Raw genomic sequence first — 124,832 nt, forward strand, 5'->3', positions numbered from 1 at the left:
ATTTAGGTTCAAAGCTTAATTAACAATAAAATTTGTGCAATTATTCATTTAATCATTTGTACTGCAATTATGGATAACCATGATAAATGATTTGCATTAGCCAAAAAGATACAAATCCATACAACATTGTATACCAATAAAAGTATCAAATATGTCCAATACAAACAAATAGGCTTGCCAACATCCATATGGACATAGAATGTCACGTATTCATAAAACAAAACATATGTTCAAAATTGTTATAAAGGCATACAACATGATATCCAATAAAGTCAAATAGGAGCTTGCCAAAAGCCATATGGACATAGAATGTCACATATTCGTAATACAAAACATATGTTCAAAATTGCCATATAGGCATACAACATGGTATCCAATAAAGTCAAATGGGAGCTTGCCAAAAGCCATATGGACATAGAATATCACATATTTGTAATACAAAACATATGTTCAAAATTGCCATATAGGCATACAACATGGTTTCCAATAAATTCAAATAGGAGCTTGCCAAAAGCCATATGGACATAATGTCACATATTCGTAATACAAAACATATGTTCAAAATTGCCATATAGGCATACAACATAGGACCCTATTCTATTTATTTCCCTCTAGGGGAAGGAAATAGATCACAAGATATCTTTGCTTGTCGGGGGGATGGAGGTGTATATGATGCAGGTGTCTTTCGAGTACGCCCACCCAACCTCCTCTCCAGACTTTTTTGTAACTCCACCTGATACAATGAAAAGAATGATGTTAGCATATACAAAAATTAAATTTTAGAATGACATATAATAGAATAGTCACTTACCGCATACAAATAATCATGATGTGCATCCACAACATGTGCATGTTCATGATATGGAGTGACAAGCCCCTCCTGTAGGCATCACAATATAAATTAAACTAAATACAAGAGTCGTTAAAATTTTCAATAACATATTATTAAGATAACAAATGTAATGCTAAATTTGCTAAATTTACAAATATGTCTCATACTTATGTCAAAGTAGTTGAACTTGCTACTGCTGCAGCAACACCGCGCTCCATTGACGTGCGAATAGCCGGAGGAGTATCTGATGTCAACATCTGAAAATTAAACAAAGTATATTGATCAATCACCAAAACTATCTATATTATTTAATAACAACATTAAAGATAAATTACTTGCATGGGTGAAAGATTGTCGATGAAATACACTGCAAGGTGTTGATGTTGAAGCTCTAGCATCAAACTATTTGACATCCAAAATGAGTAATTAGAAAATCATTCACATAAGGTTCAACTATCTACATATAATAATTATGTTTCTTCACTCGTTGTATACCTGTAGAGTCGACGAAGTCATGAAAAAGGGTGTTGCAGGAATGTTGCTAGTATTGTGAACACTTTGACCCTGATTTTTTATCATAATAATTTACTAATTTAGATATATTCTTAAATTTTCATATAAGATTTAATAAAAAGAATGAAATGAACTTGTAATTAAATTCACCTGGGTATCAATGCCAAATGTTTCGTTCAGTAAGGATTTTGTCATGACAATATTCTCTGTAGCAAACTCCGCTCGTGCACGTGCATTCTCAGTACTATTAGGATCATAAGTGCAAAGAGAACCACAAGATCAACAAAAATGAGCTGGAACTCGATGCCTAGAAGAATCACCATCATCACTCGCATCACCCTCTACTAGAGGCCTAGCATACTATAGAAGGGTCTGACTGAGTGAGCTAATGGAGTCTATAGTTTCGACCTCAACACTCTCCTTCACAATGGAAGGAATAATAACATGCTCCACCATAGGTCTAGCCAAGGGTCTTGGTGGGAGATTTGGGTCATGTTGTGCACCCTCTCTATCATGTGAGGAACCCCCACCTCTACCTTGGAAATATAGAAAATCAAAATAGTTTGGGATCTCATTAAGGACAAACTCACAGTACAGTTTTCTCAAAAGTATTGGGGTACCTCATGATTATTGCATGGGGGCTGATCAAATACCATCCACCACCTATCCCAAAAATTGTTCTTAACCCCTTCATGATGACACCAATGAATAGGGAATCTCCTACATCCAGGGTGTAAAGGTTGATTCGTTCGGGGGTCCATAAAAAGAGCACACAAGTCAAATTTATTAATTTTCTTTTTCTTCACTACTGCATATGATAATTTGTGAGCATAAAATTGTTTTTGTTTTTCCTTCATACTGGACCAAAAATTTATTTGCCCACTCACGGATTGTATATGAGATACAATAGATTGAAAAGAACTAGCAAGGTTTGTCCTATGGGAGTTTGTTCCAGTGGGATCTTTTAGCCTTGTGATTAAACCTTCAAGCTCTTTTTGGCTATTTTCTATTTGACCTAATAGGTTTTCTTGTGTACCTATGGGATGTCTAGGGATTGTAGGAGGTTCTTGATGTGCTTCTTCTTCAATATGGTCTTCATGAGGAGGTGATTGAGTGTTTTCAACATTTTCTTGTCTAATCTCATTTCTTGATAATGAAAATAAATTTAAATCAAGAAACCTGGTTTAATCTTCAAATTAATAAAAAAATGACAATAAGAAAACAAAAATACATACCTCTTTGAGCTCTTCGATGGCATGGCGGTATTTTGATGAGAGATGAACAACTTAGTGCCCAATATCAAGCTTCTACAAAGGGCGAGCGCAAGAAAATGGCACCCCAAATCGCCAAAACGCGGGTTTGGGAGTGCAGAATGCATCCAAAATGCAGACTTATGTTTTTTTATGGTTTGAAAAGGTCATATGGCATGTGCCTTATGACAATTTTTATTTTTTTTGAAGTGTGGCACCTTTTTGGTACCACAACTTTGTGCATACACCCGTATATATATTTATATAGGCACACACAGTTGCATTTTATCGTTGGCACCTTATCGTTGCAGGTTCACTGAACATTATGGCACCAGGTAGAAAGGGAAACATATGTGTTAGACTTCGAACAATTAGAGTCACTCGTGGGGTGCACTTCCCTAATGAAGATAGTTTTGTCCAAAATAAAGACCCAGTGACTCCTATTGTAGATGACCATTCACCTAATAATGCAACTAACGTGGAAACTACTGTTGTACATGACCATTCTACTGCAACCTGTAATACTACTGCTATACAGGTGGCCAAACCAAAATGGATCATATTTGACATGAAAGAAGCAATATCATGCATAGAAGACAAGCACATGTTTGTTAGAGGCACATCAATCAAGTATGGTATCTCAATTGCCTCTTTGAGGGCATGGCTTATGGGAGCTACAACCATGACTGTGAGGGGTCCACGCGTCGTTTTATCAATAGAGGAGGAGGATGAAGTTGTCCAATGGTGCAAAAACATGGCTGAAATTGGTCATGGTCTCCAAATCAGTCAACTTCAATCAACTGTTGCCCAAATTTGCGAGAATAGGCCTAATCCATTCAAAAATGGGATGTTGGGGAGGTCATGGTGGGCAGTTTTTAGACGAAGGCACCCTGATCTGACAATGAGAACAGCAAAAGGAGTGGACTCCGGTAGGGCTATTATGCTTCGACCTTGTATTGTTGTCTCTTTCTATGACAACTTGGAGGTAATGTACAACCTCAATCAGTATGGTAGCATTCGGATTTGGAATTGTGATGAGACTGGTGTGCAACCTGGGAGAAATTGTGGAATGAGAGTGATAGCCAAATTGGGCCAGAGGTGTGTACCGCATCTAATTTCCAAGAGTAGAGAGTGGATTACTATTTTGGCATGTGTTATTGCATGTGGTTTCAGCATTCTTGGATTTTATTTGTTCAAATCTAAGAGGCATATCTGAAACTACATTGCAAACTATGAGCTAGGAGCATGCATGGCAATCCAAGAACATGCATGGATGACAAAGGAGTTGTTCTTAAATTGGTTGGAATATTTTGCACGTTCAGTCCCTGGTGGAGTTTCACCCTCATGTAGGGCCCTACTGATCTTCGATGGTCATGGTAGCCATGTAGCCTTCAAGACAATTGAAGAAGCGAGGCAGATAGGTATAGATTTGGTAACCCTTTCTGCTCATACAAGCCACAAACTGGAGCCACTTGATGTTTCTGTATTCTCTTCTTTCAAGAATTATTTCAAATAGTAGAGGAGTATATAGATGTCAAAGTACCCACAAATTGAAATTGGAAGGGAAGAGTTGGCAACTCTTGCGAGCAAGACCTTTGCCCAAGCATTGGCATCGACTAATATAATTAGCGGCTTTTGTAGGATAGGGATTTGGCCACTTAACCGATCTGCATTGCAGAATGATATGAGGCCAAGTGATGCATTTGAGGTTGCAGTTGATATACAACCAACTATTGGAACAAAACATGATGTCACTTCAAGGGGCGAAGAACCAGATTATATGGCAGTAGAAGCTTGCTTGCGGTTGGTTGGTTTTAATGAGGAAGACATTCAATATTTTGTAGAACATCATAGCGGAACACAAGCAATGATTGAGGGTACAAGTTTGACATCATAAACTATCGAACAAGGTCTTCCCCCACAAACCATCTAGCCAAATGATAGTTTGGAAAGTACATCAGCAGGCATGTCTTTTCCAACACAAGTTGTCATACTGGACTGGACCCAAGAAGCAGCCAACTGTGATGATGTAACCCTTTCCATGCAAAGTCTACCAAAAATTGATCCAACAGATGTGATACATTACTTCAATAATGCAATCAACTGGGAGCATCAAGAGGGTGTTGATTGTGAAGATGAAATTCACATAAGTGAAGACGAACCTGAGTTTGTCCCATGTACACAAGAGGATGACCAGCAAGTGCCAAGGCAAATCACCAAATTCTTAAGACTTCCAGTGTAGAGAATGAATCAATCTTCACGTGGAGGTAGGAAAGGGGTGCTACGTCTTAGTAGCTAGTCATGGATCTTGACATCTAATGAGTACATTTAAAGGGAAAAAGATAAAGAGGCTAAAAGGAAAAGAGATGAGGAATTGGCAGAATGAAAGAAAGAACAAGTGAGATAGAGGAAGGCACAACGTGAAGCAGAAGCGATAGGAAAGGAGACTATGAGGGTGGAATTACAAGCCAAAAAATTGCAGGTTTCCCAAGAGAAGTTCTTTCAAAGACAAGAGAAGGCAAAGAAAGATGCAGAAGCAAAGCTTGAGAAGGCGAGGAAGGCAGCTAAAAAGGCAGCCAAGTGTGCAAAGAGGGCGAAAGATGTGGCCACACTCATAGAACCTCAACCCATTTGACACTCAATTCTCATGGAAATGATGAACCTCTTGTCCCTAGCCTTTGCAGCTATTAATACTATGCAAGTTGGGACTGCACCTGGATGCTCATACACCATGCAACTTACGTTAGGTATAAACCAGGCATTGCTTGCTCAAATAGCAAGTTGCTTACAAACCCCTCCAAGCCAAGAAAACACCGTTGTTGGGCCAAACCCTAGTAGGCCACAGTCTGTTGGGGTTGGATTTGTGACACCTCCTCCATTTAATACCCATAAGGATAATTGATCGAGTTCATGATCAATTATATTTTGTGAGCCCTCCGAAGAGCAGATTTTGAGTTTTGATATAATTGTGATGTGATTATAGAATGACACACTGCCATATTTTGTGGTTTTCAAAACTTCATTGTTTTTAGATATCTCATATTTATATTCCAATGAATTGATGTTGTTATAAATCTCATATATTTTTTTTTATGATGTGATTATAAAATGACATACTAATAAAAGAGGCCACATCACTGTTCAAATTGCTCACTATCAAAAAGGTCATATCAGTGGCATTTGATTATTCAGATGCCATTGATATGTCCTCTTTTGATAGTGAGAAATTTGAACACTTATAAGTGTTCAAATTGCAGTCATCATATATAAATTGCAGTATCTAATATGTCTACTAGGTTATTGCATCGAAATGATAAAAGGAAGTGTCCTATTTGTAAAAAAGCAACAGAAAAAGGAATTATTTTCTAGTGCCTTACAAGATATCTTGTTAGCTACCAAGTTTTCCTTGTTGGTAGTATCTACCAAAATATCTAATAAGGAACTATTAAACAATTCTTTGTTTGATTTTTTTTTGCAAATGGGGAACTTCCTTTTGATCAATAATATATATATATATATAACATGAACACAACAACATAGGCATATAAATGTTGAAATTGAAACAAATTAAAGTCCCAAAAAGAGGTGATTGAAATATAAACAAATCAGAAATTGCATTGTCTAATAGATCATTGCCAAAGTAAAGTCCCACAAAGAGAAGATTGAAAGATAAACAATTCATAAATTGTATTTTCTATTAGATTTTTTTCTAATGTGAACTAAGTGTGTTTCTTGCAGCCATATGAACTGAGGAATTTAAACAAATTGAAACACAAACAATTCAGAAATTGAAACATAAACAAATCACAAATTGCATTGTCTATTAGATCATTGCCAAAGTAAAGTCATGTTGACTTTACCTAAGAGGAAGGCTTGTTGTCTTCAACATAGTGACTCCATATCATGTTTGTAATTGTCTTCCATAACAATCACAACAAAATGCAAAACAAACTAAAGTGTGTTAAGAAACACATTTAATAAGAAATGCATAACTACCTAAGATATCTACACAAATTAATATAAAATGTAAGCATTAAAGGCATAATCTCCAAAGAATTGAAGTGTGTTAATAAACACATTTACATTAATATGATGATCTTCCACAAGTATGGTTCTTCCCTCAATGCTCTAGCACACCTACAAAAAATTGTAATAATCTAGGGTAGCATAACGTTGCCACAACAAAACATCCATACATTATTGAATGCAAACAACTTTTTGACCGTCTTTAACATTTGCCAACATGCATACAATCCTTACACATTCATACATACATATTCAAATGCACAAGTACATACATATACATATCCACCTACATACATATGCACATGTACATAGAATTGCACATATGCACATATACATACATATGCATATGCATATGTATAACATGCATACGTATTGAAAAAAAATAGTTACATAAGGAATGTGCAAAGGGAATTTGCAGAACTCAGAAATATGCAATAAATTGGATTGTAATGAAAGTGACGTGGAAAATTTAGTCTTATAATATAATTTGAATGTGCAATGCATTCGATTGTGGTAGCTAGCTATTTTTAAATTTGAATTTTTGTGGGAAACAGTCGGTCATGTCATATTAAATATGCAGTCCTCCATTGCTTCAAATTGTTTAGTTTTCTTCTATGCTTTGCATTGTTCACACTATAATGAGTCAAGTTCACACTATATATGTATGTGTGTGTGTGCCTATATAAAAATATATACAGAGACAGATCATTGAAATGAAACCCTCAATGTCATTGAGATAAATGATGAAAAAACAAATCAATATCTATAGGTACCAATGAAGACAAATCCATCATTGCACATCTTTGAACAAAATAAAATGGTGTTGTCTATATATATGTACATATGCATATATATAAATATATATGTAATTATATATGAGTCAAGTTCACACTATAAAGATCAAAAGAAAGTGGAGTCAAGTTCACAATATAATGAGTCAAATTCACACTATAATGAAACAAATAATGTGCAATCAAGTTAACACTATAAGCCCTCAAGTTCACACTATAATGAAGCAAAGCAACTTGAATCAAGTTCACACTATAATGAAGAAAATAATTTGGAGTCAAGTTCACACTATAAACCCTCAAGTTCACATTATAATGAAGCAAAGAAAGTTGAGTCAAGTTCATTCTATAAATCCTCAAGTTCACATTATAATGAAGCAAAGAAAGTTGAGTCAAGTTCACACTATAATAAGTCAAGTTCACACTATAATGAAGCAAAGAAAGTGGAGTCAAGTTCACACTACAATGATGAAAAAGAAAATCTATTTCTGCATGTACCAATGACTACAAATCCATCATTGAAAACCTTTGAACAAAAAAAAATGTTACTGTGTGTGTCTACACACACACACACACACACACACACAGGTGTGTGTGTGTGTGTGTGTGTGTGGACAATAATCATGTGTGTGTGTGTGTGTGTGTGGACAATAACCATATAGGCACATTAAATTGTAAGAGAGCATTGAAATGAAACTGTAAACCGCATACAAAGAAATCATCAATATACAAAGCATAATGAAGCTACGAAGGAGCATAAACCATCATTGGACATCCAATATGACTGTTAATATTATATACAGTGGCTATATTGAAAGAAATCCTAGTTTACTAAAAGCAATATAATTTAAATTGAAAGATTTATAACTTTTAACATTGACTGCAGAAGGAATTTAGTTATTTTATGTGTAACAATCTAAATGAGCGCCCTTGAATAAGGAATTTAGTGATTATGTTGTTGATTACAACAAGTTTTGTGGCTATATGGTTATTGTCCATATACATATAGACATTTATATAGACAATAACGATATAGCCACATAACTCGAATCAACCATCATTATAGAACATATTATGCTATTGTGTGTGTTTCTACATGTATACATATACATGAATATGTGTGTGTGTGTGTGTGTGTGTGTGTGTGTGTGTGTGTGTGTGTGTGTGTGTGTGTGTGTGTGTGTGTGTGTAAACATAGATATGGACAATAACCATATAGGCACAAAACTTGAAACTGTATATAATAAGGAGACAAACTAAAAGCATGAGATGCAGGAGTAAAAATATGTAACTGTGATGTGATTGAAAACTAGATATTGCTGATATTTTATTAGATACTGAACAATTCCATCATTGAACATCTTTCAACAAAATAAAATGCTATTGTGTGTGCCTATATAAATATATATACAAAGACAGATCATTAAATGAAACCCTCAATGGCATTGAGATAAATGATGATAAAACAAATCAATTTCTGCATGTACCAATGAGTACAAATCCATCATTGAACATCTTTGAACAAAATAAAATGGTGTTCTATATATGTGTGTGTGTGTGTGTGTGTGTGTGTGTGGACAATAACCATATAGGTACAGAACTTGAGACATTATATATCAAGGAGAGAAACTAAAAGCACAAGATGCAAGAGTGAAAGATGTAACTGTGATGTGATTAAAAACTAGATATTGTTGATATTGTATTAAGATGTAGATTCATTTCTCAAATGACTAATAATTGAATGATATTGTTGTATTTCTCATATGAAATTTATTGGAAGTAATATAGTGTATGCTTGATAATATTATTTACAGTGAGTATATTAACAAATTGAAGGCAAAGCAAACAATGAAAATGCCTCAAAAAATCTCCATTTCCCAAAAATTTTAGGGCAATGTAGGGTGGTAATTCGTGCCAAGTGGCCCATAACGTGTATGTGAGAAGGTTGTTATATATATATATATATATATATATATATATATATATATATATATATATATATATATATATATATATATATATATATATATATATATATATATATATATATATATATATATATATATATATGAGGACAACAACCTTATAGCCGGTATCAGGCATGCACATTATTGTAATGATAAATAATGAAGGGGTTTCGAATAATTATGAACAATAATCAATTTTTTTTGCATTCTCTGTAATTATTTTGGCATTATATACAAAGAGACACCATTTGACAACGCACCCATAAAATGAAATGATAAATAATAAAGGGGTTTCGAATAAAACAAATAGATAATCATTTTTTTTTGCCATTCTCTGTGAGGATTTCGGCATTATTATACTGTAAGGATTTCGACAATATTAAACTATAACAGAGCATTCAAATGAAACATAGAATAATTATGAATAATAATCAATTTTTTTTGCATTCTCTGTAATTATTTTGGCATTATAAACAGAGAGATGCCATTTAACAGCCCACCCATTAAAAAAATGATGAATAATGAAGGGATTTCGAATAATTATCAACAATATTCTTTTGTTTTGCACTCTCTGTAATTATTTTGGCATTATAAATAGAGAATTGTCATCGAACAACACACCCATAAAATAAAATGATAAATAATGAAGGGATTTCAAATAATTATCAACAATAATCATTTTTTTTTGCAGTCTCTGTAATTATTTTGGCATTATAAACAGAGAGAAACATTTAACATCCCACCCATAAAATAAAATGATAAATAAAGAAGGGCTTACGAATACTTATGGACAATAATCAATTTGTTTTGCATTCTCTGTAATTATTTTGGCATTATAAATAGAGAGATGCAATTTAACAACCCACCCATAAAAAAATGATAAATAATGAAGGGGTTTCGAATAATTATCAACAATAATCAATTTTTTTGCATTCTCTGTAATTATTTTGGCATTATAAACATAGAGACGCCATTTAACAGCGCACCCATAAAAAAATGATAAATAATGAAGGGGTTTCGAATAATTATAAACAATAATCAAAATTTTTTGCACTCTTTGTAATTATATTGGCATTATAAACAGAGAGACACAATTTAACAATGCACCCATAATATGAAATCATAAATAATGAAAGGGTTTCGAATAAGTACGAACAATATTCAATTTTTTTTACATTCTTCATAACTATTTTGGCATTACACATAGAGAGACACCATCTAACAGCCCACCCATTAAGGGAAATGAAAAATAATGAAGGGTTGTCGAAGAAAACGAAGAGACAATCATTTTTTTGCCATTCTCTGTGAGGATTTAGGCAATATTAAACTGTAACAGACCATTGAAATGAAACCCTAACCCGCATACAAAGAAATCAATAATAGACAAAGCATAATGCAGCTACGAAGGAGCTAAACCATCATTAGACATTGATAATGCATGAAGGAAGAGTGGCGACCGTTACGTGGAGCCAAAAGGAGGCATTGCAGAGGCAGAGACGAAGCGGAAGGGTTTGCAGAGCATCGACAATAGGGGAGGAGAAACCACAACAGGGAGGAAAAAATAGACGAAAATCCGCCCAAAAACTTGTTTTACCTAAGTTCTTAGGAAATGTAGGTAGCGGTAATTTGTGCCATGTGGGGCTGCGAGCGTTACACGGGAAGGCGGTCATGGGTGGTCAACAAAATATTTGACCACCCATTAAAAACTATTATATTAAACATTTTTTTAAATATTCATTACATATTTTGAAATGGTTTTTTTTGTGTTGTAAATATATGATAAATATATTATTTATTAGGCATATAATAAACATGTAATGGTGTTTTCAGGTGCAAGTATTGGCACAAAAGAGGTGAAGTATCGGTCATCACTTTAAAATTACCACTTTTTGATCTTTCGATGCATAACGACCCGTAGAGATCGATCATTACTACCCAAAAGCCAAATCAATAGCTTTAAGCAATTAAGTCGCATACGAAGACAACCAAAACAAATGTTTGAAATCTTATGTACTGTTTAGGATTTGTAGGTGTGTGAAGTTAGCTATGACGACTATTGGTTCTCTTCCCCTAGTCAAATTACTACCCAAGCATTCTTTATTGATGGAGGTATCATAGTTTATCACTATTTTAAAAGCCATTCTTTGACTCGTTTGATTCAACTTTTGTTGACCGCCTCTCGAGGTGGACAACTTTTGTTCGTTGATATTAGTATATCACAAATATAATACACAATTTTAAATTAAAATTGTACTAATCAAATACATCTCATGCTTATATGTGGTTATATTGAGAATTGTTATATTTATAGTGTTTAAAAATGTCACCTACCTAACTATGTGAAAAATAGCATTCTACTCCATGTTTAAATTAAAAGGTCATGGAGTGAAATCACATCTCAAAAAGTATAGGAAGGAGTTTGAAAAGATGAAAAAGAGTGATAAATTATTAAGTCATTAAGGTTATATTTGTAAGAGAAGAGGGACTCACAATCAGGTGCCACCCTTTCACGAGGTTTCTACCATCAATAATGAGCCGCTTATTCATGATAGAGTTTTTCTAATTTTTATTTTTATTGTGTTGAGTAGGGGAAACAACAAGGACAAAGCAAGGAAAATCTTGACCCTAGATAACCTCAAGGGTAGAGGTTTTGCCTTTCCTAATAGATGTGCTCTGTGTCTTAAGGAGGAAGACTGTTCCTTTTCTACCTCAGTCTAGGAAAGATTTCTCAAAAGTTTTAGCATTGATTGGGTGTTTCCTAAAACTATCAGTGAGTTGTTCTACTCCTGGAATATCCATTGGTCTAACTCCTTTTTGAGATCTATGTGGCAACTATCACTTCCTCACATTCTGTGGGGATTATGGAAAGAAAGAAACAATCGTATCTTCAGGGACACATCCCTCAATCAGGATATTGTGTTCCAGAAAATACAATGGGCGATTGTGGAGAATATTGGGATCATTGGGGGTCCCTGTTTTTCGACCAACCCCCTGGAGTCTATCATTTTAAGTTCCTAGAATTTGAAGATGTTGGTAGCTCTGACCCCAAGCAAAACAAAAGTCTTGAAGCAAGATGACAAACTCCCCCTCATTGTTGGTTCAAAGTCAATTTTGATGGACGCAAAAGGTAATCCAGGCCCTGCGGGTTGTGGAGCTATTCTTAGAGATGATAAAGGTATATGCAAGGAAATGATTGATGCCCCAATAGGGAGTCAAACAAACCACAAAGCAGAAGCAATGGCAGCTCTCCAAAGAATTCTCCTTGCTAAAAGATGGAATTGCCCCTTCATATGGATTGAAGGGGATTCAAACAACATCATTAAATGTCTCAAGGGGACCTCTAAGCCCTTCTATCAATAATATTATAAAAGCCGCTAGAGACCTCATTAGAACTTTTTTTAAAAGTTACATATCTCATATCTACCGTGAAGCCAATGGGTCTGTTGATTGGGCAGCCAACACGGTGATCAATAAAGATGAAATGATTACGTGGACGGGAGAACAAGGACTCCTTTAAGATGTCAGACTAATCATTTTGAAGGACCGATATAGTAGCACTCCAAAGATTTTTGATGGACAAAACAATAATGAAACGGACTAAATGGAGTACTTCAAGTTATTATAATATTGTCAGCACCATTTATTATAATACTCATTCTATCACTTCCCACGCTTTCTGGGTAAATTTGGTAGCTCTGAGAAACATTCTGTCTAAAACTCTCTGCAAGTTTCATTTTTCTGCTCTGAACAGCGAAAACATGGGCAGAAACAGACGTCGATACGAACCTAGCAGCTACAAGGAATGGAAGCAGAAGGAGGAGGTCTGGAATATTTTGCAGAAGGGTGGGTTTTCTAAATTTAGGGAGAGACTCCATGGACAGGATGGCACGGTCACCAATTTCTTCTGCAAAAACTGGAGAAAGGGCACTTTGAAGATGGGAGACCAATCTGTTGTCATAGATGAAGATCTTATCGCCCAAGCCACGGGTCTCCGAAGGGAAGGAAGCAACTTTTATTAAGACAGAAAAGTGAGTAAGGAGGCCATTGACAAATTTCCTGAAACCGACAAGGAGAAAAAACGTCTGGTGAAGCTAAGTAATACTTACTATCCCCCTAGGGCTTTTGTTAAACCATGGCGGGAGGTCCTCTTTGTTATAATGCACTATATTACATTGGATGGTAGATTTACTAAAGTATACGACTACCATTTTGTTTTGTCGAATCATTTTAGGCATGATGAGAAGGTTAACTTTCCTTATTTTCTATTATGCTCTATGAATGCCACCATTAAGGCCTATAAAGAGAACCCTATGGGGGACACTGCTATGCATCAAGGCTTAATGGTTCTTATTTACGACCATCTCAAGGCTAATCAGATTGCCCGCCCGCAACACTCTATTGACTCTGAGGAGGATGGGTCGGACTTTGTTTTTTCTTTGGATGAGGGTTCCGACAGTGACCCAACGAGTGACTCTAAGAAGAGTTTGGATGACTCAGAATTTGAAATTGGTAAGAAGAGGAAATATATGAAAACTAGACCTTCTTCCTCAAAGGGCAAAAAACCTAAAGGTAAAACCCTCCAGATTAGCTCCTCCTTGGAGGAGGAGGTCTCTGAAGACTCAGAGAAGGAAAAACCCCAGGGTTCTCTGAAAAACAAAACTATAGTCCATACTCAGACTAGAAACAAGCATAAGAGAAAGGAGGAGAATGTGAAGGAGCTGGAGGCTCATAAGCAAGAAAAGATTTTGGAAGCTGAATTAAACCTGGAAAAGGTGACCACTGGAGAGGTTCATAGGGTTGATGATGTTAGAGTAAAGTAATTAATTAACTTTGCTCTCCTCTTAAGATTCCTCTTTATGCATACATTAGTCATTTAATAATTAATATTTAATTATTAAATGCTCACACCTTAGGGTTAGGTTTTCCTTTTGGTGTTGATCTCCTTTATAAGGATTGATCTCTTGTATTATTCATATTCTTGATTCATTTTTCTCTGATAATACATCTTTTCTCTTTGTCAGAGCCAAAACCCTTGTATTCATTCTCTCTCTTTCTCTGTGACAGGTTTCTTGCATGCACGTTTCTTTTGGGTTCTGTGGATTTGTATTTCTCAAATCCTACATGGTATCAGAGCTGGATCTGCTGCAGCTTGTTCAGACTTTTGAAAGATTTTGAGATCCAGGTTTTGGTTGCATCAGATCTGTGTTTGTCTTCTGTTTTTTATTTTGGAATAGGGGGTATTTTTTTTCGGTGCACTTTGAGCCCAAACGGACCTCACCGTTGAGCTCGTAGTGCCCAAAAACCCCTATTTCCATATAAAATTCGTCCGATTTGGACACAGTTGCACCAGGAGGCAAAAAAAAATTTGGCCCCAAGGCCGTACGACCCTAGGGCACGAAAACCGAGGCGGATTTTCAAAAAAAAAATCAAAAAAAAAATTAAAAAACGCAATTTTTTTGTTTAAAAAGGGCGCAGCCAGTGTAAACAGCCCGCTCCGTCGGTGCGCAGCCCGGCGGCCACCGCTCGGCCACCGCCGCCGACGGAAACCACCAGCCGCGGCCAGGCTTCCACCGCCGCGCCGCCCACCGCCCACGCACAGCTCGCGCCCAGCCCGCGCGCCGCTCTCCGCCCGTGCGCCACCACAGCGCCGCCCCTGCGCCGCCGCCCCCTGCGCCCGCCCCTGGTCGCCCAGAGGACCAGTGGCTTATTTTTTGTAAGCCCTTGAGGGCTTAAAGGGCCTATTTGGGCTTTTTTGGAGCAGTTTTACTAAATCGGGTATAACTCGGGCATTTTAGCTCGGATTTTCAAATGAAAATAGGCGTTGGAAAGCTGGTTCCGAGCCCGATCTAAAAAATGCAGATCTTTTTTTCTGATTTTGCCGTTTTGTAGTGTTTTTTGCCAGTCAAAGTCAGAACAAGTTTTTTGCACTCCAGGAGCCATATCTTTTGCATACGGACTCCGTTTTTCGAAAGCAAATAGGCGTCGGAAAGGTGGTTCTGTGCTCTTTCCAGATCTAAAGTCTATTTCATTAGAAAATTATTCAGGTGCTCCAAATTTTGTCTCAACCCGTTATTGCTTTCTATCTTTTTCTGGCTTTCAGTTTGTACTGGGGATTAGTTTTTTGCATTGTGGGGGGGTCTTTTCTCTTGCTTTCTGTTATTTACATCAGAAAACCAGAATTTACAAACACCAATACAAAAAAATCAAACCCCCTTTTGCATCTTCTGTCTAGTTCTGAAAGACCACTTAATAATAATTAAAAATTCAGAGCAGTTGAGGCACAGTTCACAGGATGGCAGACAGACCTATTGAATCTCTCACACCGCATAATTACCACACTTGGAAGGGTCACATGATGACTCTTCTCCAGTCAAAAGGGTTATGGTCCTGTTTGGATGAGGTTCAGCCTCAGTTGACACGTCCTTTTGAGATTATGCAGCACAGGAACAATATGGATCAGGCTATGGGATTGATGGCTTTACACATTTCTGACAGTCGTCAGTTTCATCTTGAGGGTTGTCTCACTCCTCGAGCCATTTGGACCAAGTTTGAGGGACTTTTTGGTACTGTCAACGAGTTCAGAGCTTTGCAGCTTGAGGCAGAGTTAACTTCCTTGGTACCTGATTCATTTCCTTCTATTGAGGACTTTCTGATGAAGTTCAAACAGCAAAGATCTATCTTGCAAGGTTGTGGTAAGACTAAGACTGATACAGAGTGCATTTTCCTGATTCTCTCTAAGCTTCGGGGTCCATTTCAAATCTTCTCTTCGACCTTCTATTCCACCATGGATGCCTTGGGTGCTCGACATGTCATGCCTTCTTTTGAGGTCTTTTGTGATCGTCTAACTCGTGAGCAAGCTAAGCTTAAGCAGTTGGATTCACTTTCAGGTTCACAGAACCAAGCATTGGTAGCCCAGCCCTCCAAAGGAAAACAGAAGCAGAAACCAAAGCCTAAGAAAGATTCAGAGGCTAGTGAGAATCCCTCCAAGCCACCACCTAAGTTTGATTCAAAACCACAGTCCAATTCTAAACAGGGCAAATCTTCAAAGTCTGGTGAGTCTTCCTCCAAGACTAAGAAGAAATCAGGTGATCCTTGCAGTTTTTGTGGCAAGGAAGGACATCCCGTTTCCAGGTGTTGGAAACGTTTAGAGGCTTTGGAGGAAGCCATGCAGCAGCATAATATCAGTGCACCACAGCCTCCTTCACAGCCCACAGGGAAAGGTCATGCTCTTTCTGCACGAGCATTGTCCTCAGCGTCCACTTGGATTCTAGATTCTGGTGCCTCTCACCATATGACACACACACAGGATTTGGTCACCGCTCTTGCTCCTACAGGCACTCGACATATTGCAGTTGGTGACTCAGCACAACTTTCCGTTCAGGGTTCTGGTACTGTTTCATTGGATGGTGGTTGTCTTCAGGATGTGCTTTTGGTTCCTGACATTTCAACAAACCTTCTATCTGTTTATCAGATTTGCCACTCTGGCTCTGGTAAGATAGTTGAGTTCTCTCCACATGATGTGGTTATTCGAGATCTTCATGATCCTGACTTGGTTGTGGCTACTGGGAGTGTGGATTTTGCATCTCACTTATATAGTTTTGATGGCTTTGAGAGTTCAGACACTGTTGGTTCCTCTCTTATAGCACATGCAGATTCAGTGAGCAGGCTTTGGCATGAGCGTTTTGGTCATGTCAATTACAGATATCTACAGCAGATGAGTACACAGGCACTTGTGATTGGGCTTCCACAGATTTCTTGTACAGATGGTGTATGTCGTGGTTGTGTCCTTGGCAAACATCATCGAGATCCTTTTCCTAAGGGTCGAGCCTCTCGTGCTAGGGCAGCCCTAGAGTTGGTACACAGTGATCTTATGTCCTTTCCGACTCCTTCTTTTTCAGGGGCCCGTTATGTACTCACTTTTATTGATGACTTCTCCAGACGTACATGGGTGTACTTTCTTAAGTACAAGTCTGATGTCTTTGACTCTTTCAGGAAGTTTAAGACATTTGTGGAGAAGCAATCTGGACTTTCTATCAGGAGGATACGCACAGATAATGGGGGGGAGTATGTAAATCAGGCTTTCAGAGATTTTTGCACCGAGCATGGTTTACAGCATCAGTTTACAGTTCCTTATACCCCTCAACAGAATGGTGTTGCTGAGAGAAAGAATAGAACCTTACGGGAGATGGCAAATTGTATGATACAGTCTCGAGCTATGAGTTCTTCATTTTGGGCTGAGGCAGTCAATTGTGCCAATTATATTCAGAACCGGATGCCCCATAAGGCATTACGACATATAACTCCTGAGGAGGCTTGGACCCATGTCAAGCCTGATGTTTCTACATTCCGAGTTTTTGGTAGTGAGGCTTGGGCATTTATTCCTGATGCTCAGCGGATAGCCATGGAGAGGAAGAGCCGACCACTCATATTTGTTGGCTACTGTGAGGATGTTAAGGCATACAGGTTGTTTGATCCTGATTCCAGAGAGGTCTTGTTTCGGCGGGATGTCCAGTTTGATGAGTGCTATCCTCAGATGGATTCTCCATCACCAGCTTCTCCCTCATTGCCTACTCCTTCCTCTTCATCTCTTGAGGATTACTTATCTCTTGAGGATGATGTAGATCATGATCCACCATCTCCACCACCACCAGTTGCTCCGTCTTTGCCGAAGTGGGCCCGTGATACTGTTGATGCAGCTGGTTCTTTGGCAGGTGATCCTTCAGATACTCGTCGCACTCGTGCTCAGACATCTGGTTCTAGTCTTTTGAGTCATACCCTTTCAGATGATCCTCAAAAGTTTTCAGAGGCGACAGGACACCCAGAGTGGGATAGGGCCATGGATGAGGAGTATTCTTCTTTGATGAAGAATCATACTTGGGATCTTTGTCCTCTTCCTAAGGGAAGAAAGTTGGTTCGGTGCAACTGGGTGTATCGTACCAAGTATGCTGCAGATGGTTCTATTGATAAGTATAAGGCCCGTCTTGTTGCGAAGGGGTTTTCTCAGGTAGAGGGTATTAACTACTCTGAGACCTTTGCTCCTGTTGCCAAGATGAATTCTATACGCCTGGTACTTTCACTTGCAGCTTCACAAGGATGGACAGTGTTTCAGATGGATGTGAAGAGTGCCTTCTTGCATGGAGACCTACATGAGGAGATCTATATGGAGCAGCCTCAGGGTTTTGTGCAGGACACTTCTTTGGTTTGCAGACTTCGACGTTCATTGTATGGTCTCAAACAAGCCCCCAGGGCTTGGTATGAGAAGATGGACTCCTTCTTGCTTTCCTCACACTTCACACGCTGTCATTCCGATCACACAGTCTATATTCAGCGTCAGGAGGGTGATCTTTTGATTCTAGTGCTATATGTAGATGATCTCATCATTACAGGTAGCTCATCCTCCATGATTCAGAGTGTTCAGAGAGCTTTGATGGAGCAGTTTGAGATGACCGATCTTGGTCTCTTGCACTTCTTTCTGGGTCTACAGGTTATTCATTCTTCGAATGGGATTTCCATTTTTCAGGAGAAGTATGCTCTTGATATGCTTCAGCGATTTGGCATGCTTGATTGCAAGTCTGCCCCCACTCCATTTCAGTCAGGTGTTGTTTTGTCTTCCACTTGCTCTACTCCTTCAGTAGACCCCACTTTATACAGGCAGTTGGTTGGCAGTCTGTTGTACCTGACACATTCTCGTCCTGATCTTTCCTTTGCGGTTGACCTTGTCTCTCGGTTCTCCCATGATCCTCATGAGAGCCATTGGCAAGCAGCCAAACGTATTTTGAGATATATTCGGGGCACCACACATTATGGCATTCACTACTCTTCAGGATCCCCTCACATCATTGGCTTCACTGACTCCGATTGGGCTGGTGATGTCAATGATCGGAAGTCTACTTCTGGCTTCGTTTTTTGCCTTGGTTCTGGTCCTATCACATGGTCTTGCAAGAAGCAATCTGCTATTGCATTATCATCTATAGAGGCTGAGTACCGTGCAGCAGTGTTAGCCAGTCAGGAGGTTTTATGGCTTCGACAATCGATGACAGAGTTTGGGTTTCCTCCAGATTGTCCCACTATTCTTTGGTGTGACAACCAGAGCGCCATTCACATTTCACGCAACCCAGTGGAGCATCAGCGGACAAAGCATATTGAAATCCACATGCACTTCATCAGACAGTTGATTCAGGATGGTTCTCTCATCTTGGAGTATATTCCTACAGAGGAGCAGGTTGCTGACATCTTCACTAAACCTTTGGCATCTCCGCGCTATCTTCAGTTGCGCTCAATGCTTGGGGTGAAGGAAGTTGTCCTTGGGGGGTCTCAGTGAGGCCTTCCTTCCTTCATGTTTTCTTTTCAGCATGATTCTTTATCTCTTTTTGGAGAGGAGTTTTTTCCCACTAGGTTTTCTCCTTTACTCCGCTTTATAGAGATTTTCTTGTATTTGGGTACCTCATCAAGCCTTGTTGCCGGGACCCTCTTTTGCATTGTAGTTCCTTTGCTTTCTTCTGCATTGTTTGTAGCTGCATTGTAGCTCATCTTAAGGGGGGGTGTTAGAGTAAAGTAATTAATTAACTTTGCTCTCCTCTTAAGATTTCTCTTTATGCATACATTAGTCATTTAATAATTAATATTTAATTATTAAATGCTCACACCTTAGGGTTAGGTTTTCCTTTTGGTGTTGATCTCCTTTATAAGGATTGATCTCTTGTATTATTCATATTCTTGATTCATTTTTCTCTGATAATACATCTTTTCTCTTTGTCAGAGCCAAAACCCTTGTATTCGTTCTCTCTCTTTCTCTGTGACAGGTTTCTTGCATGCAGGTTTCTTTTGGGTTCTGTGGATTTGTATTTCTCAAATCCTACAGATGACACAGCTACTATTGGTGACACTCCAAAAAAGGAACAAGACAACTTCGGTAAGATTGATCTTCCCCCGAACCCTCCTCTTGAGGGTATGAAAGGTTTTATGGACACCATGGAGTGGTTAATAACTAGTTACAAGAAAGTTGTGGATGACAACAAGAAGATCAGCCACATAATTCAGATTCTGGAAACTATCAACACTGGGGAAGGGAAGACTATGGCTGATTATATTGAGGATCTGAAAAATACTATTGCAAAAGCTGAAAATATAAGAGACTCCTTCAACCCCAGATTTGAGAAAATAGAGAAAGAGTTGTTGGAGAGGAAAACTATTGCTGACGATATGGATCAAACTATATCGGGCACTGTCAGTAAAGTGAGCAAAATTGAGGATTACCTCAAGAGTATTGCAGAGCAAAGTTTAGACATCCAGAAGGTTTCTGCTGGCAATACTAAAACACTCATCAACAAATTGGACGAGGAGGATACCCTGGATATTGACCCTGACACTGAAGGCACAGGAGATGCTCAAGGACCCAGAACTAGAACCAAAGGTAAAAAGAAAGAAAAGAGGCCTAATAAGGACCTGGATGATCTCAAAGTTGTTGCGACCACCTATGACCAGTTGGTGAAAAAGGCGGAGGACCTTCTAAAGACTATAACTGTGTAGTGCCTTCCTACTTTCTTTGTTGTTTCTTTCTTTTGCTGTCTTTTTGGTTTGCTAGCTTTTTTGCCAGTCGTTTTGTAAGCGGTTTAAATGCTCTAGACTCTTTGATGACTTATCTTAATTTCCTTTGTTAAAGGTTTCGGGTTCTGAAAACATGTTTTTCTTAATTAATCATAACAAGGACAAAGCAAAGAGATTATCTATTATTTGGTTGACTAACATGGTCATTTTAAGAAGCAAAAGATTGTACACATGGTAGAGAGATCATCCATGTTGTTGAGGGTATGGAGAGCCTTGGGAACTATGGTGGTCTCATTCGTAGTCTTTATTGCAAGCATGTTGACACCCATGTGGTGAAGAGCCACACCCTCGTGGCAAAGAAGAATTCTTGTTGGTAGGGAAATGAGGAACAAGAGCAATTATACAAGGGTGATGGTTGAGTGCTTAATTAAAGTCTTCAAAGGAGCAACCTCCAAAGTCCCCTTGTTGGCTCGGGCTTTGATCTATAACATAATATTTGAATAGAGTATACATGGAAAAGTGCTTATCCATAGCCAAACTAGTAAAGAAATCTCTATTTCTATCTTTCTATTTAAAAACAATATCTCCACTCTGAAATCACTCTAGATCCAAGTATATTTAGCTAGAACATTGTGCTAATTGTCTAGAAACATCATATACCAAGACAAGGGCTTAAGGAAAAATGGCTTAAAGAAGACATGTATCCAACACCAAGTAGCTTGAGATCGAGAACAAAATCATAAGAGATGCTTGATAGTTTTCAAATGACCACAAAAAAGGCAATAAGGAACAACCACTACCAAACGAACTAGTTGAGGCCAGTTACAAAGACCTTGGTAAAGATATACTAAACAAAATGAGTAGCTTGGGTTTGACTGAAGTTGTCTAAATGGTTTGAAATTTATGTCACCATTGAGAGGTAGAGGATTGAATATTTCACCTTACATTAAACTTAGGAACTATAGAAGAATTAGGAGAAAACCATGAGTATCACATACAAGGCTTTTAAAATATCTAGAAACCACTTCTAGTCCTTGCAACAAGGATTTATATGCAATGGATTTCAACCTTGTGAACTATTTTAGTGAGAACCAAATCCAAGATATTCTAATAGGACTCTAGATCTTGATTACCACGCTTAATTTTAGCTTTAAAATCTAGCCAAGAGAGCTAGGACTTAGCATTCCTATAGGAAAGATCAAAGATAGTACAAACCCCATGTTTGTAAAGCCTTAAGACATGGACCAAAAGGAACTCTAAAGTGCTCGATCCTAGCAAGTGGCTACATGAGACCATTATAAGGAATGCTAGTTGATGGAAATTCTAGGTCCAAATAAAGGCATTCTTATTCCAAATTAGTCATGGCTTAATTAACTTTGAAGCATGTCAAATGCTCTTGGTAATAAAGGTACCTTGAATGTGCAATGTCTCCCTTATGATGAGGATGGTATGAAAGACCAATCTACAACAAGAATTATGGTTGAAAGGAGCACCAAAAATAATACAATTTTGGAGAAGAATTTTCTAAGATTCCTACCCCTCCAAGACATAGAAACCTATCCATTTTAATAGGTGTCGATTAGGTAGAGGCCACCAAAATTCCTTAGGAGGCAAAAACACTCCCTAGAAAATTTGTGAAAGAATTTATCATGCTCTGATGATGCCTACATTAAATTATTTAGGAGTTGCTCCAACTTTTGATAAGAGGCTTTATGTTGGTGTCAATAAGTTGTTTCATCCTACTCACATTTGCATACTTAAGCATACTTGGGTCATTTAACTGTGTCTCATGTCATAGGACTAAGAACTTTTCATTATCTTAGCTTGTCTTAGGGTTTCACTTTTGCCTATATATATATATATATATATATATATATATATATATATATATATATATATATATATATATATATATATATATATATATATATATATATATATATATATATATATATATATATATATATATATATATATATATATATATATGAGTTCTATCATTTGTACATGCATAATGCATTGTGTCATTTTTTATGCATCTAATTGATTCTATGGTTTCATATCATTTTCATCAATTCTCTCTTATATGGAATTTTATTTTGGTTGTAGGTTATCCTTGCCTCCTATTGATTGCTCATAAAATTTTACATGGTATTATATCTTTTGAACTCTTACATGGTACCAAAACTCTAGATTTGCAATTCTCTTCCCATATTTAGAGATTTTTTACTATGAAATTTTATATGGTGCATCATGATGTAAAATGAACCTTATCATTGCATCCAAAAGGCTCAAAAATCTATAAATCAACATAACACTGTAGAATTTTAAAAAATAATCCTTCTTGGAGGGTTTGTAGAATTTTGTATCAAACATTTATATACTTGTAGGGATCTATACATTTTGTATGATTTTGTATTCATGAGTTATACATTTGCTCTAGCAGTGGAAAGATTCAATATATTTTATTAGTCATTAAACTACATCATCGCTAGTACAAATGGTTTTTATTTATCATGGTGCATTTCTTCATAAGTTTTGACATCACATATATTCACGAGAGTTGAAGCCTCTGGTTTTGTGGGGCATAGAGCCCTTGATTCCTCCACACCTAAGGGAGTTAATTTGGAGTGAGCAATGTGGGAACCATTCTCACTATCAAGTGCCATCCTAATTGATATTTGGATGAACCATAATTGGGTACTCGACTTTTCCTTCTAGTCACCTTTTTGCCACCACAACTCCACCTAAGTGTTGTCACCTTTATATTTCCCAAATAATGTTAAGGGGCTTCTTTTTTAATGCATAAGGGGGAATTTTCCCATAATTACATGTTTATTTTTCCTAGTTCTTTTTTAAAACCTAAAAATAGACCCCCTCATTCCTCTCTTTTTTGCTAAGGGAACTCTATTTTTTTTAGCCTATTTCAAGTCCAAATAGACCACTTACAAAGGATATCTTCCCACTTTATCTATCAAGGTCATATCAGGGGGCATCAATCTCCAATTCAATAGTATTTTTTGTTCAAACTTTCAAGCATAATGGTCTAGCAAAGGCCCATAGCTTGTGAGCACAATAACCCGATGGATTTGAACCCTAGTGACCCCAAAATAATGTTATGACTTGACCACTACACTATGCCCTTATTGGAGACCCCCTTATTCCTCTTATTTGACATCTAGTAATATATTTTTCCACAAGTGCTTACACTTTGAAGAAACCATTTTACTATGAAATTTCTCTTTTAAAGATGCTTTTGGAGGAGATTTGGAATTTTTTTTTCTTAAGAGTTATCTCATGCTTTGGATCTTTCTTTCTCTTTGATCTTATCTCTCTTGTAGCTTACTTTCTTCCTTTGTCCCTAGATGTGAAATTCATTCATTTTCCCTCTGGCTAGCCATTGGGAACCCCATTTTCTTGTCCAAATTGTTCCATCCCCTTACCCTCGTTGTTCTTTGTCATCCTCTTGCCTCAAAAAAAAATCATGTTCAATTGATCATTCATTTCCATCTCCTAGCTATTGTCAATTCTTGCACACCTTAGACTAGGGTTAACTTTACATCCTAAGATTTTACCTCTTTCTACATTGGTATCCATTGCAAACTCTTATTTTCATATCCTAAGTTTGTATTAAGTATTTTACATGTTGTTCATGTCACATTTTATTAAAATAAATCACAATAGGTCTAGCTAAACAATAAAATTGCAAATTAATGATAGTCATGACCATAAGTATAAAATTTTCACCTAAAAAATAGAGAACTAGTTGTACTTGGGGCAAAGATTTAAAGTACTTCTAGATTGAAATTTAACATGGTGTAATTTAATATGAAAAGTAGGATTTTGTTTCCATTTTTTAAATATGTAATTTATTTTAATACCTAGATGGTAAAACTTGGTTATGTAAAGAATGTACAAAAGTAACATTTTTCTAACTTTGATAGCAGGGAAAAAACATGCATGTTTATGACCCATATAATAACCAGTAAATGAAATTATTCTTTAAAATTTATTTTTGACAAATCCAAATGATGTTAGGGCTTGGGATGGATTTTTTATAATAATTTTATAAAATGTTTTTACATTAATTATTTAGTAAGATATAAGTTTGAAATGCCTTCTATACAACTCCCTTAATTTGAACTAGAAACTAATAATAACATTAAAAAAAAGTGTTTAGAACATGATGATTAGCTTGGGATCATATAGTTATTGTTAAATAAATTCAATGTCAAAATTTATTAGAAATAGAAATAATTATCATTTCAAATTTATGACACTTTGTGTTTGAAAATTAATAAATAGATAGAAAAATAGCTTTATATTTTTTTAAAATAAATATTTGAAAACTAAATACTCTCATATACAATGGATTTTAGTTTCATCTAAATCTATAAAAAGTAAATTTATCATCCATATGATTGAAGTCAATTTTAGTGATGGTATCATTAAATTATGCTTCAAGTCTAAAACTTTGGTATGGAAATCTAAACATAAAACCAAACCAACAGGGAAGGGAATTATTTTAAATTTAAATCAAACAAATATTTTTTTTAATTTGATATTTATTTTATAAATGATCATTATAGGTCTAATTTTGCTAGTTAACACTATGCACAAAAGTTCTACTCATACTTTTCTAAAATCAAGAGCTTTGTTTGCAAAATATTGGAATGTTTTATCTTGTTTTGTTGCAAATTAATATTCTTCATTGTGTTCAAAGGAATTTTCAAGCACTTAAGAATCATTTTAAAAATAATATTCAATCATAAGCACCATTGTTAAAAAGGATAATGAGGCATAGACATCATTTTGGAGCTTAGACTTCATTTTGAAAAGGATATTTGAACATGTTAAAAAGGATAATGAGGCATAGACATCATTTTGGAGCTTAGACTTCATTTTGAAAAGGATATTTGAACATGTAAGGATTATTTTCAAAGGAAAAGATAATTTTTAAAATCCTTTAAAAGGATTTTCAAGAATGTACCATTTTTTAAAAGGATATTTAAGCATGTAATCATCATGTTTTTTAAGGATGTCACTTGAGTATGATTTTTAAAAGGGATTCAATCATAAACAATAAAAAGTATATTAAAACATTGTAATGGTGTGGAATAAGATCCTAGTTTAGGAATGCAAACTTGTAAAGCTCTGATGCTAATAGTCAACAAGATGAGAGGGGGGTGAATCATACAAACTTAATCTTCAATATATTCAACAGATTCAACCTCGGTAGCTTATATTTCAGAATACATAACCAAAATTGTAAAACATTCAAACTCATGAACAAATAACATCACAACACATATAACACTAGATTTAACGTGGAAACCCAAATAGGGAAAAACCACTATGGGATTTCGGACCCACTAAGAAATATACCCTTCTAGAGTATGCTCGGTTAAAAGCAAATCCTGTTAAAGATTACAAACACATTACTAGATGTAACCCGGTTAAGGGATTTCCCTCAGACTTGTTAGAGTCTTGCACTTTGTTAGAAGTGACCTTGTCAAAGGATTTCAAACACTCATTTAGAATGTTACCTTGCTAGAGGGTTTACAAATAAGACTATTAGGTCCACTCGGTTAAGAGATTTCTTGTCACTTACAAAATAAACAACAGTAATAAAATATATCTGCAACTTCACATCTAAAATGCTAAAGCAGATTCTTATTTGCTCAAAACAATCTTGTCATAAGACTTATCTAATGCCTTGATGGGCTTCTCAATTTGTTCTTCAATCAAATCTTCAAGCTTCTGAGCTCGGTAAACATTCCTATAGCATCACTGTGCATACATTTGGCTGCATGTAGTGTTTATCAACAATTCCTTATTTATAAACAATTTTTGACCGCTTAATCTCCTTGATCACATTTCCCATGATCAATCTTAGCCATCAGATCATCAAACTTGACTAGGTTCAATGTATTCTTCGATCTGAAAACATTTTACCTCACCTTGGAACTTGCATTCCTTCCTAGGAACTTGTGCTAGGTTATTGTGGTTCAATCTGTGTTGTAGATCTTCCTCCTATATTTTCATTGTCGTAGATTCTTAACAAACTTATTGCGCGACAAACAAATCATTTATTCATCTCCAGCTCATCAACATCCTTCATTAAATAATGTTTTTATCCATCCAATGCGATCTATTATAACTTGGTTGTTACTCGGTTAATACTGAACTTCACTCGGTAGACATTCTGCCTTCATTAACCAATATCGATAACCTTAGGGTTTACCGACTAGGTACCTTAGGGTTTATCGACTAGGTTCCTTGCTTGGTGACATAATACAGTATTAAACTTATAATCAACAATATCAAAACAATCAAAACAACATGATCTCATCATTGTCTAACTCGGTAATAGTTGCCCATTGAATAACTTATATCTCCCCTTTATTATCACATTATTTCCGTGTCACTTACCAACCTCCTAATACTCATCAACACATATTTCTCAAGATATGGCAACATCATACTGAATCAGAAAATCAATTTCTTGACATCAATGACAAAATAATATTATTAAGACAGTAATCATCCTTCTTTAGTTATATCAACAATCTCCAACAACCTTCTCAATATCCTTGTTGAAATGCCAACAATCTCCTTTCTATTGTAATGCCAACAAAACCAAGATCTCAAATCTTCACAAGATCATTGGGGAGCAATGAACAAGGTCCAACTTTAATCCTAAAAGGAGAGCTTAACATTTGTTCCCTTTTTGAGGTTGTGAATGGAATTGAGAATGTGAAATGAATGTACAAGATATCTAGGTTAAATAATAAGAAATTGATTACTTTTGGCAATAAAAGTGAATTACATAATTGAAAATCAACACAATAGCATGAATTTGGAAAGAAAATGTAGAAATAAACAAAAAGTTAGACACAATTAGAGGACTCCCTAATCTGAGATGCCTGTGACCAACAAAAAGTTGTAGATTCCTAATTAGAAGGTCCTATAGATCTATCTCCCTGAAATTCAGAAATAAAGTGTCAGACACAATTAAAGGATGCCCTAATCGAGGTGTTTTTGCATGTTAAAAATTTGGAATTATTTGTCACAATCTTCTCTACAAGAAACCATCAAATGGTATTACAAATACATGGGTTGAAACCACCCAAAAATTTGTGCCCAACTTATCTTCAAATTAAGATGCCTTATGATGTGTAGAAACACACACCATGTGTAAGTCCTCATTATAGTTTATTTATGTGTCCAACACATTTCTATATCTCCAATTTTAGGAGACCCAACTTTTAGAAGCCATAACTTTTGATTTGGGAGTTTGATTGATGAACGGTTTGAATCATAGAAAATCTCATGAAGTACTATATCAAAATGTATCCTTCTACACTTGTTATGACCACTTTTAGACCCAAAACATTCTTGAAGGCTTTCAAAGTAAACTCCAAAATTTTCCAAAAATGAACTTTAATATCTTCAAATCTAGAAATGATCTTGTAATGGAAATTTACCATCATGCTTATTTAGCCATTATGTAGCTTTGGGGGAAAAAATTAGCCCAATCTATGCTCAAATCTAAACTTACTATAAACAATAGCCTTATGTAATTGTAAAGTTGAGCCACCATTTTCCTAACAAATTATACACCTAGTAAAGAGATATATGAGGTTGTGTTATATTATACAACCTCTCCATATATCATTTCAATCATTTTTGGACACATGTACATGGGTCATATAACCATTAAATATCCTTAAATGTAATTTAATGAATAAATAAGCTATCATAAGGATACATATCATAAAGGAAGAATAGAATTCATAGGAAGAGCATACATGAGAGTGTATATGGAAGGACATAAGGAAAAGGCATTAAGAGGCTACATGAAGAAGGTAAAGAGAGAGAAAGGTAATAACATAAGGGCATGCATGAGTAAGATGAAGATATATGATGAATATGTATGATATTTAGAGGAGAAGATATGTCTAAGAGAAATATATAAAGAACATATAGTGAGAGCATATATGTTAAAGGTAAATGTATGAATGGTGCATAAGTATGAAAAAAAATTATTCTATAATTCATCCCAAATATTTTGATTTTCTTCATTATCCATCATACCATGTCAAAACACAACACTCACATAGAGACAACACAAGTCACCAGTTTTATTTTTCTTATAAATATTTGGTTCTACTCTTAGGACCCTACTTGTTAGTGGTAAGGATTAGATTGAACCCAAGGGGGTTATTATGGTGGGAAAAACTTTAGGAAGAATGGATTATAGATAAGCATGGAAGAAATTATGATGTGTAGTAGTGCAAATTAATTAGGGAGATCTTGAAAGATATAACTACTAAGCTAGATCTACTTTGATTCGTTGAGGGTGAACAAAAGAATTAATATAAAACAAAATAATAAACACCAATAGACAAATGCTACAAAAAAAAAAAAAAAAGATTTTTTCGAGAGACTGGGATGGAATTTGAGATGAACATAAATAGGAAAAGGAAGTTAAATTAATTTCAAGAGAAAGATGAAAGATATCATAGAATAATTGAGAAGTTCAAAATGCGTATCGCCATCCACCTAATATTTTTGTAGTCGTGACAAAAAAAACCCACCATTGTGCTAAAAAACATATTATATGAAGATAATATTGTAAGAATATCTTTAAATCTTAATAAAATTAATGACCATGTTGACAAAATAAAGAAACTGTCAAAATTTTATAGAGTACCTAATTAGAAGGTCGTTTTGCCTTCTAAGGCACCTGTTGACGTGCATTTGACACACCCACCAATAGTCAGGTAGTTTATGCAAACACTCACCACCTCTCCTGAAAAGTAACGGGTTCGGAAGAACTCACTACCCCAAGGTCTCTATAGTCGGGTCTCAACGGTGATGGATAACTCAATGGTTGATGTAGTTATACCTGTAAAGGGGCCTACTGGTTAGAACTAAATCTCGTTGGTTTACGAACAATTGCACTTCCTTTTTTTTGTATTTTATGATTTAAGACTCTCTGGGGAAATAAAATGTGAAGCGTAAGGGAAACAAGAAAATAACAATAAAGATCAATGCAATGACAACTCAATAAACTATTCAATTAGTTCCCTGCAATTTGAGCAATTATCAGATATTATCCAAGTTAGCATTCAACAACGGACTTCCATAAAACCTGCAAAATCATCAATTTCACAAATTTGTGGACATAGAATCATCAACAATAAGGCCTATCACAGTAATTCCCATACACCACTGACGTGCGTAATATGGTTCATATCATAATAGACAAAAAGATTACCACGTTGCTAACTCAAAATAATAGACGTTACCAATTACATAGAACAATTTGGTAGAATATAGATGTAAATCAGGCAATCTACAAGTTGCTTTTCATATTAATCTCCATGAATGTATAGCAAAAATAACTCAAACTTCTTAACAATCTACAAAAATCTCTAAAAATCTCTAAGTGGGCCACAAATCATCAATTTGGGGACCCTTACAAATGAATTCAACTTCTCAATTTATAGAAGTTTTTCACCCTATTATTTAGGAAATAACTCTACCCTAAATTAAGAACTAAAATTAGGAGTCGCAGTTAACTTGCAAGTTTCTGCCTGGACACTCCAATTAACAACTACGAAGCGGACGCTGCATGAGCACTACGAAGACCATGCTGGGTGAGCCACGTTTTCGTAACCATGCAGGATTTTCAAAATTGGAACTTTGAGTAAGAAGAGCAGTTTCAAAATCAAGAAAAAGCTTTGCTATCTTTAGCAATTGTGTGCCTAGCTTTTTTTTTATTTTTTGGTAAATGCCTTTAATTTTCAATTATGCATGCAACTGCTTGGACTAGCGGATTGGCATGTCTCCTCTGCATGTACTCCTTGTTCCTCTAGCTCCTTTACCGTATCTGCCACCTCCTGACACTGAGTAATCAATTGTGTGTATCTATCCATAAGGGCAACATCAAACTGGGCAGCAGGTCCTAAGTTTTGTGCTTCATATGCATCCCATTGATTCAAAACTTGTTGCTGGTCCATTATTCCAGTATTAGCCATTCTGAGGCCAAAAGGCCCTAGTATATTCGTTACAAAATCTTCATATGACAAAAATCTCTCTAAGAAGAGGGTCTCGAATATTAGTCATCTCCTTGACATACTGTTGATACATCTCTACCTTCAACTCCAAAATGTATATGTAGGATTGTAAATTCTCACAACTATCTCCTCCTAAGAGGTCTTCTTTTATTATCAGCTCTTCTCCTAACCATAGTATCCTTTTCAAAATTCAGAGTTTTTTATTAAAGGTGTTCTCCTTCCGTTCCCAGTGTGTGGAACAGGTTGCCAAAGCTCCACCTCCCTGTACCGCTTTACGGTATATTTCCATCGTGTCCTGTAGAAACAACCTAATCTTAGCTACATTCATTTGAGTCCAAGACTTAGCGGCCGCAACTACTCGTCTCACCTCCAATAGTGCCTTTGCATCTCCTTTTGGTAAGGATAAGGTTGAAGGTAGGTCATCTGTCCTACAGGAGTCCAAAGGTTTGCACATTTCTACCAAGAGATGTTTATACTACCCAAGCTGCGCTTTAAGTTCTACATTTGAACTATGCTCCTTTTCCACGTGCCCTCTGACAACGCTTGTGGCTAGTTCCAATGTATCTAACTCTCCCCACTTGGTCTGCTTACCCAGGTTTACTTGTGATACTTGGTATTTGGGAGAAGCTTGTCCCTTAGCCTGCGATGGAACCGCCACATCTCCAATCACTTCACCGGAACTAGTTTTCGACAGGTGGTGAACCGTCTTCAACTTCTTAATCTTTGGTGGTTCCTCGGTGATTGCTTGTTGTAGAGTAACCTTGGGAAGCTCTGCTTTTCTCTTTTTCTTCTCAAAGGTAAACTCTAACCATTCTGGTATATCTTCAGCTTTGTCACCTTGATGTGATACAATCTCAGCAGTTATAACATGCACCTCTGCCTGCTCCTCTACCTGCTCCTCTGCTTCAACTCCCGTTTGGCATGGAACCTAGAATGATGAAATTTGGCGGGCTAAGTTAGCTTGGAGAGCTTGTTGTTTGTGTAACTCTCCTAGCTTACCACTAACTTCCTCATTGAATTCCATTTCTTCATTCCCTAGCTCCATCTCTTCTTGCCTGGCTTCTATATCCTTAAGCAAGTCTTCTTGGTCTTGAGGAGTTAAAATCAACCTTTCATTCAGGATATCCTCTGCTTCACCTCCTTCTTGCTCACTACCTAGAGGTTTTTGTTGGTCGAAATCCTCTTCCTCCTAGTCAAAGTCAGACTCGACGTTTCTAATTTTTACTTTCTCAATAGTGGATGTAAAACCTTGCACTCTAGGCTGCCCTGTGGATAAATTTAACAAATGGTGGTGCGAGAGCAGCAATGCCCGAAGGACTTGTTGTACCTGTGGAGGGTGGCTAAGCAGGTACCTCCTTGGTGGCTTCTAGGTTCTCTTCTTGTTCTTGAGTATCTTCTCCTCCAGTGTGGCCTATAGGAGTCCTTGGTGGGAGAACTCTAGCAAGTGGAACGACGCCTAGCCCATCGGTCACCCCTAGGTTTACAGCCTTCTTTAGTAGTTCAGACTCCTTCATCTTTTCTTGGAGTTTCTTTAGCAAGTCCTCAGTACTTTCCCGAGGCTTGTCCTCCTCACCTGGGTCAGTGGAGGTATTTTGTCTTGAAGCTAACCTCGTTTTTTGAGCATACTCTTTATGGCCTCTTGATTGCGGCACCCCTAAGGTGGATTCTTTTTGTTTTGTTTTTGATGCATTGGGTCTGACCCTCTGGCTTAACCATTTCTTAGTCCTATTGATGACTACTTGGGAGACCTTTTCCATATATGTATCTTCACTTGCAGACCATTTCACTAGGGAGAGGGGCCTCTTGTTTATTCCTGATTCTTTATAAATCGGATCAAGTAACTCTCTATCATCCCTCAGGTCTTTAAGGAGGTTAGTCTCGATACCAAAGTCTCTAACCTACGGCACGAACACCCTGTTATAATTCTTCTCCCTGGCTTCAAAACTGTCCTGCAAGTTGGCCCAAAAGTCTTCCAAGCTGGGCCTATGCCCCTCATATGCCTTAGGAATAGCTTGCTTAAGTTTCCCGTAGGGATCATAAAATTCCCTAGTATGATTATATTCTTTCAGGTTCAAATCCTGAAGCTCTTACTCAGCCAATTTTGCCACTTGTATTTTAGAACAGGCGAAGTACCCAATGGACACCGAGAAGTCAATACCTGTTTTATGTTTAGAAGATAGCAGTGATTGGAGACCAAGAAGTTGTCTTACATACTCAAGCAGGATTACCCTATCGTTGCAATAACAAGGCAGCAGCATTGGATTCCCTGTGAATCCACTAACTCTGATGTAAGTGGAACGTGAGTTTTGGATGAACCAACACGCCCACTCCCGGATAATAGCCATGGCTTCTGGGCTTATCTGATACCCTACGTCTCCAGTCAACTTAATGATTATAGGGAAGATGAAGGCATCATTAACCCTCTTGAAGTGTGTCTTTGCATTTGTTAGAGTGAGCTGGGAATAATATTCCCATATCTTCTTATGTCCCTCCTTCTCTCCTAGCTGCCCTTCTACCTGTAGGCCTGGAAACTTTCCGGCTCTGGCAGCTACCCAAATGACATAGGATGTGAAAAAGAATTTCTGGGTGTGTTGCACCTCCTTCATCTGCTTACAAATGTTATCCGAAAGGATTTGCGGCCAATCAAAGTATTGCTTTCCTACCAATATGGTACTCATAAATTGGAACATCCAAGGGTGGAAATGCTTGCAGTCAGGCTTGTCGAAGGCCCTACTGAGCATGATAATCAAGTCCCTTTGAGGCTCTTTGAAGTCTGCCCTCAGGATCTCTGTAGCCTTGAGCCCTGTTTTCCTCTCCTCTTCCAACCAGTTGGTATTCATGTGTCATTTGCTGGCTGACATCTTCTCGTTACATGTTTTCAAGGCCTCTTCTTGTGTTAATAAGAATGCCTCTTCCCTAGTTGGGATTCCGAAGACGAACCCTAGCATATCCGGTGACAAGCCAATAATAGTCTTTCCATGTGCATCCATACACTTTCTTGTCCCTAGATTGTAGAATGGAGCGATGGTCATTATAAACTCTGGTGCTTGAAGCGACTGCGAGAATACAGTAGCTTCCACAAGACCCGACCTCTTTATCCTTCGGTGGAGAGCATCTAGGTTAGGTTTATCCAATTGGGTTGCAATATCCCCAATCTCTATGTGTCCCACTTCGGTGTCCGTGACCCATCTAATTTGATCGTCCAGCTTCGAAACATGGACCTGTCCTTGATATTGGTACTTCATGGTGGCTGGAAGTCTGTCAATTTCTTTACCTCTCTTATTGGTGGATGAGTCCGTCTAACCACTGTAACCTACAGGCAAAACACAAATATTAGTCCTCAATATTGAACATAATTCTTGATCCATTTCGGGACTCCGGGGTCCCGAGGTAAGCAAAAAAAGGAAAAGGGCTCGGAACTCCGGGTTTCCGGGCTTTCGGGGTGGAAGGATAGGTTAAACCCAGAACTTTGGGGATCCGGGGTTCCGGGTTTTGGGGTGGAAGGATAGGTTGAACCCAGAACTTCGGGGATTCGGGGTTCTAGGGTGGAATGCAAAGTGAAACCCGGAACTCCGGGGACCCAGGGTTCCGGGGTGGAAACCTACGGCACACCCAAAAACAACAAACACAAAAGAACAAAAAGGAACAAAAAACGCGAAAAGACACCTAATCTACAAGGAGAGAAAACTAATTCACCAACCTGGTGAATCAAAAATCAAACGAACGCCAAGAAAGAGAGCTCGGGAGTCCGGAGGTTCGCGACTTGGAGCTAGGGAGGAGAAACTCTTAATGCACAAATGAACTCAAAAAGTTCATTATCTCCTATATATAGCCTCCCAAAACCCTTCCATACGAAAACCATAAACACGACCCCGAGACTCTGGGGATCCGGGGTTTCGGGGTGGACAGACCCAAGACCTCGGGACTCCAGGACTCTGGAGTTCCAAGGTCGGAACAACAAGGAACCTCGAGACTCCGGGATCCCGGAGTTCCAAGGCAAAACCAAAAGAACCTCGGGACTCCGGAATTCCGGAGTTCCGAGGTAAAACCCAAAACGGACCTTGGGACTCCGGGATTCCGAAGTTCCGAGGTCGACACCAAAAAGAACCTCGGGACTCCAAAGTTCCGAGGTAAAAACAAAAAGAACCTCGAGACTCCGAGACTCCGGAGTTCCGAGGTAAAAACAAAAAGAACCTCGGGACTCCGGAATTCTGGAGTTCCGAGGTAAAAACAAAAAGAGAAGAAAGAAACTAAAAAAAAGGGGGTCCATATTTTGACACAAGGAAACCAAATAGGGAAATAGATATGCTAGGCATAACAGCACCCCTAGAAGAGAGAAAGCCCCTGGACTACTTGTACATTTGCAGGTTTGACATAACTTCATTAAATTGATCCAAGCTTGGAAACATTTTGTCCATGCACTTGAAGAAGCCTTGTGTGATCTCAATATCAATATCTCAGAATGAAGTCATGTAGAACAACTATGAATTGAGAAAGTATCATGTAGCATGGAGAGGAGAGTACATATGTCTATCCCATCTGCTATAAGTTATGTGCCATAACAGCATATACATGTTCCTATTATTTTCCATCCTACTCATCACCTCCTTGGCCCTATCCATGGCCTTGTACAAATATCCCATGGGGGATTTATCTCCATCCAATAGTCTCAAGACTTTTACTAAAGGCTCTAAAATTTCTATAATTTGTTCAATTGCATCTCAAAAACTCGCAGAATACATGTACTCTGTCATTGCTATGCCATTTGTTTGATTTGTAAATCTAGACTCTATCCACTCGCTTGAAACAAACATTCGTCTCAAATTCATTTTTTGTTGACATAGAGTTTGTAGTGCAAGGAAGTGTGTTGCAAATCTTGTCACCCCTGGTCGAACTAGCTCCTTACCCCTTTTAAAAGAGTGAATTATAGACAAAACCCTCATTTGATTATACATAAATTTGGTAACCATGCAAGCCCTTTACAATACCTCCTTAACACATTCAATTTTTCTAGTGTTCTCTACGGTTAGATCAAGACAATGTGTTGCACATAGGGTAAAAAACATCTCAAACAATGCAACTACAAATTTGACAATATCCGATGCATCCACAGATTTCAAAAATATAGTGCTAATATCACAAGAGACAGGGAAGTTAATGAAAAATTGGTTCCTTATATTTGTCCACCCATCTGACATAATGGTGCAACCACGAGTAGCCTACTCTAATCGACGCTCTCTAACAACATCTTGAACATCCTGTATTGCCTCTTTGAGAATGCCAACCCTCAATGTCTCATAAGATGGGGCTTGAAACTCAAGACTTGCAGATGCAATAGCATCCACCATACCTTGTCAATGTAGAGATCTGGTAGCATGAAATGGCAAGCTGGTGGAGTACCCAAAATTTGCAATTGCCTCCTCTGCTTATTCATTGACATTTTTCCTCTATCTTGTACTCTCCAAAGTGCTTTGTGATCTTTGTGTAGTATGAGATTGGAAGAAATCATTAATTATTCATCCATCTATGTTTGGTTCACATGCTATAGAAGGTGTTGACCCAGATTCCCTAAAACCCCCTTGTTCACCATCCTCCTCACTCAAACGATTCCTCCTATCATTTATAGAACTAAAACCTTTTTCAACTCCGGTTCTCGCCTTTCAGGCCTTACTCTGAGTAATCCCATCAAGAGCTTGTTTTGCCTGACACATGACATCTAAAAGGCAATTTGGGGGAATGGTGGTGTTATTTCCTGGTTCTCTTGCCAAATGTCATTTGAAACGATAAATTCCACCAATGATTTCGTTTTGATACCAATTGCATTTAACTTTTGTGCTACCAGCAATCAGTGTATACTGTGTCCATGCAAAGTCTTTTTGAAGTGACATTGTGATCAAGAATCAATTTTGCAAAAGCACTTTAATTAAATCTTTCAACATTTTAATGTTGTAGTTTTGTGTCGATGATCACCATTTAGATAGATAGTTTTTAAGATATGCATAAAAAATTTGTAATGAACAAAGTTCTTTGTAATAAAAAACTTGAACAAACTTTCGTTTCTTAAATACGAATTGTTTCAATGTCTATATTATAAATTACAACCAAGTTTGCTTATTGCTCAAAAGTTTAAAACAAATGTTCTATGTTGTTACAAAGTTGAAATAAAAAGTTTCTATGTTCAAAGCAATGATTTGTTTTTAAGAGGGTTGCTACTCTATAAAATACTGAGAATTTTTTTTTGTCATTAGACAGAAAAAACCTTGACATTACTACTTTGGAGTGATGAATGCACAATTCCTCAACTTGCAAGCTTGATGACAACCACACCCAAACAAGACGAGCAAAGAAAGCCAAGAATGCTAAGAGGCAGTCCAATAGCTAAAGCAAAATCAAAGGAGAACAAATATGAATAGCTTAACCAATTATGACAAGAAGATGACAAAGTGCCAAGAGAGATCAACATAAAAATCAAGTCAAAGAATGGTAGGCTTACAAGGATTGCTGGAGAAACCAAAACAACTAAGCAACTCGTATTAAATTTGGGGGCTTAAAAAAGGTCTTATATAAGCATAAGGCAACGTTAAAGCAGAAAGAACAGTTGTTTGATTGATTGCATGTTGATTGTAAACATGGGATCTTTGTAGAGCATGAGATTTATCTTGGCAACTTATTGAATATGGCAAGCTGAGTTGTGCAAATGAGTGGGCTAGAAAGTAGATGTAATAAAACATCTACAATAGGGGAGAGGATCCAGTAGTTGTGCACCCTAACTTCGCGATTCTCAAAATCCTACGTGAAAGTTTCAAATCACTCCCAATTTTTTACAATAGCTTACTTGGCAAATCCACTACTTATAACTAAGGTTTTGAGGCCACATCATCAAATATGATGCCACATTGGCTTGATTTTTGCCAAGGTGTCCAAAACAACCCAAAAAATAAGTGAGACCAATAGGCATGCAAAAGGGGCCCCAATACTTGTGCAAGTGATGTGGTGTCACATGATTGATTACTTTTCACAACAAATGGTATATTTCATTCAATTATTGGTACTTATCATGAGCGATAACAACTTTAAAGTCGCAACAATTGGTGCAATGTTGTACAAAAGTTGGACATCAAATCAACAAGTATGGGGTATTAAATCAACAACTTCTATCACAAGAATTGGAACGTGCTCAATTACTGGATCCTTTCCCCTAATAAGCCCTGACTAGGATCACAAAATTTCTATACATTTGAGAGTTAAAGAAAGATAAAGTAAGGATAAACAAGATAAAGTAAGGGTAAACAAAGTTTCAGGCATGACACATATATTATTATTAAATAATATATAATTATTATAGCAAAAGTTTAAATAGAAAGTTTCTAGGCAAAATTCAAGTTTTGTAATGTTTATGAAGACATCCGATTTTCTATGCACATGTTCTTATAAAAAATATTGTTATTAAATAATATATTTTTATTTTTATTTGAAGTAGAAATGATATTAAATACTATTTTATGTTATAAAAAAATTAATTGAATCTATTGAAGCTCAAAATAAATATAATAAAATATTAAAAACGATTTTTTTTATGCAAAAGATAATAATAAAAATAAATAAATAAATAACATTAAATAAATTAAAAAATATAATTTTTATATTTTCATCTACAGGTTTTATTTAAAAATACTAATTTTTAACCAATAGAAATTTTCATTAAAAAATAATAATAATTATTATTATTATTGATAATGGCAAATATTATAAATTCCTGGATCTGGAACATGTGAAATACCTGCCCTGGTCGTGCGGCAAACTTGAAAATCCCTCGCCTTCAGGCAGTTTATGGTTGTCGACATTGTCAAATCTTTTTACCCAGCTTTCTGTCATCTGGCAATGGCGCAGAACCCAGCTTTCTGGCAGTCTCTCGTCTTTCACGTCGACAAATTACTGCCTTCGAAACCCTTCTTGCTCCTCCACGCCATCGTTGATGACCAGAAGGTGTCGCACGACGCATTTATAATTTTTTGCGTTTGTTTTTTGTGTTTTGCGGGCGTTTAGGGTTTTCACAGCCTTTTTTTCCCGTGCACGCGTTTTATTAGCGATTAATCACTCGATTTTTATCCCATTTTTTCGCGATTATAAGCGATAAAAATCATTGAACACGTTGACCGATTTTAACGCGACTTTTCGGGGAAAAATCGGCGGCATTGGCAGTTGACCATTAATCACGACTGATTGCAGAGTTTTGCTTCTTTGTTATGAAGTAAAATAACTGTCACTCCAGCTGGAAAGTTTATTACGCCGAGAGTACTCATCGTGGAGCATGGGGTAGGATTATGACATTTTCCTTGTTCATCAATGACTCCATACCGTCTGCACTATCACTTTCACTTCTTTTTATGAAGTTCAATGTATTAAGTAAAAATTGATATCATTAAACTGTCCCTTCAATCTTTCTGAGTCAGAACTTAGTTCAGGCATTTCAATTAAATTTGACAAGCAAAGTCAAGACCTAGGAGCCATATTTTAATCAGATTATGATGAGATTGTATTTATAACTATAGAGTTAATGCCACAAACAAGAAGAATTGTGGTTGTGTTGAGTAGATTTTCTATATACAAAGCTGAAAAGGCGGATTTATCCAGTAAATGTAACTCTAGACTCAAAAACCACGGTCAAGAACTCCACTTAGGGTGATACGACATTCATTTTTCTAATTAATATGATACCTTTGGTACATACTCTTAACATAATCTGTAAAAAAGAGTCAACTTGAATAAAGAAAAAGACATAACGAGGATCGAACAAATTTATCTTACAGCCAAAGCAGATGAAAGAAAAAATGAGAAACAAATCTGAAAAAAGTAAAAAAGATAACATACTCTGGTAGCATCAATTTTATCACATTGGATCCAACTTTCAGATACAGTACATTTCAAAATAACACTGCAATGACTCAAGCTCGGTTAATGTATATAACCATACCCACTCAGTTACATTATTTTTCCAACACAATTCTAGAACACACCATGTCAAAGGAACTAAAAGCCACTCCAGAAATTCTATGAAAAGAAATATTCTTCACACAATACAGATATAGCAAATGTGTTAAAACCTGACATTCGGCAAAAAGCACATACATTTAGATTCCTGGCAATATAAAACTCTTGGACAGTATCATATTTTTGTACAAAAGACGGGATGCAAAACAATAAACAGAGACAGGTATATTTATGCAACATTTACTTGCCCGTTAATTTTTCATCAACAAAATTATATATTCCGTGAACTGTTACATAATGAATTTTCATGATGTTCCACTACTATAATATTGCAGGTTATAGGAGGCGATTAGGTAGTTTCTAAATTACCACCTATAACCTGCACGATACTTTTTCCTCGCTGCTGAATTTTCATGATGTTCCACTACTATAATATCATGACCACGTCCCTATTATCTGAGGCCAAATGAAACGCTGACCTCAAAAATTGGCCCAGTTGATTTATCATTAAGTGCTAGCATCCAGCTATAATTCTCTACAGGAAACTGCGCCAAAGACATAAAAAATGCTACCCTGTACATAAATTTATGCATGGCGAACTAACAATACTTCAAAGTTGATCTAGATGACTCATGTTACAAATTTGAGACACCTACATTCTCATCTACATTCACAGATAGAAAATACCATATAATTATAGAAATAACTAGATTTCCATATGTTATAATTGCAGCAGTCATTAGCATGCCAATAATCATTGATCTTTAGTTATTTGTTTAAAAAAATTATTTAAACAAATGATTCAGTCATCTTTGCATTTAAAAAGATGTTCCCTGGACAAGTCCTTTATAATCAAAGAGTTCCTTTTCTAGTTCAAGTTTGTGAAGAAATGTCAAATCAGGTTACACTCTGCATCATATATGTAGCCAGATTTCATGTAGTTATAAAGCTTGTAACATCTGCTTCCCAATGTTAGAACCTATTAATTGTAATTATCTCTGATTCCATGATGGGCTTGTCCGGCGTGTATCCCGAAAGATAGATGTGCCACTTGATGTTGCTGGAGATGGTGAAGAGACTCCAATCTGAGCTGCAGAAACTGATACTGATGGGATATGTACATTTTGTGTATGTGATCCATGTGCTCCTAGCAGCGACGGGCTGGGCATGAGGCCTGATGAAGTTGTATTATGTTGAGAATGACAAGAAGCAGATAAGCTGGTCTTCAACTGTTGGGATGACTGCATACAACCATGGTGTCAGTTTCATAGAGAAAACATCAATAAACCATCCCTGCACATTACTACAACCTCAACAAACTTCATGCAAGCTGAATATTTGATCCATTTTTGCTGGTGTTAATAGTTTTGCAATGTTCAGTACCATTCTTACACATCACAACAAGATCAACAAACATCATCCAAGGCTGAATATTTAATCTACATTTTCACTGGTCTATTAATTATATTTCCAGTTTACACAAAGCACCAATAAATTAATGCAGTAGGTTCCATGCTTCATATGATATTGAATGAAGCCTATGTACATTTGCAAAGCAAGTATGATGAAGCAACAAAATTTATGGGAGCTTTTGAATTAAAAAGATTAAATTTGTATAAAAGCTTAACAGCCATTAGAATATGAAGCACAAAATCTAAATTCATTGATAGGTATGATGAAGCAGCAAATTTACAGTTGAATATACAAGTAGAATCCTAGCACATTCCCATATCAAAGAGTACATACAAACCTTTAGATAAAAGGGAAGATTGTACTTCATCTTCTTTCTCGAATAACTATCAGGAATACCATTTATCTTGAATCACACGCAGTGACCCAAGAACCTCCAATCCTTGGTTCTTCCTAGTTTTATTAAGATTTTTTTTTCTAAAGTATCCAGATAATCTTTTAAACAGCATGCTCTTCTAGTAGCTTGCAAAAAAGCATTACCACAGTCTGAAACATTACCCACAGCCTGATGTTGTTCCCACATCATTAATATCTCAGAGGATGAACCCAAGCTGAACTCGCATTTGCATCAGGTGACTGAATAGACCATGATTATGAAAGGGAACCTTTAGAAAATCTCCTGACCAGGGCCAATGGCCACAAATCATTATCGTGTCACTTGTCTGGGCAATTTTATTATTATGTTTAATAAACCATCCAGATTGCCTGGCACATTTGGTCTTGGTTTATGTTAAGGGCTTAGATTGCAATGGCTCTTACCTCTCAGTTTCAACTATTGCTACATTACATGATACTTCTGAGATTTTCTTCCATTTTTTCTGATACAATTTCTAGTCAATTAAAAAGGGCATAGTTTTTACCAGTGTTCCATAGGCGTTGGTGACGGGGGGACGTGGGGACGGGTTTCCGTTTCTGGGGCAGGGGACAAAGGGCCTAAGTTTGGGTGGGGCAGGGAGTGGCAGGGTGGTGGTGCTGATATAGTTATACATATACTTATAGTACTTGAAAACTAGTTTTGAAAAGATGTATAACAGTACAAGAATTACATTTCAAATGAAACTATATAGGAAATCAGTAAAATCATAAGATAGCAAAATTTGAAATTCTAAATCGAAATACGAAAATTTCTTGAATGCTAATTGCTAAATAAAATTTGACAAATGAAATTGTCAAATTGGAGATTTCTATTATATTGAAAATATGAATATCTGATGTCATATGAGATATCACAGAGTCTATAAAGATGATTACATGATTCATCATTACAATGAGTAGCAAATACAAATACTAATAGCAATAGCATCACAAAAGACAAAATGCCAAAATGTCAAAACTCAAAATGTAGTGAAGGGAGGCCTCTAATCATCTGCAAACTCCTCATCACTGGAACTGTTGGACTCGACAAGGTCAAGATCCCTCAAGCTCACACCAACCAGCCCTGCATCTGAAGTGGTAGGATCATCCTCATCAATCTGTGAAGGTTCCTCTGGCTCTACATCCCATCGTGCCGCTGGACTCTCCTTGTACACAAGTGTCTTGCGGTCCATGAGACGCAAAGCACTGTGTACAACCACAAGGTTCTCTGCTCTCTTAGAGGTAAGTCTGTTCCTCTTAAGAGAGTGGATGAAGCTATATTTAGACCAGTTTCTCTCAACAGCTGAAGAACTGGAAACCTGGGATAGCAGACGGATAGCTAGAGTGGTGGTCAAAGATTTCGGACCATGACAATTCCACCACAAAAGTGGGTCCTCCTATGCCATAGTTTCTATATCCATCTTTGTCGCATCTGAATAGCCTCTAAGAGTGGCAAATCTTCCCCACTCAGTGCAAATTATGCCAACATCTCTAGAATCATACATCTTCTCTATGCACCTAAAGAAACCTGCCTTCACCTCATAATCCTGGATTGGTGTCACTCTACCTGATCTAGCCTTGTACCACTTAGGACTCAAGGCAAAGGCAGCCATATGCAAACGAGTGTTCAACTTGTCCCATCTGCGTTGAATGATTGGCCAGGTGTGCTCATTGTAGAATTCTAGAGAGGGGTCCTTCACTCGCACAACATCTTTCATCTGGTCAAGCATAGAGACACTCATACACCTCTCCTAGTTTAGGTGCATCCCCATCCCCATATCTGATGACCTGGAATACTGGAGAAATGATGGAGACAATGCATTTCGCATCAATCCAAAACGCATCACTCTTCACTATCTCCTTCACCCTTCTCCCCTACTCTGTCTTGGCCTCGACCCACCTATTCCACTCATTAGTCATAACCATGAGTTGCAATGCCTCTTGCAACTCATTCATTCTCTCCAAGAGAATGAAATAGGATGCATATCTAGTCTCAACTGGTTTCAAGAACTCCTTCGCGAAGGTCCTGAAGAGTGCATGTGAAGTGTGGTGGTTGTAGATAAACATCTGCACATCTCTCGCATCGATGACCACTCCTCTAATCCAGTCAATCTTCCCCATGTCCTTGAGTGCATTGTTCATGGCATGCACACAACACGGGGTCCACCAAATACGTATATAGGCTGCCTCAATGAATCTCCCTGCTGCTCTACACACATGGGTTGCATCTGTCACTACTTGAACCATATTTTCTGGCCCAACCTCCTCAATAGCCTCCCCGAGGACCTGAAACTGAAAATCAACATCTTTGCGATGCCCTGTACAATCAACTGCTCTAAGGAAGTATGGACCCTCTGCACATGTGACCATGATGTTGATGAGTGGACAATGGCTAATGTCCGTCCACCCATCTATAACTATGTTGCACCCAGATGCCACCCAACATGCCTTCATCCTCTCCATCAAAATATTGATCTTGGAATAGCACTTATCCAAGATCTAGGTACTCATTTTCGTCTCACTTGGTGGCACATATGATGTTCCTCCCTTCACCACCATAGCCATCATCTCCCTATAATAAGGAGACCGTGTAACATGAAATGGGAGGCCATTGGCAAAGAACTTGCCAATGGATTCATCTATCTCATCTCTCCACTGCACATTAAACATATCAGCTATGGGGTTACTCTGCGATGTCTCGTGATTGGGGCATGGCACTAGAAGTGGAAGTGGATGGAGATCCAAACATCATTCCTCTCATCTAAGAAGCATGAGCAAAAGTAGGCGCATGTTGGTTGTGCTGAAGGGCTGCCCTAGCAAACAAAGTAGTAGGGATTCAAATATTTGTGTCATCAGGAACACCCCAAATCTTGTTAAACTCAATTTTTAGCTTCCTTCAAAAACTTACAATGATCCACACCTTTTCCTGTCCAAAAAAGAAAGTGTGCATTCACTCTAGTGATGCTACCAAACCATTCAACCCCACAAATGTTGCACTTCCACTTCCTTGTTCCCCCACCTGAACATGATGTGCCTTATACTCTTCAAGCAAACTGTTTGAGAGGAGACTTAGGATCATAAGCACCCCTCGCATAATGTGCCAACAACTCTAAAGGGCACCCTATATTAGCTGGTGCACTCGCCATGGAACTATATTGGGCTCTAGGATCAGCCCCATGGTCACCCCCCTCATCCTCAGTTTCAAATTTTGAATCATGTTCCCTATGAGAATGGATTTTCATCTCATCCTCACTCATGTCTTGGGAGTTCATTGTGAAAGTGACACTGCATTTCACAAAATAAAAATAAAAATAAAATCAGCCTAGATTAACAAATTTGAAATTTTTATTTTGAAAACAAAATTTACAATTTATAATTTTATATTATTTAAAAAATTAAAATAATAATAATAAAATTTGATGTTGAATCTTGAGGGCAAAATTCATTCATCATTTTGCCCTCAAGATTCAACATCAAATCTGATTTTGTTGAGATGAATAGGAAAAAAAACAAGTTTAAAGTTAATTTTTAACTTTAATCATCTTCCTCCTCTTCTTGCTCCTTCTCACTCCTATCACACTTGCAATCACTTTTTTCACTCCTTCAATCAGACTTCTACAAGTTTTTCCTCCTCTTCCGGTTGCTGGAAAAAAATCAGTCTTTCAAAATGTGAGTGAAATCATCATATATGATGTCTTTGTGTTGTTTTGGGGGAAGGGGTCGGGCGCATGTCAAATTAGGGTTACCCCCCAACCCCCAAAAATCGAACTTTTTTTTATATTTTAATTTTTATATTGCATTTGACGTGGGGCGACTTGGACGTCTAGACATCTCCCCACCCCTCGAGAAACACCTAGGTGTCTCCCAAGGAGACCTGGGGACGTCTCCACATCTCCTTAGGAGATGCAGGAGACGTTTCCCCGTCTTCGACGGAGCACCGGTGGCGGTGGCGGGACGGCAGGAGACGTCACGTCCCCGTTTCCCTGTCCCGGAAACATCCCTGTCTCTGAAACGCGGCCCAAAAGAGGGGGAAATGTGTCTCCGTGGAACGCTAGTTTTTACTATATGAGCACTTCTACATCAATCATGGAATCCCAAAAAGAAGATTACTTCAACATCCAACAAAAAGTAGTGAGTGACCTAGCTAGGTTAGGTTAATTTTATCTTCACAAAATGAAGGTAGGCCTCCACAAACTTTAAAACAGTCCAAAAAAGGTCAGACTTCAAGTTTAAATAAATAATGGGGCTTCTGGAAGAAAACTGTTGCAAATTATGACTACAGACATATTTCAACTTTCAAGCAATGCTTTAGCCTGTTTCCAGCTTATGATCAGTTGGAGAAAGGTCCAAAACATCTTCCTGAAATAAAATATGGATCAAATTTCAAGTGTTAAGTTGATAATAAGTATGTCTAGCACACAAGATTGATCAACTACTTTTATTTTTTCATTACACCATTTTTCTACTCTCTTGCCAGTTTGGACAAGCAGGAGGCAGCTTTCACAAATACAAGTGGGTGCACAAGGAAACCACAAATGCATTTAAGAGGTTACCTTGTAAACCAAAATGCAGATAATAGTCCCCTCCTAAACTAGGTTTTATACATCTTCATTCTGTAAGCAACAAAATTCTCCTATCGTCCACAACCTTAAGGTTCAACAAAAACAATTTTAACTCACTCCTTATTGCCAAGGCAGCTGTATAGAAGATGCCATGGCAAATATAAGGTTATCACGTCCATACTTGAAGACAATACAAAGAACGCATTTTAACTAAAAGAGCTACGCTCTTCCTGCATCCACTTGGTTTGTTGCTAATTTAGGTCTGCAGTAGAAAATCCTATAATGTAGCTTGCATGAAAGTTGTTATTACATAAATATTATGCCTCCTTACTGACAATTTAACCTTTATAGTTCAAGTGCTTGCATTCTCTACTGTTGCACTATGACTAAGACCAAGAGCTTGCATGTAAATTAAAAACTGTGATACATTATACACTGATTGCTTCCTGATGAAGCATATAGTATCCATAGAAATTCCTATGACATCTGACTATATCAATGAGGATATGCACATCACTTTATCTACCAACATCTGCAGAGCACTTGTAGTGACATCCTAAACTGTTCTTGCTGAATATACTGAGCATGATGTTCAATCCTATTGACCAAATATCTAAGTTGCTGGTTCTGGCATGGGTTTGGGTATAGGTACAGGATTCTAGACTTCTAGTACATCAGTATGGAAAAAAAATTCTTCGATACGGTACATTTGGGTGCTTCTGTATAATATGTATGTATATGTGTACGTACGTATGTATGTATGCCCAAAAAATATATATACACAATTGTAAATACATTTGATAGTCTGATCAATGGTAGTGATAAAGCTAACTGTAAATTGATAGTTCAAAATTTCAATATTCTGTCATATATCATTTACGCCTAGGACAATTCAAATGAAAATCCTTACAATTACAAAATTTGAAACAAATACAATCAAAAATTTGTTTAACTGTCTACAATCTTCATCAAAAGGATCTAGATCAAGGACATCATTTGGTTCAACATCTTTTGAACCACAAGCAAATGGAGTGCCACTCCCACTAGGTACATCGTATGTAAGTGTCTTGTCTGTCATGTCCCCTCCTTGGTCATTATATATAATCTAAATGAAGTAATTATTACTAATTAATATAATAATTATCAACAAATGATTACTTGGAATCATTAAATATTTATTTATTTATTAAATATTATTATTTAATTAATATTCTTGAAATATTTGAATAAAATAAATTTATATTATAAATAAATATTACTATTTAAAAATAGTAATATTTAAATGTTTGATCAATAACAGTGTGTAACTGTAAGTGATCAGTAATAGATTAATAAGTTCATTATCATAACAATGTAATTAGAAACAAATATTCAATAAAAAAACAATATATAATACAATAGCATTCATTCCGATCAATAAATAAAGTTAATTATTTACTCAGTAGACTGCTGGTGTCGGAGATTGTCCCCTCCACAATAGACAGTGATATTCAGCAAGAGTGGTATCATAAGGCAGCGATATTATTACAGAAGGCAGCCACTATGCTATTCCAAAAAAAATCAGCGATTAGACAGTCTTAAAATGTGCTAAGGTAATGGTGAACAAAGGGATTAAAACAGCAATCCATATAACCAAATAGTGTGATCTGATTTAGAGGCATGTTTATTTTTAAAGTGAATAAACAAACCAAGGGGTGCGATTCCATTAGATGTGTTTGTTATCCCAAAAGGGGTGCGATTAAGGAAGGAGAAGATATGTTCAATTGAAAAGACACCATCCTCCAAAGAGATGTGTCTCTCTATTAGAACTATGAAGATATAAAACAGAATGTGAGGTTTGTCGAGGAGAGGAGATAATATCTGCAGCCATGGAATAGACTGGGAATTATCATATTGTTGTCCTCATTTTTTAATTTTCAAAAATGTGACAACCCTTACAAAATTTTGGTTTAAATGTGTCGTTTTTGTCTCCAAGGCACGTTTTACGAGATGCAAAACTCATATTTGTTAGTGTCAATCATTGGGGGGTGTCTTTGCCATCATTGTCCAAGTTTTGGTGAGTTTTGGTCTTCTTTTTCCTATCTTTTTGTGCAATTTCAAGTTTCAGAGTAGTCACTGCAGGTTGAAGATTTTACTACACTTCCTAAGGCACGCTTTCCCGAGGCAAAAAAAAATTGCTCCTTGTTGAACTGGACTGATCTTCGATCCATCCCCGATTCACATTTCAAATTTCATAGCGTTTCGAGTTCATTTGCTATGTCTTTCCTTCAATTTCGGGTTTTTTCTTCCTAACTGCAAGTGGGAAATTTTCTTTCTATTGCAGGTTAGGAGTTTCCTTTATGTTTTTGTGTTGTAGGGGTTTTTTCTAGCAATTACAAGTGAACTTTCTAACAGACTTGTAACTTGTAACTTGCTTTTTATTTCGCCTTTCCCCTTTTTGTCTTTTAAGTTGTTTGTAGGAGCTTTTTGGACAGATTACAAGTGAATTTAAAATTACAAATTTAATGAGAACTTGTAACTTCTCATAAAAGTTTCTACTTTGTACTTTTAAGTTGTAATAGGGGTTTTGTTTCCCTAATACAAGTCTTTTTTAGTTTTTAAAGTGTTTTTATGTCTTGTGTCTTACTTGTAATGGGAATTTAATTTCCCTATTACAAGTTTTTATGTTTTTAATCCTTTTAGTTGTTGTAGGGGTTAGGGGTTTTATTTTCCCATTGCAAGTCGATTTGTTCTTTATTTTTGTGCTCTTCTTCCCTAGAAACCCGAAATTGCTCAAGTGAAGGAAAAGTAATGCAATTTAAAACTTGTAAAGGGGTTTTAAAAACCCGATTGCATCTTTGGAGGGCACATTTGCTTGTAGTTGGAGAGGAAGAACCCGATCAGCATTCTTGCTCTCACAAATCTGATTTTTGTGGCATTATTCCCTTGAATCCATCCCACATTCTTGCTATGCTCCAGGAGATCGATGGTTGGTGCCACGTTTATGGGATTCAACGGTTTTGGCAAACACGTAGTGCATACATGTGAGGCGTTTTGATTATGTTTTCTGCCGAGTTTGTTCCACGTTTTGCATCTTGCATTCAAAGCAAAGTGTTTGGCATCAAACGTGAGTCTTCTTTCCAAGCTCATTTTTGGTCTAGGGCATTCTTCAAGCAAGGTTCATTGAATGCAAGTTGAAAATGTGCAAGATTTTCCCCTCTTTCATTTTTCCTAGTTACTTGTATTCGGGTTTTCAAAACCCGATTACAAGTAACTGTGGTAATGTTGACCTTCCCCCTTTGGTAAAAAGAGTTAACCTTCTTTTTACAAAATTTACAAATGTTGAAGAATTGCCATGACACTCATTCATTTGCTTTCAAGATTTACAAATCTGATTATAGGTTGAAGTTTTTCCCTTTTTCCAAGTTGTCAAGCTGACAATATTCCTTCCCATACATGTACATGGTCATCCAAATTTGCCATCTTCTCCGTCATGTCAAAATCTCATTCTCACCATTTCATCCATTCATTTCACCTTCATTCATTTTTCCCATTATGAGTCTACTTGCAGTCGGAATTTTAAAACCCAACTGCATTTGTGTCTTCACTTGCAGTCAGCCTTCCAAAACCTGAAATTGGTCCAAAATGCACTCAAAAACACTTGAAAATGAGTCTTAAAGGTCCAAATACAAGTGCAAACTTGTAGTTACCCACTACACATATGAAGTTGCATGTTTGTTCTCCACAATTGCAAGTTAATGCTCTTGTTTTTCCACACATGTAATGCAGTCTCCAAAACCCGAAATTGAGCTTTGGCCCCACTTTTGAAATCCCTTTGTTTCACCCATGCCAGTCCTGTTTGCACACACGACCTACCAAATCAATAAATTAAGGCATGGGCCCTTATTTTGCAAGCAAATTCCAAGATTGGAGGATGATACGAAGAGAGAACAACATGACGGAGCCACGCAAGGAGATGGATAAGTGATGTGAATGATTGAGAGCATAGAATGCTTTCAAGACAGAGATAGGCTTCTTACTTCAGCCTTGCAAAGAACTTCCCTTCTGAAAAGCCAGTACTGCCCCAAGCAAGAAGATAAGACTGAAGTTCGTCGGTGAAAAACACAAAGATCATTAAGGATACAAATTCTCATTTCGGTTCGAGATGCCTTCACCAATCCTGAATACTCCAAGTTCTAGCATCCTGCAGCAGCATGAAGATTTTCAAAACAGAGGATGAGAGTCGCGTCTTTGGACACAGAGAATAGTTTCAGAATTGTAGTTTTCCTTTTGACAAGTTTACTTGTAAAACAAATAAAAACAAATTGTAATTGCAAGTTTATCACTTGCACTTTTGTAATTACAAGTAAGTTGATTACAAGTCAATTTAGAATAGGACTTGTAATTTTTAATAAATCTTAGTTAGTAGTTGGAATAAGTCATGGTGGGGATCTATTGTAATTTTGATCTTTTTGGCAATGCAACAAAATTCTGCCAGTTTGTATGTGCACTCTAAAACTTTGAACTTAGATGTAAATCAAATTGCTTTCAATAAAAGAGGCAAGTTGTATTGAGACTTTGTGCCAATTCAAGTTGTTATGTGACGACATTTTCTAGAATTGATTGTGATTTTTGTTCTATTGTTCAAGAGGGATTTAAATTCAATCTTGCAGACTTTGAGCTGCTAATTGTATTTAGAGTTATATGTTTGGTTTTCAGATTTGGTCTTGCAGACTTTGAGCTGCTTATCACATTTGAAGCTAGTGTGGAAAGCTCAAGTGGGAAGATAGCTTGTAGACTTTGTGTTGCTTACATTTTTAAGACTTTGCATGTAAGGTGAAGTGCATCATGTAGTTAGACTTTGAGCTGCTACATATTGTGCTTGGTTACCAGAAAATCATCTAAAAAGGTTGTTGATAGGAGAATAGATAGTTGAAGACATTGAGCTTTCTTTTTGTTTTCCTGTCTCGGAGAAGTGACGGAGGTCTTTGTGCTTTCATGGAAACTTTGCTTCCCTTTATGTTCCAAATCCTATTAAAAAGTTTCAATTCTGTATTTGCTGTTATTTATTTCCAATTGCTATTACTTTTCTATGAAGAGAAAAGGGTATAGTTTTTCTTGAAAGAAGAAGAAAGACTGTTGTCTCACCCATATTAGATTAGTTTAGTTTGTCGATAGGGAGAGCCTTCCCTAAATTAGGAGTATCATACTCACACGCTGTGGCCGAAACCACAATTTTGCACATTCCCTAGGTGTACAAAATTTTCAACCATCACATATATTGTATGTGCTCATAAAAGGAGGTCGGATTGCATCTTTGTTGATCACCATCAATTAGATCATATCAGAATTGTTATTAAGTCACAAGCAGTAATGTTGGTTGAAAATTTTGTACACTTGGGGAAATATACAAAATTGTGGTTTCAACCACAGCGTGTGAGTAAAACTCTCCTAATTAAGGGAAGGCTCCCCCTATCTAACTACAACTTTGAAAATAAAATAGGATTGGACAACAATCTTTCTTCTTCTTTCAAGAAAGACAATATACTTTTCTCTTCACAGAAAAGGATGGCGATTTGATATAAACAACAGTAACCACTTTCAAAATGAAATGAGAGAAAGAAAATGAAGTTTCCTGAAAGCGCAAAGACTTCCGTCATTTCCTTCGAGACGGGACAGCAATATCAAGCTCAAAGACTTGATTATGTGAAGTCCTATCTACCTTTTTTTATACTAATGCTATAAAGAACAAATTATAATAGCTCAAAGACTAGAATATCTTATTCTTTTCTACTTAAAACAATGGGAAGTAGTATAAGCTCAAAGACTTACAGCTATTTCTCACAAAATCTATTCCTAAATTCTCTTGAGGACAAGTGAAAGCACAAAGACTTGCAGCTTCTCTCAACAAAATATTTATTTTAATCTATATTAACCTCAACTACTTGCAGCACAAAGACTGCAAATCAGATATGATTAAGCTCTTTAAGAAACACTTGCAAGAAAGATAATATAGAACACGAACTCAAGTATGTAGCACAAAGACTCAAAGCTTGAGCAATTTCCTTCTATTCCTTTCAATTCTTGAATTCACACATGAAAGCTCAAAGACTTCTTTGTTGTAAATTTGGCAGAGTTTTTGCTTGCTTTCCAAAAGATAAAAATTACAATAGACCCCTCAAGTATTTATAGAAGAGGAGCCTTGAGAAAAAGGTGGGAGGATCCTAACTAACTTGAGAGATTCTTTCAACCGCCAAGACTTATTCAATAACTAACTAAGACTTATTCCAACTACAGTCCTAATTGAACACAACTTGTAGTTGATTTACATGTAATTACAAAAGTACAAGTAATGAGTTAACTTGCATTTTACAAAAAGACTTTTACATGTAACTTGTCAAAAGAAAAACTACAACTAAAGATTACAAATATGGAAAAATACAACTAAGTGTTGAAAAACACTTAAGTTGCCTTCAAACTTTTGGATGATCATTTGTAGTTCATCAGGATCCGGTTCATGGGTGCTCTTGGCAACAACCATGGCCCTCACAATAGTATCATGACATCGGAGGAGCGCAGAGCTGTTTTTATCCAAGATGGACTGGATTTCATGCAAAAAGATTTGGTGCTTCATCAACATTTGAATTGAAGCGGCCGAGAATTGTTCGCTCCTCCATTCATTATGTATCCTCATCTCTAAATCAGCAAGAACCTCTTCTGGAATCAGCCCTCCGTCCTGACTTAGTATGTTGCAAGAGGCCTTTTCACAATGAGAGACAATATCTCGGAAAACTTCACCCCGTAATCTCATTGTATCACCAATCTCCTCAATGAGGGATTTAAGAACAAGGGCCTTATTTTCCAGAAGCTCTTCAAATTCCAAGTACATGACCCTGGAAGAGATGATGGCATGCTCCTGTAGAACGCTCAATTGTTGTTGGGGCATGGTACGCCAGATTGTCAAACTATCTTCAACACTTTCCAGATTCTTTTTGAAAGTATCGGAAGTCTGATCCAGTTTCTCTTCAATGGTTTCCAACTTAGACATCATCTGAAAAATGTCCTTCATTACTTGTGCACATAGATCATGGAGCTGATCAACCCAAGAATCCAATGCTTGTACCTTCTGAGCAGCCCTTTCCACTCCACGAATTGATTCTTGGGAACCGGAAGAACCTATTGAGTTACTCCCTTCAGCAGCAGGTTTTGTGATTTTATGAACAGCTGCCATAAGTTGTCGATTTTCCTCTTCTAGCTTATCTTTCTTTGCTAGAAGTTCATAACACCGTTGTACCAGTGAAGCTACAGAAAACTGAGCATCATGTTTAATCATCTCATGCGTTTGCTTACCCAATTCTATCCTTGTAACTTTGTAATCAACAGCTGACATTTCTTCAAGTGGCTCATCTGCAATGGGTTCAACAATTTCAGCTATCTTCATCTTGTTGTTGTCAACAGTTACTCTGGAGATAGTCTTGGCCTTTTTAGCAACCTTGGATCTGGACTGTTTTAGTTGTTGATAATCAAAGGCATCAGGTGAGATTTCTTGCTTCTTCCTCTTTGGAGTAAAAGAACTAAGCCATGGAGGTAAAGTCATCAACTCTCCTTCAGTAGCAGTTGTAGGCAAAGGAGAAGCAGTTTATGTTTGAATAACCGTGGTCATCCTTGGAGGAACATTTGTTTGGATGGCGACCACCGTTTGCTCTGTAACCAATGGGCATGAAGATTGCCTCATGAATTCTTCAAAACCAGAAGTGGAGGTATCAATTTCTGACAGTTGGACACAAGCAGGAGTATCTTCAGGAACTTCTTGCACATTCTCTTGTTGATGATCAGGAGGTGGCTCGTATGCCGAAATAGGAATGGCATTCTGAGGAGATTCATCAGCTAGCAGGTCAGGAGGAGAAAGAAGCGTCTCAATGGAAACTGGAGGAATAATCTCATGAGGCGAGTCGGATGCTGGAGACTTGGGAGCATCATCAGATTGCTGCCCTTCTTCTGGATTATCCAGATCGATCACCTGAACATGAAATCGTGACTTTTCCTTTCCACGAACTGTCGCCTCCTCAGGAAGAAGCACTATTGCCCGACTAACTCGCAATTTGATCCTTGTGCTCAAACATAATGTGCCTTCTTTGTTGTCAACCTGAATCTCAGACTTACGTCCAAGAGGCCCCGTAAAATCATCTTCTTTTCCAATCTTGATTTTTACGAGTCTATCAGCATTACTTTTCAGCCAAGCGTTGGTGTTAGCCAAGATAGGCTGAAATCTCTCAAGAATGGATATGCACTCCTTGTGTGACCATTGGATTAAAGGAAGTGGAGCTTCCTCAACCCTTCGTGAAATATATTCAGGATCAAGTAAGTGCTCATCGTCAATCATCCCTTGTGGAATATCCACCAAGTTCAAATCAACAGCCTACTCAACAGTGAGCCTACAGTAATTCATCTTCAGGACCTCGACCTCTATGCGGAGATCTACCCAGATATCCTCAATGCGATGCACGTGTACAAAGGATTTTTTGATCTTCTCCTTCATACCCCGATAATCAAAATTAGCTCTGGACTTAAACCTTTTGAGCTTAATTTCTTGCATTTCAGTCTCCATGGCCTTAGCTTTAACGGATGTGACAAGAGAATACCGGCCAATTTTTAGTGGGTTTGTTATAGAGATCCCCATTCCAACCTTGTGTCTGGTAGACTAATGAGTGTGGACAGCCATGATTTGTCTTCCCAACTCCATAAGAATGATCTTATTAGTTGGGTATCTAGGAAGCATGTATGGCTGCCCACTATAGCATCTGATTCTCATATAGGTGAAGGTCGGGAACTGTAGAAACAAGCATCCATACTCACTCACTCTTTCCCATGCCTCATCTGATACCCTTTTGTTCTTCAGAGTTCTGTCAAACTGACACATGAAGTAACCGAAGAATGCATCCTGGACTCTTCTGAAATGCAATCTGCAGGGTCTCAGAGGTAATTGATCATAATATTCCCAAACTGGTATAAGCGAGCAATCACCCTTGGTAGAAAGACCCTGGAAAATGTCTAAGTGATGCTGCCAAGTATACCAAATATGAGTTCATGTAGAAAGTCGTGGTGGAAGGGACTGCTGCAAGTTGTTCACACAAGGCATCGCTGATGACTTCTCCCCATGATATATGATGGGACTGTCTTATGAACATGATGAACTGGTACATCCAGGGCTCAAAAACATTAGAGTGTTCAAGGCCCATTATCCTGCTGAGAAGGGTTATGATGTCTCCTATTTCCCATTTGAAGTCACAGAGGTACAACTTAGCCCACCTTGAGAAGGCAACTCGTGGCTCTTGGATCCACCTGTTGATATGTCGTTTACAATTTTTTCCCTTTTTTACATAATACTCAGTTGCACTCTCTTTGGAGATTTCCATGTAAACAAGTGCAGGTTGGTTGTCCAACAACTGTTGCATGTTGCTATCTTGTGGATCCTCAACCCTTTTGACAAATTCTGACATGTCTACATGCCCTATCTCTGTATCTTTGATACGATCCAAAGGAGAGGAAACTTGGGAAGGCGCAACTTCATTTTGGTACTTGTCATTTTTGTACTTCATCTTTTTTGGAATTGGAGATGACGGCAAATCTGACATTGATTGAAAACCTGGAATACTGTGATGAAGACTTAAAAGTGTTAAGGCGACATCATATTCAGATGCAAATAACATTCTTCTTCTTCAAATGGGAAAAACTTCGACTCTTGAACTCCACGATTTTGTGAGAGAAAGAGGGGAAATATATGGAAATGGGGGAATCTTGACTTTGACCAATTTCGGATCTTGGGGAAATTTCCGCAATTATACAAGTTGGAAAGGGCATACATGCAATCGGATTTTTAAAACCCGAATGCAAGTACACTTGTAAATTTGCAAATGGAGAAACAGATGGAAAATGAGAATTAGACTTGTGGAAAATGACGAAAATGGAAAGTATGGATATAGGTGACATGAATGGATAAAAATGGGAAAATCTAGGAATGTCATTTTCATGAAAATGGGAAGAACTTTTCAACATGTAATCCGGTTCCTAAAACCCGATTTTGAAAGGAAGAACAAAGATTTCCAGCCAACTTGTAATCGGGATTTAAAATCCCGAATACAAGTAAAGAGGGAAAATGGGGAAGAACAATGCAATTCAAAAATTGCATATCAAGGGGAAAATCTCTCTCACAAAACCGATTTTTGGGGAAAGAACAACATATTTACAAAATTACAACTAGAAAGGAAAACTAAGAAAACAAGAAAATAAGAAAAAGAAAGAAGGAAAGAAAAGAAAACATACCTTGCATAAAACTAAAAATGCCTCTCCAAAAGATGCAACAATCTTAGAATGAAGAAGACAATCCAATAAATAGAGACATTCCACAATGCAAACCCTTTCCACGTTTTTGCAAAAACGCCATTTGTATAAAAACGTGGCAGCAAATCCAAAGGAAATGGCGTGGAAAGTGAATAAATCTCTTTCTAACCTCAATGCCTTAGCATAAGATGCAAAAACGACTTGGGAGATTGCTGATTCGTGGCACCCTTGGAGGAGAAAAACGTGGTTTTTGGCAAAAACGTGTTTGCATTTTGACACCAAGAAACCAGCAATAAATCAAACTCCCAAAACCCTAGAATGGCGTGAAAGATGTTTGAAAATGCACAAGAATAGGGAAGAATTTATTCTTATATAGATAAAGATATACGTATAAGCCTATGTTTCTTTGTTATCACTGATTGGAGTCATGTTAAAGATAGTTTTGTCTCCTAATCAATTTAGTTTAAGTCATAAGTATGTTGAGATGGATTAATTATGGTTAAAACAAGCCTAAACTTAGTAGGGGACTGTTGTGACCATTTCACACATCGCCCCATTAGAATGGGGACCCCCTTTTTTCGCTTTTGTTTTGCCTGTTCTTCTCTCTGCTTTTAGGGTTTTTTTGAGTGAGTGAGTGGTATGTCTGGGCTAGGGCTAAACCTTAGGGGTTTCTTTTGGATATTATTCAAGCTAAGTCCAGTCAAATTTTGAAAGTTATTAAGCATCCTCCCAAGGATTGAGATTGAGACGATAAGGTAAGTCTGTCAGGAAGTCAGATAGGTCCCAGGTTAGGTCTAGTCAGGATTTTTTGGGGTAAAATTCAAATTTTGTTTAAGTGTTAGCATTTTGAAGGTGAAATTGTGTATTCTTGCCTAGGAAAATTTTGATCATAATTTTGGAGGCAAGATGATGCTTGAAACAGAGAAATCGCCCCTGCCCTTCACTGGAGGCCCAGGGCGAATTTCATTCTAAGTGCAATTTCTTGTTTTTAAGAGGACTTGCTAACTGGTTCCTGGCCTTGAAGAGGACCTAACTCTGCTTTGTGAAATGATTGAAGACTTAAATTTTGAATATTTTAGCCAGAAAGGATAAAATCGCTCCTGTCCCTCTCCAAGGGACCAAGGCGAAAATGTTATTTTATGCATATTTGTCACTGACTTTTCTATTTTGTTTTGTGCAGGGTCTCCAGGAAAGAGAATTGGACGTGACTTGGTGCTTTTGAAGATTTTGAAGGCATGAAAATGATGAATTCTGAAGGATTAAGAGAAGATCACTCCTGTCCTTCACTCAAAGACCAGGGCGAAAGGACTTAGCAGAGTCATTCCTGACCTTGTTTGGTCAAACTGAAACATCAAAGGCATGGTGGACGGCAAAATGAACGTAATAAAGCATCCAAACTTGATTAAAAACAATGAAATGATGAAGTTTTTGCCTAGAAGGTCAAAGGCGCTCCTGTCCCTCACTGAAGGACCAGAGCGATTTTCTTTATATGCACAATTTTAGACCTTTCTTGGACATTAACTCTTATTCATAGCGTCAAGTAAGATGAAATCTTCCCTAGCAAAGGAATTTCGAGATGAAAAGTGAGACAGTTTGGCCTAGAAGGCAAAAAAGCGCTCCTGTCCCTCACTGAAGGACCGGAGCTTGAATTTCAAATTTGCACTATTTTGGCAAGATTAAAGTGATTTTACAATTTGAAGAGGTCAAGGGAAGCATGTTTTGTCCATTGAATATAATTTAAGTGGTCCACAAAGGAGGAAATCAACCCAAATGACAATAGGCGCTCCTGTCCCTCACTGAAGGACCATGGCGTTTTTTCAAGTTTCTCCTCTTTGTTTGAGATTTTATGGCAAAACTTGACTTGGATGGGAAGGACGAATGATGTTTTATGCTTTAGACGCGATTGAGGGTTTAAAAGACAAGGAAATATACCATGAAGTAAAAAGGCGCTCCTGTCCCTCTCCAAGGGTCCAGAGCGATTTTCTAAAAAGTGTAAATTTCTTGCAAAGACAAGGCAAGTGTTGTGATCGAAATGAATGGAAGAAGACACGATTAGCCCATTGAAGATAATTTGGAAGGCTAGCAAAGGACAGACAAACTTGAATTTACAAAAGGCGCTCCTGTCCCTCACCAAGGGACCAGGGCGAAAAACATGTTATCTAGCCTTTCTCGCCAAATTTGGACAAATCTAGGCCAAGGCGCAAGTTTGAAATAATGTTTGAAAGGCTTCGAGGTGGAATTGAGATGCAAGATTTGCAAATTTTGATGACAATTGGCAAAAGCGCTCCTGTCCCTCTCCAAGGGACCAGGGCGAAATCTCCAAATATGCCCATTTACCTTGCATTTTGAAATGATATTTTTATTACCAAGACTCAAGAAGGAGTGGGGAATGATGTTCTACGCCTTGAGGGTAATTTGAAGTTGATGTGATCAAGAATTTGTGCAATGGACTCAAAAGGCGCTCCTGTCCTTCACTGAAGGACCAGGGCGATTTTTATGAAATCAACAATTTCCCTCCGAGATTATGCTAAGGCAAGGTTGTGCGAGATGGGAAGGATCTTCTAAAGCATGGTGAACAAAGATTTGACTTCAAAATTTGAGAATCCTAGCCTAAAATACAAAAAGCGCTCATGTCCCTCTCCAAGGGACCAAGGTGAAAATCTTTGGAAAATCAATTTTGCCTTGCAAAAATGAGTTAGGCATGCATGAAATGAATGAAAGGGATCATTGCTTACCCCACAGCGAGAATCGACAAATGAAAGATGAAGGATTGAGGACAAAAGTGAAAAGGCGCTCCTGTCCCTCACCCAGGGTCCAGGGCGAAAACGTCCTAAGGCACGTTCCTCCTAGAGATCAAATGAATTAAACTCAAGATTCCAATTAAAAATGCCATTTTTGATGCCGAGATGAAGTGTTGGCAATTAGAAATGAGGAATGCAAGGCCTAGATTCAGAAAAGCGCTCCTGTCCCTCTCCAAGGGACCAGAGCGAAGTCATTGGCATTCATTATTTTTTTTACCTTATTTCAACGTTAATATCCTCCAAATCGCATTAGATGCCAAAATTGTCAACTTCAAAATATTTGAAAAAATTAATTAAATTGGCATTTAATAAAGGCGCATTGGTATTTAATAATTAATTTTGAGCCTTAGAAAATCGAATTATTATTATAAAGGCATTTAAAATTAATTTTTGTGAAATTAAAATTAAAAGATGGAGCGCTTGGAGGTTTATTTTCATTCATTTTATCAAGTCGGCCTCTTCTTTTTTTCAATTTTATTTATTTTTTGGCCTTTTTTGCCAAGTCGGCCTATGGAGAGGTGAAGTGGTGAACGCCCTATATAATAGAGGTGTTTTGAGCAATTTTAATCAATCATTCATTCATTACTTCAAGTGTGATTTGAGGAGCAAGAAGGAAGTGCAAAATCTGGTCTATTTGGAGCGAATTTACCTCAAGTGTTGAAGACTAGAGGTGGTGGAGTTGATGCTTGTGAAGACTAAAGGAGACGCATTTTGCTGAAAGGAGGACTTCGATCTACATTTTGCCTAGCCAAAATTCACCTTATTTTTGCATCTTTTTTTAGAATTAATTCTCAAGAAGAGGTATGGCGAAATCACCTTGACACCATTATTGAAGATTTGAATTTTGCGCTTTGTTTTGAAAATCCTAAGTTTGATGTAGTTAATTAGGAAATGATAACTCAAGATTTATCATAAAGTTTCCTAATTAAAATCTTAAATCTTCTACTCTATATCTCTATGTTGCAAAATATATTACTCATTATGAAATGTTGTGTAGGTGTCAAGATGGCGACCCCAAAGGCAGGAGCACCCACTAGTCGTCCAGCCCTCATGAAGGAAGATCAGAGGAATGAAGAATTGGAGACCAAGATCGTGTCCAAGTGGAGCAACATTGGAGATACCAACTTGGGAAACTTCAGTGTGAAGAAGTTTCGAGAGGTCCCTTACATTGGCAAGCCATCACCTATCGCAAAGAGAATAATTGAAAGTGGCATCATCAAGGCGGCCGGTTTCCCTCCAGCAATCCAGTGCCATGAGCTGATGATCGAGTGTGCCCGCCATTATGACCCACAATCAAGATCAATCGTATCCAAGGAAGGGAACACTTTGGCATACCTTTCGGAGGAGGCTATAAGTGAAGCTTTCCATCTTCCAGAGCATAAAGATATGATTTACAAAAGCTTAGAAGGAGCCAGGTCAAAGTATGAAGATGATCCAGACACTTGCTTGAGCATCATCAATAAGAATTGGTTACTCAAAAGTCGTCCTCGCCTGAGCAAGATTCCCAATACACCACATAGGATCGACTTTCAGGAGAAATACAGAGATTTGATAACTTTGCTCAATCTAGTTACGGGGGCTCCCTAAGCCTTCTATTTTGAGAAGTGGATGTTCTACTTCATCCAAGTGATAGTTCAAGGAAAAGGAACGATTCATTGGGCTAGAATTATTAGCCATTGCTTGGACGTACAGTTGAGAAGACTAAAGCCTACCAAGTCATTTCACATGAGTTCATACGTCATATATGCCTTGATCAGGAGTTTCGAATATGCAGGACTACCTCACAGAGGAGTGATCGGAAGAGGACCAGAAGAAGTGAGAGTTTGTGACTCTTATGTTCATTTGCATCATCCACCAGGAAGTGACTACAAGTTAGTCAATGATACCTTCACGATGAACGTCACTAGGATATTGCAAGGCGGGATTCACAACCGACTATCTCTGGATGCACAAGAGCTTGTAAAGAGGTATGGTGCTTGGTTCATCCAGTTTCAAAAGTTTACTTATATCAGAGTTCATGGGTGTCCTTCACCTCCCTACATGTTGCCGAGGTATCCGACAGACAGGATAGTGCTACTCGAGGTGGCTAGGCAGTTGGCAGACTATGCGAAAGCATTCAGACACAGGCATAGAAATGGAATTCCCGTGCCCATCATATTGGGGAATTCAGTTGAGGTATGTCCTAATGCTCTAGCCTTGGATGATGCAGAGAGGGAGTTGGCCTCATATTCATTCACGTTCTTTGCCTTAAGGGAGAATTTTGATCCTTATGGGTATATAGAAGAGACATATGGTAGGAAGTACAAGCACGAATTTCAGGTAGAAGACTTTTGGATGAATCTCTCAAGTGATTTAGAAGTGAAAAGAAAGATGCATTCCAGATTACCTTTAGATTTCATCAGGAAATGCAAAGTCTACAGAGTGGCCGATCAAGCTCAGGACAGTGGCAGACATCTCCAGTCATCCTATGACAGAGAAGACAAAGCAGTGAAGATAGATTGGAACGAGCCTGAGATTTCAGACTTGAGAGCTTTGATGGCCCTAGTTTTGTCATGTACTCGCAGATGGGTGGATGTACAACATCAAAAGTTAAGAGAACAGAACGTACCAATGACTTTTACTTTGGAGGAAAAACCAAAAGAAGGAGCGAGCGCAAGTGAAGACAATTCTCATCCTAGAGGCGCGAAGAGGAAAGAAAGACCCGAGAAAAGGGAACCCTCCAAGAAGAAGCAAGAGGCCAATCGAGATCGCTCATCAGGTACATCATCTCGACATGAGAAAAGGACAAGTCAAGTTGAAGGACAAGAGATGACGATGCCTGAGGTGGATGAATCTATGGAGTCAACAGTACAGAATGATAAACCTGAAAAGGGGAAGGCACCTCAACATTCATCAAGTCAATCCCCCCAAGTCAATGAGCTACATGAAGAGAAGAATGATGATGAAGTGACATCTCCTCTCCGGGAAGACGAACCATTGCCTAAAGAAATACAAGTTAGAGAGACGAGATCCGCCATTCCAGATTGGTTGAAGGAGAGACTAACAAGGGTGATTGTGATTGAGGATGAAGATAATGTAATTGACTTAGAGATCCTTGTAGGAAATTCTCAAGAAGTAACGGAGAAGAAGAAGGCCACCAAGATGTCCAAGATGATCAGAAATGAAACAAGGTCCAGGAAGTTGCAGATAGCTACACCAACAGTGGACAAGTATGAAGGTGAAATTCTCGCAGAAGAGTATGATGTAGAAACATTTGAGCTTGGTCCACTCACTACTGAGCAAGCACTGGATGAGGCAACCGATTCATTTGAAGTACTTAAAGACAAGCTTAAGGAAGAAATGGAAAAGAATAGAAAGCTTGAGAGAGAGAGAGGTGCTTGGAGAGGCTACTTTAGCCATCTCAATCAGCCCTTGGGACATCAAGATCCAGCAGTGTCTCCTGTGCAAGCACTTCCCCTTGAATCAGTTGGCGAGGCAGAGAGAGTCAAGAGCTTGGTTCAGCTTATGAGCTCTTGGATTGACAAATCCCACACAGTTGCCGTTGAATTTGCAACAAGAATGATGCAAACAATCCACCGAGCTATCCAGGTCCTTGAGATCGTCCACAACCTAATGATAACAGTAGCCGCTTTCGTTCATACTAGAGATGTTATCATTCCTGTTCTGCAAGTGATCAGACAAACACCAAGGAAGATCCTAGCACAAGAAAAGATAATGGATGGAGGAGCTCATAATTTACTTCAATGGTCAACCCTACTTCAGATGAAGGAGGTTCTTTTCGAGGACATCAGCACCAAATGCAATCAAGTTGAAGGCGTCATCCATCCAATTCAAGACAAGGTGTTTGAGGTGTTGTGTACCATTCTTGGCAGGAGGATCGAAGTTGAGACAGATGTGGACCTTCAAGAGTTGGAAGAGAGAGTCAAGGTTATTTTTTGCAAAGATGAGAGTGTCATCACAAATGAGCAACAGGATCTAATGTTCGCTACTATGCTCCTAATTGAGAAGATCAAAGAACTCGAACCTGGATGGGATACGGCTCTTCTCAAGGCCTTTGATCAGGTTATCCACTTGGAGGAACGAATGAGGAATCTTCCCGAGATTCCTATTGCTGAGATTGAGGGAATTGTGTCCAGATTCATTGCATATGCTAAGAAGGAACATTGGAAAGGGAATAAGGTTCTAGAAGAGAGGTTGTTGTAGATGATGTGGCATCTTAATTATCATTGGTCTATGTTCCCTCGATTTTTGTGCCAATTAAATATTTGGCTATGCATTTAATATTGTTCAACTAAAAGGGGAACTTTTTGTAACAAACCCTAATTAGGGTTTAGGTGTCAAAATCTCAGCCGTTGATCTTCTTTTGATCTGGGCCGTTCATTGTAATTGAGGATGCTATATATACCCTCACTCATTTTCATTTTGTCATTAGATATTAGAGATAAGCAATTAGAAGTTAGAAGATTAGAGATTTTGGAGAGAAGAAAGTTATTTTGTAGCAAGATTGAGCATTGAAGAAAGAATTTCAAGCAATTGTTGTCCATTTTGGCTTTGAGATCAATAAAATATTGAAGTTATGGTGTTTTATTGCAATTCTCGTGGCTACTTTCATGGTTGTTTATTTTCTTGAATCATTCTCAGTCGAAGTAGTATTTAAGTTTGAAGGACTAAGTGTTGGGCCTGATCTTTGGTGAGATTCACGTTCCAAACCACTAGCTTCTTACTGATTGCAAGAACGCCTTGTGTGGTCAACTGGAGATATCCATATTGCTTGAACCTTCAATCATTATTGAACTATTGATATGTACCTTTATGGTAGTGTCTATAATTCTTGATGGTTTGAAAAATCACTAATCACCTTAGAAGATCGCATCAATTCCAGTAGAGTTGTAATTGTTTGGCAATACTGAAATTGGTAGAATCTTACCAAGTCTAGCCTACATTGAGTCGTTCTTAGGATTAGATTAGAATTCATCTCTTGCAGACCCTATCTTTTGATCTTTTTTGAGTACCTGTTAGTTTTTAGGAAAATTTTGTTCCTGTAGTTCGAAAACGTAAGGCCCCTTCAAGAAACAACATTTACAACAACCACTGATGCTTATCCACACGTAGAGATCCTACAACGAAGAACCTTGGAGTCATCCTGATTGATCCTTCTTTGCGACATCTCCAGCAATCAGAGGCTTTACTCAAGAGAGGATAAGGTACCCTTGGGTATTTTATTCTGTGTTTGATAGTGTACAAAATACACGTCAACAGGGACATTACATTGTCATCATCTATATTGACTCTGGCAAGCTCTACAATAGATGCATCCAAGTTGTAGTCATCTTGCTTATGCGATTAAAGATGCAGGTTGGAATGGAAATAAACCAAGTCTTCTGCTTTTTTATTGCAGCCAACCAGTTACGCTTCAATGAGTGGATAAAGGAGTGTGTACTCCAATTCCATTCAGCCAAGAAATTTGCAACCTATTGAAATTGGTGATAAGAAAAAAAACACAACTTAAAAATAAAATATGAAAAATTAATTTGAAGAATGTTAGTATAAAGTCTAGAAGATTGCAAGTGGCTCGAGGAATAAATAATCTTGCCCATGGAGGTACCACCATGTATAAGTATCTTCCTTGTATTGGTCTTGAAAAGTACAAATACTATGATCTTGTCTTGAGATGAAACTGCCAAACTCTTAACTAACATTATCCACAACTTTTGGATCTGAAAAGATTCTTAGGAATGCCAACTTGTACCCATTAGCAACTTCACTATTTCTAATGATGTAGTTCTCCCTAGCAAAGAAAGTAGTTTTGTGCTATAGCATTTAAAGAATAATGCATATGCAAGGAGATGCAATGTTGTGTTCATCTTGTTTCAGCAGTGATAATGATTTTTCCACTTAAAAAAAATGTTTCTTCGAGCTCATTCTCTTTTTGTGCTATTATGACCTTTATTTTTTCTATCCCCAAAGATAGCCAGCCTATATCAGCAAACCTGATCATACTCATGATAGGCTCGGTGAAACTCAAGACATAGTCCACACGAGCCCACCAATTGTCATCTAGGATCAATGACTTGACCTCCTATGCTCTCTAAATATGATTGCTTCCAAATACTCCATTGGTGGTTAATAAACATGGTGCCAAATGCCTCTTCCACCTTCACAAGTCATCTCAAAACAATCGTGTGTGATGCAAATCAAGTCTCTGAAACCTAATGTTGTGTAAAACACAAATTAATAACACATTAACAATCCATATTAACATTCAATAATTGTTTCTGAATTCGATTGTGTAAGCCAATTTTTATCACCATTTTAAAGATAATTACCTCCCATGAAGGGCATCAATTAGAGCTATCAGATTTCCACAATCCATATTAATGAAATAAAAATTGGCTTACACAATCGAATCTAGAAACAATTAATAAAATAAAATAAATTTACATTAAGCAATTCAAATTCGAGAAAATCTTGAAAATGCCTTGTGACATTTCTTGTCACAAACATTTGTATCTCCTCACCCTCGATGAATATAGTTTTCACCTACTCTATTTGAGTGTCGAGTGAACAATACATGGTGTCCAAAAAATGTGTGCATAACTTTCCTCAACCTAAGCACTTGCAGCCCTGCAATTTTTTGCATTGTCCATGATGACTTGGACAACATTTTCACGACCCATCATCTCTATGGACTCAATGACCATTTTAGAAATGAATTTCACATCCTTGATTTGACCATCACAATCAACCACCTTCAAAAACATTGGCATTTTGGGGAACACAGCAATAATATTTGTTGAAGGTCAGTTTTTGCAATCTTTTTGTCCATCAGAAATAATGCACTCCTATTTCAATCCAAGAATCCCTAATTGGTTTGAGTGATGTCTCTACAAAAAAAAGTTATTTTGCCAATAAGGTGGTGCACACCTTTTCATACCCAAGACCTATGAAACTAAAAGATGCATTATTGATTGTTATCACCATTTCCTACCAATATGGTGATCTCACCAAGTTGAAAAGAAGACTATTGACATACATGCAATGTGTAACTTTTTCCTTTGTGATGTCTCTTGTCTCACTTTGAAATGCCTTAATCAATTGGCCTCATTTGCAAGGAGAGAGATCTTCTTCTTGGATAGAGGTTGTCTCCAAGAAAGAATGTTGGTAGGCCGTTACTGAATCTATAGGTGTTTTTGTTGATGTTTTCCTTGTTAAAGGATGAGATTTTAGTTTCTCTCTCACTAACAACATCAACTTCTTGTTCTTTAATGAATGCCATATATTTTTCCTTTGGCAACCCTTTCTTATTTTTCCCTTCACATTATAATCTCGCGTCCACTTATAGCACGTAAGTGATCTTTCGCTCGATTATGAGCTCTTAAATTGGAGTCCGCACTCATTACAATTCAAAATAAAAGCTCCATCTCCTAGAAGTTGATGAAACATCATAACATATTTCCATAAAGGAGATGCTTGATCATATTTAAACTAAGTTACCAGTTCCGATACTGATGCGGGTATTGTTATCAAAACTCGATACAGCAGTACAAAAAGAAAAAAATTCCTTGGGTATGCGTACAAAAATATAAGTGTGTCTATGTATTATGTGTGTATATGTATAAAGGATACCCAAGGACGTGTTTCCGGGTGAAACTAACTTGTGTCGCAGACGAGTACTTGTTTGGGGATGAGAGAACGTCAAGAAACGTTTCCTTGGTGTTTCTTGTCTGCAAAAAAGCAGAAACATTTCCACTTCGTGGGGACGACACCGAGGGAGGTCGGGGACATCTCCGATGTCTTGGGGACGGCCTGCTATCCCCCCCAGGCATGTCCATTTTTTTAAATGGTGCAGCTAATGTTGCATATCCTTTAATAAATTTCTAGTGCTCTCTTAGGTGGTGGTAAGCTCATAATCAAAGCTACCTTCATCGGATCTACCATTAGTCCTTCCTTGCAAATAATGTGTCCAAGTAGCGTTCCAACAGGTATTGCAAATATGCAATTTTTGATATTCAATGATATTTGCATGCTTCTGCATCTTTCCAACATTGTGTTGAGTGTTTGGATGTGATTTTTAACCATCCCATAAACTGTTCACTCATCCAAATAGACTTCCAGAAAGTCATGAATAAAATTTTTGAATGCACTAACCATTATCCAGCTAAATACTATTGGGGCATTCTTTAGGCCAAATGGCATTATGGTGTACATGAATGATCCCCATTCTGTGGTAAAGGTGGTCTTCGATCGGTCTTCTTCTCTGATTTTGGCATGATGGTATCCAAAGAATCCATCAAAAAATGAGTTGATCTTTCCTTCCTACGACTAATTCTAAGATATCTTATGTAAATAGAGTTGTTAAGGGATTACATGTACAAGCTTTGTTTAGTTCCCAAAAATAAACACATATCCTTATTTCTCTTGCCTTTTTGTTTTAAACCACCATAGGGCCAATCCATTTTGAATTGTCAAGCACTTTCATGATTCTGATTGCTAACATCTTATCAAAATCTCTTTTTCATATTAGAATTGAGCCTGCATGGTCTCTTTTTCATGTTGGAATTGAGCCTGCAAGGTCTCTTTTTCATGTTGGAATTGAGCCTGTATGGTCTTTTCTTTTGAGGTTTGGCTCCTTCTAACTTTATTTCATTACTCCAACTCCTTCCTTAATCCCTTTCATTTCTGTGAACGTCTTAAGGAAAAAGTCTTCATAGTTGGACAGGAGATCAATCACGTTTGTGACTACTTGCTCATCCCAATAATCTCCAAATTTAGCTAGTTTGGGATCAGCAGTGTAAGCTATGTTTTCTTCCCTCAATTTAACAGGTTGGTTGAGTTGTAGTTCTCTTTGTCTTTCTGCTACTCGATTAATGTCCATATACCTTTACTCCACTCCATGATGGAGGATTTTGTGGTGGTGGTGGTTGTATACTAGTTTCTACAACTGGTCTAACAATGATGTCCTTTATTTGCCTTAGTGTAGAGTAGATATTGTAATCTTCATCTCAAAATGACAATGTGTGGATGAAGTCTATTTGAAGTTATTGTCAGTCATTTTCTCCTATTGATGTACCATGTTTGGACTTCTGGTGTTAACGTCCAATAAAAGAGTTGTATGTATAATCAGTTGTTACATATCTGTAAGTGTTCCTGAGGAGTGATTCAACCCCTATACTTCAAAATGATGGCATATAATACCCCTTCCTCTCGCATGTATCTAGTTTAGATCAAAATTTTAAAAATATACCAGTGGCAAATGTCATGTTTGTGTGTTTGCCATCAATATGTAGCATTGCAGCCATCCGCATTTGTTCATCTTCAAATGTTTGTTCTATAATTTTTATGTATTCATCCAAGTTGTCAATTTGTCAGAATATGGTAAGTTTATTAGCAAGATGCCCCTTTGGATATGGCTTATGTGTATGATGTCCTTGAAAGATGGACCTAAATTACTACTTATTGTACTTTCTAAATCTTCTAGTGGATTATCTTTAGTTGTATTTTGTGGTATCTTTTTTGGATAGCTTCATAAGATAAAGTCCCTTTTAAATCCATACACCCTGTGGGGGTCTTCTTTGGTTATTCTTGTATTCATGCAATTATCACCTCATCACTATTTGTACTTGCATCTTCACTTTCTAACTCAGTTTCTCCTTCACTATTTGGTTCTTCCAATTCCTCTACGTTAGGCAATTTACAAACTATATGTATCAATCTTGAGTTATCTTCATCTTCTTCTTCTTCTCGAGCAATCTCTTCTACATATTAATTATCTTCATCATCTTCTTAGGGGAATATGGATGACCTTAGTGTGTCATCTGCAAAGGAAATTTCTTCTTTTATGGAATCTACTATTCCATTTGGGTTAAGAAACCATTTAAGACCTAGTAATACCCAAAATGTATTAAATGGTTCTTTCATTTCCACCACTTCATAGTCTTTTGTTAGTTTGAGGCCCTACATATTAGCCTCAACATTCTTCCATGTCCCCATTGTTTGCATTCCAGATCCATCTACTAAACTACCATTGAACGGAGTTTTGACCAGTTTATGCCTTCCCAATTTCTCCCATGTTGTTGCCAATGTCATGTTAATGTCTACACCTAAATCTACCATAAAATGTTTTACTTTATAGTAGTTTAAAAGTACAGTTATCATTAGAGGTTTGTTCTTCCAGTCCTCATCTCTTGTGATTCTATGAAATTGCAGCTAATGTGTGTTTGTTTGTTCCAATATTTTCCTAATTGCTTCAATTTGACCAACAAATCCTTTTCTTGTGCTAAGGAAGTCAACTTCTTCAATGTAAGCACTTCTTCTAAAAAGAGACCGGTTTTTTCATTTTGTTGTCGAATAATGGTTTGTTTGTTGTTCACTACTATTCTATCATGTTTCTGCTTTGTGGGCCAAAAGTATTTGTAATCATCTTCTTCTAGACCTGATTCTTCACTAATTTCTTTGTTTATCTTATTCTTATTCTTTGCAGTATTAATTCCTTGGTAGGTAAGTAGCGTAGCTTTGTTCTTTTGATTATTTGATTATTTTTTTGAGGTTTTATCCCCTTTTGATATTCTTCACTGAAATTGTCCTCATTAGTGGATATTCTTCACTGAAATTGACATCCTCTAGCGCCTTGCGAAATAACCATAGCTCCCCTATTTGGCCCTTGAAGCTCATCACTCTTAGATTTAGGTGGAGCATTCTGAAAGTATTGTTGTGCACTTTCACAATTGTATAGATCATGATCTTCATTAACACAAAATGCAAAATTCTTCATTTAATCCGACCAACATTTTGTGGAGTAATGGCCAGGTTCACCGCATTTGAAACAAGTGTCATCTCTTATGTGGTTGCCCCTTCCACGTCCTTGACCTCCTCTGTAATTGAATGGTCTATTATACTCTCGGGAATTCTATGGAGGGGTATTTTGTAATGTGTTGGCATTTCTATTGTTCCTCCATGGTGGCTATCTATACCCTACATCTTGTGTGTACGGGGATCGTTCTAAAAGCCCCTTGACATAGGTCATGTTTTGATCTACTTTTACATCATATCCCTGGCTTAGCAAACATCTAGGGACCAAATGATCTTTCGTGTTTGTCAAGTGGAATGCTTTTGATGGACAAATGTTTATCTCACAGCCATCCCACTCTCGGTAGATTCCACAAAACACCAATTTGAGATTTTGTGGTACAATTTGTAGCTCTACTTTTACTATTGCTGCCCTTTTTCTCTGTGTGCCTTCGAGCAATCATTTCTAGAATGACCTTCCCGTGAAAAATAAGAGCACCATATGTTATGTTTTGCCTTTTGGCTTCTTCTCTTGCCATAATATCTTGGCACAAGGGGAGTTGTTCAACTACTAACTGTAACTTTTCTATTTGTAAAGTTATTTCAATTTTAATTAAAGAACAAGTTATGAACTATGAATGCTATATATGGATATGAGTAATTATGTCAATGTCTAATAATTTTGATTTTTTTATTTTTATTTTTTTATCTGCAGATCTGAAGGAGAGAGATCATTTAATATTTTCTATGTCTTCTCCAAATGAATTCAATTGGCATATATATCATTTAGGCAACCGGTCAATTGGTGTATTGACCGGTCATGCCTTTTAGGCATGACCGATCAATGCACCCATTGATCGGTGCCTTTACAATTATACCATTAACACAATGCTGATTATCGGTTCAAAAACCCCCGATAGCATATTGTAATATCATAATATAATTAATGAATCGGTTCATATAAACACCGATGATTCAAAGTGCACGATGAATATAATCCAACCGGTGCATTTGTTAACCAATGTTAATGCCAAATGAAGAGGTGTATTCATTAAACCCGATAACAAATATGCTCGATATAATTAAGCCCGATAATCATATGCAATATAAATCAGACATGAAGCATGTAGATAATAGAACAAGGAAGGTTAGGAAGATCTTATCTTGCATAAGCTACCATGCATTAACACTCCCTCTTAGCTTTGGAAGATAGATAAGGCAACCTGCATCACATTTCCTTTTCATAACTAAGATAATGTCAGTCAGCAAAAATCATTTATACATGAGAAGTACCATCAAGACATATGATACAAAATAGAAGAACATCACTTGAGCATGTGACATAAAGTATTATTTTAACATGTGATAAAAGTAAGAGAATCATCACCTGATCATGTGAGAAATCACCAAAACATGTGATCTGTAAGATTCATCAAGATATCACCTAACACATGATATCAGTATTGCCTAACACGCAATACTTAAGGATAAGTCTATGAGAAAGATTAGTTTCTCATCATATCCAAGTTGTGATAAGTGCAATAACATTTATAAATGTTTATCACAACATAGTCATAGCACATCCATGACTTACCAGAGATCCAACATGATCAATGGTTGAGATATCACCTACACATGATATCAGTATCGCCTAACACGCAATACAAGGATAACCATATGAGAAGTGAACCATATGAGAAGTGCTTAAGTTCTCATCATATCCAAGTTGTGATAATGCAATAACATTTGTACAAATGTTGTATCACAACATAGTCATGGCACATCCATGACTTACCAGTGATCCAACATGATTACTGGTTTGACTATCATAAGATCGTCACCTTATGATGTCTACATACAAGTGTTCAGTATCTGAGAGATCGTCACCTCTTAGATATGAACACAGGTGGCAAGAAGCCAAGAGATAGTCCAAACATGACAAAGAAGTTTACACCTTAAACATCTTAAATATATGTAAGTATAGATTACAAAGCAGATTACCTTTCTATCATACCTAAACCCTTTCTGAAGTGATCAACCTTCACTCTGGAAAGTGGTTTGGTCAGAATATCTGCAGTCTAATCTCCTGTACACACATATTCTAACTTTATCACATTCCTATCAACCATATCTCGTACATAGTGATATGGAATCTCAATATGTTTGGACCTGTCATGAAATACTGGATTTACAGAGAGTTTTATATAGCTTTGATTATCACACTGAATGACTGTAGGTTTCATAGGTTCTCCAAATAATCCCACGAGCAATTTCCTTAGCCATATTGCTTCTCGGGCAGCCATTGAAGCTGCAATATATTCAGCCTCTGTGGAACTCTGAGCTACTGAAGATTGTTTTCTGCTGATCCAGGATATCATGGCTGACCCTAAACTGAAGCAGCACCCTGAAGTGCTCTTTCTGTCAGTCACACTGCCAGCCCAATCTGAATCTGTAAATCCATGTAGATCTATGTCAACCTTTTCATATTTAAGACCAAGCTTTAGGGTACCTTGTAGATATCTCATTATATGCTTTACTGCAACCAGGTGTATCTCCTTAGGTTCACACATGAACTGACTTAAGGCATTAACAGCATAGCAGATATCTGGCCTTGTATTTACTAGATACATCAGGGACCCAATCATCTGCCTGTATTGAGTGGGGTCAGTAGGTCTTGATTCTGTTGCTGCTTCTTTAAGTTTATGGAAGTTGGTTTCCATAGGAGAGGTCATGGGTCTGCAGTTTAGCATTCCAAATCTTGTCAATATGTCCAAGGTGTACTTCCCTTGGTTCAGTACAATATTATCAGAATTCTGCCATACTTCCAATCCTAGGAAGTAATGAAGAAGCCCCAAGTCTTTCATATCAAATTCTATGGATAGATCTTTCTTGCATTGATCTATTAGGTGATCATCTCCTGTAATTAATAAGTCATCAACATATAAAATTAATATTAACATATCACCTTTATTTCTTTTGAGGTAGAGATTAGGATCTGCATCATTCTTAGAGAAACCCAGCTTTGAGAGATAGGTGTCAATTCTTTCATACCAAACTCTGGGAGCCTATTTGAGCCCATTAAGAGCTTTCTTGAGTCTACACACATGAGACTTTGCATCATGAATTTCAAACCCTTCACGTTGCTCTAAGTAGACTTCTTCCACGATCTCGCCATTTAGGAATGTTGTCTTAACATCCATCTGATGTACCTTCCACCCCTTTGCTGCTGCAATGGCTAGGACAACTCTTATTGATGTGTACCTGGCAACAGGTGCAAATGTTTCTTCGTAATCTATTCCTTCCTTCTGTGAGAACCCTCTAGCTACAAATCTGGCCTTGTGTTTTTCAATACTGCCATCTGCAGCATGCTTGATTTTAAACAACCATTTAGAAGACACGACAGACTTCTTGGTTGGCCTAGGAACAATCTCCCAAACATCATTCTTCATAATGGACTGATATTCTTCAGTCATGGCATCTATCCATACTTGATGTTTGAGTGCATCTGAAACATTGTTAGGTTCAGCTTTAGAGAGATCATTCATAAGTGCAACATAGTTGATGAATTTATTAGGCCTCTTGCTTTCCCTGAAGGTTCCTGAAGGAGCAGCGAACTTCTGAGCTTCTGCTATAGTTTTGGTGGCCCATAGTGGTCTTTTCTTGCGATTATCTATAGGTGGGTCTTGTGTTTCACTTATAGTTTCCTCAAGATACTCCCTCTGAAGCTCAGGAGTAGGTTCTTCTTCTAGGTTAGGAGTAGGATTATGAATTTCAAGTTCTATTGTATTTTGGGCCCTTTTGAAGGCTAAATCTTCTTCGAAGATTACGCATCCCTACTGAGTTCAATATTTCTCTGCCCTTGTACATAGATTCTGTAGGCTTTAGAAGTTTCACTGTATCCTACAAGTATTCCCCTTTTTCCAGAGGGTTCTAGTTTTAGTCTTTTCTCTTTAGGTACATGAATATAGACCAGACACCCAAATATCCTAAGATGGCTGATATCTGGTTTTGTCTTGGTAAAGACTTCCTTAGGAGTTTTATCTTCAAGGTGTGAATGAGGACATCTATTTTGTATGTACACAGCAGTGTAAGTTGCTTATGCCCAAAGGTTCAAGTTTAGATTTTGATCTAGTATCATGGCTTTGGCAGCTTCTACTATGGTCCTATTTTTCCTTTCAGCTACTCCATTTTGTTGTGGATTATAAGGTATTGTCAACTCCCTCTTAATCCCAGAATTTTTACAAAAGTCTTTAAATAGTCATGATGTGTATTCCCCCCCATTGTCAGTTCTTAAGGTTTTAATTTTGTTTTCAGAGAGATTTTTTGTTAATGTTTTAAACTCTTTAAACCTACTTAGGATCTCTTCTGATTCTTTACATTTCAGAAAGTAGATCCACGTCTTCCTAGAGTAGTCATCAACAAATATTACATAGTACAAAAATCCCCCTAGCGAGGGTACGGACATAGGTCCACATACATCAGAATGAATTAACTCCAAAACTTTGCTAGTTTTCCTAGTACTATTCTGAAATGCATTTTTGGTATTTTTACCTAAGGCACACCCTTTGCATGCCTCTGAATGATATTGCTTCAACTTAGGTAGACTTGTGACAAGGTTTCCCATGGTTGACAAAGCTCTATAATTCAGATGGCCTAATCTCCTGTGCCATACTTCATTTGCATTAGTTGCTTCATGGATCAATGCTAGATTGGGCTTTGTACATAGCTCATACAAATAGCCTTGTCTTCGACCAATGACCTTAGCGTCTTTGATGGAGGATCTCTTTGGCCAAGCCAACACCTTGTTTTCCATGAAGGTCACTCTGTATCCTTGATCTTCTAGTGCTGATATGGAGATTAGATTTCTTTTGATGCCTGGAACATATAGTACTTCTTCAAGTCGTAGTGACATGCCTGTCTTCAGTTTCATGGTGCAGGTTCCAATTCCTCTGACTAGATGTGAAGAATCGTCTCCGATGGTTACTTCCTCATCATCTTTCTCTATCATGGAGTCTAGTATTTCTCTAAAGCTGGTGATGTGTCTGGATGAACCACTGTCGATCACCCATGAGTTAGATTTGTTTGAAGCATGGCTTGTAAGTGCTGAGTAGAGGACATAGTTCTCGGAGTCATTTTCTCTTCTAGATTTCCTCACTTTTGCAAATGTGGCTTGCTTCCCTTTCTCCGGACAGTTTGCAACATAGTGTCCGAATTTGTCACACCTATAACATTGAACATGTGATAGGTCTTTCTTAGAAGTGTTCTTGCCTTGTTTAGCTTTTCTTTTCCTGAATTGCTTCTTTTTGTACTTCTTATTGATGTTTGTATTTAGGACTTGCAAGTCTTCATCTATATTCTTCTGTTTTATTCCTACCTTGTTCAATCTGGATTCTTCTTGTAGACAGTCATCTCTTAGTCTTTCAAACTTAGGATATTTGGACCTAGCACTGATGCCTTGGACGAATGTGTTCCATCCACTAGGCAATCCATCTAGAGCAATGAGTGTTAACTCTTTGCTTTGGATGTCGTATCCAAGGGAAGCTAGGTCATCTCTTAGGCTTGATATCCTCATGAAGTAGGAGTTAATTGTCTCCCCTTTGTTCATACTGATATGGTTGATCTCTCGTTTTAATGCCAGAGTACGACTTGCATTTGATATCTCAAATGTCCTTTCAAGTGCCTTGAACATTTTATAAGCCGTCTCCTGCTTTCTAATGATGGGCATTATATTATTTCTTACCCCATCCACTATTATTTTAATAGCCTTATCATTTCCCTCGATCCATGTGGATTTCTCGGTTTCATCTTCTGGTTGTGCACTTTCAGTTTGGACATATGAATCAACTTTATTTTCTCTTAAAATCATTTTGATTCTAAACTTCCAAGCTGAAAAATCTTCGCTACCTCCGAGTCTATCTTCGAATCTGATAGCGTTGGCCATTATGGAAATGTGATGTAGTTTGTAACTTAGTCCTTGAATTTTATCAAAATTGAATAGCCTTAGGTTCGATTACCTTGGCTCTGATACCATGTAAAGTTATTTCAATTTTAATTAAAGAACAAGTTATGAACTATGAATGCTATATATGGATATGAGTAATTATGTCAATGTCTAATAATTCTGATTTTTTTTTTTTTTTTTTTTATCTGCAGATCTGAAGGAGAGAGATCATTTAATATTTTCTATGTCTTCTCCAAATGAATTCAATTGGCATATATATCATTTAGGCAACCGGTCAATTGGTGTATTGACCGGTCATGCCTTTTAGGCATGACCGATCAATGCACCCATTGATCGGTGCCTTTACAATTATACCATTAACACAATGCTGATTATCGGTTCAAAAACCCCCGATAGCATATTGTAATATCATAATATAATTAATGAATCGGTTCATATAAACACCGATGATTCAAAGTGCACGATGAATATAATCCAACCGGTGCATTTGTTAACCAATGTTAATGCCAAATGAAGCGGTGTATTCATTAAACCCGATAACAAATATGCTCGATATAATTAAGCCCGATAATCATATGCAATATAAATCAGACATGAAGCATGTAGATAATAGAACAAGGAAGGTTAGGAAGATCTTATCTTGCATAAGCTACCATGCATTAACACTATTGTCTCACTTTCTTTCTCCTTGTATGCTTTTCTCCATGGTTGTGCCTCAATGCACAAGGCTAGAGTTACCACATCTAAATATGTATCAAATATTCTTCCATCCCAAGGCTGCTCTAATGTCTTTTTGTGGTCCGAAGATGAACTGTTCTACCTTTTGCTTCTCTGTTAGTGCTTGCTCCAATTATTAATTCTCCTTTTCCTTGTACCAATTCCCTCATCTTGCTTATACTCTTGGATGGTACCTCTAGAGTGTCAAAGTTTGCTAGTAAGTCTTTCTTTATGTCCTCCCAATCCTTATCATGTTTAGAATGTCTTCTTATACAAATCCAATGTATTCTTCCTTAATGTCCTTTCTCTACCATAATGATTCTAGAAGGAATATATGTTTTGTGGCCTCTGTAGTGTCTTTTCCAAACGCTAGAAGCTTGATTGATGGCTCCAATTATGTTTTTTCTTTCTCTTGTTTAAGTTTGAGGATGGGATGAGGTTCTTTCTTCTCCTTCTTTGTACTCATTATTGTAGATTTATTTTTTGGACCCTTATCTCTTGCTAATTTGGTCTCAAGATACTCTTTCAACAAAATCTCTTCCCAATCTGCTATGTCTTGCTCTCGCAAACTCTTTTCTTCTTTCTGTTTTATCTCTTTAGCCAATATTCTTCTTGTTTTATAGGGTATAGGGATGAGCCCTAATTCGAGGGTTGTGACTCTTCATAACATGGTTTGAATTTTTTATGATTTCTAATTTGTAAATGACATTTCATTACTTGGTGTTGACAATTATTTTCGAAAGTTAAACATGGCTTTGTTATCTTTTTCTATCTCTTCTCTCCTTAAATTCCTCACACTTAATATTAACTAATTCTTCCAATTGTTCTTCTTTAATGGATAATATCTTCCCAAGAGATTTTAGGAATTCAAGAAACATATCATCCAACTTGACTATAATGTTTGATAGATCCAACCTAATTACTAGGCTTTTAGAGAGTTGTGGTAGGGTTGGAGACTCCCTGCTTCTACAATCTTCTACCAATAACCACTTGGATTTCTCATATTCTTTTATACTTTTTTTCCAAATCTGTCAAGATTTGTCCTGCTTTTTCCTAATGTGAATTCAATTGTTCTAGAGTTTTCCATCCTTCCTCTTTGATTTTTTCCCCTTGTCTTCTTTTGGCAACACCCACATTGGCACACTCACTTCTTCTCTTCTCTACATTCTCCAATCTCCTACCAGTTTCTTCCCTTTCAGTTTTCTACCTCTATCTTCTTTCTTCGCGTTGGACTAGTCATGTTAACTCTATTTGTTAAATCAATTTCTTCTTTAATCTCTCTTGATTTCTTATTGTCTTCTTTTGCCAAATGTGTTAATGGTATTGGTGTTACATTACTCCTTGATCTTATCCCATGGTAGTTATTTTGTAACTTTTTTTTATAGGTCACAACCTTTCAAGGATTCATTTCAGGGATCCTCCCATTTCCATTCTCCATCCCCTAAATGCTAACCCCCTTTCATAAGGTTAGCACCAAGGAGATAGTGTAGTAGTTTATAAGAAAAATTTCATCTCCTCTAGTTCTCCTATCTAGATTAAAAAACAGATTTTTCTCTTTATTCTCCTTTGTACTACCTGTAAAGTGGAAAATTGAACCCCAGTGATTCCCACCTAGGAGAGAGAAAGGAAATCACTAGGATGATTTTCACTTGGGAGATACTTTACATTCAAAAGAGGGGTTGAATCCACTCGATCCAAACACTAGAGTGAATAAGGATTTGAATACTAAGTGAATTGCAAGGGTGAAATGCAATTTACCCTCTTTTGTAAGTAGAAGAGTTGACTTGTTGACTATGTAGAAAAGAGAGATAAAATGGGTGAAATGAGGAGCTCCAGTTCAGGATCGCGTTGTAACTTTGGATCTGAGATATTTAGACCGATACGGATCTGCCCTGCAAATTTGGAGAAAAGTCGTCGGGACTGTGTTGAAAGTGCACACGGTCCTCCGAAAAATCCGCGAAAAGAAAAGGGTTTTTCCGTCTCTACAAATGAAGCCCAAACCTGCAATTACAACTGCGCACCTGCAACCTACACAGAAAAGAAGGGAAGAAGGGTTGTGGATAAGGGTTTGCCTCAGTCAAACCCCAGTTGAGGAATCAACCTTGAAAGAAAGTAATTATAAATGCTTAAAAGTAAATGATGGAAATGTATACCTTGTCGATCTGCAATTTGTCGATGATGGTTGCTTTGCTTCTTGAATGTAATCACAAATGTTGTATGAAATGGCATGTAACATGACAAAACCCTAACACACACACATACTTGCAAATGAATGTTGTAATGACGCTCCAATGGATGAATGAAGAAGACACATGAAGGAGGAGATGTTTGAAGACTTGAACACTTGAACACTTGATGATGTATATTTTCGCTTATGCTTGCTTATGATCCACTTTGCTTATGCAAATGAGAGGACTAAATCCCTTTTTATACTTGCCTCGGAGGATTAATTTTCATCTCACTGAAGGCCGACATAGGAGAATTGAAGACCCCGAGAAGCAAATTAGGTCCAAGGGTCAGATGGACCCATCTTAGGGCCACCTTAAGAGGAAGGCCACGCCCCTGTCTTGCCCTATTTTGGGGCCTGGACAGGGTCTCAAGGTGACATAAGGGTTGAAACAGGAGAAGTTTTGAAATGATGATGTGGAGAGGGGTCCCAATTAAGTAGGGGAATGCAATCGCAAAGGTGAGGGCCTAAAATGCAGTCAAAATTGCAAGGGTTCCAATTTTACGACGCTACACTACCTAACCAAGATCCTGACAACGAAACATATGTTAGCAAGAAAATGGGGGAACACGGGACAAATATCTAAGCCCCAAGTAATTTATGTGTTGTATTTATACACCAAACTAAGTAATACAAGAGCGATAAAGAGTTAATGTGGATTGTGAATAACTAGTTTACATAATGAAATATAAACGGAAAACAAATTGCCATATACCATAACGCATCCCAGATATAACTCCACACACACATACACACACACACACACACACACACACACACAGATATATATATATATGGTGGGACTTGTTCTTTACATCAACTACTATCTTGGAGGGTGTCTTTTCAGCCAGGATCTCCACAACCTCTTTGTGGTGGTTTGTGGTAGGATCTTCGTCGCTGTTCTAACACTAGCCGATCCCTTGCTAACCCCTAGCATAGGCACCTCTGTATTCTTTTAGACACTCATAACATGTACACTTATAATCTCCATTGCCTTGAATTTTGTCAAGAATGGTGACATATTTCCACAAAGGAGATCTAGGATCTAATTTGACCCATTTGTCCTTTTTTGAAGCTCTATCATTGGATGATGATGATACCATAATTAATATCCTGCAAATATTAGAATTTTAATAAAATTATAAAACATAAATTGAATACAAAACACAAATTATATAATTTAATGATTTAAGTATCTAACTTAAAATTTACTATTTTTTTTAATTTTACAAAAATATGCAAAATAGGAATCTATAATTATATTCACAATAACTTTCAAATTTAAAACCTAAAATTAATTATTAATTTAAATTAAAATAAAATACTAATAAATTTTGCAATTCACAGATTATACAATTCTGTTTGGAAGAGCAAATGTTGGAGAAGCAAAAGTGATTGAAAATACATTGAAATCTTATGCCTTGGCTTCAGGACAAGAAGTAAATAAAGATGAATCAGCCTTACATTTTTTCAATACCAAAAAAGTGACTCAAAAGAAGATAGCTAGTATAATGGATTCACAATTGCCAATCTTCCAGCAAAATACCATTTTATTCCATTACTTGCAGGGCAGTCAAAATCATAAAACTGGGAAGAAATCATTAATAAATGTAACAGTAAAACGGCAGCATGGACAAATAAATGGCTCTCGCAAGCGAGAAGGATTATAATGATAAAATCAGTTCTTTCGGCCTTACCAATATATGCCATGTCCTGTTTCAAACTACCTAGAAGAGTTCTCTCGGCTCTTGAAAGCTTCATGAGGAGGTTCCTATGGGAGGGAGCTGAGGAGGCCAAACATATTCCTCTAATTAGTTGGGATACGACATGTCACTCTAAGGATGAGAGGGGTGCTGGATTAAGACAGATGGAGCTTCAAAACTTGGCTCTTGGGGCAAAATTAGTCTAAAGAATTTATAAGGAACCCAATAGAACATGGTGCAGAATTATGAGATACAAATACCTAGACAATGAAGACCCAGAGCATATTCTCACATTGGCCAATTCATCAGGAGGATCGACTGTGTGGAGATTCATTTGGGAATGTCTACATTTAATAACCAATCATATTACTTGAAAAGTTGGGAATGCTAAAAAAAACAAATTCTGGACGGATTCATGTAATGGTGAAGACGCTATTATCAATACTTTTGAGGACAAAGAGTGGGTTACGGAAGCTATAGGGAACAATGGAGAATTTGTTAGCGATTACATTATGGATGTAGGTACCATGGAAGGTAGGATGGAATAGATACCAGCTGAGAACCTAAATATTCCTGCATGGACAAAACCGATTCTTGCAAACATTCTTAGGAAGAGAAAGATCGTGATAATTGACGCAGAAGATGAAGTGATTTGGTGTGTCGCGAAATCAGGGGCATACACTGACAAACTGGGATACGCAACTCAAAGAAGGACAGCACTTCAGAAAGATTGCTAACGAGATTCTATTGGAATAGCACTGTGGCTCTGAGAGCAGGGGCTTTTCATTGGACAACACTACATGGAAGAGCACTAACAGGAGATAGATTGAAGCAGTATAGAGACGTGGGACCAAGCATGTGTACTCTTTGTTTAGCTGATGGGGAGTCTCATAACCATCTCATCCTGTGGTGTTCATTTGCATCAAAATGCTGGGATTGGTTTTTTTGTGGGTATGGTTGGCATAGTGCAAGGAATGAAAATCTTTTTGATTTTATTAATGGATGGCCGGTAATTGAGAGGAGATCCTTATGGAGAGATATATGGTTGGTTGTGCCCTCGATGATCATCTGGCATTTGTGGAAGGAAAGAAACAAAAGAGTGTTCAATCATAAAGCCTTACATGTTGATCAGCTACTTAAAAATTTGAGGAAGGCATCTGCCAAGTTGTGAACAAAAAAGTTAAATCCAAGAGGATTAACTTTATAAGTTCATGGGATGAAGATATTCAGACTAGATGGAATGGTCTTAGACCCCTAAAAGGTAACTTCATCAAACAGAATTCTGCTAAAGTTGATGCAAAATGGATTAAACCTGATGTAGGAAGACTTGAGTTGAATTTTGATGGGGCATCTAAAGGCAATCCAGGTAAAGTTGGGATTGGGTGTATAATCAGGAATAGAGATTGGAATTGTCTAAATATCATATTTAGTCCAATTGGATCAGCTACCAATAATGAGGCTGAAATTGAAGCTTTGGAAAGAGGTCTGACATTCTGCAATGAGAGGGGAATTCAAGTTCTAGACATAGAGGGTGATTCTCAAGTAATAATCAATGTTGTGGTCAAAGGTAAAACATCAAATTGGAAATTGAATAGATGGATTAAGATTATAAAGAATAGACTTGAAAACATCAGGGACTACAAAATTAGACGTGTTTCGTGAGGCAAATAAGGCCACAGATTTCATTGCAAATATTGGCATTAGGAGAGAAGAAGGGGATAATGTAAGTGACATATCAAAATGGCCAGAGCTAGGTGAAATCATTGCAAAAGATAAAGAGTCAGGTCACATTCGTGTACCTATTGGTATTGGTTAAACTGATCTCCCATGCGGGATCTGAAATGGTGTTCGTAGTGCTAAAAGACAACATGTGATCAATGAAAATGGCTCCTAAACCAAGATGGCGGTATTGTGAATATCCAGTACTGACAAAATGAGGAATGGTGTCATTCATATCTGCTACTCTTTTGGCCTCAATTTCAAGAGGATAGATCATAGGGAAGAGAATTGTTGTTTATCTCTAAGGCATTAATCCATCAATCCCAATCACAAGTAGGATCGGGACGGATCGGTCAGAACGAATTCTCGAAAAAGATTATCATTTAGAAAAAGAAAACACAGTAAAACAGTTCACGATTAAAGGAAGACAGAATGCGTGGGGAGGACACAAGATTATAATGGTTATAAAAAAATAGGGAAAAAGACAGACTGATAATATACTGAGAAGGCAATTAAGATTTCCAACGGATTTGTAGGATCTGATTTAGGGATATGCTCTGTCAGTAAGATCTCTCTTTAAAAATAACAAGGGTGGAGATTTCATTCTAAGCTATAAAGCCGAATATTGAACATAATGGGAATCATGCAGCCTGAAGAATCAGAGGTGCTGGCAAATCACAGCTGATCTATGGCAATTTCCTTTGGGGTCACATGTATCTGTGGACCGAGGGAGAAGGTTCAGGAAACTCCAGAGGAACAGATCGAAAGATTGTTTCAGAAAGGGGAAGACAAGGAGAAGATGACAGTTATACAGATTCTAGGTCCAAACCTTTGGGTGAATGGACACGTTCACGATGGTGAAGTGTACAAAAATTTGTTCTCCCCTATTGATCAGATTTTGGGGTATGCTCTGAATACATTTGGCATCCTTGATCGAATGGTGAAAGAGAATGCAATGGATGTCAAAACTGCTTTGGAGACTTTGGAGATTCAGCCTGAATCAGGAGTAATGAAGGGCTTTTTCAACCTGAATGCTAAGAAGAAAAACACCAAAATGTCAAAATCTTGGAAACTCTACAAGGATGGAATGGGCAAGAAATATTGTCTGGATGAGTTTGAGGCATTTATGAATGTAAGCAAGGATCTCCTGCCTGAGGAGATTGTTAGTAGGCTGATGGAAATTGGGAAGGGGATTGGTTATATGTATCATTAGTCCCTTTATAACTATGTAATCCTGTTGGTAACAACAATGAAGGAAAACTGAGAGGGGGGGTGAATCAGTTTTCACCGGATTAAACAATTTAAGCACAATTTCAAAGCAGATTAACTGCAGCAAGAATAAAGATAAAGACAATAACAGCAACACACACAACACCAAAATTTTTGACGTTGAAAACCCGGTTAAGGGAAAAACCATGGTGGGAACCTACCACAATAAGATGATACTCTACAGTAGTATGTGTAAATATTACAATGGAGAATGCACATGAATTCAGACACACTACCTAGAGCTCATTGCTCAAAATAAGATGACCCCGAAGGCTCCAACCCTTAGGGAAGGTTCACTACCTTACAATAATATTTGGGCTACAATCTGAATTACATGAACTGAAAGAATAGCATCTCCTAATGCCTGATGACGATTCCGATTAAGCTCATTTGTCTGCCCTACAACAATCTTTGCTCAGCACTTCACACCGAAAGATGAATACGCTTGTTTGCACATACACCACTCTTTGATAATGCAGACACATCCATCATACATAAATTACATGAATCTAACACCTATTTATACAATTCATCAACCTTGACTACAAGGTCGGCCAAACCCTCGACCCTTAATTACAAAATCACATCACACGATACATAAATATACCACCGGACCAATATAATGCAATAGATGACATAGCATGGACCTAAAATCAACTCCTCAAATGCGCACCACCACCGGAGACCTCGCCAAGGTCAACTGCAACACGTTACACCTCCAAAATATAACCGCATAACACGAAGAATATCACCGAACCCATGAGATCTTCAAGAACACGCACAAGGATCAATGCGAACCATCAAAACAAATAGAACATGATTAGGAAACACCAAGAAGCACGTTAGAACCATCTGCGATAGCTGCACCAACGCCACCTAATCAAATCTTCATCGATCAACATGCTAGCACTCAAGAACACTTATCAGTAGCAATTCAAACTAGAAAGATAACTTGCGGAGCACCAAATCACGAACCATTTGAAATGAAGATACACATGAATATCCAAAACACTCTTCCAAATCCGCAACCAAAGATATAATCATACTGGAGCACAATGAATCAAATACCGAACTCTCCTAACCACAAAAAACTCAACCAAATCACCACATAGCATCATGGAATCAATAAAGAATGAAGTATCTCTGGTTGATTCAGCATCCCAAACAAATAAACCAACCAGATCAACTCACTGCAAACACCGGATCACCAAACAGCTCTCTGCAACACGAAAACACAGGAATATGTTGACATCAATGACAACAAAATATCCTAACAGCAGCAATATCCAACAATCTCCCCCTTTGGCATTGATGGCAACATATGAATGTGAAAAACAATCAATGCAAAGGAAAGAATCAACACCAACAATCTCCATCATACTCCCCCTAAGATCATGCACACAAAGCTCCAAAGATAAGGCAGTTTTTCACATGCTTCTCTCCCCCTTTGACAGCAATGTCAAAGACAATATACAGATCATGCTTGTCTCCCCCTTTACAGGATAAACTCACAACTTTGAACATCTGAATTATTGTCTGACTACTTCGGCTGAGTAGCAGCACCAACTCATCAACCCGGATAAAAAGATGAGGCTTTGAAGTCCACCAGATTGATGCATCTCAATGCATCTAGTCCTCATCGGGAGGGGTAGAGACCCCTAACTTGTCTCTCAAATAGACAAATATATCTACAGGCAAAGGCTTAGTGAAGATATCAGCAATCTGATCCTTTGTAGATACATATTCCAATCTGACTTCTTCATCACTGACTTTCTCCCTCAAGAAATGATACTTTATTGATACATGCTTTGTTTTGGAATGCAATACCGAATTCTTGGAAATATTGATAGCACTTGAATTATCACAATATATGACAGTAGGCTTATCATAAATAACTCTAATATCCTTCAACATCTGCTTCATCCAAACTACCTGAGTACAGTTGCTAGCAACAACAATGTATTTAGCTTCAGCAATATATAGAGATACAGCATCTTGCTTCTTACTAGACCATGAAATCAACTTCTTTCCCAAAAAGAAAGCTCCATCGATAGTGCTCTTCTGATCATCAACATCACGTACCCAATCATTATCAGTATAGGCACATAGCAAAAAATCATCATTCTTCAAATACCATAAGCCATAGTCAACAGTCCCCTTCAAGTATCTGAAAAATCCTCTTCACAGCAGTAACATGAGTCTCTTTAGGATCAGCTTGAAATCTAGCACAAAGACAAACAGCATGCATAATGTCTGGTCTAGTCTGAGTTAAGTACAACAATCCACCAACCATAGATCTATACAAAGTTTGATTAACTTTCTGAGATTCATCATTCTTAGACAACTTGCATCCAGTCACCATAGGAGTTCCAACAGGTTTGGAATCATCTAACCCAAACTTCTTCAATAATTTCTTCACATGCTTAGATTGAGAAATGAAAATGCCTATGTCAGTTTGTGTAATCTGCAATCCTAAGAAGAATTTCATCTCACCAATCATAGATATCTCAAATTCTATGTCAGTTTGTGTAATCTGCAATACTAAGAAGAATTTCATCTCACCAATCATAGATATCTCAAATTCCTTTTGCATATCATCAGCAAACTTCATACCCAAATCATCATCTCCTCCAAAAATGATATCATCAACAAAGACTTCAACAATCAAAATGTTCTCTTTATCAACCTTAAAGTATAAATTACTATCTGCAGTACCTTTACAGAATTCCAACTTCAACAAATACTTATCCAATCTAGCATACCAGGCTCTAGGGGCTTTCTTTAGTCCATACAGTGCTTTCTTCAATTTGCATACCATATCTCCTTCATCTGATAACGAAAATTCATCCAGTTGCTCAATATAGACTTCCTCTTCAAGATCACCATTCAAAAAGGCTGACTTGACATTCATCCGATACACCTTGAAATTCTTGTAAGCAACATATGCAAGCAACAATCTAACAGCTTCAATTGTCGCTACTGGAGCAAAAGTCTCTTCATAATCAATTCCTTCCATTTGTGAACACCCTTTACATACCAATCTCGCTTTGTTTCTAACAACTTCACCAGCTTGATTCAGTTTATTCCGAAACACCCATTTAGTACCAATTACATTCTTGTCTTTAGGTCTCGGAACAAGCTCCCAAGTGTTATTTTTCTCAATCTGATTCAACTCTTCTTCCATTGCTTTTATCCAATTCTCATCTTTACATGCTTCTGTAACATCTTTAGGTTCAATCTTTGAAATCAAGCATATCTCTTCAACATCAATCCTTCTCCTAGTCATCACACCTTTATTTTTATCACCAATAATCTGATTTTTTGAATGATTCAATCTTACATACCTCGGAGTCTTCTGATTATCCTGATTGTCTGGTTCTGGAACTTCTTCACCGGTAGCAGCAATATCCGGATTACCTGTCTCTACCGGATCATTTTGCTTTAAGAACTCAGTCTGCACAGGCTTGGCAATAACATCTTCTTCATCAAACTCATATCCACATGCTCTGATCTGCTTTCCAAGACACTCATCTACCTTCACATTTGCACTCTCTACTATCTTTCTCAGTCTCTTGTTGTAACACTAGTAGGCCTTGCTCTTAGTAGAATAACCCAAAAAGATTCCTCCATCACATCTTGCATCAAACTTTCCTATATCCTCATCTCTCTTGATATAACATTTGCTTCCAAAAACTCTGAAATATCTAGCTGTAGGAACGTGACCAAACCATAGCTCATAAGGAGTCTTACCGGAATCACCTTTTATATGCACCCGGTTGAATGTGTAAACAGCAGTACTAACAGCTTCTCTCCAAAAGGTTTGTGCAACATTTCCTTCAATCAGCATAGTCCTGGCAACATCTAAAATGGTTTTGTTTTTCCTTTCAACAACTCCATTCTGCTAAGAGGTTCTAGGAGCAGATAATTGTCTTCTAATTACATTCTTCTCACAAAATGTATCAAATTCACCTGATGTAAATTCTCCTCCTCTGTCAGATTTCAGACACTTCAGCTTCAACCCTATCTCAATCTCCACCTTAGCTTTGAATATCTTGAATTTCTCCAATGCTTCTGATTTCTCCTTTAGAAAGGTAACCCACATCATCCTAAAATAATCATCAATCAACAACATGACATATTTGTCACCCTGCATGCTTCTCACTCTTATGGGACCACATAAGTCAGTATGCACAAGATCTAACAATCCATTAGATGAATACAGCTTACTCTTGAATGTAGTTCTTATTAGCTTTCCTAACTGACATACCTTACACACCGGATTAGCAAGCTTCACAGTCCTAGGCAAGTCTCTAGCAGCTTGAGTAGAACTTATCCTTATCATGCAGTCAAAATTAACATGACACATCCTTCTATGCCACAACCAACTTTCATCAATCTGAGCAATTAAACAATTTTTCTCACCAGCATTCAAATGAAAGATATTACCTTTAGTTTTAGTCTCTGGTGCAATCTCTATACCAGAGGCATTTAGGACCTTGCATTTACCATTCTTGAATTGCAAATCATATCCCTTGTCAACCATCTGTCCAACACTCAAAAGATTATGCTCCAAACCTTCAACATACAAGACATCATCAGTTTTATGCTTACCATTAAAAGATATAGAACCTCTACCACGAAGCACACAAGCTTTATCATCTCCAAATCTTACTATACCACCATCATACCTCTCCATACTCACAAATTTTCTTTTATCACCTGTCATATGATGTGAACAACCGTTGTCAATTACCCATTCATCTTTCTCTTCAATCTTAGCAGTTAAAGCTTTCTCCTCAACAATGCAGCTTGTAGAATTCACTAGTACCGGATCATCTTCCTTGATAGCAATAAATACAAATTCGTCTTCTGAATTTCCATTCTCTAATTCTTCATCTGTCACACCTTCATCAACAGCATAATAACACCTCTTCTGGTATCTGAACTTTCGGTTAGGCCTATAGGGATTATCATTCTTATCATGCTTCTCATATCTATCATACTTATCAGATCTATCATGCCCTTCATGCTTATCATATCTAGACATTCTTTCAGGACACCTAGAAGCAAAAAGGCCTATCTTATTACAAGAGAAACATTTCAAAAGTAACTTTCCATCATACTTACTGACTCCCTTAGGCAATCTTCTAGCAATAAGTGCTTCAAGCTCATCCAATTCTCTTTCTTTCTCTTCCATCTCTCTCTTTTCTTTTTTTATATCTAGATACCCAACATGAACTTTCTCCCGGATCATACTTCTGCTTCCCAGATACAGAGGCTCTAAATGCAATCTCAAAGTTTCCATGTGATTCTCCAAATTCACTCAACTCAAATGCAGCAAGCTTTCCAACCAACATGTCTCTTGTCACAGTAGTCACACTCCGGATTTCATCAATAGCAGTTACTTTATGCTTGTAAGCAGGAGGTAGTGATCTCAGCACTTTAGCAACAATCTCATCTTCTTCAAGAGTTCCATCGGCACATCTAATGTTCATGACAAGCTCATTCACCTTAGCCATAAAGGATGCTATGTTTTCATCTTCTCCCATCTTTAATGCCTCATACTTTCCTTTCAAACTCTGCAACTTAGATACTTTGACTTGAGCATCTCCTTCATACAAGGTCTCTAGCTTCTTCCAAATCTCATGTGCAGTCTTCGATCCCCTCACTTTAGTCATTTCTGAATCGGTCAAGGCACTCAGCAATGCTTCCTTAGCTCTTATGTTATGTTCAGCATCCTTGATATCAACAGTAGTAACTGGTCCAATACTCATCTCCAAGACACTTCAAGCGAACTTCCATCTGATCCTTCCATATAGTATAATTGCTTCCATCAAATCACGAACTCTCCTTCTTGAACACATAGGTTGCCATCCCAGATCTCCTCAAGCGGTCAAGCTTCTTCCGGAGGATCTAGCTCTGATACCAATTGTTGGCAACAACAATGAAGGAAAACTGAGAGGGGGGGGTGAAACAGTTTAAGCACAATATCAGATCAGATCAATTGCAGCAAGAATAAATATAAAGACAATAACAGCAACACACACAAAACATAGATTTTTGACACGGAAAACTCGGTTAAGGGAAAAACCACGGTGGGAACCTACCCACAATAAGATGATACTCTGTAGTAGCATGTGTAAATATTACAATGGGGAATGCACATGCATTCAGGCACACTGCCTAGAGCTCACTGCTCAAAATAAGATGACTTAGAAGGCTCCAACCCTCAAGGAAGGTTCACTACCTTACAATAATATTCGGACTACAATCCGGATTACATGAATTGAAAGAATAGTATCTCCTAATGCCCGATGACAGTTCCGATTAAGCTCATTTGTCTACCCTACAACAATCTTTGCTCAACACTTCGCACCGAAAGATGAATTTGCTTGTTCGCACATACACCACTCTCTGATAATGTAGACACACATATCATACATGAATTACATGAATCTAACACCTATTTATACAATTCATCAACCTTGACTACAAGGTCGGCCAAACCCTCAACGCTTAATTACAAAATTACATCACACGATACATAAATATACCACCGGACCAATACAATGCCATAGACTACATAGCATGGACCTAAATCAACTCCTCAAACGCGCACCAGCACCAGAGACAGTTAAATTTTGGTGATCAGACTGTGTAGACAATACTTCAAACAAAATTATTCAGCTAGGCATGCAGTTCGAAATCCTATGAACAATATGTTTGATCAGCAAGGAGTGAATTTGATCTCCCAAGGAATAATATCACTGATAATGAGATAATTTGATCTGAGATATATATGATGGCCAATCTGCAATCTGTATGTGTCTTATGGGAGAAGAGACACGCATCTGCCAATAGATGATAATGTTCGATATTATAGATAGAGAGCAAAAATTCCTTAAGGTGGATACGATCTGATATAAGATAAATCTAAATGCTTGTAGAAAGGACACGATCTGCTTTTTACTATTCTCCCCTCGATCCACTATGAGAGAGTGAGGCAACGTAATATACTCGATGCAACCAACACAACTTTACAAGGAGACGGCAATGAAACAACGCGTCTTTCAAAAGGGCAGGCAAGAAGGATAATTCGGTTTGAATTAACTGATCAAATAATGATAATCATTATTTAGCCATGGGTTGTTAAGGAAGTAAATCGAGCATTATAGATGCGAGGCGGGATAACAACTAGTCATAAAACTGCCAAGGTATATAGATATATATTAATACATTGCACATATATATAAATGGATTCCATAATCTAAATGTCTAAGGCCGATAGGCCAATTGGACATTTAGATTAGCTTTGTCGACTTATAGAAGGATACCGACCAAAGCTATAATCATTAACAGAGACCTCGCCAAGGCCAACCGCAACACATTACACCTCCAAAAAATACTGCATAACACGAAGAATATCACCGGACCCATAAGATCATCAAGAACATGCACAAGGATCAATACAAACCACCATAACAAATAGAACACGATTAGGAAACACCAACAAGCACGTTAGAACCATCCGCAATAGCTGCACCAACACCACTTAATCATATCTTCATCGATCAACACGTTAGCACTCAAAAACACATCAACAACAATTCGGACTAGAAAGATAACTAGCGAAGCATCAAATCACGAACCATCTGAAATGAAGATACACATGAACATCCAAAACACTCTCCCAAATCCGCAACCAAAGATATAATCATACCAGAGCACAACGGATCAAATACCAAACTCTACTAACCACAGAACAGAAGAACGGTCTTCATACTGGAATCCACAACTCAATCAAATCACCACATAGCATCATGGAATCAATAAAGAATAAAGTATCTCTAATTGATTCAGCATCCCAAACAGATAAACCAACCAGATCAACTCACTACAAACACCGGACCACCAAACAGCTCTCTGCAACACCAAAACACAGGAATATGTTGACATCAATGACAACAACATATCCTAACAGCAGCAATATCCAACAAATCCTTTTTGTTTTCAATGAAAAAGGAACTGCCCCCTTATGGCAATACTTATCTTAAAAAAAATACTAATAAATTATTAATTAGAAATATATTAAAATTTTAACATTTAAACATATAAAATTAAAAAGTAAAAACATTTAAATATATAAAATTAAAAAAGTAAAAACATTAAAATTAAGATTTACTTTCACGTTTAATTGTTTAAATCTTAATTTAAAATTTGTAAATCTTAATGAAAATTTAAAATTATCTATTATAAGATTCATAAAAATTATAAATTTATAATAAGTTATAATTTATTATAAAGAAACTAAAATTATTTTAATATAAATTGTTTAGAATGGTTTCTATTACATTATAATTTGTTATAAAAAAAATATTAATTATTTAGACCATTTTATAATACATTATAATTTATTATAAAGAAGCTAAAAAATAAATATAAATTAATGTTATCAGATTTCCACAATCTATGCTAATATCATTTAGTTGCTTCGTAACTTTTTAGCATCAACATTTCAAATAACACTCCGTGATCCATCATCAGGATGTTAGAAAATGCTAGGATATGTAAGATTGTAAGTTCCTGGCATTCTCTAGCATCTTCATGATGGATCACGGAGTGTGATCTGAAATGTTGATGCTTAAAAAAGTTACACAATCATATCCAGAAGCAAAAAAATATAAATTATTCAAAACCATTGCAACAGCATTAATGCCACATAAAGTCAAGTATTTATGATATTACATGTATTAATATTAACAAAGGATTAAAATTTATAGATTTATTTAAATTTTCTTACGTTGTACTATTAAGGGGGGAACAAAAAAGGATATATTTTCCTACACTGGATAATAAATTTTCCAGCACTATACTTATAAAATTAAACAAAAATAGTGGATGAACAACATGGAGTGATAAAACAATGTAGGAATTACGTGAGCAGGTGAAGACATTAAATCCACAAATTGTAGATTCATGACTACTGTGGTTTAACTTTAAAAAATATTTAAAAAACATAGGTTTAACTCATACCAGATGGTGAACTCCCTAGAATAGTTGGCGAAAAATCCAATGAAAAGTTTCCATGAAAAATTCCTAGGAAAATCTGAATGCTGTACAAATTCATTCTGGTTAGATTTTATGTATGGTTATAAGAAAAAAAAACAGTTTTATTTCCACGATTTTAGGATTTTACAGAAGTTATGTTAAGATTCAAGGCTATTTTTAAGGCACCTAAATCCCTCCAATCTAGGTGTAGCTGATAGAATGAATGAATGAGTTTTAATGACATCCACGAGACCATCAGTCTATGGGACCAAGAGTAGCATTGTTAACAATTTTCAAGTTCTTTTCATTGTCAGCCCTTCTATTGTGGATCTTGACCAATAGGCAGTGATTTTTTTAGATACATAGATATGGTATCTGCATTGTATCAACACCATATTATATCCACCCTTTTCAAGTATAATGGTACGCATACCAAGTGCAACTGAGTACACTCAAAAAAGGCAAAGGATTAAATGTATGTGCATTCCAACTTCCATTTCCTTTCAAACAAAGTGGCTACAAGGAAGAGTGATCAAGCTATCACTTCCCACTTTGCTGCACTTTATGTTGAAGACAAGCCAACTAGCAAGCATGAGAGTGCTAGTGCCAATGCCAGTGCCAATGCCAATGCCAATGCCAAAGGAACTGTTTGTGGTTATTCTAATAGATCAATACCTACATGATCTAGTATGGATGGTGATGAGATATTTTTGAAGACCCATATTACATTGATACTTGATTAGTGATGGCTGATTGTGGATACTTGGCATTATCATATTTTTATTTTAAGATATATCAAAACATTCAAGTTTGCCAGTGCCAATGGCAATGCCAAAGGTACTATACTTGATTAGTGATGGCTGATTGTGGATACTTGGCATTATCATATTTTTATTTTAAGATATATCAAAACATTCAAGTTTGCCAGTGCCAATGGCAATGCCAAAGGTACTGTTTGTGGTTATTCTAATATATCAATACCTACATCATCTAATATGGATGTTGATGAGATATTTTTGAAGACCCATATTACATTGATACTTGATTAGTGATGGCTGATTGTGGATACTTGGCATTATTATATTTTTATTTTAATATATATCAAAACATTCAAGTTTGACAAATTGGAATTGTAACATTTTTAATATTTATGATATGAGTGCAAATATGTATATATTTCTGATTTTCATATGGAGAAACCCAACACCCAAAAAACTTTTGACCAAACCCCCCAAACCAAACCCGAACCAGTATCAAGATTGGGAACTTGACTAATATTAAAAGTCTGTAAAATTATCTTTGAAACAAAAGGGCTTCATTTTAAGTATTTTTATTAATTTAAATAATATAATGTAAAATTGTTATGAAAGGGTGTGCTAGTTACTCTCAACCACCAGGGAAATATTATTTAGGAAATATGGAAGTAAGTGTAAGAAAAGCAGTGGAAAACTGAGAAAAGGGCATACAATACATTTCCATATACATGCTTTCATGTGTGGACCTAACTACGAAGGGAAAAAGAAAGTTCAATAGAATACAGCACAAACTTATGTGGTGAAGCTCAAATGGAGTAAAACACATCCCACTCATGGCATGGGAAAAAGTTAAGCAAGATAAACTCTCAAGTGGTGTGGCCATCCAAGACATCCAAAAACAAAACATGGCTCTGGGAGAAAAACTATCATGGAAGATGTTTGAAAACCCAAATGCATAGTAGAGCAAAATCCTCAAAGACAAATATTTGGAGAGCGAAGATCCCATATGAATATTAACAATTGCTGATCCCCCAAATGGATTCCATCATATAATTTCATGATGAAATGTCGAACGATTATCACAGAGCACCTAACCTAGAGAATTAATAACAAAACGACTGCTTCTTTCTAGCACGATTCATGAAATGGATGCAACCCTCTAGCATACATCCCAGGGATTGATGATGGCATCCAAACAATGAGAGTGGCATATGGTGATAAGGTGTGTGACTCCATGAATGTCTCCAAAAGAATGGAAGAGTAGACTTCTCATGGAAAGCATTTGATCTCCTATCACCACAAATTAGTGACATCATGAAAAAAGAGCTCTCTAAAAGGAAACTACTCTATCAGAAAAGGATGACAAGCGATTATGGTGTGGTGCCAAGTCAGGAAAATATACAACCAAAATTGGATAGAAAATATAGAATAAGGAAATTCTGGCAGCTATTTGACCAAAAGACCTATGTTGGGGACTCAACATTCAGCCCAAAGCAATAGCATTCACTTGGGTTGTTCTCCATGATTGTATACTCAACAAAGATCAGCTTCAAAATCTTGCTTTCTTTGGGCTGCACCACTGTCCTCTATCTAAGGCCAATGAAGAAAAGGAGGATCATCTTCTACTACAATGTGAATTGGCTCAAGAGTACTGGTCGTGTTTTTACCAAAAGTTGAGATGACAAGGCCCCCTCTCATCAGTTTAACCTCCCTCTTCCAAAGCTGGCTGAAGCTACACAAAGGTTCATTATGGGCGGGACTTTTAACGGAAACAACTGCAATGATCATATCTTTTATTGAAATTTTAATAAACAAAATTGAAGTTTCTATTAGCAAACATCTAAATACAAGAGTTCCCAAGTAGAAAAATGGACATTCTCCCTTTGGGATAACAATATTCTCTTCTTGTGGCCACTCCTTAGAGCGCCCCCCCACCCTCAATGGTGGCATCAAGGGGGAGCTCGAGAGTCTCCAATGCTAGCTTCGTAATTCACAACGAATATGGAAATCTCTGTTGGGATGGTGCCATCAAATTACTTGATGGCTCCAATAATGAAGGCGAATTCGCAGCCCGCGGCTTCAATAATGAAGCCAAATTTGCAGCCCTCCCAAAGGCCTTCAATTATGTGTGAATGGACTAGCTGTCCACGCTGTAGCAACCAAATAGGCACTAAGTTGGAGACTCTTGATGTGGATTGATCAAATCCACACAATAAGGGATTATACAATCAAGCAAATTTACAGAGAAACAAACAAAGTCGCAGATTACCTATCCAATCAAGCATTTGATCAAACCGACAACTCCAAAATATCAAACAAGATTGATGAATGGGGGGATTCAACATATATGATAATCACAAAGTCCACAATGGCAAATGACAATCGAAAAGACTGATCGAAGGCACCTGAATGGACAAAAGTGCAATAAGAAGATTGCCTCGGGAGAAAGAAATCCTAGACTGCTAACACTATGATCACTAGTAACTAATTTTCTGATCACTTCTAAATCACAAAACCCCAAGGGCTAGTCGAAAGAGTGCCTCTAATACCACTGTTATGATTGCTAGGCCTTCCAATTTCATTAACCAATTCAGATGATTGATTTCAAGTAAATCTTCAAAAACAACAATATTAACTCAACAAAAAGTTTCAATTAAAACTTGATGGACAATAAATTATCAAAATCAGAGAGTAGGTGGATAAGACCTAGATCTGGTACAAGCTTACAAATTGTTGTTGTAAAGTGATTAAAATAACTAGGAGCGATTGAACTTAAGCCTACTCAATCCTCAAGGTCAAATCCAAGTCAAATTTGTGGTTTGTGGTGAGTTGTTGGAGGAATATGGAGCTCTGACTTCAATGACTGAAGTCTTCCTTCAAACCAACCAAAGATTTGAGTTGAAACCCTCAATTAATAGCATCCTAATCACCCAACTACAAAAGAAAGCACCCACTGGGACTTGTCACTCTCGTGTCGTTTGATCTAAACAAATACTCAATTCCTCTACTATAGGTGATCAGGCTTCACAATGAAAATATGTTAAAATCTCCATGGCCACTCATTGCAAGACCCAAATCTGAGAGAGTCGCATGCTCCTTATGTTTGATTGTGATAGCAATCCACTGGCTAAACTAATTGATAGGCGTGCTCTATTTAAGTTGGTTTCAGTTGCCTACATTCCACTGTTATTCCCCAACACACCTGTAGAAATCTGCCTAACACACCTCTTTGAGATTCAACAACAATCTAGATATGCTCAAGTGAGTAAAGTGGATGACCCACTACCTAGTGTAGCCTATTGTAGACCCTCAAAAGTGGCTGCCACCTATAGGTTAGAACTATCCTAGGTTAATCACTGAAAGTAAGGTTTGAAATTGCAATTTTGATTAGAAAAGTTGATCAAGCAAAGCTAGGTTTTACATCCCAACCTTGTAGGCCAACTGAAATTTTTGTCCCAACTCACCAACACAAGATTACTCCCAAATTCTAATCAAACTCTCCATGTGGTTTGCACCCAGCCACCAAAAACCAAATTTCTACTTGTTTGGACAAGAGTGTAGGGCCCTAATTTGAAATTTAAATTTGTAATTTATTTTTATTTTATTTATTATTATTTTTTATTTTTAAATATCTATTAATTAATATGGTGTTAAAAAACACCTTTTATTACTTGTTGAGCCGACTCAAAAGGGGCATGACAGATAGGAGGTTATTAAGAACATGATGATTCATTTTGAGCCAGCAATGCAGTTTGTCTATGTGTGAGCATTCTAGGAGTGTTTTGAACACAAAACTCCAAGAAATGTAACCATTTGACTCAACAATAGATAAACGATTCAATGTTTGTTGACCACAACCTCTAACTACAGCTTAAGAAAATGAGGCTAGAAATACATGTAATTCTAATAATTTATTTTGTAAAATTCACAAGCCTGTGCATTATTTGATTATATTAAGGGGTATCAAGGACAATCAATTGATTGAACTTGACAAGATCAATACAAATTTGGGACCACAAATGCTAAGGAGCAATTTTTTGATGATGAGGACCAAGCCAACTTGAATATGGTATATGATGAAAGAGAGATTAACTGAAATGTAAGAATGCATCCTAGAGTATCAATATCACAATCTGTAATCCCCTATTGTATTGAAGAAACTATCCTTCTAGGCTCCCTCCACATTTGATGCTTTGTATGACAACTTTGTATTTTGCAATTTGTAATTGATTTATAGGTTAAATTTTATAGTCGAGAGATGTAGTAATAAACTATGCAATGTAATCAACAACCTTAAAATTGATTAACAAAATCCATATCTCATGATGTACACAATGATTTTTCCCAATTAAGAATTTTTTATCTTTTGGTTTGCCAATCAGAAAGATTTTTGCTGGTATGGGCTATATCAAAGCCTAAGTTGATGTTACGAGTAAAATACACCTCTTGGCACAAATCAAAATTTTGAAATTAAATCAGCAATCAATCACAAAGTTCATTGTATGAGAATTATTCGGGCACTTCCTCTAAATGCCCTTCTTCACCTTCCCCAAAGGAGTCACTCTAAAGTAATACTATCAAAGAAGATATTTTCTGGTGATAAATTTGTGTTCCTCGGACTTTCCCCCACAGCCTCTCATTCCCAAGTTGGCCTCCTACACCTAATATTTTTAATAGATCAAGGCCTTGTCATCTGGCCTGACCATCTAAAGCATCACTTCCTGACATGGCTTGTGATTTTCCCTTGGTGAGCTAAGGGTTTAGTTCCAACAAATTACATGTAGATTTGGAACTCCATATTCCTCATGAAGATATGAAATGTAGGCAGGTTTAGATTTTAAAACTGCTATCATATACTAGCACAAATACATCTACTAAGCAAATAAATGAGACTTAATCAAGCAACCACATCAGCACCTCATATATGTTACTTTCTGCATGGTTGAGAGAAAAGCTGTTAACCAATCAATACTTCCAAGATGCCAAAACAATAGCGCTTGTGTGATGATCTTGGCAGCTGAAGAACAAATTGTTATTATTAATATCTAACGTATAAACCAGTTCAGACCACAGGAATTTTATAAGGCCAGATCCAACCTATTGAAAATATCTGATATGGGCTTCAGAAAGAAAGCAGGGAGAGCAGATTGGTTTCATTCCCCAAACATGAAAAAAACATACATATTTATATCTAAGGTGTACCCCTTGCATGTATGCCAAGTGTCAAGACAGGTCACTTAATCTGAAAGCGGCAAGTGTCGCAGATCAACATAAGGGAGGAATATGACACAACCCTTTAAGCCTTATCTTACATTAAATAAAATAAACATCATATTCTAGCACATCCAAGGCAAAGTAAGATGCAGTCATTTTACTTTGTTATGGGATCATTGTTCAATTCTTCAAACAACATGCATTGCCTGTTGTGAAGATTATGTATGTCTGGAAAAGATAACAGAAATACAATCTTCAAAACAGTAAATACGAAAACATATATCTAGAGTCTAGACGCATATATTTCCTCAAACAATTTGTCATGAAACTATGAATAGTGTACACAAAATAGTTACATTCTCCAATTAAAAAGTGTAATTGCCACTTTCAAAAACAAATCCATGTACTCATGAGTTCAAAAGAGTTTTAAGGCATAAATGCAGAGTTGCATGGACACAGATACAGTATTGGATAAAAATACACTTATTTCTCAAGGCCCACTAATGCAGATCCAGCTGGATATGATAGTCATAAAAAACACATACATTCATAAATATACACAACACACACACATATATATATCAAAAAGCATTGAACACATTGAAGACATTGAATGTGTTATCAAATGATGTTTTAAACTACTTTCTAGATGGACCAAAGTAATAAATAAAATACAATAACATTAAATGAGTCATTAAATGAATCATTGACCATGTCCAACGGGTTGAGCTTAATTGGTTAGAGCATTGGGTTTTCATTGTGGAGACCTGTTGACGTGTATTTTGTACACAACCAAACACAGAACAAAATACCCAAATGGTACCTTATCCTCTCTTGATTAAAGCCTCTGAATGCTGAAGATATCGCGAGAAGGATCAATCAGGGTGACTTCAAGGTTCTTCGTTGTAGGATCTCTACGTGTGGATAAGCACCAGTGGTCGTTGTAAATGTTGTTTCTTCAAGGGGTCTTACACACTTTCTAAGAAAGCTTGTCCGTGTCACGCTCTTTTGACTGCAGGAACAGGATTTTCCTAATACTAATAGATTCTCAAAAAGATCAAAAGATAAGGGTTTCAAGAGATGAATGCTAATTTAATCCTAAGAATGACTCAATGTAAGCTGGACTTGGTAAGATTCTACCAATTTCAATATTGCCAAGAAATTACAACTCTACTGGAATTGATGCGATCTTCTAAGGTGATTAGTGATTTTCAAATCATCAAGGGTATAGATACTATCATAAAGATACATATCAATATTTCAACAATGATTGAATGTTTAAGCAATCTCAATATCTCCAGTTGACCACACAAGGTGTCCTTACAATCAGTAAGAAGCTAGTGGTTTGGAACATGAATCTCACCAAAGATCAAGCACAACACTTAGTCCTTCAAACTTAAACTTAAACACTACTTCGACTGAGAATGATTCAAGAAGATAAACAATCATGAAGATAGCCACAAGTATTGCAATAAAACACCATAACTTCAATATTTTATTGATCTCAAAGCCAAATAGACAACAATTGTTCAAAATTCCTTCTTCACTACTCAATCTTGCTACAAAATAACTTTCTTCTCTAAGCTCTCTCTCTTCTCTAACTTCTAGCTACTATTCTCTCTATCTTCTAATGACAAAATGAAAATGAGTGAGGGTATATATAGCATCAATTACAAAGAACGGCCCAGATCGAAAGAAGATCAATGGCTGAGATTCTGACACCTAAACCCTAATTAGGGTTTGTTACAAAAAGATCCCCATTTAGAAAAACATTATTAAATGCATAGCCAAATATTTAATTGGCACAAATATCGAGGAAACATAGACCAATAGAAATTAAGCTGCCACACCATCCTATAACAACTTTTCATCTAGAACTTTGTTCCCTTTCCTATGCTCTTTCTTCGCATATCCAACGAATCTGGACACAATTCCTTCAATCTCAGTAAGGGGAATCTCAGGAAGATTCTTCATTCGTTCTTCCAAGTGAATGACCTGATCAGCAGTGAGAAGAGTTGTTTCCCATCCAGGTTCGAGTTCTTTAATCTTCTCAATCAGGAGCATAGTAGTGAACATTAGGTCTCGTTGCTCATCTGTGATGACATTCTCCTCTTTGCAAAAAATGACATTGACTCTCTCCTCCAACTCATGGATGTCCACATCTGTCTCAATCTCGATTCGCCTGCCAAGAATGGTACACAACACTTCAAACACCTTACCCTGAATTGGATGGATGACACCTTCAACTTGACTGCATTTGGTGTTGATGTCTTCAAAAAGAACCTCTTTCATCTGGAGTAGAGCTGACCACTGTAGGAGGTTGTGAGTTCCTCCATCCATTATCTTTTCTTGCGCCAGGATCCGCCTTGGTGTTTGCCTGATTACTTGCAGGACAAGAATGATAACATCTCTAGTGTGAGCGAAAGTGGCTACGATTATCAATAGATTATGGATAATCTCAAGAACCTGGATAGCCCGATGGATTGTCTTCATCATTCTAGTTGCAAATTCAACTGCTACCATGTGGGATTTATCAATCCAAGAGCTCATAAGCTGAACCAAGCTTTTGACCCTTTCTGCTTCGCCAACTGATTCAAGAGGAAGTGCTTGTAAAGGAGATATTGTTGGATCCTGACGTTTCAAGGGCTGATTGAGATGACTAAAATAGCCTCTCCAAGCACCGACCTCTCTCTCAAGCTTCCTATTCTTTTCCATTTCTTCCTTAAGTTTGTCTTTAAGTGCTTCAAATGAATCGGTTGCCTCTTCCATCGCTTGTTCGGTGGTAAGTGGACCAAGCTCAAATGTTTCTAAGTCATACTCATCTGCAAGAATCTCACCTTCATACTTGTCCACTACTGGTGTAGCAATTTGCAATTTCCTGGATCCCGTTTCATCCCTTATTACCTTGGACATCCTTGTGGCCTTCTTCTTTTCCATTACCTCTTGAGAATTTCCTATGAGGCTTTCTAAATCAAATACATCTTCTTCCTCTTCAACCACAATCACTCTTGTCAGTCTCTCTTTTAACCAATCCGGAATGGCCGATCTTGTTTCTCTTACTTGTATCTCTTTAGGCAGTGGTTCATCTTCTCGGAGAGGAGATGTCACTTCATCATCATTCTTCTCTTCATGTAGCTCATTAGCATCAACTTGGGGAGATTGACTTGATGAATGTTGAGGTGTCTGTCCCTTTTCTGGCTTGTCATTTTGTACCATAGATTCCATAGATTCATCAACTTCAAGTACCATCTTCCCTTGACCTTCCCCTTGGCTTGCCCTCTTTTCATGTCGAGAAGATGTGCTTGATGGGTGATCACGATTGGCCTCTGGCTTCCTCTTGGAAGATTCCCTTTTCTCAGGTCTTTCTTTCCTCTTTGCGCCTCTAGGATGAGAAGTGTTCTCACTCACACTTGCTTCTCCTTCTTCTGGTCTTGCCTCTAAAGTAAAAGTCATTGACACATTCTGCTCTCTCAATTTCTGATGCTGTACATCCACCCATCTGCGAGTACATGATAAAACAGGAGCCATCAAAACTCTCAAATCTAAAACCTCAGGCTCATTCCAATCTATCTTCACTGCTTTGTCTTCTTTGTCATAAGACGACTGGAGGTATCTGCCATTATCTTGGGCTTCATCAGCTACTCTATAAACTTTGCATTTCCTGATGAAATCTAAGGGTAGCCTGGAATGCATCTTTCTTTTAACCTCCAAATCACTTGGGAGATTCATCCAAAAGTCCGCCACCTGAAATTCGTGTTTGTACTTCTTACCAACTGTCTCCTCCATATAACCGTGAGGATCATAATTCTCCCGCGAGGCAAAGGATGTGAATGAATATAAGGCTAATTCCTTCTCTGCATCTTCTGAGGCTTGAGTGTTAGGACATACTTCAAGTGAATTCCCTAGTATGATGGGCACGGGAATTCCATTTCCATGCTTATGTCTGGATACCTTTGCATGAGCTACCAACTGTCTAGTCACCTCAAGTAGCACTATCCTGTCTGTCGGATACCTCGGCAACATGTAGGGAGGTGAAGGGCACCCATGAACTCTGATGTATGCAAATTTCTGAAACTGGATGAACCATGCACCGTACTTCTTCACAAGTTCTTGTGCATCCAGAGATAGTCGATTATGAATCCCACCTTGCAATATCCTAGTGATGTTCATCGTGAAGGTATCATTGACTAACTTGTAGTCACTTCTAGGCGGATGATGCAAATGAACATAAGAGTCACAAACTCTCACTTCTCCGGGTCCCCTTCCGATCACTCCTCTGTGAGGTAGCCCTACATACTCGAAACTCCTGATCAAGGCATATATGACATATGAGCTCATGTGGAATGATCTGGTAGGTCTTAGCCTTCTCAACTGCACATCCAGACTATTGCTAATAATTCTGGCCCAATGAAGCATTCCTTTTCCTTGGACTATCACTTGAATGAAGAAGAACATCCACTTCTCGAAGTAGAAGGCTTGAGGAGCCCCTGTAACTCGATTGAGCAAAGTTATCAAATCTCTATACTCCTCCTGGAAATCAATCCTATGCGGTGTGTTGGGAATCTTGTTCAGGCGAGGCCGACTTTTGAGCAACCAATTCTTATTGATGAGATTTAGGCAAGTGTTGGGATCATCCTCATACATTGACCTGGCTCCTTCTAAGCTTTTGTAAATCATATCTTTATGCTCTAGAAGATGAAGAGCTTCACTTATAGCTTCCTCTGAAAGATAGGCTAAGGTGTTCCCTTCCTTGGATACGATCGACCTTGATTGTGAGTCATAATGGCGGGCACACTTGATCATCAGCTCACGACACTTGACTGCTGGAGGGAAACCTGCCGCCTTGATGATGCCACTTTCAATTATCTTCTTCGCAACAGGTGATGGCTTGCCAATGTAAGGGACCACTCGAAACTTCTTCACATTGAAGTTTCCCAAGTTGGTGTCCCCGATATTACTCCATTTGGACACGATCCTGGTCTCCAATTCGTCATTCTTCTGATCTTCCTTGATGAGAGTCGGGCGACTAGTAGATGCTCCTATCTTTGGAGTCGCCATCTTGATACCTACACAACATTTTGAAATTAGTTCTTAAGCATTATATCTTGAAGTGTAGAAATTAAAATTCAAAGGGAAGATTTAAGATTTTAATTAGGAAACTTCATGATAAATCTAGAGTTATCATTTCCTAATTAACTAATCAATCACTTAGACTTTTCTAAAAAAAACATTCAAAAATCAAGTCTTGACCAAGGATGTTAAGATGATTTCACCATACCTCCTCTTGAGTATTAAACTCTAAGACCTTTGAAAATGATGCAAGAAAAATGGATTTCGCTAGGCAAAGTTTAGACCAAAGCCCTCTCTTGGATGAATTGCGCCTCCTCTAGCTTCAAAAAGAATAAACTCCACCCTCCTTAGCCTTCAACACTTAGAAGAAATTCGCTCCAAACAAGCTATATTTCGCACCTCCAATTTGCTCTCCAATTTCGCACTTAAAGGAATGATTGAATGATTTGAAATGTGAAGCAAATACTCCTCCAATATATAGAGCGCTCACCCTTCTCCCTTACAAGGCCGACTTGGCAAAAAAAGGGGTAAAAAAAATAAATAAAATCTCCAAAAAGGGTGGCCGACTTGCAAAATAAATGCCATGAGCGCTTTTTTAATAAATTTTAATTTAATAAAAAAAATTAATTCTAGGTGCCTCCCAAGTAAAATTTCAATTTTTTCAAGGCTTAAAATTAATTTATTAAATGCAAATGCCTTTAAATTAATGCGAACTTAAATTTAATTTTCCATACGCCTCAAATTTAGTAATTTTGGCGATCTAGTGCAAATTGGGGAATATTCATGTCTAAACAAGGCTTAATGAAGCTTGTAAATATTTTCGCCCTGGATCCTCTCCAAGGGTCAGGAGCGATTTTCCAATTTTAGCCCTGAATATTCCGCATCTTGATTCCAAAATCTCCTGGAGGGTAAATTCATATCCAGTTAAGGTGTTGCACTTCAAATTTTGCCATTTTGCATGAGGAATTTAGGTGAAAGTGTGAATTTCACCCTAGGCCCTCTCCAAGGGTCAGGAGCGATTTTTTCATTTTTGGTTGTGATCCACCTTAGCTTGTTTGTTGAACCCTCAACGCAACTTCCAAGATCCATTTCCTTGCACTACCAAGTTAATTCATCAAATATCTTGAAGGAAATAATGTCTTTAGAGGAAATTTTGCCCTGGACCCTCAGCAAGGGTCAGGAGCGATTTTCAAAATTTGGCTCAAAATTAGCATTTTTCAACGTTCAAAATCTCTTCCAGACATCTCAAATAGATCTTCTCACTGACTCCCAGACTTAGCTCAATCCAACTTGGGAGAACAAGTGTGATTTTGGTGTTTTTCGCCCTGGACCCTCAGCAAGGGTCAGGAGCGATTTTTTAAATTTTGACTAAAAATCCACATTTCCTCATCCAAGGACTTCTTCACCAAGCTAGATCATGTTAATGCCTCCAAACTAAGCAAAAAAAATCCTCTTTCAAAATTTTCGCCCTAGACCCTCAGCAAGGGTCAGGAGCGATTTTTGCTTCCTAGCCCAAGATCATCAACTTTTCTAGGCAAATCATTATTCATCATGTTTTTGGAGGCCCTTTTTACCTTAGCATAACCTTGCCTTAGCACAATATTGAAGGAAATATGTTGGTTTTATGATTTTCGCCCTGGACCCTCAGCAAGGGTCAGGAGCGACTTTTGCAAATTAGGCATATCCCTTCATCTTTTAGACTTCAAATCGCCTCCAAGGCATAACACATCACGTCCTCCTCCTGTCCAAGCAAGATTTTGTCTTAATTTCACACAAAAGGAGAGAACCTTGGAAATTCGCTCTGGACCCTCAGCAAGGGTCAGGAGCGATTTTTGCAATTGTCTTCAAAATTTCCACTCTCAACAATCCTTCTTTGCTTCAAGGCAATTTAAACATCATTTCAAACTCGTGCCTAGGCTTAGCTTCGCTCAAACTTGGAGAAAAAAGTCCAATATTAGGTTTTTCGCCCTGAGCCCTCAGCAAGGGTCAAGAGCGATTTTCCAATTTTAGCCTGATTGCTTCCTTGTTGATCATCCAAATTATATTCAATGGGTAAAACACACTTGCTTTCATCTATTCCAATCATAAAAATCACTTTGACCTTGCAAGAAAAATGTGCTTTTGAAAATTTTGCTCTAGGCCTTCAGAGAGGGTCAGGAGCGATTTTTGCAAATTAGACCAAAATGCTTCACTTTTCATCCTAAAATCTCTTTGCTAAGGAAGACGTCATCTAGCATCATGCTATGAATAAGAATTTATGTCCAAGAAAAGTCAAAAAATGTGCTTCTAAAGAATTTCGCTCTGGACCCTCAGAGAGGGTCAGGAGCGAATTTACCTTTCTCGGGCAAAACTCCATCATCTCTTCATCTTCAAACAAGCCTGGAGGCTTCATCATGCTCATTTCACCATTCATCATACCTTTGACATCTCAAATCGACCAGACAAGGCTAGAAATGACTTCCATAAGATTTTTCGCCCTGGACCCTCAAAGAGGGTCAGGAGCGATTTTGAGGTTTTCAACCAAATCCTTCATCATTTCAAGTTAAAACTTTCTCGGGCGGGTGAAGAAAGTCATTCATTTTCCATTCATGTTCAAAACTGGGTCTTTTTTTCACTGCAAAATGAGGGAAATCAAAATTTCGCCCTGGGCCCTCAGAGAGTGTCAGAAGCGAATTTGCCCTTAGCCTCCAAACTTCATCATTTTTCATGTCTTCAAATCTTCAAAAGCATCAAGTCACGTCCAATCATCCTTCCGGGAGACCCTGCACGAAACAATTTAGAAAAGTCAGTGACAAATAAGCTTTAAACAACATTTTTGCCCTGGACCCTCAGCAAGGGTTAGGAGCGAAATTACCCTTTCTGGCTAAACTGTTCAAAATTTAAGTCTCAAACCACTTCACCAGGCAAAGTCAGGTCATTTTCAAGGCCAGGAACCAGTTAACAAGTCCATCAAAAACAAGAATTTGTGATTAGGATGAAGTTCGCCCTGGACCCTCAGCAAGGGTCAGGAGCGACTTTTCTGTTTCAGGCATCATCTCACTCTCCAAAAATCGATCAAACATTCCCCAGGCAAGAACACACAATTTCTCCTTCAAATATGTTAACACTTAGCCAAAATTGTGAAGGAAATCCAGTCTACAAGGAATTTCACCCTGGACCCTCAGCAAGGGTCAGGAGCGAATTTGACATTATCAGGCTCTTGATCTATTTCCTAACCTATTTAACTTAGCCCACTAGACCCACTTGCTTCATTGACCACACTTAACTGACTCAGACCTAGAAACAAGCCAGACCTTACCCTAAAAACCTCTATTAGACCTAACCTGAGACTTATTTGACTTCCCTGAAAGGTTTACCTTATTCCAACAATATCAATTCTTCAGGAAGACACTTAACAATTTTCCAAAATTTGACTGGACTTAGCTTGAATGACGCCAAAAAAAAGAACCCCTAAGGTTTAGCCCTAGCCCAGACAGACCACTCACTCACTCAAAACCCTAAAAGCAGAGAGAAGAACAAGCAGAGAGAAAGCAAAACAAAAGCGAAAAGAGGGGGTCCCCATTCTAATGGGGCGATGTGTGAAATGGTCACAACAAGACCCAAGTTCAAATCCCAAAGGGGCATCTAATATCGAATTATAAGTTGTGACCCTTGGACTTCCATAGGTGGCTTCTAATGTGGAAGTGGTTTCTAAATAAGTGGATTTCTAAGTTGACTCTTGGTCTTCCATAATTGATTTGGTGTGGTTGCTCAAAGGAACTGATATTAGTCCCATGATTGTACTCGAAGAAGTTGTATTGGTCTCATGTTGATGCTTGTATAAAGAGAATATTTGTAAACAATTAGCAATATAAAAAACCATTGACCATTAATGTTTCATGAATGTATCTAATACTCCATGTTTAAAAGGTTTTGAATCAACCACTAATCTTCAATTTACTTCACCTTTTCCTTATCTCTTGCATTTACTGCTATTGTACCTCAGGTGACAGACACTCTTAAATCAATCTGTCACACAAATGAGCCTCAAGCAAACTGAATGATAATGTCAAAATGTAGGAAACCTGTAACTAAATATTAAAAATCACTTCTGGCATTGAGAGGAATACATACATTTAGACGACAGCGCTTGCATTTTACTGTTATATTGAGAGGAAATGAATGTAGAGATGCACTTGTGTATTATGTTGTCATCAACAAGTTAACTTGAGATATGGACCAACTCTAACCATACCCCTCTTTGTATGCAGTTTTACATGAAATATATCTGGTTAATATGATTATAACTCCACTGACTTTAGCATAAACTGTAGCAGAGACTTGACTCAAGTCACGCAGATATCTCACTCTTCTTGAGGATGTCTAATAATCTAAAATATTGGGTTTTCATGAACTATGCGTTGAGACGATGTACTCTAAAAGAAGACCCTTAGCAACATTGAAGTCAATCTCAAAATACATATGTTGAATGTAAATGACTATAAACGGTATTTAATCTGCTCGGTTCCTCAGGTTCACAAGAAAATACCAAATGAGAGCTATTTAAGGAAAAATTGGGACTGCAGATATGGAAAGCAATTCATTGCACTGTAACTTGAGAACATAAAAGTCTGTTCTATAATAGCAGCCAAACTTTCAAAAAACAAATTAGAAGTCATATCATTGACACAGATTAATGGTAATATTCACAAGCAGATTTCCTTCTATTTAACTTATATATTGTTCAAATTTTGTATCGACCACATGAACTATATCAAGAGTATATCTGTCCTTACCAGTCTACCTACACCCTGACATAAGATTCAAGTTTTTGTGTAAATCAGGTATGCGTTGTTGCTGTAAATTTAGCGGTTTCAAACAACTACACTGCTGTGATACTACCATTCACGTACACATTCAGCTAATTGTCATTCAAACGAGCAAGACAGAGCTACCAAATGCCTCAATAGTCCTAAAAATGGCAATGAAATAGTAAGACATCTGAAGCACCAAAAATTGTGGCACTATGGCAAAAAAATATGAAGCCAAATTTCAAGAGTTTGATACTCATCTACAGCATTCTAAACACATTAATTTCTATTTCAACAGCGATTCATTTGCTTTCAGTATAATTTTTAACATTTTGACTATAAGTATTGTTTGCGCTACACTTTATAGATTAGTCATTCCAATACATCCATAAAATGCACCCAATTATTGAAAGTCTTCAAATTACCATCCATTATGTGAGTCATCATTCATTGAACAGAGAATGAATGCATACCGGGCTTGGTTGCTGCAAGCTATTTGGCTGACGCCCAGATACAGAACCTAAAGGGCCTGTGGGACCATTAACATGTAAGTTGTGTGAATGTGGACTTGGGGTGCAAACATCCTCCAGCTCTCCTTCTTCAAGATCACCATAACAGTTCAGTTCTGTGCGTACTCTACGGCCAGCCTGCTTTGTGTGGGAGCCAACATCAACTGTAGCTTCTCCCTGAGAAGGAAGGGACATGTTCATCGCAGATGTCTGTAGTGCCACCTGACTTCGTTTCTTCATTTCTTCTTCGGTACTCAGAATCTGCAAGAAGATAATAAAGAACTACTGTGAGCTGTCCATGGTGAGCAAAGATCCTACAGCTGGATATAACAAAATAAAAATTAGAAAATGTGAACCATATAGCACCAATGCCACAGTAATTAATTTTTGTTATGGTATAACCAGCTGCAGGAATTGCCAAGGCACATTAAAATTTGAGAAGCAAGTTAAAGGTGAGACCAACATGCTTGAGCATCTGAACAAGATGATGTTTCTCTTCTGTCAAATCCTTCAACTTCGACTCCAACTCATGTTTCCTCTTCAATTTGTTGGCAATCTCCTCTGGGTTCTTATGTGCCTATTCACACACATTTCCCACCAAATTTTACCCACATAGCAAAGTCCAACAAAAAATTAGCTACAGTTCTCATTTTAAAAGAATTTCATGTTGAGAAATCCAACAAAGAAACCAGGATAATTTACAAGTCCATTTCGATAATTGTAGCTATATTTATCCTTGGATCTAAACTTGGATGCATTTTATTATACGTGTTTCACAAACAAGTGTACCCTACCTTCTAGGGCTGTCCTGGATGTTTCTTGCTCAATCAAGAATTATCAGGACCATGTTTTAGACAAATTCCTGAAATTACTAATAGGGGTATAAAACCCCTAACTGAAGCTCTGTTTGTCAGTAATAAGTGCAAAGCAAACGTGATACCTTTTCTACAAGCTAGGCTACACAGTATAACTTTGATGAAATATTTAAGGAGGTAATTTGAGTATATTTGTACAAGAGGTTGTTGCATAATGTTGGTCAGTACACTTACAAGAGTGTGGTCTGGGATTAAATTCCTCCCACCACTAAAAGGCGGCCCATAATCGAAGTAGCCATGTGGTAAGGTTGTGATCTAAATTTCTAATGAATATGAGAAACATCCAATTGCCAAGAAAAATGACAAATAACTAGGCACAAGTGTTAAGCTGGTCGAATTGAACAGCTGGTCGAATTGAACTGAATCTTGTTTTATTAGAAAAGTTAACCAGACCACACAAAGAAAATTATTAAAACTGATTATTTGGGGCATAACACCTCTAATTGAAGCTATGCTTGCCAGTAGTTGAGGACAAGTCATTACAATGGGATGCTATAACTCAAGCTATATTGTAAAATCTTTGAAAAAAATTCGAAGGAGACAATTTGGGTATGATTGTCCAATCGATTGGAATGTATAAGAGTGACGCATGTTAAAGTCCCTCCCATCACAATAAGTCAATCTATAACTCTGTGCACGTGAGATTGCACAGTGATATATGACCTAAGTTTAATAGGGTGCATTTCAAGGCCAACCTTAAATCTTATTAATGTGGCCCAAGCTTATCCCAATACCACATTTACTATGACATATCAACTCATCAAGCATTTACCAAGCAGAGTAAAGAAAACATTTGGCATGATTCAAAAAGGTGCACAAAGAACGTCCAAAGAGTGGTGGAATAATGAGAATGCAAGATATTGTTATGGAATGGTCATTGTGAAGAGATATTGCTTCTCTTTTTAAGGTATCTGATATGCCGCCGTGCATTTTTGAAACATTTCAATGTATATGTGGGAATCGTCTAAAACTTAGAAGCAAACACATCTTTGGATGAAGAATTTCAGGTGCAGATAGAGATAAGGAGATGAAATTATGCAGCCAAGGTTTATGGTTTTTTAGCTGCCGAGCTAAATATTACCTCTTCCCTCCAGAACTATCTCAAAAAATTTCAATCTCAGATTTTATCTCCAAATATCCCTTTCACATTTGATGTGGCAAGTGCACAATGAACAGCAGTAAGAACATTGATAAGACCGATGACCAGAGAAAAAGAACCTAGATTTTTTAAGCAGTGACTGCATTAAAAATGTAGGTTATTCTTCTAATTTTAGGTTCATTATTATGGTGTGGGGTACTTGAACATGTTTCACACTCTTAGAGGAAGGTCCCATGCAGCTGCTTAGCTTATCTTGTTTAGCAGTCACTGCCCAAATTTTTAAGTTTTGAGGAGCTACTGGTCCCATCCCTTTTCTACTTATTTTAAGCAGTTGTTTTTAATTATCACTTTTTTTACCATATTTTTTTTCAAAAAATTAATTATTTATAAACCATTCCTCTTTCATTTGCCTAGGATCTATCATTTTACAAGATGTAATCCTTGCAATGTTTGCACAGAACAACAACATTTCAGGATCTATTCCTAGTAGCATTGGAAATTTAATGTTCTTGCTAGATATCACTTACAACAATCATAGTGGAAAAATAGCCAAAGAAATTGGCTTGTGCACAACAGTAAAAAAATATAGATGGTACAACCACACAGAGACAAGCAACAGGTTTGAGAACACGTTCCATCTTCCATGGCAAAAGAAGCACTCCATATGCCAAGGCTGAGTGATGCATGTTATCTTTTGTGCCTAAAATTACAATGGAAACAAGTTTTCATAAGACTACGCAATTTTCAAAGCTAGAGATTTTAGGGGATAAATGTCTTTTTCATAAGTCAAAGTGCAATAAAATTAGCACTGAATAGATTTTTGCAACAACTAAACTAGTAAACTTCGAAGGTGATGTATTATTTTTGCAGAGAAGAACCTTAACCAATAAAATCTTAATATCTAAACTGAAAATTGCACATTTTACTGATTTGAAGCTTTTAAGATGAATAAATAAACAATTTTTGCAGAGAACTTTGCTGCCAAGGAAGAAGCTATCCTATGACACAGTGTGATATTTTAAAGCCAAGAACTCTACATCAACAGAATATGCCTCTCAATAAACCGTGTCCACAATAACAAAGAAGCATGTCTGAGCAGCACTCGCTCACCTAAAAAAATTGTTGCATAAATTATCTAAAAGGAAAATAAAAATTTGAATGTAGAAGATGAAGTAAATAAATGGCAGGTAAGTGTATTTATTTGTGTTAATAAGGAAAGTTTTGGAGGCCAAATTTGGAGGAAAATATAAAAGAGGTAAAGAAATGTGTGTAATCATGTACAGTGGCTGCATATTTTCAGCCCCCTGTATATTTTTGCAGCTTATTTTCAATCCATAAACTGTGACAGCTCCACCATCATAGGATAAAATTCTAAATTATCCTTTATGTGTAATTCAGAATTTACTTAGGACCACCTGTACTGCTAAAACTTAAGCAGCCAAATAGCACCACCCTGTATAGCATGGTCACATTCACTGGACTTCCTGAATTTTCTATGCAGTCAATGCTTGAAACTTTTAAGTGTTTTATCTATGGCCAGTGGTCTAATGAATGCTCTTTCTGCTGCTCGTTATAAATGGTCACATGCAGTGGACTTCCTGAATTTCTTATGCATTCACTGCTTAAAAATTTTAGGTGTTTTTTCTAAAATCTGAAGGGAAGATTTGAACATAAACCTTAGGATTGAAAAATTTTCAGAAAAAATCAGGAGGGAAGTGTTATATATCAAACAACGCACCAGATGTTTAGCTTTACGCAGTAAGGCTGCCCATAACTCCAGTAGACATGGAGTAAGGTTGCGACCTAACAATTGTACGGTACCTTCCACGATTAGCTATAATTATAATCCTTAAAGACGTGATCAAATCTAAATCCACATAGTGTAAAGGCGTCCGCAACCAGATACCAGATTTTCAAAAAGAGATTTAAGAAAGGGTAAAAAAAACCAAAAATATGCTCAGTTTCAAATCAAAAATAATGTTTTGTGTAAGTTCAGAAAAATAGGCATACCTCTTGGGCAGGCTTAGCATCCTTTATAGTCTTGTCCTCCGACACAGGCCCTGAGGGCTCCTGCTTGTGGGAGTCCACATCCATTTCTTCTGCATTGGATTTTTTTGATTTGGCAGAGTCAGAGAAGTTTGGATGTAATTCAGGCGCATCGTCCCTCCCATCTTTAGACACAATTTGGGGCTCGCATTCCATTGGAAAATCGGCATGCCCTTTCTCCTCCTCCGCTTCGTTAAATTTAGAGCACTTTGTAGCCCTCTCAGAATGATCCTCTAATTCGGCAGTTTCTCTTTTGCGCTTATTTTCTTGAAGAAGTGAAGGGTCTTCTTCTTTTGTGCAGTCATTGTCTCCCATACCCTCGGCTTCTTCGTCGTCATCCTCGTGAGCATTTAGTTGCAAGCGTTCAAGGGCTCTGCTACGCTTCTCCAAAAGTATTTTGAAGTCGTGAAGCGAAATGGAAGGTTTTGGGATGGGCCATCGCCTGGGAGTGTCAGGAACCTTGTGCAGGTTGCCTCTGTAAAACGAGATAACCCCCATAATACATCAAATTTATTTGTCTGTCATCGAAGGCGTAGAGATCCAACCCTGCTATATGGATTCGATAAAAATTCAAAGGAAAACAGGAGGAATTACTCTGGCTGAGCGTTATTATTTGACTTCCGACATCTGTTTTTGAATCCGGGAATAAAATTATCGTGGGTCAATAAAGGAATGAAGGAATTTTAGTGACGGTATCAAAAGCTACAATATAATGCCACAATATCAATACATTCAGTATTTTTATTTATTTTTTTATTTTTTTAATATTGGATAAATGCAAAAAATTACAATAAGATAACAGTCAGAAGACTGTCATTGAAAGAGCTAAACATTACACCAATATAAACAGAGAATAAACTGTCCAAAAAGGGCAAAACAGCAATATAAACATCAAGGTTCATGATAATGAAGCAGACTATAAAGACGTACAATAAAATCAACCTAGCTAGTAGACAAACAGAGTTGATTTTTGTTGGATAATGAAGTCTATAAGCCACCATGAAAGATCATATCATTCCTAAAAAGAAGCTCTTAAGCCCTATGCAATGACCACCTTCCTTTTGTTGAGCAATAAATTAACCTGAGACCGAGCTGATGTTTGTTGGATAATGAAGTCTATAAGCCACCACGAAAGACCATATCATTCCTAAAATGCAACTCTTATGCCCCGTGCAATGGTCACCTTCCTTTTGTCGAGCAATATAAACAAAGAATAAACTGCCCAAAAGAGGGCAAAACAGCAATATAAACAGCATTGTCCATGATAATGAAGCAGACCGTAAAGACATACAACAAAACCAACCCAGCTAGTAGACAAACGGAGCTAATGTTTGCTGGATAATGATGTCTATAAGCCACCACGAAAGACCATATCATTCCTAAAAAGAAGATCTTAAGCCCTGTGCAATGACCACCTTCCTTTTGTCGAGTAATAAATTAACCTGAAGCTTATGAGAAAAGCCCAAGATAAGCAGCTTCCAAGTGAGCATTGAGGTTATTAAAAATATTTTTGCATCTGTATTTCCAAATGTGAAACAAAATGACACGTCTAACCCCATCAGCAGTAATATTACCATGTAACCCCACACCAAGAAGAGCCTCCTTCTGATTCAAATTGTGACAAAAAATAGATGGCAAATAAGAAAAAATTGAATTCCACTGATATTTAACAAACAGACATCCCCAAAAGATATGCCTAATATTTTCTTGCCTCTGACAGAATGGGCAATTAGCTAGTTGGACCATTATATATTTCGGCCTATCCGCAATGGGCAACTTGCAATGTAGAATCCTCCAAGCAGATAAATGTGCATTTCTGTGGGCTTTAGATTTCCAAATCTGGGTTGATAAATTTGACCAAAATTTTTCATTAAATTTACAATTCCATTTGAAATTCAAATGGTGACTTAATGACAATCTTGGGAGCAGCTACAAATAAACCTTTTTTAGAGGAAAAAATAAGAAATGGTGTGGAGACAACCACACCCAATCTTTATAAAAGTTGCAATGTGCAGGAGTACATAGTTTCATTGACAACTCCATTGGCACCAAGGACATCACAAACATCAAGAAATATTTATAACTATCATTAAGTTGGAAACGGTCCTTAATAACATGCCATGATAGCCAACTTATAGAATGGAAGTCCCAAAGATCTCCGACATTACATACTCTTTTTTTGAAAAGGACATAAGATTGTTTCGAAAAACTTAAGGCAAGGGGTTGATCATGATAAAGAATGTGTCTGTTCCACCAAATAGAAGAAGTGGAGAAACTAAATCCATGCTGAAGAGAGTTATCCCTCCACTTTAAAAGATAGCAATTGTGTTGCCAAGCCTTCCAAATAGACTGGAGGGGAGCAAAGGCCTCAATAGCAAAAAAAAAAAAAAAAGGCATGAATAATTTTATCTAACCATCCCACATGTTGCCATTTGTCCTTAACAGTGGCAAAATTAATGTGGTTTCGTATAAGAATCTTCCATGGCTCGTCCCCATCGACAACTCTGATAATCCATTTGGTGGCCAAATAAAACCCTTGTGTTTTAGGATCAATGAGCCCCAAACCACCTTTATATTTAGGTTGGATGTAGTGAGACCAAGAAGCAGGTATGAAACCTTTATTATCATCCCATTTGGCCCAAAGAAATTGACGGATAATTCGGATTAAATCATCATACCCCTTTTTTGAAGGCATCCAGCATGAAGAATAGTAGACGTGTTGCAAGAAAGATTTTATTGACTACTTGAATCTTACCAGCCAAGTATAAAAACTTATTACCCCTATTGAACAGCTTGTTCCAGACTTTACTAAGATACCAATTCCACATGTCGGAAAGAGACACCCCGATGTCGAATGGGATACCAAGATATCTCATGACTTCTTTGTGTTTAATATACTTCCATTTGTGTGGAATTCAATGAGGAATAGGACCATCATGGACCAAGTTTGGAACCAAAAACAGCACAATACAAATCCAATATGTCCAACATATTAGTAATATTACGTTTAGAATTTTGCAGGAATAAAAGACTATCATCAACATAGTGCAAGTTAGTAACAACTGAGTTACCAAGGATAGAGATTCCTAAAATTAGTTTCATACTGTTAGCACTCTGAAGTAGATATCCCAAAACATCAACAGTAAGGACATAAAGATATGGAGCTAAATGACAACCCTGCTGAATAGATCTTTGTAGAGGAAAAGGATTTGTCATCGTATTATTAATAATAAGTCAAGCATTAGCATCATGGAAGAGCATTTGGACATGAGCTTGAAATTTTGGATTGAATCCCAGCCATTAAAACATTTTGAGAATGAAACTCCAGGGAATTATGTCATACGCCTTATCAAAGTCAAGCTTGATCAAAATGGCATTTTGACCTCTTTGTTGCGCCCATTCACTAGTTTCCCATGCTAACATAAGATTATCAAGTATAAATCTACCAGCGATAAATCTTGTTTGTTCAGATCTAACAATTCCTTGCACCACAGGTTTGATCCTTATGGCCAAGCCCTTGATAATAATCTTATAGGAAGTTTTAAGTAGAGTTATAGGACGCCAACCAGAAATACAGTCTTCTTATTTCCCTTTAGGAATAAGTTTAAATAATCCACCATTAATCATAGGGCCTAATGACCCATTTTTAAAGGCCTCCAAGTATAAATAATAATAATCATCCTTAATGTGTTGCCACGTAGCTTGATAGATTTCCATAGGAAGCCCATCACAACCGGGACTTTTATAGGGGGCCATAGAAAAGAGAGCATTTTCCAATTCCTCTAACATCAAAATTCTATCTAAATATTGACTATAATCTGAGTCTATTCCGTTAGGAATATGAGGTTTAACCCTATCCTCAAGGGCTTGTTGAATATATGGCCATTGATATTCTTTAAAAAGATTTGCATAGAACCGTTTAAAGGTATTGCAAATATTAGAAGGGTTGGACTGAATAACATTAAATTCATCCCTTATCTCTCTTATTCATTCCTTTTTATGCTTATAATTGAGATAATTAAAAAAGTATTTCATCCCTTTGTTCCCTTCCTTTATCTAGTGAAGTTTGGATCTGTTTTTGGCCCCTTGACCTCTATAGTTCTCAATTTTGCGGAATTGAGCCTTTGTAGCAGCAATAGAACTTTGAATTCTAATATTACAGAGATCATCATTAAGGAGTTTTTTGGCATGAATAAGTCTACCTTGAAGGGATTTTTCCTTATGTTTGTATTGCCAAGCCATTTTTTTGCCAAAGGAGCGCAAAAAGTTAGTGCAATGAGTAATGGCTGCACACCACCACTCAACCCAAGACTCCCCTTCACCCGATCTAGGAAAAGAGTGCCATATTCCCTCAAGAGAAGCTAAACGGGCAGGATTTTTTAAGTGAGAGACATTCAATTTGAAGGGAAGGGAGTGGTCGATATGTGAGGAAGGTGACAAGCTAATATTGCAGATAATAAGAAAGTGAGCAGAAAGAGAAACAACAAGATCCACTTGAACCAATAATCCTTCTAAATCCTAAACCAAAGGAAAAATGGGAGATGTATAAAATCTATCCAATCTGCTCAACTTTCTATAATCACCCATTTTGTAATTGGACCAGGTGAACCAGCTTTTAGAGTGACTAAAAAACGTGTCATGGATAGGATCAACCACTCCCAAGGAGTTGCGATAAAATAACCAACTATCAAATTCATCACGACTGAGATTTAACTATTTAGACTAGCTACGATCATGAGAATGTTCGACCATATTAAAATCCCCCCCAAGAATCCAATCAGCATTAGGGAGATTACTAGTCATCTAGTTCCATAAATCAATTCAATCCTTAGCAAGATTGGGGGCATAAATTGAACAAAAGCCTATAAGCTGACCATTAATAAAGGCGAGGGCCCAAACACAACTATGGGAAGGGTTATCACCCTTATTAATGATATATTTAGCAAGCCAAGGAGCAAGACCAATGACAACCCGACCTTTGCCATCAGTATGAGAGGTATGCAAAAAACTTGCATCTCTCCAAATATGACATAAAGTAGAGTCAAGCTTAATGTTACATACTTCAACTTCTTTAAGGAAAATCACTTTTGGATTCCATTTTAAAACCATATCCTTTACTTTATACTTGTGAGGAGGGAGTGAGAGCCCTCGAACATTCCAAGAAAGGATCCTAAAGTTCATGATGGGCAGGGGAAGAATCCTCAGCTTAGGACAACACGCTGAAACTATTATCCAGATTCAATTCTATAGTCTTGGTTGCATGGTCTTTAGAAGGGGAACGAGACCGATCATGAGAGTGGGAAGGGGGAGTGGAATCAAGAGAGCGGGTTTGAGGAAATGAACAATGAGGAGAAGGATTAGCGGGGGAGCGAGAGCGAAGGTGAGAGCTATCGAAAGGGGAAATAAAATCAAGAGGGTTAGAAAGAGAGGGTGAACAACAAGGGGAAGAAGAATGTGGATCAGGAGAGGAACAAAGGGAAGAAGGAGAAATGTCTTGAGTTGAGGGGGAAGAAGAGGGCAAAGGAGTGGAGGAGACAGGTGGATTCTTCCTCTTCATAACAGAAGTCCATCCATTTGACATGGCTGCATCCTTAAAAGAAGGTACACCATCCAAATGAGTAGCAAAGGAAGTGTTAAGGGAATAAGAGGAACTAGGAGAAATAGCAGTGGTAGGAACTAAAGAAGAAGAAGAAGGTTGAACCAAAGAGGGGGAATGGCCACTAAATGGAACAAAATTGGGGGGTGACTAGACTGACTTACTCTTCCTAATAGGATAATCACAGATCAAATGGCCTTCCTTCTGATAGTAAAAGCATGCATTTGTCTTGTTCAAATATATCAATGGTTGATCCAACTCAAAACCTGGGCCAAAAAGTTTAATCATCTTTGGCAACGGTTTGGTTAGGTCTGCTTCCACACAGACCCTTGGGTGGACTCGCAGACTAGAAAAATTATTAGTACAATTTTTACACCAAATTACCCTCCCCAACCAAGCCATTGTATCCTTTAGAAATGGTTTGAAGACTAAATTAAGATATGACAGTTCAATCCACATGGGATAGTGAGAACGAGAGTGTCCTTCAGGGTGAAAATTGAAGGTCTAGGCTCGTAGATAACAAATTTGACCGCAAATGACCCAAGTGCCATATTAAAGGACAACTTGGGCATGATTTACAAACTTAAACATGCATGATACATATCCTTTTCCCAGCCCATGTAGGGTTTCAATCTCCCATCCCCTGTTTTCCCAGATTTGTTTGGCACATTTGTAGAATTCAGTTTTAGAAGGAACACCACAAAGAAAAAATAAAATAACAGTTTTATGTTGATACTCTGAAATGACCTCAACAATGTCATCAGGAAGCTGGACTTCAAGGGTTTTACCTTATTGGTCATCTAGCATCATTTCATTTGAATCCACACCAATGGTGTCAATTTCCTTTCTCCATATTTGTATCACTGAAGTCTGGGTTTACATGATTTGACTTGCAATTTGGGCCTTTACCTTCAAATGTCACGGGAAAGCTTTATACACTCTATCTAGTTGCAGACCCCTCAACCTTGGTGGCAAAATCAGTGTTAATCTCCATCACTTCACTCTTATTTGCTAGCCTAGCTTCGGACTTTTACCTCATTTTTTTTGGAATCCTAATGTCTTTCTCCTTTGGGGCTTGAGAAACCATTGCATTAGAAGTCGTTGCGAGGGGAAGAGAAGTCGAAGTCTACCATTCCCCGTAAGCTTCAATCTCACCACTTTCCATAAACTCTGTGTTGGAGATCTCTGCCCAAAAATCTTTGTTTTAATCCCCAAAAACTGCTAAAACCAGAAACGCACCTTGAGAATAATCTAATTTGCCAGAATGACAGTCGTAGCAGCTTGTAGAAATAATTTGGGCTCCCCTAAGCATTATGCCGCTAGGGTTTCATGCACGCTCCACCTTTTTCCTTCACTCGAATACCAGTCTTCGGAGGCTGATTCTATTTTTGTTTTTTATTATGAATTTTGATCAAGAAACTTGTTGATTTTTGAAGTATTTTCTCTAAAAAACTCATTTCAATTATCCATCTTCAGGGTATCTTATGAATATCTTCATATACATCACACTCTATGATGAAGTGCCACTCAGTTTCAATCGTGTATTTGTTGCAAATGACACGAGTTCTTTCTTCCCACTTTTCTTTGGGGTAGTCTATCTACCCATTTCACATGTAAGGTGATGACATCTGGCTCTCAATTGTGCTATCAAAATTCTAGCTTTCTCCTTTATTGCAACCCTCAAATATACTTTTTCGCCATGTTTCCACGTGAAGTCGAATTCTTTGACATAATGTGCTTTTTTCAACTATTTTGTGTTGTCCACATGATAGTTCTTAACTTTTCTAACATCATATTTTTTATTTTAATGTTATTGTTGGAACATTCATGCCAATTAATATCCCACTCGATCATCCATTTGTTATTTTGTTTCCTCCAAGTCTTCTTCCTCCAATCTAGCTCCTCTTCAACAACCATTTTGGGTCAACAGTGTTTGTCCATGCTTTCAACCTTTTTTAAGTAACTTAGTAAACAAATTGTTGTTGATGCTTGTTGGTGTAAATAATTATTCATCTTGGATATTATTACACTATACTTAAGTTTACTTAGGAAATGCATTTCATAGTAGTTTGGGTATGAGACACTTGGGTGTTTGTGTCACATTGGGATAGTGTGTGTAGGAGAATTTCCACCTTTTGTGGACTTATCTTGTTGTTACATTCCACATTTAGTGGGTGATCCACCTCATGTGGAATATTATATTGTTTCTCCTACCTACCCACACCTATTTCCTACCTACCCTTGTTTCTTATTGAGCCACATGTCATGTTTGTGTGCTCACATATCCATATAGCCTTGCCTATATAGGCAGGCTCATATTCATTGTATGTAACAATTGATGATCCAGTTGATCAGTATTTTCTCTCGATAGAATACAATTTATTTCTATCATATATTTTGTCTCTCTTATTTGTGTTTTCCATTGCCTCTTGATCTTGGCAAAATCTCACATGGTATAAGAGCCATTAGAACGTCATTGATTCGTCTTGAAGAGGCATTATTGTGACGTCAAGAGGCAGATCTAAGGAGTAACATCTTTTGGAGGGGTCCTAGACCAGATCCAACCTCGCCATTGCGTCTAGGTGGCTATTTCCATGAATTTTGGTTATAAAGTCGGCCTATTTTGGTGAGAAATTTTTTTTCACCAATTTTACAATTATTGTATGGATTTTGAAATTTTTTTAGTTTTTTTTCGAAAAAAAAAAATTTCGTCAAAAACTGCAGGATCGTTCGGTGCCGACACCCGTGCAGCCCCGCTCCACCAGCGCAGCCGCCCTCCGCATCGCTGCACAGCGCCCCTGGCAACTCTGTCGCGCAGCTCCCCCAACAGCTCCTCCCTGTTGTGCCTCCCTGTTGCATTGCGCCTCCCACAGTCATAGTCGCAGTCGCAGCCACGCCTCCCGTCGGCCCCGTTGGCGCCTCCTATCGGCATCTCCAGCCAGGCCCCCAGCGGGGCCTGCACTGTCGGCACCGCCCAAGTGGACCTGCCACCTCCTCTGCCACACGGACTTCCACAAACCTCAGCAAGTAACTAGGTGAATCCACGCCCGCCACATGGTAGGAGGCCACTGGCCCGTGGACACCTCATCTGCCCAGTCAGATTTTCGGCCAGCCAGATTGCGCCCAGTCAGCCATGAAGTTTTGGTGATGGTCATACAGCTGTCAAATTTAACCTCGCAGTTCGCTGATGTCATCATTTTTTCAAAAAATTTGTAGGCCCCTCTCATCGACCTTTTTGATTTTGCAGTTCAACTTCAAATGGCCATATCTTGCTCATTTTTGCTCCTTTTTTGGTGATTTTTTTTTGAAATGGGCTACAATTTTGTGTACTTTCACGTGGTGGAATTATTTTCTGATTTTGATGGACATATTTTTCACAATTATCAGTTTTTGGTGACTGTACCTGTCCAATCCTCATTTCTGCAACTTCCGAGACTCCGTTTAGGCTCATACGAACTCCTTTTCAGGTGTCATTTTTTTTAAAGTGCATTATTTTTTGTCTACTCTCAGAATATGCTATCATTTTATAGAAATTATGGGTATAAATTGTATTTTCATCATATGGTCTTATTTGGCCAATTTGGCATTTGTCTTGTTTAGATCTATCTTTCTGATCTTTTGCTTTGTAGTTCTTAGCCTATTGGGGCAGATGTAAAACAAAATCAGAAGTCCACCTTGCCATTGTTTGCAAGTGGCCTATTGTACACGCACTACATATAAAGTGCCAAAATCATCATTTTTGGGGGGGTACTTTGATTGAGTGAATTTGGGGGGTGTCTCATGTGCTTTTGTGCTCTTGTGTTCATTCCTTTTTGCTGCTATGGGTTCTTCCAAGTTTCCTCTATTAACTTCTCATAATTATGCTACTTGGCAAATTGATGCATGGAGTAAACTTATGGAAAAAGGACTAACTCATTATATTGATGGAACTGTTGTTTCTCCCGCTGATCCTAAGGTTGATCCAGTTGGTCACTTGGATTGGCTCACTAAAAATATCATGGAAATTGGTACCTTAAGAAAGTATGTATCAAAGTATCTCATTTTTCATATTGAGAAGTGTACTCTAATCAAGGATGCTTGGCAACAGTTTCAAGACTTGTATGGTCAAGTTGATGAGATTTAGGGGATATCAGATTTATAGTGATCTCACCATGTTAGATCCCAAGAACTTTGATACTATACAAGATTATGTCACTAAGGCAAATGAGTTGAGGGCACAACTCAAAGATTGTGGCATTGATAAGAAGGATACTCAATTGATCTTCAACTTGATGGGCAAGCTTCCACAAGAATATGCAGCATTTGTTTCTAGTTTCCAAACCCATAGGATGGAAATGGGTTCAAGCTACACAATGCCTACATTTGATGCTTTTAATGAAATGTTGATGATGGAACAAACTAAGTTGATAAGCATGGGCATTCTTAAGGCTTCTAAGTCTCAAGCATTAGTGGAAAATCAAGGGAACAAAGGAAATCAAGGAAAGGACAACTCAAACAAGAATAAATGGCAATCAAAGCCTAAGGACAAAGCATCATCCTCTCCACAACAAGGAGATACATCCTCTTCCAAGAGGGATAATTCACCAAAGAGGGAGAGACCTACTTGTGCCTATTGTAAAAAGTTTGGTCATGAGGAGCGTCGTTGCCATTCTAAGAAGATTGATGAGCTCACACATATCCTCAAAAAGAATAACATTGATTTGCCCAATGTCTACAAGAAGGATGATTCATCAACTTCCACTTCCACACATTCAAAAGGAAAAGGGCAAGCATTCATGGCTTCTACAAATGGGAAGACTCACTCTTTTGGGACAAGAAAAGGAAAAGCTCTTTGTGCTACTACCAGTCATAATTCAGAGAGATGGCTTCTAGATCCAGGGGCTTCTCATCATATGGCATCTTCGCAGTCTATGTTCTCTACATTTGAGCCTTGCACCATGCCGCAGATTTTGATGGGCAATCATACATACATGGATGTGATTGGGAAAGGATCTATTGACATTGGGGATAACTCCTTCAATGATGTGTTGTGTGTACCCCACTTGACAAACAATCTCCTTTCCATCTATCAAATCACACATGGCGCAACTAAGAGAGTTGTGGAGTTCACACCTGAGTCAGTTTTCATTAGAGACTTGGAGACTAGAGCTATCATTGTGACTAGGGTGGTTGATCATGCATCTCGGTTATACTCCTTTTCAGATTTTGTTGATGATGATGATTCTACATTTGATGATTCTACACATGATGATCACACTTCTTGTGATGGTTTAGATTTTGAGGAGAACTTTGGGCACTTGAACATGGGGATTCTCACATGTGACCCCGTTCTTGAGCCTTGTATTTCATCTCCTCGTATTGATATCACATCACCTATTGCACCTGATGATGTAGATAGTGCGATAGTTTTGCCTTCATGTGATTCAGTGCAGCAGGATATTCATTGTCTTCCAGCTTCAGATTCATGGGATGATTACTTGACAGACATTGCAGGTTTGTTTGTGGAATCCTACATTGCAGATTTGGGAGACATCATTGATGACATTCATCTTCTCTTTGTTGAAGACGATCCTTCTTCGATTGTTGCGAGGGAACACTCTGACCCTCTTGTTCATTCTCTATAGGATCATTCTTTTGAGGTTGACATGATTGTGGATACTTATGTACAACAGTTGGAGGATGTCTCTTTATCTTTTGAGGAGACATGTGAGTCTTTGGGACATGTTCTACATCCATCTCCACTAGATCTTGGAGTGCCTTTTTCAACAGTGTGGCACAGTTTACCACCTTTGGAGGGGGTATCTTTCAACATCGATATGGGGACACTTTAGCAGTTTTCAGAGATTCCATTCATCATGAGTTTTTTGCATACATCTTCCCTTCATGATTGGGGAGACTTCATGGATACACCTTTGGTTTTGTTTCTTCCTAAGGGGAGGAAT

At 37.5% G+C, this 124,832-nt stretch overlaps 1 protein-coding gene across 3 annotated transcripts; it reads right to left on the reverse strand.

The window, feature by feature from the left end:
* Positions 1-40,718: 40,718 nt before the first annotated feature.
* On the reverse strand, positions 40,719-113,989 carry LOC131032999 (uncharacterized). 3 transcript variants are annotated; one of them, XM_057964099.2, is made up of 4 exons: positions 113,259-113,985; positions 109,738-109,851; positions 109,239-109,535; positions 40,719-41,240 (listed from the first exon to the last, which is right to left on the reverse strand). In XM_057964099.2, exons 1-4 carry the CDS (start codon positions 113,790-113,792, stop codon positions 40,992-40,994), a joined length of 1,194 nt encoding a protein of 397 aa, XP_057820082.2. In that variant the 5' UTR covers positions 113,793-113,985; the 3' UTR covers positions 40,719-40,991. The 3 variants fall into 3 exon arrangements, with proteins under 3 accessions (XP_057820082.2, XP_057820084.2, XP_057820085.2); XM_057964102.2 differs by having other exon boundaries at positions 41,104-41,240; positions 109,191-109,535; positions 113,259-113,989; XM_057964101.2 differs by lacking the exon at positions 109,738-109,851 and having other exon boundaries at positions 113,259-113,986.
* Between the last annotated feature and the right edge of the window lie 10,843 nt (positions 113,990-124,832).

The sequence above is a fragment of the Cryptomeria japonica genome, chromosome 9 (genome assembly GCF_030272615.1).
Source record: "Cryptomeria japonica chromosome 9, Sugi_1.0, whole genome shotgun sequence".
NCBI lineage: Eukaryota > Viridiplantae > Streptophyta > Pinopsida > Cupressales > Cupressaceae > Cryptomeria > Cryptomeria japonica.

Bases quoted from the DNA above. Each gene is read 5' to 3' on its own strand.
- LOC131032999 (XM_057964099.2), bottom strand. From the start codon at position 113,792: ATGGGGGTTATCTCGTTTTACAGAGGCAACCTGCACAAGGTTCCTGAC. The intron at 109,852-113,258 runs GTATGCCTATTT...GTGTGTGAATAG, and splicing joins ATGCTAAGCCTGCCCAAGAG to GCACATAAGAACCCAGAGGA. The intron at 109,536-109,737 runs GTTGGTCTCACC...ATCTTCTTGCAG, and splicing joins TTGTTCAGATGCTCAAGCAT to ATTCTGAGTACCGAAGAAGA.